A 131725-nucleotide genomic window follows, 5' to 3' on the forward strand; every position below is an offset into this window, starting at 1 on the left:
TGTCCTGGTGGGTTTGGCAATTGTCTCATAATCATTTGGTGCTACAGCCTACACTGTTGATGTTTGAACTACTTCATTTAAAGTTAAATCACACCTGGGAAATAATAACCAAAATTATCTCTGACTTGCATGAGATCTCACCCATGAGATCCTAATATCAGTTCCTTCTGTTCTTCAGTGTACCTCTTTATTTTCTTTAAATACTAAACAGTCTAATGTTCACCTCTTTGTATTCACCAGGTCTTTTTGCATTCACCCCCAGTTTCTGGAAGACTTTCTTACTCATGATTGATGTTTGAAACTTGAAACTTGACTTTCTTACTCATGATTGATGTTTGACCTTGCCGTGCAGGGAGTGTTGAATAAAGTAATATATGAATTTCTGGTGCAAATTTTCCTCAAAACTTTGTTCTAATTGTTTGAGCCTAATTGTTATATTAGACATAATTTCCAAGGGTGATGGCTAAAGAGCTACAAACATTTTTTGTTTCTTCTATTAAGACACAGCCACTATCCTTTCTTTTTAAAGAAACATTTGGTTGATTTAAAAGTATTAAATCAATTAATGTGAGAACAAAAAATGGAAGATGTTCTTGTGTACTGGGTACATTTGTGTTAGCTGTGCCTAAGTGATTGTGGAAATGATTATTGTAATGCCAAGGCAATTGTTTTGTATTATCGCAATAATAGCTTGCACTTCACTAAGATGATATCTACGGATTGTTTTCTTTGTAATGACATAGTTCAGTTACATGGTCTGTGGATAACAGAAAAGGGAGTGACAATCACTGCAGAGTCCCTGTTTTTAGTGCTCCCCAGGGGCCATTGGAGCTCCTCACAGCCTCTATCAGGACCTGACAGTCAGTGCTCATTGCACTGCCCCAGCCACAGACATTGGGCATCTCTGTTTGGCCAATATCCTGCCTAAACTATTTAACTCATAGGTTGAAGCATATTACCTGTTTCTAAAAGCTGCAGCTCAGATATTGTACCTCAGTCAAGTTTTCTGGGTTTGGGTTATCTGCAGTTGCAGATAACAGTTACCAGGTACTACTCTGGTCCTTCAGCAGTCATGTGTCCAGGTGTTCTGGCCAGCCTTTCCAAGGCACAAAGCTAAACACAGCAATGATATTAGAAACTATCCATCATTATTGGAACAAAGATATTGAAAAATCTGTGATGTTTAGGAAAGAATGATAAAATGCAGGATGACATTTGACAACCATCTGTTTTGATATGGAATTTAAAATTACAGGAGATACTATGGATTAAAAAAAACCTAAGTGCCAAAAGCACTTATTTAAAGAAATTAAAAGAATTTTCTTTTGGAATAGCTCCAGGAATCTGCTATATGTTATTGGGGTAAGGTTTTATTATGGACAGCAACCTTTATAATATTACAAAGGAAAATAAATGCTCTCAGCAATATTTTTATGTGACATTTCCAGTTCCAGAGAGACACTGTAGAATAAATGTTGATAATAATGGTAAGGCAAATTTCTGTATGATGAAAAATTGATCTAGGCACCAACAGTCAATAGCTTGAGGCTTTTGGAAAAATTTCTATCTGTATCAAGGAGACAGTGGTCTTTGGTTCTTCAGATGTGAGGCCAGACACTAAAGCTGTTGTAGGCTGCACCCAGACCCTTCTGTTAAAAGGTTGACTCCTTGTTAAATATATGATCTGAGTGATGCAGAGAATCAACAGAAACCTTTTATATATTAATATCTTCTTATGGGTGAAGGCAGGGAACACAGATCTCCCTTCCCTTCAGTGGCTTGTGAAGATGGCTAGTTGGAGTATAATGGACAACAGCACATATTCCTGAAGTGATCTTTTTTCTTGATAAAAATCAATTCAGAAAACTGGACCCAAGCTTGAAAGCAAACTCCAGAAGACAACACACATGCTCAAAGCCTCTGTTCTCCAAAAATTGTTTTTCTAGATTTATTTAAGATTATACTCAAATGAAAGAGATGGACCGAGATGCTGTGGAATTTGACTTATGCCCCCAGCTACAGGATGCTGTAGCTCTCAAATGTTCAGTGGACAGTCTGGAAAGCTTTTTGTTCTGTCATGTCAGGTTCTAAATTAATATTCTAGCTTTCCCATTCAGAAAAACAAACTGGTCTCCAGCACTATGTAGTTCTAATTAGGAGAAGACAGAACTAATATTCCCTAAGGGTGTCTCTCCCAAGCCCAATGTAACTAAATACATGTGGATACAGAATGCTGCAGGGATTCTGAGGCTTGTCCAGCTCCAAGTGATTTAAAATATGTACTTTGGTATTCAAATAGGAGTTCAGTGATTTGAAATTAGCTGTGGATATTATGTGGATATCTAATAAAGCTAGATCTGAAATTGTGTAAATTTAAGGGGCAAAATATTTTGCTGTTACACTTTGTATCTCCCATTCTATTTACAGAATGAACAGAGGCAGCACAGATATTGAAAACTGTATTGAACTTCATGGTGCCATTATGCCTTACAAAAACACTGAAAATGTTGTTCAGATTTTTATCCCCCACGTGTGAGCTATAGAGATTGTCTTGCAAGTAAAGCAGAGAAATGTGATGTTTAATTGTTTTAATTTCTCTACATCTTCCTGTCTTCTTAAAAAGCAATTTGCCTGTCATTAAGACTTTTATGATGTCAGTGCAAATGACCCATGGCGAAGAAGTGGATCAGGAGTTTGTAATGCAATCCAGGAGTGAGTCCACTGAGACTCCATCTACTATAACTAAAAATATACATTATAGCCCAGAACCTATAGAACAGTGGCACTGCATTCAGGGGGAAGAAAATCTTGTATTAAGGTGCCTGTTTTTCATTCTGCCTGTTCCAGATTTGGTCAGTTTCCTGATAGAAACAATACAGTTTCTATGACTGCACAACTTTTTGCTGGCCATAGTTTCTGTCCTCATGAGCAAAACCAAAAGTCCAAACGTGTGGTGCACCTGAGCAGCTCCTGGTGTGGGAGGTGAGGAGGCTTCTGAACTTACTACATGGTGGAGCACCAGGGAGGAGGCAGTGGCTCCCCAGGGAGCAAGTAGCTAGTGGGGACAATGAAGGGATTTAATGTAGAATCAAGGTGGTGAGGTGAAGATGTTGATGAACTATTGTAGAGAAAAGCCTGGGATCCTCTAGCCTTATCCAGACCTTTTTCTGGTGGTTACACCCATAAAGGGGAAAGTGCTAGCAGAGCAGGAGAATCTGGAAAGTTCTTGGTTGTGTTGCATGTCAAGTGTGAAAAGAAGCTATAGCAGAACAGAGAGGGTTAATATTTCTGTCGATGCAAATTAACAAAATAAAATGCACTAATCGCTTTTATTGAAAGCTAAATTTACAGTGCAGAGGTAAATTGTATTTACAATGAGATCACACTGCATTCCACCTGTTAGATCTCAGATGAGATCTAGATTACAACAGAGCTTTTTCTGATGTAATATTCAGCCACACTGATTACTCATTTTTATGCCAGAATGCTGGGACCAAAATGAAAGAAGACAAGCCCATTTAATTATTCCTAGAGGTAATACTGTTTAATTTAGAAACAAAAAGTTGGATTTTAGAGCTGCATTGTTTATATCTACTTAAATGCCTCATGAGGTCATGTTCTTAATTTAGCATTTTATCTTAAAGAAGATAAAAAAGTAACTGTTTCAACAGAACAAAGAAAATACATTTCTGTTGAAATGTAACTCATATGGCTTTAGAGAGCCTTGATAGATTGTCTGTCATTAAGCTGAAATATTTATATTACATGTGCTGTGGCTTGGCATTAAAAAAAAGAACCAATAAAATGTTCAAATTCTTGTACCATAGCAAAGGTCAACATAGGGATTGGTCTTTCCTAGTTTCTGGTTCATGACGCAATTTTTTTTTCTCTCTTCCTAAATCTGATTTAACTAGGGGAAAAAAATCCTAGAAATAATTTTTAATTGGAATGCTGATTTTATGCATATTTTAGTGAGGATATTTTAAAGGGAGAACTCCGTATCTCCTTTAGTTTGAGGCTGCCGTCATCATGTCTTTGCACAGAGATAGTACAGGGTATCGGTATCTGTCTCTGTCTCTCTCCCTCTTCCATGCTATATTTATAGCATCCCCCTGGCCATAAAAGGTCTGGACTGGGGCTCTGACATTCCACTGACTGCAGGCATTATTTTTGTTCTGGACCTTGAAGTCCAGTCCTTACCCCTCGTCCTAACTACCTCTTTCTTTGCTGGCTTCATTGTTGCTGTATTTTTGTGCTGTTCATCCACTTGGGAGCTCTTCCATTTGCTGCCATTCATTTGGATCCTGGTAAGTGGTTTTTTTTATGCCGGAAGGTTTTATGTGTTCAATTATTTTTAATCTGAATCTGTAATGCCAAGCCGATTGTAGCTCCCTTTATTCTTCATAGCTCAGCAGTTGAGGGATTTGTGGATGTGAATTGGAGACATCTGAACGTTCAGCTGTGAAACAAAAGAAAGTAGTGCAGGGGCTCTTTTATTTTCACTCAGCTATCTTTGCATATTGTCACAGTACTCTCAAATGAAGCCTGGGTTACTGAGATATAGGAGGAGTTTGTCTTGTACTCTCCTGTGGGCTTAGAGAATGTTTAAATAACATAAATATTTTCTTGTTGCATAGGATGTTATCTTTTCTCTGCTTACAACAGTTTCTTTTTTAAAATCTATTTCACTATTTTCATTGATTGATGGAGCAATCTTTAAAGAACTACACAGACTGATATACAGCACAAGAGGTAATGGCAGCAGAATCATCTCCTTTAATGTGTAGCTGTGAGCTATGGACAAGTACAGAACTGTCTGTCTGCTCAGTAGTAATTTTAAATACTCAGTTCAACAGCTGCTAAAATATAGCTCCAAAAACTGTGAATTCATCTAATTATGGCCACTATTATTTTTAGGCAAAGCTCTGAAGTGCTACACTGATCTTGAGAGGGAGTGTTGCCCTCACACTGAAGGGGGCTGGTTGGTGCACACAGACCAAGTGGGTGCAGGTAGCATAGCTTAAGAGATGGGAGTCAGTCTGATAATCAGGCAGTGCTCCAGATAGGAGCAAAGTCCTTGGAGGTTTCTGAGTTACTTGTCATCTCCCATAGCATTGCCCTACTGTATCTGATCAGACTAATGTAACCAGCTTATCTTGGCCTGGTACAGGATAATCCATGATGTTTCAGGGAAATATAAAACATAACTCATGGTGTGATAAAATACCTGTATAATAATACCTAAAATGGAGTTTCCCTTTACATGATGTGAGTCAGTGCTGGTCTTTGATTTGAACCAGGAGAGCTGACTTAGTGCTCAGCGCCTGCCTTGCTATCACAGTCCTTATTCCTATCACAGACTTTTACTCCTGAGGACAGCAAGATCCAGACCTTTCATATTTGGAAGAAAAATGTTTCCTTTGTACATTTTAATTTTTTCTTCTGGTTTGATAAAATGTAAATGAAATGCCTTGTTTAACTTCTTAATGGGCAACACATGCAGTGCTTCATACTTGTGGATCACCTTCCATACTTTGAAGCCTGGAAGGCTGTGGGAATGCCTGAGCTGAATGCCTGCTAGCATTGTGGCCGTTGTATGAATGGTGAAGCCAGCCAACATTTCAAATAAAGCTGGTGAAGACAAACCATAGTGCTCTGCAGAAGGAAAACAGGATGTTCTCATGTTCCTTCCCTTTCAGTGTGCAAGACAATATTCTTCTGTATGCTTTAACCTTCCTAGGCAGTGATCACAATGACTTACAAGTCCAAACCCAGCTCTGCAGAGGTAGAAGAGGGAGGCAATGAATAAAAATGAAGAAAAAAGTCTTCTGAAACCAGGCAAATACAGAGGAACTACATACTACTGGTGGCTAACAAAATTAAATAAGTAACAACACAAAATACTGACAGGTATTAGAAAAAAGAATGCTAGACATTCTTTTTTCTAATAATTGCATTATTTTAGACTGACATGAAAAAATAGCCAGCATTAGGAATAAGAGAGTTAAAAAGGAGCATAAAATTTTTCATAGAGAACAATGGGCTAACACTCTTTCCCATTTCTCCTTTTTCCTCAGACAAAAATAAAGTAAATGTATAATCTGGTCTTCTTGAAGTCACAGTTTTGCTGTGGTCAGGATATCAGCAACTTCTTTTACATAAAAAGTTTCTGAATAAATTTCTTCCTTGTTGACTTCCTGCAACTAAATAATCAATTAAGTTATGCTCCTACAAGAAGCATTTCCCTTGTGAGATCCCTGAAATAGAAGAAAATTTTCCTCTTTGTTTCCGGTTTTTGTTGGGTTTGGGTTTGGTTTCTGGTTGTTTCTGGGTTTCTTTTTCATAATTTGCCTTGGTTAGGGCAAAGACCTCTGCAGTAGTCAAAGAGAATAGTTTGAAATTTGTTGACTTGCTATCAGAAATAAATACTAAAGAAAAAGCCAAGGACTGAAGTCTAGGAGGCATAAAGACCAGGGGGAAAAAATCACAAAATCACAGAATATTCTGAGTTGGAAGGGACCCACAAGGATCATCAAAGACAAACTCCTGACCCTGCGCAAGACAACCCAAATTGGATATCTAGACTTTCATGAAGTCATGCTTGTCTTCTAGCTCTGTAAATGTATTTTAAGTCCAAACATTAAATAGTTTTTCATGAATATGAAGAAATCATAAAGCAGAACAATTTTCCTACTCTTGTGATCAATACTAAAAAAAAAACCCTTGAAACAATAACAAACACCTCTCACTCTTGTTTTTGGATCTTCTTTAAATCCTTGTTAACATTTCCTTATTGCAGCTTATTTCTATGAGCTACAAAAGGTCACCTTACTAATCAGGGACCTTTGCAGAGACAATTCTAGTAGCCATGTGAGCCTAAAAGAAAGAGAAAGAAAGGTTATCATATGGATTATTTGAGGCAAGCTTGAATGTCAAAGTAGAAAAAGTCAGTTCTAACAACAGCAAAATTAAAAAGCAAAATAATGACGGAGCTGCTGGTTTTAAAACAAACAAACAGACAAGGGAAATGCTTTCTACACTTAACTTTCATCCCATTTTGAGAGGGGAACTACCTGTCACCTGATCAAAATTTAGACTACAAGTGACTACAAGACAATCAACTGATGACATGCAAACTAAAATTAAATGGACCTATTATCTGGAGGAAGGGTCTTGGCAATCTTGAACATGATATTTTAGGTTAAAAGAAAAGGATTTGCATTGCAGAGCATGATATTATTTTACCCATTGCATAAAGACTGAATCCCTGATTCAACTGTAAAAGTGTAATTCACAAGAAGTCCTTTTAAATTGAACCCTGGTATCACGTACAAAACAATCGCTGTAATGCACATTTAGAGAAAAAATGACTTCCTTCTCAATCTTAGTGTTTTTATTCACTGTTGTAATAATAAATGGAAGATTAAATTCAATCTGAAAATTGGATTACAAAAATAAATGAAATGTTCATATATTTTTGTTACAGCTTTTATAGCTTTGTTGGATTTGCTCATGCCTTTAAAAGTAATTTATTACTTTATTATCACTATTGTAATTGAACAAAATTATTTATACTGTCTCTGAAGAAGCCAGGCTCACAGAGTTTCATTAGTTTGCAGTAATAAGTGAGCACATAAAACTTGAGTAGTTTGCAGTAGCAGGGAACCAACTACAAATGAACAGACGCAAGAGTGCAAAGGTTTCTGGTCATGATGGGTGACATGTGAGCATCTTGAAACCTGAATATGAAGCTGTCTGAAAGTCTAAATCACATCATAAAAATATAACTCTAAAATCATTGCAGTTGATTTTTCAAGTTCAGTGTTAGTTTGTGTGAAGTTGGGTATTATTTGTATGCTAACTCAGGAGTTTCCTTGACGTTAGTCCTTGTGTTTGACCTGTTCTTTTTCAGACATTATCCTGTTTATTTACACTCAGAAAAGTGCAGTGGAACCCAGAATTCGAAGGCACCCATGATGTCTTTACCATTCTACCAAAGACACCACGAGCACTATGACCGTGCGTACCGCCACAAAGCGCTGTCTTCCACTGTGAGCCAGTACCAAAAGGAGACAAAGAGCAAATCTGCCGTGTATGCTCAAGGATCCGCAGCTTACGCCAGGGGCTCCGCAGCCTATCGCCACTCGTCTGCGGCTGGCTTCAGCCTTGACTCCTCAGCAGCATACAGCCATGGCTCTTCAGCCTACGACCTCGAGTCGGCAGCCTACAGCCACGGGTCCGCAGCCTACGACAGCTCTGCCATGCAAAGCAAGCGGTCTGCTGCCTACAGCCTTGACTCAGAGTCCCTCAGCACCAGCTCAGCTGCCTACAGCCATGCATCTGAGTCCATCAACAAGCTGGCTGCAGCCTACAGGCTGGGATCTGAAGCCTACAGCTTTGGGTAAGATAATCCGTCTTTGAAAAAGCATTCTGGTAGAAAAATGTCCAACCACTTCCCATTGAAAACAATGGCAAAACTCTCCTCCTCCTCCACATAAAGTTTCTCTACAACTTGGCATTAGTGTATTTTCCTGGTCCAGTGTTTCCCTTTGGCTTTGGCAATGGGAAGGACCGTGGTCAGCTTAGTTTGTTGAACTAATCTATGTGTGATGCTTGGACTGTCATAAGAATAGCACTGGCAGTGCTGATGTGGCTGAGTGCTGACTCCAAACTGCTTAGGCATGAGCTACTTCTCCTTCCAAGTTGTTTAGCCACATTAACACAGCTGAACTTAATGTGAAGAGTTGCGATAGCTTTGGATTGAGGCTGTCTCTTATCTGGCTGGAGGTTGGAGTAGTACAAGAACTCAAAGCTCTTCATGCATGTTTGAGTTGATGTGACCATATATGATTAATTCTTCTTTGGCCTAATAGTTTCCCTTTTGTGCTGAGTGACTCAAGAAACTGTAATTTTCACACAGTATATTGGTTGAGGCATACTTTTTCCAAACCTGAAGTGTCCCATCTTACAAGAGAAGAGTAGTTATGCTCAGCTTGTATAGCTTTTTTTAAAATTTAAGGTAATAAATATTGCTCAAGCAATTACATGAGCATAATATTTTTGCTATAATAGCCTCATATTATTTGTATGCATATATCTCAGAGATTTACAGAAATTAGAGAAGTACTAAAGTAAGATTAGAGCAGCTGTTAGCAATAGAGGAAACAATCAACAAATTATAGCTCAAAATATCTGCTTGCTGTTATATTAATGTAAAATTAAGAATATCATTAGCAGAGCTGATCAAAACCTGTCCAGCAGAAAATTTAAATTTTGAAAACTCAATATGCTCCCAGGATTGTGGATAATGGTGAAATCTTGGCCAAAACCAATGGAAGAAGGACTACATGTACCACAGTAAACAACACCTTGTGATTTCAGCCTTCACTGAAATCTTGGCTTTCAGGAAACTCAGGGTCCGGTCTCCATTTGCCAGAGTTTGTTCAGGAATTTGATCCTCAGGCTGTTACAGTCAAGGTGAATGACTGAACTTAACTCCTTACTGCAAGAAAGACATTGAGTTGCTGGAACATGTCCAAAGAGGGGCAACAAAGCTGATGAAGGTTCTGGAGCATAAGTCTTATGAGGAGCAGCTGAGGGAAATACAGTTATTTAGCTGGGAGAAAGGGACACTCAGGGGGGGCCTTATCACTCCCTACACCTGTCTGAGAAGGTAACCACGCAGGGCTTGGTCTCATCTCCCAGGTAACAAGACAGGATGAGAGGAAATGGCCTCAAGTTGCACTAGAGGAGGTTTAGATTGGATATTAGGAAATATTTCTTCACTGAAAGGGTAGTCAGGTATTGGAATAGGCTGACCAGGGAAATGGTGGAATCATCATTCTTGGAAGTGTTCAAAAGGTGTGTGGACACACACACTTAAGGACATGGTTTAAGGGTGGGCTTGGCCATGCTGGGTTACTGGTTGGACCTGATGATCTTAGAGGCTGTAATGATTTTATGATTCTGTAGCTGATTGTCTTAGAGTGGGTCATATCCAGGCTTGCTGTTGAAACACTTTTACTTGTTCAGATGATTTACCACTGAGAAAGCAGTGAGACTCTCGCTTATAGTCTGCTGGTGAAGGGAAGAAAACTGGAGGTGCTGGGACTGAGGGTTGTGCTTCCACAGGGTGCTGGGTAAGGGAAGATGTCCCAAATTTCTGCAGCAATGCATCTGTGCCTGCACTCTGTTGCTGACGCTAACCCAAACCTTCCTTCTTCTTGAAGAAAAGGTTCCCATAAAAAAAGAACTTCAAGTTATAAAAAATGATTGTTAAAAAAACCTGTTTCTGAGTCCTGCTTGCAAACACTTCAGCTGTCACACAAGTTTCTTCTGAAACCTCTCATTAAGAATAACTCTAATGTCAACAATATAGTATTGAAGGAAATTAAATTGCTTAGTTGAGAGAGAATTTAAAACATTTACTGAGGTTTTGCTTGAGATAAAAGTTTATTGTTTAAAGTAGCATATTTGCCTATATAATACTCTGTATTATGAGACTTGCCAATAGATAGTTCACAGATAAGAATGTCTCAGCTGCAACTTCTTTATTTCTGTGATCCTGTTATTGTATTGGAGAAAATTCATTGCTGCTGCCTAAGACAAGGACTCTGGAGATTAGATACATGGGATTCCAAGCTCTCTTACACAAAACTTAATTAACACAGGAGACAATATTTCTGAATGAAAATCTCAGTATTTAACTTGGGTTTATGGTTAATATAGCCTCTATGTTCGTATTTCTTTTTTGCAGCCCCTATTTCTGCAATTTGCAAGAGGCAAAATGGAAAAAATAATGCAATTCTACAGTTAAATGTAGTTCAAATTTGAAGAAATTCTTGCCAAATTGGTACTGTCTTTCCCAATAAGCCAAAATACTTCAAGGGGTAATGTGGAGACAACAAGTGTTAAATAAATTAGGAAAATCAAAGACTTTTTGTTTTCATCCATATGAAAAGAATGGTGTAGGGGAAAAAAAAAAAAAGAGACTTCAAATTCTTTCAATTTTCTAGAAGTAGAAAACATTGAATTGAAATGCTGTATCTAAATGACCTGAATAGTAGAGTGTTTGCTTGAAACCAGAATGGGCACACAAATCCAAATGCAGACAAAATTTTTCAGCCAAGAATTGTTGATTGCATATCAGTGAATGTTAGCATCAAATATAGATTTATGCATAATGGATATATTTTTGCAGATAAACACCATTAATCCCAACAGGAAAATTCAAATATTAAGTTTTTATTGAGGTTACTTCTTTTTTTTATCTGAAGTAGCTTCTGGTAAACTTATAGTTATTGCAAAATTTAGGTCTCATCCTTTTTTGTAGTCATGGTACAGGAAAGATTTCATGAAGCATTGGTGTTGACATGCAGTTAGTGCTATGTGAGGAATTTATCATGGGGAAAGCAATGGAGAAGGACTAAGAACTAGGTAACCTGCAAGACCTTGACCTGGACCCAGTTCTGTGACATTGAAGCCTCACTTGAGTGGAAAACATTCCTAGGGGGTGAACACAGGCAGTTTGAAGGAGCCACAGCTTGATTTTTCAGGATGATGAAAAATTTTCCCTGTGCAAGTGGCCTGTCCCCCACGTTTCAAGTCTTCTTCACACCACAACAGCTTGAGGGTGTATAGGGAGCAAAATGAAAACTGGCAAAATCAAGAGCAAGTGTGAAACCTTGCAGCTCTGCTGGTTGCAGTTGGCCAAAGGAGCAAACCTCTGGGCTCCCAGAAGAAAGGGCATCTCACCATGGAGAGCTTGCCTCTTCACACCCAGCCCTCCCCACCAGCTCGTGGGGCTGTCTCTAGCCAAGCACTTCAGCAGAGGCAGGAAAAGTGACAGTCCTGCTTCCCTTGAGGCTCTGTTCAGGTGAGGGGTGTATGTCTCCCACAAGCCGACGTTGTGGCCATGCATCCTCTTCCCCATCCAGCCCTTGGGGGCTGCCAGCATGGGCAGGTTGGCTCCTGTGGGAAGCCTGGCTCCTTCTTCCACAGCAGTGCTCCATCCTCTGTGTGCTTCTGAGAAGATTTGAGGCAGATCTGCCAAAGCTGCTTATAGAACTACAGGGCTGTCAAACAGGGCTGCTGGATTAAACTCGTTTAACTCTTTTTTGTGGAAGCTCAGTGATTTGCCTTTGCTCAAACTTTCCCTACTTTTCCATGTGTCTGGCATTATTGTCTCCTGTGTAGCAGCATCAATAATCCTGTTGTGTCACAGACAGATTATCTGCCACCAGAAGGGCCAGACACCTGCTTAGAGGGAAAACACAAGTCACTGGTGTGGCTCAGGTATTTGCATGTATTTTGCAGGTCAGGCAAAACAGCAAGGAGGACATGGTGTAATTCAGGTGTACCAAGCAAAGAGAGGAAAAATGCCTTTCCAACTTGCCTTTAATTGGGCTGCCAGTGCGAGCTAATGCTCTCCTGAACAACACTGTAACCAGGATCTGGACAGTCTGAGTAAATAGTACACTTCCAGAAACATTAGAAGACCATGATCCTGGCACTGCTCATCCTTTGGTTTATTATAGGTGAGGGTTAAGAAGCTGGATTCCAGATGTCATACTCAAGCATGGAAATTGTTTTAATGAGACCTGCTATGTGGAAACAATTCCCCTTCAAATGAAATTGTTGTGGAAGCTGTGTCAGGGAATATTGCCAGCAATATTGCCTGGGCTTGTGACAAACCTGTCAGCAACTTAAAAGTCACCAGAGAGCATTTCTCATTTTTAGAGGCTGAATTTAAAGAGTTCTTTGCTGAAAATAATTTCTTTTTCCTTTCCTATAACTGGGTTTGCCAGTCCTCTATCTCCTATTTACAGTAAATGAAAATACTGCATATTAGAAAAAAAAAAAAAAACAGCTGCTAAAAAGAGAGACTGGACAAGGCTTTGTAGCTAATGGAGCTTTTCCAGCAGGTGCAGCTGGTGCAACCATTGTGTATATCACTCTCTGCTTAGGACAAGATACATGGTTTTTTAGAGGTGTAAAAGAGCTTATATGTGCCTTTTCATGCGGGAGTGACATGACTAAAGAATAGGGTGTTGTGGTCTGTGTCCAGAATGCATTTCTACATCCACTGGGTGCAGACTCTCTTTGGGCAGTGTGGGAAACCTGTCCCTTCAGGCACAGAAACAAGGGTAGTGCCAACATAGTCTCTGTGTGAGAATAAGGCATCAAGACAGAACAAAGAATCTGTTTGGGAGTCGCAGATGCCCTGCACAGTGTTTTCTTTAGCTCCTCTTTAGGCTAGAGGGAAAAGTTAATAGCATCTGTTTCTTACATCTCTACAGAACAATGCCTGTGCCTTTTACAACTCTAATGAAAAACCAGGAAAATTATTGACATTTTAACATGCTGGAATCCACCCTGAAGTAAGGACAGTAGGCTTATGTCCCCAACCTTGATAAACCTGTACAGATAGTATCTGACCTGGGAAAAAAATATACATATGCTAGCTGGGCATATCAGATGAGGCTGAAAGATGTTAAAAGGTCATGGTACTGTTCCTCCCTATGAAACTAGAGAGCACTGATACCCTGCTCTTGCTCCTCTCGGGAGATTCTGTTCCACATATCAGGTAAAAGGTTGGAACATTTTAAAATAAAGGGCAAGATTTTAGAATCTAGTTCAAGAAACAGAGTCCTCCTTTGGGCCACCTAAATAATGGTTTTAGGCAGGATTTTGGTTTTGCGTTACACAGGAAGAAATACTAAGAACACAGGAAAACAGGGAAATAAGCCTCATAACAGAATAGTTCTCTCAAGCAAAGAGCTCCATTTGAATGTGTTTCTCCTAGCCTCCATCTAGCTCTGCCAGAATTTAGAAAGGAGAAACATTTTCTGCTGCTTCAAATTTATTCTTCTAATCTCTTGGTTTATGCAGTGTAATTCTAAAGAACATTTTGGAGTGACTCTAGGTATCCCTCTGAAAACATCAGCTGGGTGCTCTGGTTTGGTCATGAAAGTGAGATATTCTACTTCAAACACTTGGAGGATTTGAGTGAAAAATAGCCTCCAAATAAACAGAACCTGTAGCAATTCATTCTTGCCTTTTCAAATAGTTTTAGAGATATATAAATGAAAGATAGGAAACCCCCACTGCTATGCAGGAAAGATATCAACAAAATGCCTAGCAGGGAGTGATGGGAACTGCTATATATGCTTCCCATTAATTCCCTGAATGAATGTGTAATCTGGACCTTGAATGAAAACTAAACTTAGAGCAAGGTCAAACTCTCCTTTAGGAATAATGTGTTTGTCTGGATTTAACAGTGCTGTAAATGCCTGAGCTGAAATTTTCACCACATTTCAACTACATTTATGAAAATAAAAATTTTCAGACCTTTTAACTGAAGTTCAGTTGGTACTGTGATCCTTTTTGATCTAGAAACAACATGGAATTAAGTGGCCTCTTAACAGCTTCAGCCTAAAGCTCTGAGGAAATCTAATGGCTGTCAGAGTCAAAATCCCAGGTTTGACCCATTTTTAAATAGGACAGGAATAAAAGTCACCTGCTAAGTAAAGATCTGCAGTTCCTTACAGACTCTAGTTCAATTAAGAAAAGTAATGAAAATAATTTGCCTTTGGTGTTTCTTATCCCTTATTTGATGAATTCTCCCAGTGCATTTGTGGTTTGCTGTAGTGATTGCACCACATCATTGTCCAGCCCAGCAGTAAGGCTGTTGCACACCCCATTTCAATGTGTCTCTCTCTTCGTTTTTTATTTTACTCTGCCTGGATTGTTCCCAAGTGTTTTCTGCTTGGATTTCTGTCCCTAAAGCCGGATCTGCCTCTCTTGTACTCTGTCCCTGGCTATCCTGGGCAGTGCATCTCTCTCCTGTAGATGTGGTCTGTGCCTGAGCTGAGCCAGTGGTGCCTGACATGGAAAACCCTTGGCCCCAGTCCTGCAGTGTGTGCCACAATCCCTCACAGGCTGTGCCTCCTTTCGTGTGGAAAGCAGGTTACAGGGAGAGGAGGAAGGAAGGAGAAGTGCATGGTTGCTTCTACCCTCTGTACTGAGCATCTCTTGGCAGAAGTGCTGCAGGCTTGGTGATGGTGGCACCTGGGGAGCACAGAGGAATTAACATTAAGACAGAGAGCAAGAGAATGGGAGACTGATTTGACAGGAGCTGGGTAGGGAGAGAACTCAGTCTGGGCAAAGGGATGGACACAAAGAAATGAAGGAAGGAAAGATGGGAGAATGAAAGTGATCCTTGTCATCTCACACACAGTCTCAGTGGATAGATTACTAGCACGTATTTTGGAAACTAAGCACTCTTCTTGTGTTGGTGGTGGTACTTTTGCAGGGATACAGCCTAAGGAAAACATTAGCCCAAGGATATAATATCATATTACATTATGCATGTGAAACATTCCCAGGGGCCCAGTGTTAGCATGGGTTTTGATATATGTGTCCAGCATGCTGTGTGGAGACACCAGTGTAAGGTATCCAGGGTGTGGGAAGCAGGTTATCCCTGACAGAGGCACAAGGCAGGGCTAACGAGCCTTGCTGAGAAACCATCATTCTGCTCCTGTATCTGCACATGTAAGCAGGGAGCTTGGACTGTGTAGACAAATCCTCAGACCAGAAGCAGACCCACATGTGATTTTCTGTGGTGATTTTGCAAGACAGGTGAATAGACACTTTGGGGATTTATTAAAGGCTGGCAAATAATTAGTATATTTAATAGTTATGGCAGTTAGATATGTGGTGCTTTGGCAAAGGAGGACCAGGTGTTTCAAACTTTGTTTACACAATTTGTAACTATGTTCAAAATTAACCCAAAGTGATTGCCTCAAATATGCTTCATGCTTTTCAGAATCCCTCCCAGGCTGGTGAGGATGGGGCAGGGGGGGAAGCTCTTCCTCCTTTTCAGTCATCCTCCATTTATCTGTGCTATGTTAAATGGTGCTACTTCTCTCCACTCTTCTCTTCCCATTGGAGTGGTATGGGAGAGCAGTGGGAATGGCAACACTGCTTTCTGAGCAGTGCAGTGCCCTACAATTTCTGTAGAGAGACTTAAACATTCTTCCCAAGTCCCAACCCTAAAGCTATTAAAAGTACATTGCTACCAGGTGTATTGCTTACTCTGTCTATTCAGATTTAATACCAAGGGGCATAAGTGGTGTGTTTGTAATGATGGGGTTGTCAAAAGTACACTTAGTTATGTGTTTAATAACTCTGAAATGATGGCTACTAAAAATTATAAATTCTTGATTACAAAACAAGACAGCAAGAAATTGTAGTGCTTTAACTGTATTTTTGAGTGCTTCTTAGCAGCTCTTTTCCTGATTTTAACAATATAATTTTTATTTCAGACTGAAAAATTCCAACTTAATGATAGAAGATCAATCCTATAAGATGAGTCCCAAAGCAAAGAGGGCAAAACAGAGTTTGATATCAGAGGACAAAGAGAACGAAGCCTTAGACTACTCAGTGCCCATATTCACAGGAAGGTATGTTCATTTTCATTTTGTTTGGTATCCTATTTCTGATGGTATATTGACAAATTATAAAATAACAAATCCATTAATCTGTCTTTACACTCATGTATCTTCTGGTGATAGTTTGCACTTCATATGAGTGATAAAAGGAAAAAGAGAAATCAACTGACTGGCAGAAAATTGGACATTGTTCATCCAGAGCTGGGACAGATAAACCTACATGTCTGGACTTTGTTTTGGACACATTGTCAGGAACACTTTCTATGAAATGAAAATATAATTAGAACTCTGCCTATTGGGAACCTGGCAAGCATGTTGTCCCCATTATTTAGCTTATTTTTTTGGTTTGAAGATTTGTTCTGTAATTAAATCTCTCTTACCAAGCATTAAACATAGAAACTATGAAACAATGTGCTAATATCTTGTCCTGGCACAGGGAAAACCTGGAATAAAACCAAATGCTTTCTCAAATCCATTGTAATGATTCATCCTGATCTCACGTGTTGGTGGTATTTATTGCATGGCTACTACTGATGTAATACATCTTACTGCAGCAGTGTTCTCAGTAAAGCTGAATGTGAACTTTATGTGGAAGCCAGAACCAACAGCAGCAAAGAGGCTCCCCTGCCCTTTTTGGGGTATGGCATAATGATTTTAGTAGGAGTCTCCAGCAGTTCCAGCATAGTCACTTGTTCAGATTAATACATATTGGGGTGTAGTGTGGAGAATTTTTCCTGGTTAGAGGCCAGGAAAAAATTTTCTTGCCCACCTGCAGTTGAAGAGAAACCTCCCTTCAACCTGTTTTTCCTCTGCAGCACGGCATTTTTCAGGGGACACATCCAGGTTGTTTCTGGGAGCCAGTGCTTCTCTGTGTACTGCTTCACCACCACCCAAAGGCAGCTCTGCTTTATATCCAAACTTGTGGTTTCACGTGAACTGAGTTCCAGCTTGTCCGTGGAGGATGTTATTGCTCTGGCCTTTTGAGCATTTGTGATGCCTTTGTGATGACAACAGTAGCTTTGTTTTTTATTAACTCCCTCCCACTGTCTCAGAGTAATATTTTCTCACCCTTTGTACATTCCTGTGTTGGTTTCACTGCTCTTTGATCCAGCCAACATTAAAAAACACACTGCTGCCTTTTTAAAAAATTGCTTTGGAGTTTTATCTGTATCTTCTGTGATAGAAACATATAAAAATGTGACAGTCTCACGCAAAACCTGAGATAACATATTCTCAAGGCTTCTCACTACTTTTGCCTCTCAGCCAGTGTTTATACTTATGTAGCAGATTTGCAGATCACCATCATCTGTCTCCCATGCCCTCAAGCACAAATATCCTTCCTTTTTATTGTACGTTGAGTCTACACAAGTAAAATTTATAGTATTGGGCAATAGTCGAAAAACACAACTCTTGATTAGTACTTAGTTTTTTTACAGGCCGCTGTGATCTTAGCACAATGTTAACATCTCAACAAATATTAAGAAATAATTTCATTTATTTTATTTTTTTTAATGCATACAGTAATATCTAACTCAATGTGACAGTATGTAGCTTCATTTATTTGTGTCTGTAAAATATTTTGGGGTCCTGTTTGGGCTCCTTCATTAAAAGGTACTGTCAAATTCTTACATAATTTTTTTTCCTTGATGTCAATCTTACTTTTTGCTTATGGCAATTCAGAAAGCTGTGTGTGCTTTTCTGCCACTGAAATGACCCAAAAATTTTAAATTTTGTTTTGGGATTTTTGAAAAAAAATTTTTAAAAATTAGTTAAAAAGAGCATACGATGACTGTTGAATGCTCAACTCAACATAACATGAAATGGTATCTGGTTTAGGCTTTTCACTGTTGGCATCATGCTCATGACCACATGCCAAGGCTGTGGAAGTTGCATGCCACATTCCTCTCAGATATTTATTTTTGTTTGAAAGATAACAGCTGAAGCCCATTGAAGCATGTGCATGCTATATGTCATTCCCAAATTCCCCAGTGAAATTGATGTGTTGTTTCCCATGGGCAGAGAGCTGTTAAAAGGAATAGTTCTTTATAAAGGTCATCTCTGGGGTTTGTTGGAGCTGGGGTGACCTTCAGTGATGTGTCACCATTTCCATTATTTGGTTCTACTTCAGAACCCTCAGGTTCTGCTGTAGAAAAAAATAGTTTGCTCAGATTATTCACTTAGCAACTGATCCTTTTAAACACCTTTTAAATACCTGGGCTTGCAAGAGAAAATTGTGGACAGGCAGACAGTATTTTAGACAGTAAAACACCCAGAGCTTGATGTAATGCCAGAAGTGCTGAAGTTGCTGAATGTGGCTCATGAACTATTTGCAATCACTTATAAGCCTATGCCAAAGGAATGTAGATGGCAGATACCCTTAAAATTACATTTTGCCTGTGCCATTTGGGGTTGGATCTGGTTGGATCTGTTTGAAAATTATTTTCTACTGAAACCCTTGAGACTTGAGCGTAAAATCTGCTCTTAAATGGTACAGTTTTCTGGTTTAGTGCATTTGTCATTTAAGGGAACATGTTTCTCTTTGATCTGGGAAGATTATAACATGGAGAAATTATTAGAAAAGCTAAATATTTAATACTGTTGATCAAAAGCATCTGGGGATTACAACTGCAGATGACTAGGATGAGTTCTATTTTAGTCAGAGGATATTCATCAGCTCCCAAAAGATGCTTAATGTCTTGAGGAACCAGTCCACACTGTGAAGTTGCTGAGATCTTAACTAATGTAATTAAGGAGGGAATAGTATCAGTTTGCCTTTGAAGAAAAGTGCCATGTATTCATTTAAAATGAATGTAGAAAGCTATATTCATATTCATTATACTGATTTTTTCAAAATTGTTTCAAAAAATCTCTTCCATATATCTGCAGCTTCAGGTCATATTTGTGGGGACAGCTGATGACCTAAGTGGAGGGCATCTATCATTCCACTGATTTCTTATGGATCGCCCTCTTAAAGTAACTAAAACACAGCAAGCTGAGTTTGAGGGTGGTCAAAGCTCTATGCTGTTAAGTAAGATTTTTCATCCTTTCAGCAGTTGTTTAATGTAATTAACAGCATTCCACTGCTTGACTATCTTGCATCTCATGCAATTGACTTCATATGTAAGGGGCTGGACACTTAATTCTGAGCTTAAATTCATTTTTTTTTTTAGTATTGAGATGTGCCATCAGATGCATAATATTGGCTATCTTAAAAAAAAACAAAAAAAAAAAAACAAAAAAAAAACCAGAAAAAAATTTCCTCTTTCTATTTTTTGCTTTATAGTAGTGTTTCATGATAAAAGAGAGACTATGCTTGAGTGCACTCTAGAAACAGAGGTGATGTTTCTATAGTGCTTGCAAGATGGCACTTAGTGAGGACTTAAACAGAGTTTGTTTTCAGTGTGCTATCTAATGTTCCCTTAAAGTAACTAAATTTGGCAGGAGGATATTGATGCTTCTTCTTAAGTCAAGGAACTCTCATCGTGCATGCACCACTACAGCAGCTGTAATGTCCTGGCAGTGCCAAACCAATATGGTTTCAAAAGTACATCCACATGTGAGTGTGGAAACAGGATTGCACCCACTGGGAGCTCTTTGTGTCTCACCTCTGTACAGAGCCTGAAGAAGAGGCTGCAAGAAAATCCATGGTTATATTCCTGAAAGATAATATAGAATGGAATTTAGACAGCCTATATAAATTATACAGCATATATAGCAATATAGGATGGAATTTTCTGTGAACAAAGAGAACTTTTTTGTTCACAGTTATATAGGGTGGGATGTGGGGTTTTTAGTAATTCATGAATGAGGATATTGATTCTTTTACAGCTACAATTATCTCTTGCCCCTTAGGCAGTGCTGTTACAAACACTGCACCTGTAAGTTAATACCTTGAATATCTGTGGTTATGCCTTACACTCATCTTTATAGTGATGGAGATAAAAAGCCACAGCAGGATAATGTTTAAACTGAAAATGTGTATGGCATATTTAGAGGGAGAGGCCCTGAACATGGCCATGACTTTGGACAGTAAAATACTCAGTCTATCTGCAGAATCCCTTCCATGTTTCTGCTTTGAATACATATGAGAGTGTTGTACCAGAAGGGTGTTGTCCACTGTAGTGGCTGATTTGGTAGCAAGTAGAAATGGAACATGGTCTCAGCATTTTCCAATGGGATTCTGCTTTCTAAAAATTCTTTCAGACAAGTGAATATCAGTGGTATCACAGACACTGAAGAAGAGAGAATTAAAGAAAGTGCTGCATATGTTGCCAAGAGGAACCTTTTTGCCACAGGGGAAGGAGTTAGTGTCAGCAAGGTGGCCAAGACAACTTCTGAAGAGGAACATCACGAAAAAAAGTCAAGGAAAGTGGCGATCCGGGAGTCTGCTGAACGTGTGGCCATGAAGAAAACGGTAAAAGATTAGAAATTAATACCTAAGCTGGAAAAGAAAATTAGTCCTTTTTTTGTTTGTAAAGTGCCTAGCACACCAGTGCCCTGATTTAATCCATGGGCAATCACAATAATGGTAGTAGTTAACCCAAGTATTTTCAGTGGAAATCTCTTGAACCTGTCCAGTACTGAGAAACCATTGCTAGGAAAACTGGTATTGCCCTGTTTATAAAAGTCCTCTTTTAATAATTTGAATACATGGACCTGGAATTCTCCATATATTTGAAAGTTAAGGCAGAAAAGAAATAATTATTTTTGCAGAAAGCAAGATTTATACCATATTCAGAGTTTTTTCCAACTCTGTGGATAATCAAATGGTTGAACCAACTACCTTGTGAGGATGAAAGATCCTGTCAGGAGGAAAGGTTTGAAAGTAGTTCTGTCAGAGATGATCTAGGCATAGAGAGCTGAGATCTTTACATCTAGAGCCTGGAGCCTAGGGTCCTTGATCTAGCCTTTAGAGCCTAGACCTTGTGCATTACAGCACAAGTACAGAAGACATCGGAGTTTCAGGCCTATTTAACCTTCCACTCTGTATTTAGAATAATAAGTAATTAAATGTGGAATATTATTTTAGTTAGAATAGTTTTGAGAAGAAAAGCCCTTTAAAATCAAATCTAGTTATTTTGGAAGGAGAACTTATGGAAAATGAAAATGTTATTCTGCGTCCAGGTGAGATAAACACATTAAGTGTGTCTGAATGTTTAAATAAAAATTGCAGGGGGTTTTGCCTTTTTCTTTCTTTCTTTTTTTTTTTTTTTTTTTTTTTTTGGTTTTTTGGGTTTTTTTGTGGTTTGGTATTAATAATTTGCACTTCTAACTGCTGCTATAATCAAGTGTATAATAAAATGTTTCTTTTCCAGCTAGAAGAGACTCAGGCATTCCATAGAAAGTTGAATCAAGATAAACTCTTACATGCTCCTGAGTTTATAATTGAGCCTCGTTCCCACACTATCTGGGAAAAGGAAAATGTCAGATTTAATTGTTCTGTGGCTGGCTGGCCAGAGCCCCGTGTTACATGGTAAGTTTGTATCCCTGGCACTGAAAGTCACCACTTAACCAGAATCTGAAGTTATCTCAGTCAATGTTATCTCAGAAAAATGTAGTCATTTTTCTGAAAAGATATAAGTTAAATAAAAAAAAATAAATCAGGTACTGATGGCAGGCCTGTCAAACACCTTTCATGTCACATTGTACAGAAAAAGAGCAAAATATTAAAATGAAGTAATAATAATAACAACACAAATAATTACATAAATATTATAGTAAACTAACAAATAGGATAATATTTAAAATATTTGTGTAACAGCACTAGGAATAAATAGACTTTTTTTTTATTTGGTAAAGACATCAAATATATTCCTTCTGTCAATGATTAGGGAAAAATAGCAGTTTAGTTTATCATAATATCTTTGATAATGTTTTCCAAATACTTGAGTTTAGTTCTACAAATGACACTCACATCCCTGAAGCATTAAAGCAGGCTTTGGTGAAAGGCAAACTTTTTGGCAGCTGAGCAGTTACAGTGCTGAATCTCCATGAAATAGAAATCCCCTGATGATGCTGTGAAATCTCAGTAATGATGATGTGTTCATAGCAGACACATTGTCCCTGTTTGGAGTTAGTGATTTCAGGTAGATCTGGAACCATCCAAATAAGATGAAAACTTTGGAAGTGTTGGAAGATTGTACAGAATCACAGAATATGCTGAGTTGGAAGGGAAACATCTACTATATAATAATGTTATGTAATAATCATATATTGCAACTTGCTACTTGAATAGTGTAAGGGACTCTACATTTATTTAGGTCTTAAAAACCTTATACTCAGGGCTTGTCAAAAATTGCTATTAAGAGGTATATTAATAGGCCAGAGCTGAGTCCACAAAGTCACTGATCTCTCTCCTGGGACTCTGACAGCCAGGCTCTGCATGGGCACACTTTTCCCATCCTGTGAGGGTTACAAGTGCCCTGTGTTCACATTCCACCTGGAGAGGATTCCAGACAAACCCTTCAGCTCTGGTCTCAGCTGGATAAGCAATGGTCAGCTATGCTCATGGTTGTAACCCAGCTCTGTAACCTGAATCCTACCCAAGAATTCAAGACCTGGGTCATTTTCACTCTGGTTGAGATTCACCTTATCCCCAAAACCTGACATGGTTAAACTGAGCCTTCAGCTGTCTGTCTTTGCTCTCGCTGTGAACCAGCCTTTCATCTAAGTGCTAAATGTGGATGGTGGAAATTGATACATCATTTTACTGTACATCTGAATTCCAAAGGGATTTTATTTTGCCACAGGCTACTAATGGAAAATAAAAAAAAAGAAAAAGAGATCACATCCTTTTCAGCAGGTGTCTTTGCTCTAAGATATAGAACAGTGCTGACCTGGATCTGTCAGCTTTCATTCAGCCTTTCTAACAAAATGTCAGTAGAATATTGCAAACAGTCATTTTTTCTATAAGCAATGAAGACCTTTTCATGCTGTGCCTGGAAAACTTTAAAGCTTTATGGACTTACTCTAAAGAAAACCTGCCTGATGCAGCTGTTCTGACTCCCCTGGAAAAAAAGCATATGGAAAACCCAGGACATTTGAAACCAGTAGCAGAAAGCATAAATTATCAGTGCCTAATGACAGTGAGAGGTTGCAGTCCCACATTAGCTAATGACTTGGCTGCTCTGGAATTTGCATTTCCAGAAATAACAAGTGGTCCTTCTAACATGAGTCTTATTCTTTCTGTAGATGAATATAAATAAACAAAAATTGAATCAATTAATTTTTACTAACCTGATAATGAAGACAAAAGAAGTGAAAGTCTTCTTGGCATGACCCAGTTAAAGGTTGTTTCTGCACAGCACCCCATGCTACCAAACAACTTTGCTGCCATAGGATCCAAAAGTTGCCCAGCCCTTTGGTGAAAATATAAAGATACTGTGGAACTAAGTCCTCTTTACACAATTTCATATGCCATGGAAAATATTAAGAACAGATGGCATTATTCTATTTTCTAAAATATTTTACACACTAGAAGTAATATAAAGATGTCCTGATGTTCCCAGGCAGTTCAGTCTGGGGGGCACCAGCTCACAGATGAGGTGAGGTGTGGTGGGGAATGTATTACTCTTGCTGGGTTCATGTATTATTCATTGTCTAAGCCAGGATAATAGAGTAATGAGGTCAGACATCTCTGCAAATGATTGATGTGCAGAATAGAGAGTACTGCCCTGCACTGTGTCCCTTTCCATAGACATTTTGTTGAGAGGAAGATGAGGATAAAAAGCATTAGAGTTTATGGTCCTTACTCACTTAAGCACTTGAAAAACTCTCAGTGAATTACTATGCCCAAATATTTGTAGTCAGGGAAATATTCTTTATTGTACAACACTGACGGTGCTGAAAGAGAGTTTTCAGATTTATTGTGGATATAGCTTCATCTTGAGACATATTCAACTGATAATATCCTTGGTGAAAATAAAATCATTAATTACTGATTTGTTTGGTGAAGTGGAGCAAGCCACTGACACCAGACCAGTTCCCTTTCCTGAAAATCATGAAAGGAATCATGACTGAAAATCATGAAAGGTTTAAAATATAAAATCTGAAATGAAGAAGCAAACTTCTTTGTCTGGTTATCTGTTGTGAGAATAAAGATTTATTTAAGCTACATCAGAGTAAAAGATGCTTTTATCTATCTTCCTTTATAATTTCATTTTGTTTATATAATACACCTTATGAAGAAGAGAGAAAGCTATGTAAAGTATGACACTCTCTTGGGAAGCATTTTTTCTTTATGGACCTCAGATCAGTGCCAAATGTACTGAATACAATTTGGAGTGCAATTTATTTATTAGACTTCTATTGCCAGTTGTTTCCATATTTCCAGTGCCTGCTTAAGAGAGGATTCAGACAAGCATTTACTTGGTTACACTGTGTATTATCCAGAATGAGTGACATTTTATGCAGCAAAAGAGGAAGAATTTATCATGCACCACTCTTCTTCCACTATGAGTCTCAAGGTGTTTGTATAAATTCTGAAATTAGCAGTACCAGCTCAGCAATGATCAGCACTGGTTCATTCATTCCTTCAAACTGGGAATTTTGAACAGTAAACCTTTCCTACCTGAAGCTACACCTGTGCCAGAAAACACTCATAGTGTATTCCAGTCTAACCCTGTTGAGTTGGAAGTAAACAAAAAAGTTAACTTTCTACCTGACATTTTTTGTGTATATAGAGGTTTTAAAAGTAGGTCAAACATGCAAACCAAACAAAATATTTATGATAGCTAGTAAGTAAGCAGGCTACAAAATTTTTATTTGCCATTTACAAAACTGTGAGATGTTGCTTATGTGACTCTTCCTTTGTTTTACAAGTGGCAACATGAAGTTCATGGTAATATGAGCTGATTTTCATCCCACTCAAGACTATTTTCTTCTTTTAACTTGAGAATAAAATCTACCTTGGGCAGGTCAAAGAAGTAGAGAGAAAGGTTACACTTCCAAAGATATGTCATGTCTTCCCAGGGAGTTAGACTACAGTTTATCAAGGAGAAATGATGATGCTCTACTGATGTTCTACTTTAAATATCAAGCAGTTGACCTTTTAAAGTATAAAATGACTTGTCTCTGTGACATACTACTTCTTTGCTTTTCCATAGGTACAAGAATAATGTGCCCATTGATGTACAGGCTCACCCTGGCAAGTATATCATTCAAAGTCGGTATGGGCTGCACTCCCTGGAGATTACAGAGTAAGGAAATATTAAATAATTTAACAAACAACTTTACCTGAAATGTTGCTATAGAATGAAAGCTGCAAAATGTGAATATACCTCTTGGGGATGTAAGAGATATCAAGTCAGGTAATATCAGAGATATCAACTGTGGTGAATGCTGTCTTCTAAATGTTGAAGCAGTTCTGGTTTACCTCAGTAGAGGACATGCAATTTACCTGAGTTATTTATCTGGATCATTTATCTGGATATTCTATTTATGGCAGACTCAGAAAAGTGGCACATCTATGATTACTTTTACCATCTGCTTGCTAGATAACTACAATTAAATGTGTAAAAATATGTGAATTAACTGTTTTTCAAGTATAGCAAATTCACAATTCTCACTGAAATGAGGAACAGAACTGAGATGTCCTCACTTTTATACTTTTATACAAGAAAGATCTTAAACAGTACTCATCTTCCAAGTGGGAAATTTTTGCACTCACTTTGCATTAAAAATATTGAAAACATAAGTCCTAATCAACAACAACCTGGATTTGATGATTTTTTTTAATGGAAGGTGCCTTTTGAAAATATTTTATGAAAGCTACAATTCCTACAAGTTCCATATTAGGCATGTCTTCATAGAAGACAGTAAATTAGCAATGAATATTATCAGGTAATTTTTCCTACATATGCTGTATTCTCAATTTCAAATCTGTAAGTGATATTTGGAAAGAGACATTTATTTCAAACACTGGGGTTTAACACTGAGAAAAACCTAATGGCTTCCATCAGTCCAGTGTCCAGTGTGCCTGTCTCCCAAGCTTTTACTTCATAGATTTTACCCAGATTTCTGAGGGTTTTCTTAATCTAAAACACTAGAGAGGCTATGCCAAGGAGCGATTGGGTGCTCTGCCTAATCATTTTTATCATTTCAGATGTGAATTTGACGACACTGCGCAGTATCATGCCTCTGCTATGAATGTTAAAGGAGAAGTTTCAGTTTATGCTTCCCTCGTGGTAAAGAGTAGGTTGCAAAATATTTCCTTCAAGGTTTTTTTTTATTAAGATGCACATTTCCAGTTTTGGTTTTGTGGCTCACAGAGCCTTTGCCTCTTGGTGGTAGTGACCATTTTGTCTTTTTCTGTGTAGGGTACAAAGGAGAAATTGATGCAAGTCTTTTGCATGGTAGAAATCTTTCCCTCTCTCCATGTAAGTCACAATATGTTTCTTTGACACTTCCATTTATAGTTGTGACATCATGACTAAGCAGAATACTTAGTAATGTTATTTTAAAAAGAAGCAGGTCTGATTTACAAGAAGCTCTACAATTTGGGATGGTGTTAGCCTCATTAGTAGGGGGAAATGGCATTGCCTTCTAGGTCTGTTGGATTATATAAGAAATATCCTGTTAATATTGCACTTCACTATGAAATAGAATCTGTCAAAGAGAGAACCACTTCCTCTTTTGCAATATGTAAAACATGGCATGAGGAAGCATGTGCCTACACAGAGTAGGTAGGCTTAATTGTTATCTGCTGCTTATGTGGTTTCATAAGCTATGAAAATTAACAGAAAATGCATAGAAAAGATTAAATATCCAGAACCCAATTAGACTATTTTGGCATGTATCATGGTAAAAACTGCAGTTTGTTTTACCTGAGAACCTCACATTTTAACAATATGGCATCCATGATTCCACGATCATAAGACAATCCACCCACATATGCCATGTGGGTGAAGGTGCCCTAGGAACCCCATGAAATGTTTGACAGATGAGACTTCCATATATTTCCAATAAAATTTGGGATCTCTCACTTCTTTATGGGAAAGAAAGATCACAATTTGCATATATTCAGTGATCACAGAAAGAGGGAAAGTTATCAGTGTAGGCTAGTTGAGTAAAAGTAAAGTGTGACCTTATTTTTTATCAGCTGAGCTGTTTTCAAAACAAACATGGAAGCACCTCTGTCGTGTACGTACAGTACAAGTGAAAGGCACTTCCGATGTTCTGTCTGAAAAACTGCGCCACTTGGGACACACAGCATCTGAAAAGATAAATTCAGGAACAAGAATAGAAACAAGAAAGAAGGGCTGCCCTTTTATGTTTGCAGTAGCCCCCCCACAAGCTTATTAGCTTACAAAAACAAAGGCTGAGTGAACGCGTGAATGCAAGGAGTTAAAATGGGGAAAGAGAAGAACCATAAAGCTAAAGATCAATTTGACCTGAACAAATAATTGATCACAAATAGAAATATTTTTAAGTTATAAAACAAACCTTATGATAAAACACTGGATTAGAAATTTTGAAAATTCTGAAATTAAATTCTGCAGAAACCTCTCCCTGCTAAAATGAAGTAGCTGTGTGAACTAGAGCTGTACAAATGAAGAAATAATCAATTCTCTGCAATAGAAAGGACTTGGATTATCCAATGCTGCAATTGCCTCTGAAGATGATGACTTAATATGCATATTGTTCCTATTTATACCTTGAACTTTACCTGTGACTGTATTCATAATCACTGAGTAATTTTTCTTCCTACTCTTGTCACAGAAGGAAAGAAAACCAGATTTTTTTTTTCTCTTGTACAGTTGCCGTTACCCCTCATGGCTATGCTTCCAGGTTTGAAATCAGCTTTGTCGACAAGTTTGACGTAGCCTTTGGGAGAGAAGGTGAAACAATGAGTCTGGGCTGCACAGTTGTCATCAATCCTGATATCAAGCGCTTCAAACCAGACATTGAGTGGTACAGAAATGGTGAGAATGTTTGACAAGAAGAAATAGAAACTTCTTTCATGTAAATCTTTACTTATTTCAGCTTGTGTCAACGTTATGATTTGGTCATCACTTTCTCAGGTTTTCCAATGATCATATTTTCTCTTTTTCAACTAGAATTGTTTCATAATTTAGCGTTTTGATGTGAAACCACAGAAAACTAACAAATCACAGTGAAAATGTCTTCTAGGGACTTTTTATTTCTTAAAAAATCTAAATTGGAAGCATTTTTATCAGAGCCAACATCTATGTGGCCCATTTTTAGAGCTCATAGAGCTTTTACTATCTATTTGTTTATAAGCCAAGATATTTTTTAAGAAGCTGCACAGTGTTCTGTAACAGCAGATAAAATATAAAACCTATTGCTTCCTGAAGTAATGCTTTGAAATCAAAGTTATCATTAGGGTAGAATTAGATGTTATTTATGACTGTTTTCAAGGACAGAATGTTGTGTAATAAGAGTGGTCTCCTTTGTATTTCCAATCTATCCCAATATGTTCTCTGTATTCAGAATCTGTTCCTCAGTATATCCTGCTGGTGCTCATCATGAAGTTCTCTGATTCCTAGGTGTTCTTATTACACCATCCAAATGGGTCCAGATGCAGTGGAGTGGGGAGCGAGCTTCTCTGACACTGACTCATGCAAACAAGGAAGATGAGGGCCTGTACACGCTCCGAGTGGCGATGGGAGAGTACTATGAAGAGTACAGTGGTTATGTCTTTGTTCGAGGTAGGACACTCTCTTGTGCACAAAACTCACTACAGAGCTGAGGAAAACATCTTGACAAAATCACATATTTGAGATGCTTTCCCCTCTGCCCCTTCTCACCCCTCATCACAATAGAATAATTATTTCCTATTGATAGATTCTAGCAATGTACATTCCAGTCGTTATCTCTGGAAAAAAATCCATGCATGTGTCAGGCTTTGGTGTCATCTGCCTGAAGACTTCTAAACTCCATTGACATTCTGAGGAGGAAATTTAGGGTGCTATGTTCAGAGTGCTGAACATCAGTCATAAGGAGGAAAAATGCACATAATAATTTACAAATGATTTTTTGTAACCATCCCACTGCCAGCTAAACTGCACTATTTTTATCAAGATTTTCTGCTCAGTTGGAGGGGTTCTCTCTAATGCACACTGCAGGAAATAAAACAGTGGAATGGATATGCAAAGATCTGCAGCTGGAGGAGCACAATCTCATGCAGCAGAATAGGCTGGGGTCTGTCTGGAGAGGTGCTTTTCAGGAAGGATCCTGGTGGACCAAGGTGAACATGGGCCCTTGTCACAAAGACAGTGGCATCCTGGGCTGCATTAGGAAAAGCATTGCCAGCAGGCTGAGGAGGGGATCCTTGCCGTCTACTCAGCACTGGTGGGGCTCATCCAATGCTAGATCCAGTTCTGAGATCCCCCATACAAAAGAGACATGGGCTCCCTGAAGTGAGGCCACTGAAGGGATGTGAAGGTGATTTACGGCTTGGAACATCTTTCATGTGAGGAAAGGCTGAGAAAGCTGTGACTGTTCAGCCTGGAAAAGAGGGATCATGGGAGGAGTTTATCCATGTGTACCTGATGGAGGGGAGTAAAGAAGACACTGGAACATGTTACCCAGACAGGCTGTGCAGTCCTCATCCTTGAAGACACCCAAAACCTGATTTGACATGACCCTAGGGAACCAGCTGTGGCTGACTCTGCTTTGAGCCAGAGGCTCAACTAGACAGTACCTGGACCTGTGTGCCAATCTCAACCACTGTGTGATTCTCTGAAGTAATGCAGTGAAGAGCAGAATTAAAATGTAATTTTTGTGAATGTTGTTTGCTTGTACCAATCAAAAACTTCATTGAGTATCCATTGAGAATTATTTCCTTAAAAGGAGCCATGGCTATCATGTTGTGTGCTGATTCTATATCTGTCCCAGCTGCTAAAAGCAGCTGAAGTGTGTAATGCTAATTCAAAAGGCTCTGGAAATTTTTGGCTCTGAGACCATGCCCAAATGGCTCCTTGTTGCCAAGTCCAGCAGAACTGTGTGAGATGACAACCTGCATAGAAAATACAACTGAAGCAGACAATTTGATCACCTGAAGGAAGAGCCTATTGAAATGAGCTTCTGTGACAAGAAATAGGACTTGTCCTTCTTTATTTGTTTTACATTGTGCTGCCATATAAATAAATGATCACCCTCAATCCTATTATATCTTCTGGTAACACAGGTGTGACCTGACTGAACCACCACCCCTTTCAGCAGAGTATCTTCCTAGCCAATGGGTGTGTTTACCAAATTCTATCTACATTAATTATATTCTGCATTCCTGTTTAGATGGTCCCCACAATCTCGGTTGGGTACTGTATTCCTCATTGCCAACTTTTATTTAAATGGCAGCTGTGGTATTTAAGCTGGGCCAGTTGTCTTTTTGTGCCACACACAGAAATCAGCATATCAATGGAAGGGAGGCTCATAATGTTACACGGTTCAGATGGGCTTCCAGAGCATATGTGGCTCATCTGCCATGGCTACAGGTCATCATTTGTCAGCAAGCCATCAGGGATGAAATCCTAGCTTCCTAGAGGCTGATCAGCAGTGCTGGTTCTTCCAGCTCCTTCCCAGTCTGTCTTGGAAAGAAACTGTTGTCTCACATTCTGTCCAGCGGTAAATACAGGCAATTAAAACATGTCATAAAGAGGTCACTGAAGACATTTTGTTATTGCTATTAATGTTCTTAGTATTCTGTGATGTTAACTGGATGGTTTAGTCTGTATGTCACCATTTTAAAAAATGCATCAAGTTATCTGTAATTAGAACCTGGACACAGCAACTTTGGCACAGCTTCAAAAGCTCCAGGTGATTTTACTCTGCCTATAAGAGAAGACTTTGCAAAATGTTTCTGAGATTTTCTTTTTTTTAGGAAGACTGGTGTTTTACTTAATGAATCATATTAAATTCTCTAATAAGGCATTTTTTCATAAAAGTCAAAATCATAAAAAATCTGGATTACTGTATACTGTAAACCAAATACCTGTAATGCCTTGAAACATTAAACCTTTTTGAGAACTCAGATTTATATGGATTGTATGAATAGTATTTATTAGCAAAATTTTTTATTCAGGTATATAACTCTTAGGTCTTCTTTTGAAGTAGCTCTCAAATGTACAAATCAATATTATTCTGCAGAGAAACAACATCTCTTATTTGAAAGTCTTTCTCAGAATCTTGCAGCAAAGGTTATTTTTCTCTACATGAAGATTGCACCGTCTCACAAATCAGACTCTTTGTAAACAGTAAAAATTCCCCAGTGCCCAGCATTATGCTCTATTTTTCAAAGCTTCAGATAAGACATGTTCAGAAGCTGAGTCAAGGCCCTGTGACACCAGCAGTCCCAGATTTGCGGTAAACACTTGAAAGGAACAATACACTTATCCTTATGAAGATTCTATTCCACAGTGATAATGTATGTGCAATATAATTAAACTTCAAAAGGTTTTGGTACCTTTGCTCTTCACAGCCAACCAAAATCAAACAATGAATACTATTAGTGGAGATATTTAATTCAGTATTGTTATATCCAATGCATGAATAGTTTTAATTCAGCTATTACCTGGCTGCCAAGTTTTTAGTTCAGCAGTGTCTCTTGCAGCTCCCTAATCAGAATACATGGACTAATTTGATTTAAAATGTCTAGGTGAATTACATTAGTAGTATGCTGTAACATTTGTAAATGTTACAAAGGGAAGCCAAAACCTAGAAAAACACTTGCAATATAAAAGAAAATACTTTTTTAAAGTCATTTGGAACACAATTTAATCCTTAAAGATTAGTAATTGTGAAAGAACTGTGGTTCACATTTGCAAACATATTTCTCCATCATCATAGATGCTGATGCTGAAATCCCTGGAGCCCCTGGTGCACCACTAGATGTGCAGTGCTTAGATGCCAACAAAGATTATGTCATTGTCTCCTGGAAGCAACCTGCTGTCGATGGAGGAAACCCCATCCTTGGATATTTCATTGACAGGTCAGTGGCTGTGCTGGACTGGAGAATTCATATTGCTGCTCATTCCAACTCAAAAAACTAAATGCACATTGAAAAACATGAGTTAAAACAAGTAGTTTATTATTTTAATTCTTATTGCTGGCCAGAAAAAAACTGATTTTTTTTTTGTTTTCATTGGCTGGCCCTGATCTAACTTTCTTGGAAATAATCACATCTTGCTTCATTTAATTGCATAGAAAGGATTTTGCCAGATCTGCACAGCTCAGCCTTCACTTCTTCCTCTGAGGCATGAGAGGCTTCAGGATTTTGTAGTGTTGGGTAGTTCTTCTGCATCAGGCAGCTGTGCATCCTGCAGTACCAGGGCTCTCTTGCCTTCTTTCCTAATAGTTACTATGCACTAGAAAGCAAAATATTATCTCAAAGGGACTTGGATTTCTTTCCCAAATGCTGTTGTTATTCCAGCACTTAAATTCACAAGCTTCATGGAAATGATTTTTAAAAATATGAAACCCCCATGTGTTACACACGGAGGTGGCAGTATCCTAAGAAGCCTGTGATTTTAGAAATTAGGTCAGTATTTTGAGACTTGCAGTGATTTTCAATGCTGGTAATATTTGTTTGAATTTCAGTAACAAAGTCCCTCGTATGAGGTTCTTCTGGGCTTATTCAAATGCATGTAAAAAACACTCAAACATATATATATATATATATAGTATATCTCAGTAAAAAGAGGGAATTGCTCTGTGAAATACATTTAACATTCACATATAACTTTACTGTTTTGATAACTTTTGAGTGCCTGTCACTGCTGTAAAAATGTTGTGCTAGATCTAAGCTATGGCTCTTAAACATTCTTTGAAAAATCCTAAACAAAAGCCAGGACTAGATTCTGAACAATAATATCTCATTTTAAAACTAGGCTATTGAGGGATGTTAGCACTGAGAGTAAGTGCAAGAGAAAGGGCATTTTGCTTTTTCTGCTGTGCTCACCTTGTTTATTCCGCATTTGCTCCCAAATTCAAAGCTGTGTTACTGCTCTCCAGTGTCGGATCCCACTAAAGGTATTTAAGGACCCAAATATTCAGCCAGGGCAGCCCCTGACTGCCTTGTGGATGAGCCAGCAGGACTGGTCTGTAGGATGGTAGAAGCTAATGGTCTGCTAATGGTAGAAGCAAAGCTTGGGCATCCCTCACCCCAAGCAGACATAAGAACCACAAAACTACCCTGAGTGGGATGGTAACAATTCTCAGGAGAGATTCTTGTATGTACCAAGAAATCTGGGTAGGAGCTGTACCCTTCTCTTTGGCAGATCTCTTACCAGATAGTCTCTTCCAAGCTGAAAGGTCATGTTTCTGTTGACCATGTTGCTGGATACAGGGAAGCCATCACCACAGGCTTCTCCTGCCTCTCTCAGTGAAGTGGCTACTCTTTTATCTTCCTTCTGCCATAAACCATCTTCCTGATATGTGTGAGGCTTCACAGGTGTGGGACCAGCAGCACCACACTGGGTCCTGTCACTGTAGGGACTGCAGCCAGCACACTCCCTTGGCAGCCCCAGTGGTCTGGTCTCTGCAGCAGGGCCTGACTGAGTGCCCCACTTTAACCCCATTCACAGCTATCTCAGTGCTGGGCTGGTCCCAGAACTCACAGTGGGGGTCTCTGCACCCCATGAAGCCCAGCATCTTGTGGGATGTACAGTGCAGCATTGTGCAGGGAGGATGAAGCAGTGTCCTTCTGGCAGCTGCAAGGGATGCAATTTCCTGTCCCTGCAAGTGAGCCAAAGCTGACACTCCCTAAGCATACTTTGGAGGGTTTAAACAGAGAAGTGAGTCTGCTCTTATCCCTTTTTCAGTTCAGGAAAGAAGGGGTGCAGCTGTGAGGGATTTAGTGCATGCCCAGCTGGTGCTTCAGCCTGATGCCCTGGTGCAGCTGCTTTGATGTCACCAGTAAATAATTCTGCTGAGGAGCCAGTACGGACCAGGCAATGAGCACAAACAGATGGTGAAGCTGCAAAGGCGTGGAGAAGCCCTGAGTTCATGTCCTTCCCTTCCCAGCACTGCTCTTGTCTGTGTTTTTCAGGTGTGAGGTTGGCACCTCCCACTGGACCCAGTGCAATGAGAATCCCGTGAAGTTTGCTCGTTTTCCTGTCACTGGTCTGATCGAAGGCCGTTCCTATATTTTCCGAGTCCGAGCTGTGAACAAGGCTGGAGTCAGCCTGCCATCCCGGGTGTCAGAGCCTGTGGCTGCTCTGGATCCTGCTGACAGAGCCAGGCTTAGAAGTAAGATGTGCTTTTTACAGGTTGCATGAGAGGTTTAAGAAGTCTCAACTCATTAAAAAAAATAAAAATTAAGAGTATCAACTCATAAGCCTTCAAAGTCCCACCAGATGGAGCAATGCAAAGCCAAAATATCCTTTGGAGCCAGCTTTGCCAAGAAGAAATCATCTCAGTGCTTTTTGCACTAAGCGTTCTATCTGCTGAAATGACTTTGGCTGACAGCAGTACTATGCTCCAAACTTGCAGGAAGGGGGGGAAAATGCACAGGAGAGTTTAATTGCCTAGAGAGACTTGCTTTTGTTCAGCCAACAAAACAGATGAACAGATCCTGTGAATAGTCTCTCTCTGAGCCCCAGACAAGGGTGGCCAGTGCTGTTCTTGTGTGACAATCCAAGTCTTGCAATAACATCAGAATGGCACCAGGACAGCCCAACAGATCCTAGGCTCTCTGCTTGAAGGTTAGCATTTCCAAGTCAAGGATATTTCTCCTGTGGCCTCACAATGTCTCAGACATTTTCCTTCCAAACACAGCCCTCTATGCATAGGACACAATCATATGCCTAAAATAAATTTCTACTTCTATTCAAAATCTATTTCTACATGTTTCTGAAGTTTTACAATTTAAAATGGTCCAATGTGAAGGTAGCATTGTACACAAAGCTAGAGTGCTCCCATAGCTTGTATGAACTACTCTGTGTAGTGCTGCAGCCAGATGATCTAGGTTTCCATTCAAGATAAAACAAAAGGCCAGAGGAAAGAGACTTGGCACTGCCAGGAAACACTGCACTCAGGCAGACATGTGAAACCCTGCCTGGGGAGGGCAGAGGGCTCTGCTTCTCAATGGGCAGCATGGAAGCTGTCACAGCAGATGAAGTCTGGGTTTGGTGGCCTATTTCTTCTGTATCTCCTCCTCTCATCCCTCATAGTTTTCCTACCCACCTGCTTCTTCCCTTCTTTCATCTCCAAATCAGATCAGCCAATGTGAGGTGAACAATGTGGAGGCGGAGAACAGTGTTTGCAAAAATTATCTCTGAAAGTGCACTGACCTGGTTGAGAGCTGCATAACTGCCACAGTGTGATAACATATTGGCTGCTCAGAGAGACACCCAAATTTATCAAGTGGACATGCTGAGTCAGGCTGAGCTGTTACTGTTTGTGACTGTGACCCATGATTTACAAGCTGGTAATATGAGAGAAAGTGGTTAAAAAAGAGACAAGATGCAGCTTGCAGGAATTTGGCTGTTCCTTTAATAAGTGAACTGTTAAACCAAAGGAATAGAGGATAGAAAATAAAGCCGAAACTAATTCTCTGAAAATTATGAGCTGAGTGAACCAAATACCTCTGCTTGTCACCTAGGAGACTTCAGTGACATTTCAGGAAGGAATAGATGTTTCAGTGGATTTTCTAGCTATGCTAAATGCTGAGCTGCTCTCAATATTCAAGCCTACAGCTAGTTTGGGTAACTAGCTTGGTACATGAGCAACAGCCACATCATTAACCAAAAATGGAGCTCATGGGGATCTTGCAATTGTTAGTTCTGAACCAAGAAAGAGTCAGTTTTCTCATTGTTCTCATTGTGTTATCTCTGACATTTGTTTTAGGTCACCCTTCTGCTCCTTGGACGGGACAGATTATTGTGACTGAGGAAGAACCTGCAGGTAAACACAGCCCTTTTGCCTACAAATGTCTAATGTGAAGCTGGTTCAGTAATTAGGAAAGCTCTGAGTGAGTTCAGTGCACTTTGGCACACACCCAAAGTTTGTTGTTCTGAGAGTCACTTGACCTTGAATAACTCAACAGCTTTGTTTTTGAGGTGAAGCTTCATTCTTCAGGACCTAGCAAAATCATGCCTAGAATTAAAAGAAGGAAATTTAAACCAATTATTTAAAAGACTTTTAAAGACTTTAAATTTATTTAATATTTAAAAGATTTTTACATTAAAAAAAATATTAAGTGCTAAGGTATATTGATAGTCCAATTTTTAGTTATGATGCTAATTCTGAGACAAAACCAGAAGAACTAAATCCAAGCTCCCTTTCCTTTTCTTCCCTGTCCTTCAGAGGGTGTTGTTCCTGGTCCTCCCACAGACCTCCAAGTTATTGAGGCCACCAAGAACTATGTTGTGCTTAGCTGGAAACCTCCCGGACAGCGGGGCCATGAGGGTATCATGTACTTTGTGGAAAAGGTAAAATTGGGCAAAATAGGATCATGCTGTGATGATGTTTACATTTGTTTACAATAGTTTACATTTCTTTTGTCATCTCTTCTGGACCTTTGGTTAACTCTCATTTCAGAGATTTGCAAATTAGGGCAAGGATAAGAAGTTCATCAAGATAACTGTCAACTGTAGATTAAGATAGACTAGGAATAAAAGAAAGATGGGAAATAGGAAAGTAGATTAAGAATGTGTCACACACAGTAATATTCTTGAATTGTGTCATTGACCTACCTGGAGTAGAGAGAACAAAACTCCTTCTATAATGTGAAAACACAGAGCAAAATCACATGAATTTACATATATGTGTATATATATATATATATATATATATATATATGTATATAATGCATGTTTATGTATATGTATATCATAAATCTATATTATATACACATATGATAGTATATATATATATATATATATATATATATATATATAAATAAAATTTGTATAAATGAAGCTTGTCTGGCAGGACAGATTGTTAACATTTTGGATGGAAGCATTTTGCAAGAGTTTCTTGTCGTCAGCACTTTCTATTCCAGCTGCCTTTTCATGTTTATCTTCTCCATTAGGGTTACATTTGCTTCACCAACTCAGCAAAGATCACAAAATTTCTGTTCTGATCTACTTGACCAGAATCAGTTTTAATTTCAGTTTTAATTTTTAATTAATTTTTCAGAATCAGTTTTAATTTCACCTGCTTTCCTGAGGTGTTTTTGCATGGCTGCTAGCCTAGAAAATTCTTCACACCATCACCCTTCCTTCTAGCATCTCTTGGCTCATAAACTTTTTTATCAATGTTTTTTCCTATCAGTCTAGAGGTGTCATCAAGGGAGACATAAATATCTTCCCATTATGTGTTTTCCATCTCTCATACAAAATCTGGTCTAAATAAATGAGTTTCACTTAGCAACAGCCTTGGAGAGGGTGAATATATGAATTTTGTAAGAAAGATTTTTAATAATCAATTGCATGCTGAGTACTCAGCACTAAAGTCACATAGTCAGATGAGAATTTGAATCCCTCAGAAACCAGAACCATTTACTTGAAATTATACTTCATGTAAATCAAAGCAAAAAATTAATCACTAATATTAGTGGTATAAGTGGTCATGATCTAGCCATGGAAGTAAAAATAATTCACAAATTAATTGCAAATGTAATTTTTTTTTTCTGGAAAATGAGGGTCAAATCATTATTAATTCTGAAAGACACCCCAAAACCACCAAGAGTGCCACAAGAGCATCTAGAAGCAAAGAGGTAATGTTAGGGTTTTGCTCTTAGCATAATGCTGAATATCTGCAAAACTCATTTTGAAAGTGGTCCAGACTGGGTGCAGTTAATAGCATCACTTCCTTGCAGTGGAGAGGGTTTAGCTCTGGTATATTAAAACCAGTAAACTTTTATGTATGTTTTCTGGAGAAAGTGAACATCTGGCAGATTAATAAGCTTTGAAATATGCTCATTCTGTGGAAAGCCCCAAAGAAGGGATGTGTCTCCCTGTTCTCCACAGCAGACATGAATTTGGTGGTCCAGGGAAAAAGTCTTGTTGTGTGAGATGCTCAGCCTTCAGATGCTTCTGTTCTAAACGTGGTTTCTGGGTTTGACTGCAGTGTGTTGCTGGCACAGAGGACTGGCAGAGGGTGAACACTGAGATCCCTGTGAAGTCCCCTCGCTTTGCAGTTTTTGATTTGTCTGAAGGCAAATCCTACTGCTTCCGAGTTCGCTGCTGCAATTCAGCTGGGATTGGTGAACCCTCAGAAGCAACTGAAGCCACTGTAGTGGATGACAAACTTGGTAAGCTGTGGTTGAGTGTATTAAATTACCTCCATGATAACTTTCCAGTTTGTGATATAATTGTTTTGTCTGCAGGCAGGTAGCTGCCCAGAAAATAATTCAAGTGTATGAAAAGCAGTCAGTGATTTATTCCCTTTAGCTAAAATAATTTTTGTTTGGGTTGTTCAACCTTTAATGCGGTCAAATAACAGATGCAAGGCAAGGAAATTAAGCTGCAAATAATGATGCCAAGAACTGCAAAGACTGCAAATAGCAAAAGAAAATGAAAACTCAAGGAAGTACAAAAATGTTTTGTTTTACTTAGAGTCTTTTTTGAAAATAAGCCCAGACATCAGCAGAGTCTAACCTTCCTTGTTTGCCAAATTAAACAAAAGTGAAAAATGTAATACTTACATTGAAAGCAGAGACTATTTTCACTGGAAGAGAAGCCAAGATGTTCAATACAGAAAGTCATCAGTAGCTACACCTACTTCACCAATTTGTTTCCAAACAGCAATGCAGATTTCAATCCAATTCCTAAATGATCTCTATTCACTTCATATTGACTTCTCAGAGCATTTGGATGCCCTTGGAATAGATTTTTTAAGGAGAGCAAGACATCTCTTCTTAAAAAACACTATAGATACCCTTTGCTACTTAACAGGAGCCTTGGTTTCTGGCTTATCCCGTGGGCTGCACAAGATCTTCAATGTGCACCTAGCGCATTTTCTCTTTTAGAAAGCTCCAAATCACATCTCTGGTGCAGATATTCATTACAAGGGGATAAACTAAACATGATTTTAAGGAAATACACTGAATCCTAGGCAATACAGAAGTGAGGAACCCCACCACCAAAGACTTGAGCCTTCTGATCCTGTCTTGTCCTGTCCTGACAGATTACTGAATTTAAATCAGAGCAGTTTTTTTAAGATTAAATCTGTACTAGTCATGCTAGTATAATCAAGAATAGAATTTCATGCTTATTTTATTTATAAGTTTTAAGTGGCAGGCCACTAATTTATTTCTGCTTCTCTCCCACAGATATTCCCAAAGCTCCTGGCCGAATTATGCCAACTAGGAATACAGATACTTCAGTTGTTGTCACTTGGACAGAGCCTCCAGATGCCAAGGAGCTGGTTGGGTACTACATTGAGTCAAGTGTGGAAGGATCTGGTCGTTGGGAGCCATGTAACAACAATCCAGTGAAAGGCACAAGGTAATTTAACCTCAAACCATGGAATTTATGGCCACCAATGTCTGATTTACTGGGTATGTATGTGTGCTTTCCAGCCATTAGTAGTAGTAGAGCTAATCTCTCTGTGGTAGGCACCAGGCTGGAATCCCTCTTGCATGTGAAGATCCTAAGTTGTAAAAGTACAGTGAGTTTTTTCCAAAGAGAAATTATAATCAACCTTATATTAGAAACAATTAGTCAAGAGAGAAGAAATATGGACATTGCTAATGAAGGAAAGAGAAACAGCTTGCTACTTCTAGCTATTGTACAGCCTAGGAGCTTGATGAAAAGCAGGACATTGAGGAATGACTGAAGTTACAAATGTGGAGAACTAAGCTGCATAATGTTTGGAAGCAAAGTGGTTTATTTTGGAAGACTGCTCTAAACATTTCTGGGCTGTGTATCTGGACTGTCAGGAGGACATGTGGACTAAACATCCCACTAAAAATATTACATTCTGACTGCTGTTTTACTTGTAATCATCAAGAAATTAATTAACACTCTTAAATATTGGGTACAAACCCACATTTCTTACCAATATGAAGCTTGATCTCCAGTAAAAAAAAAATAAATCAGGACTTAAAACTTCCTGAGTTGAGTTAGTTCCTGAGATAAATCAGGTTTGGTTTTGTTTGAATAAGTATGTAATCTTCAGAGTCTGAAACAGTAAGTGCAGAACTTTTTCCTCAAGGGGATTGATGCCAATACAGAAGTAATTCCTGCTTGTTGTGACTGATTTTGCTTATTTGTACTTGCTATCCATGACAACCCTTATTACAGTAAGTCAAACTCAGCTAAATACTCCTGGACCATCTTTGCTGTTTAGAAGGGCATTGTAAATGCTTAGTATATCAGAAGTACCTAAAACCTCACTTGGCTGAACACAGACACAACAATGACCTTTATATTCTTGAGTGCATTTATATTGTATTTATATTTATGTGTGCCATTATTACATCCTTTCATATATATTTCTATGAGTTATATCACAGTTATATTGAAAGTGGGTGTAGTTTCATGCTCTCTGCTTGTTTTAAAATATATGTGACCTTTCACCACTGTAGAAATAAATATATTGTTCTGAGTTACTATGTATTGTGATACAAGTACACTGCATAGGTTTCTATCACTGTATTTTTAATCAGTGTGATATAATATATGATGCAGTCAGGCACAGGCTGTCTGTTAACTCTTGGTTTTTCTGGTTAGGTCAATCTTAAAGCATTCTCTGTAGTTCATAGCCTTCCTTATGCAGTGTATTTTGATCTTTTGAAATTCTGCACACATCCTGGTGAAAGCAAATGATTTGGAAAAGTCTGATAGAATGGGTAGGGAAAATTCCACTTTGAAAATTTTGATTCAGGTTTTTTTTCCTTACTCCAAAGTAAAACTTTGATTTTGTTTTCCACATTGTAGTTGCTTCATATGCCATTTCATGAGATCAGCATTGGTAGTGCAATTATTACTACATTATAAAGCAGAACAAAATCAAAGTAACATGGAATAAAATACACTTAAAATACCTTTGAAAAATAAATGGGGTTTAAAAAACAAAAAAAAAATAATTTCCATACCACAATCTATTCCTAAATAAATTATTCCTGTCCTCAGAAATTTTGTGGTTTCAGAGTGGATGCCAGAGAAAATTTATGAGTGTTTTGTTTTGTGAGAGTTAGATGATCAAGTAAATGTCTTCAAATAAAATAATTTCTCTGACTTGGATTATTGTGATGTATTGAAGCAAGAAAGTGAAGAACAAAAATAATTTATCTCCTATACAATGCCCTGTAATTTTTTTGAACTCTGCAATTTTTCATTTATGATTCAAGGGATTTATGGCAACCTGTGCTACATGTGTCTTTTACTTGTGTCATGAAAATATTCCACAAGAAGCAAATATAGACCTTACCTGTGCAGCTTTTGACATTTTTTCTACTAGGAAGTATAGATTTAATACACAGGTAGAAGTAAGATAGACCCTGTGGTAACACAGAAACTTGTGTAGTCTCAAAGAAGGAAAGAGTGTTGAAATAGCGTATCCTAAAAGAGATGAGTTTAGACTTTGTTTTGTGAATGAGGTGCTCAGATTCTGCATTCTCTGACCTTCATATTAGTGACTGAGGCCATGGTTTGTCCTTGGTTTTAGAAACCAGAATAAATACCATGGAAGAAATGTTTTATTTTCCCCCTTAAAACTTTTCTTTTCTCTATAATACTTCTTAAATATTCCTTGACTGATTTGTTTCAGATTCGTTTGCCACGGGCTCAGCACTGGTGAGAAGTACATTTTCAGAGTCAGAGCTGTTAATGCAGCAGGACTCAGTGAATTTTCACAGGAATCAGAGCCTATAGAAGTGAAAGCAGCCATTGGTAAGCTATTTTCCATTGCCCCTTTCAATGGTAATTAATTAAGTAAATATGTTTTTAGCAATTATTAGTGAATAATTAATTGCTTTGTTTCACAAGGTTGTCCACAAATAATAATTTACTCATAGATCCTATAGTCTCACAGACATGGTTTCACACTCACTGCCCTGTTGTAGACTGTTCACCTTCACCATCCAGTTTTCTTCAGGTGTTTCTTTTGAACCACTGTATGAGAGCACTGCCAAGTTCACTTAATAGGTATCCTGGAAAATGGAATGTCATTCTGATTCTGTAATGTGGTATATCACCTCTAATCCACACCATCCTATATAGAGTCAGTTCCTAAGAAATTTGTTTCCATGACTAAACCTAATAGTGCAATGTGTTGTCTGTAAACCTTCTACAACCCTGTGTGTTCTCCCTTTGCTGATGGATTGTTTCTGTTTGCCACTGCCTGAACTAATCCATAAAGATTAATGAGATCACTGGACTAGAATGAATTGTATGTCTGCAGCACCCTCACTCTCATTTGTATTGAAGCTGCATACCTCTCAACCTTAGAGCAGAGACATGTGGCCTAGGGCAATTTTGTGAGATCATCCTCATAGGAACAGAAACGTGACCTGGAAGACCTAAGACTAAAATAACTGAAGCAAAGTAATACTATTAACTTCACTTTTTTTTTCTGCTCTGAATACTAGACATTATTTAAAAATGCATTATTTGTGAACAGGCTGAGAGGTATTCTATGCATTTCAAATTTTCTCGAATTCAAGCTTAACATTTTGTGCATAAACACAATGACTTGTCATACTTCAGCTGTATTGCTCATTGCATGCATTTCTTAACTCTGTTGCCTAAATGAAGAAAAAAGAATGTGTTCTAAATCCAAATGTCTTTGCTGTTTTCTGGCAATTATAGGGGGACGATTGCTTCATGGTGTGTGTCCTGAACTGAGTGGTAAAGCTGCTGGACTAACAGACCGCACTACCAGCTGGGAAGGCATGCATGAGGCCTCCCAGCCTATCTTTGACACAGATGCTTTGCTAAAATGCAATGCTAAATTTAATAGAGAGACACTGCCCAGTAGCTGTGGCAAACTGGGGAGTACAGGAGACAGTAACACGAGAGGAGTGGTTAAGGACGCTGTCACATCGGCACCACAAAAGGTTGCTGCTAAGCAGGCAAGTAAGTCTCGACCCGGGGATCTTTTGACAGTGGAAAAAGTTACAAAGAAGAAAGATACAGGTGAGAATTAATGAAATAAATAGATTTTGCTGCTTTGGTTGGTCCACTTCAGACTGATGTAACTTCTGTTCAACTGTGCCACAAGTGGACGTGCTCTACAGTGATGCATCTTCTATCAGACCTATTAATTATGTCCTCAACTCTCCATCAAGATCATTATGCATGTAATAGTTTTGGAGATCACTTTGCAAACTCAGTGGTTAATGAAAGTGAAACAAATCAATATGGTTAGTAATTTAATGGCTTGTTTGACTGCATATTAATGTATCCAAGGTGATATATTATTTGTTAATCATTTCAGTAATTTGTTAGGAATCTGGTTACCTGGTTCTCTGGGTTATGTATGTAGGAAGGAAACAAAATCTGTTTATGATGGTAAGCATGAAAATCTGTGTTCTGTTAGGAAATATGAAGATTCTTTGTGGATTTTAGCCTAAGCTACATCTTACCTGCTGACACACTGTGCTAATGAATGTTGTGTTCTATCTCTGACTAATAGTGATACATAAGGAGGAATGTATAGACATGTGCACAAAATCATGTTTTAAATTTCAGTGCCTAAACACCCATTTTGCCCAAGATATGTGAGGCTTAAATATCGTTTGACTCCTGATACCTGGCTAGGGAACAAAACTCCTCCCTAGGCCTCTGAAGTGAGACACCTGGGCCTAGCTGACACCAATGCAAAGCATTACACACAAAAGGAAACATATATGATGTGGGTATTCCATCCAAAGTATGACTTCAGGGGCATAAGTAAGGCTTTTCACTGATATGCTACATAATGGATGTGGGCAAGCATTTTCCTTCTAGATACAGGAGAAATATAAGAAAGTGGTTTGGAACGAAGTGAATTATTTCTGTACTGTTTAAGAAAAATCTAAGAAGAAGGACTATGCCACATATTTTTTAATGTAAGTTCCAGTAACAGACCTGTTCCTTTTCTGGTCATACTGCAGTGCCTATGATCACTCTGCCTTCCATTAAGGTAAGACCACATGATGGGTGCAATGATAAAATTTGCACAGTATATAAATTTAAAAGAAAAAAAGAAACACATAAAGGCAATTCTTGAGAGGAAAGAATGTGAGACTATTTTTTTTAAAGGAAACTACAATGAATATTGTGTTGTGAAAAGGGATTTGCTTTCTGCAAAACAAAACAAATCATTGCATCTCCAATTTTTTTTGCTTTTCCTGCAATGCTAGTTTTAGTTCCTCATTTTTCATAGAGTAAAGTGAGTCCTGATCACTTGCATCAGAGCTGCAATTGCAACACATTCTTTTGCTATGTATGAGCCTGCTTTTCAAAAACAGGGGATCCTGGAGACTAATTCCTATGCAGTTTGGACTTTGCATTTGGTTTGTGGAAGCTTTCATCCTGCATTTCTTATTCCAGCTCCAGAAAGTTCCCTTGAGCACATAAATATTGTCCCAATTAGGAAACGCAGGGTAGGAGCCGCCTGAACACGGTAAGTGAAAGCAAGCCTGAGATTCTGCCTCCTACTCACGTGTTATTGGCACCACAACAGCTGCTCCATCCCCTCCCTACGACATCGTGGTGCTCGAGAGCGTCCGTGACTCGATGGTGCTGGGATGGAAACAACCCGAAGCCATTGGTGGAACTGAAATCACCGGCTACTACGTGAACTATAGGGAAGTGGTGGATGGAGTTCCTGGGAAATGGAAGGAGGCCAACATTAAGGCTGTTGCTGACAGGGCATACAGGGTAAGAGGCTAACTCCAGTTGTTGCTGGGGGAGCAGGCAGTGCTTTCAAATCAAATGTCAAAGATGGGTTGGGATGAACTATGATTCAGTGGACAGATAACTGTTCAGAGGGTTTGAATTCCAGGATGGTACATTTATTTAGTCTTATTAAACTTCTCTACAAAATTGTTTGTACACTTATTTGTTAGTCTGGAACCATTTGTCATCTGTAAATTCACTGACATAGTCTGATATTTTGTAAGTAGGCCCTCACAATAAATGGAATTCCTGCTGTTTTGGTGGACATATTCCAGTGTTTGCTAGTGCTAAAGCCAGCTCTGTGCCAGCTGGTTTTTGTGATCAGTTCTTGACCCAATTTAGAGACAACCTCGTTGAGCTGCTTTAGAAATGAAAAGCAATGCCAGGACTGAGTTTCACCCCACTGTGAGGACAACTCTTGCCTTAAGTGAACTTGCTCCATACCACGAGACAGACTAAGATGATTGTTGAACAATGCCTTGTTTCCTCCCTGCCTACCAAAGTATCTATCAATAGGAAAAGGGGGTTGCAATTTGAGTATGCTAGGATCACTCATGTGTGCTCCATCACTGATGAGAGGAAAAGCCAAGATAATTATCATGTTAAGATGTCAATAATGCTTCCATCTTCAGGCACGCTTCAAAGCATGCTCATGTTTTCAACAATTATTATTGTGACTTTCTCTTGAAGTCCTAATCCAAAGTTAATAAGTACCATCTCATTGATCCTGCAGATAGAAAACCTGAAGGAAAACATGGTGTACCAGTTCCAGGTGGCTGCTGCTAACCTGGCGGGGGTTGGGGCACCCTCCAAACCAAGCAAGTCCTTCAAGTGTGAAGAGTGGACCATTGCTGTGCCTGGTAGGATCCCGAGTGGGACACAGCCCAGGGTGCTCTGGGACTGATTATCCAATGCAGGCATTTTGCAGGGGAGTCTGTGGGACACTGAAGTTCATGGCCAGGCTTGAATTGCCAGCAGTTTGATTTCGTACCATTACAGTGATAATCCCTATTTAATTAGTAGCATTTTACAAGCAGCTTCTTTAGTTTTCTTTATCTTTCCTTCTTTGTTCCTCTACTGTGTCTGGCACTTTGCTTTCTAGTTTAAGTACTAGACATAAATACCTGTCTAAGGTACAAGGCAAAGAAGAATGGGACCTTGTAACCCTTGTCTAAATGTAAATCACTACAAGGCCAGATCCCTGACCTTTTAGCATTCATTGAAATTAATGAAAACAACCTCCGCTGACTTCAGTGGACTTTAGACCAGTCCTTGAAGCAGCACATTAGCTTAATCATTAACTTATTTCCCAGAGTTTGGGGATTATTTGTCCATTTTGTAAGCTCATGAATATTTGATCAAGATACCAATCTCAACCAATTAGATTGTGTTTTGGGTTAGTCTTTTTAATTGGCATGGGCTGTATTTTGTACATTGAGTCTAGGTATGATACAGAGGAGCCAAATGTTATATAAGTTCTGTGTGCTGTTCTGGGTTCTGTCTGGTTTCGGTTCTAGAGTCTTATGCACTGGTCCCTTTGGGATTTATTTTGACACCACACCCCAACTTTTACATTTCAGGGCCACCCCATGATGTCAAATGCACAGAAGTTAGGAAAGACTCTCTGGTTTTACTGTGGAAGGAACCAGTTTATTCTGGTCGTACTCCCGTAGTTGGGTATTATGTTGATATGAAGGAAACTGAAGCAAAGGAGGAACGCTGGAGAAGTGTCAATGAGAAGCCCCTTCAAAAGAAATACTTGAAGGTAAATTGCTGAAGATTCAAATACTGGCATAGCAGCATAACCTTGGGGAAGTCAGTTTTGACTGCATCATCCTGCGCTGATCATGGCCCCACTTACTCAGTAGGACATATGATACATAATTTTGTGGAATGACTTTGAAATAAGTGATCAGCAGTCTCACAGTTCTAGAGATAAGCCTGAAGTAGGTTTGCTATTTTTATACTTTTCAGAATATTTGAAAGACAAGTAATTTTAAAGTGTGATCCTTTCATATATGTTTTATAAGAGTATCCCCAGGTGACATAATTTCGGTATAATTCCTCAAGTCACTGCAATTAACTCTGTACTATTAAATTCCTTCTTGTTTCTAAATAGGTGTGGCTGGCACTTATTACCCTGATAATTTCATTTTTCAAAGCCAGCATTTATGTGCAGTAAAAGACTATGATGTTTCAGAGGTCAAGGTACATGAGTTAAAAACATCCTGTTCCAAAACCAGTCCTCCTTTTGCTAAGAAATCAATGACAGCAATGACGCTGCCTGAACATTAACTATGCACACAAGGAAGGAGCAAGTCACACAGATTAGTCATGTCACTCTGGAGCTGAATATAAAAAAAAAAGAAAACTGGAAAAGAAACAAAACAAGAAAGGAAATAGAATTGTCAAATACCCAGACTGATCTTAATAAGTGTGAAATTAAAATCAGTGTTTTGCAACACACCGCTGTATGTATTTGGTTCCTCCAGATTGGTGGCCTGACACAAGGTGTGAGCTACGTGTTTCGCGTGCGGGCAGCAAACCAGGCTGGCGTTGGGAAGCCATCAGATGTCACAGATGCTGTCATAGCAGAAACACGACCAGGTTCGTTAGAAAGACTTCCTCTTTGTCATCATATTTACACAGGTTCCTGTTGTTGCAATGTGTTTACCTGCAGGCTACATGCCAAGAATCTGATCCTTCTCAGGTCAAGCTTTTTTATGAAGTAAGATATGAGTTGAGGGCCATATCTTGAGTTCATTGTCTGGTATGTTTTAAGGTCAGAACAGATTTTCTTATCGTAACTACAGGTTCAGGAATATAAAGATGCAGTAAAGTTGTAAGATTTGCATGTCTCTACAGGTAGGTGCATAAGTAGAGGACCAAATAAGATCAGCTCAACAAAACAATATTACAGATGTAAATTTTGCCTTTTCTGTATTAAATCAGTTTTTTATGCTTCATCAATCCCCTTTTCTTATGTAATGTGGAAAGGATAAAAGAAAACACATGTTTTCTCTTGGTCTTTAAAATAAAGGCTTGAAAAGCACAGTGAAGTAATTTTGAGGATCACTTTCAGTGGATCACTTTCAGTAGTGCAGTTCTTTGTTGGAGGCATCCTTGAAGGCAAGCTCCAGTGTGTCTGTAAGATCAGCAAGAAACACAGGAGCCAGTGCAAAGGCAGCATCTCTATACCTGGAACTTCAGGAAACCTTATTTAGCTGTACAAGTAACAGAGGTGACTGGTCAGAGACAACACTTTTTTTGTCACCAAGCCCCCAGCAGAAAATCCAAGCGTGGACTTGTGGCTTCCTCATCTACAGACTGTTGTAGAAGTGCAGGGTCCTACAAGGTGCAAAAATGAAATCTCAGACATTTTAAACAAATACCTTAAAAATCTCAGACGTTTTAAACAAAACCTTACTATAAGGTTAGTATGATGTAAGAAGATACAGGGGTACAACTCCACCTGGTTCCATCATACACCCTCTTCTCCTCTGACAATGGATCTTTTCCCAGCTTCTGACCCCTAGGTTAATTTTTACATCCTCTTGCTCAGCTCTCATATGTGCCCAATCCTTATGACCAGGGCAGCAAAAGTTCTAACAAGTATTGTGTTAGACCTCAGTGAGGCTGTAAGTCAAAAAAAGCCTGAAAAAGGAGGTCTGAAGCTGGGGGGGTAAAAGAACTGGAAAGCTCAGACTAGGGAGGCTGGGGTGACTGTGACTGCTATTGAGCTGGGATAGGGAAAAGAGACTGGAAGGAGCAGATGGTCAGGTGAAAGCATGTAAGATTGGGGTACAAGGACAAAAATAAGCTAAGTAATTGTATGAATAAGAAGGGTTTGAAACAGGATCTTTGAAAAATATAGGAAACATAATTTCAGATCTATAAGCTGCTGAAGCACCAGGGCTGTTTCTATCACCTGCAAGGGGAGTAAGGCAAACCTTAAAAATTTATCCCTGAAAACAGCTATATGCAGCAGCCACTTCTAATAAGAGAATTAAGCCACTATTAAGACTAAACTTTTGGCTTTACTAATCCATTTTCATTGAGGGTTAATATCTGTGCATCATACTTCTGATAAAACATTGTGGTGGTAACACTCTTCAAGTGTCCTAAATAAAGGATTGACCATGTTACTACAACTGAGAAAAAATACAAACAGACTCTTGTGAAGATGACCAAAAAGGCCAAAAAAATTGTATTGTTCACTCAAAAGATGTGAACTTGAGCAGAACATTTGGTTTGCAGATCTCACCATTAGAGAAGGAGAGTTCATAGGTATGATGTCTGAGGGATCACCAGAAAGTGAGGATTTAGCCCAGTGAACACTCAGGGAAACTGAAAATTACTTATGTGTACAAATCTACTTGACCCATATTTTGAGCTGAGATCTGCTGATACAGAATCCACCAAACTAAGCTTCTTAGAGGTATTAAGAAAAGACAAAAACTTATTTAAAACAATTATTTCATAAAACAGCCTCCTGAGCAGGCTTCCACCTTTTCTCACTCTAACCACAAAAATGTCGAGAAAAATCACACAATTTTTTTAAAATTACCACAAATATTTTGGTGCTGCACTATGAATCATGCCTCTATTACCATCTTGGATGGAGACATATAATATTGTCAGGTCTCTCTAGAAAGTTCCTGCTGGAATGCTACTTTTGGTGAATGTATAAAATTACAAGACAGCTGAGATTTCTAATCAAATAATGCAAGCAAATAATATCCTGAATGAAAATACCTGCTTTCATACAAAAGGTGCCAGCTGTCTTTATCCAAAGAAATGTGTAAATATAATTATTCAATACTTTGCATCCACTTTCTTTTCATTGAAAACCATGTTTAATTTGTACAGTTTCCATCTAAAATTAAATTAGGAATCCCAACCATGTAAACAAATACCAATCCAGACTACTTTTGATCTGTAATTTTGGCTTTTGACAAAAGCACTTCAGCATATGTGGATCTCACAGGAAACAAGGAAAATCTAAGAGCAGATTGCAACTCTTGTATTGCTGCCCTTAGTCCTTGTTTATCTTGATAAAAAGCAAAATTAGATTATGAGCTTGGATCGGCCACTTGAGAAGGGCCTGAACCTCAGAAAATGAGGAAACTGTCCCATTCAAGTTCTCTGACTGGCTGTATTCAAAAGGATGCCATTACCTCTCGTGTCTGGAAGATGTCGGCTTTATGTTCTGTTATTTCTTTCCTTTCAATGCAACAAAATGCTTAGATAAATGGAGATGTGATATGGCATGTAAGTATTTTATTTCTTACTGTGACTCTAAGAGAAGCTCTGGATGATATGTTGAAACCACCAAGCTCTCTAGAGGAGGGAAATCAGGACTGCTAGTACTATGGCTGCTTCTTTGGCTCCACTTTGCAGGATAGGTGGAGTGAGTTCTTCAAATATAGTCAGTAATTTAGACATGTTTATTTTTTTTTTTACCTAAAGAAATATTAGAGGTAAATTCCATCATCACTTCTGAAAATAAATGCTATACATTGTTACCACAATGAAAATGCTTTGAAACAAATGTGAAAGATTCTATTGTTCAAATTACCCTTATGGCTGTAATTCTTTCCATGTCACATAAAGTGCCATCAAAAGATTCATGGGCAAATGACCTAGAAGAAGCTAAACACTAATGAAATTTCAAGTGATGAATTTTGCATATAATAAATTAAATTGTAACAAAAAATTGCAAATATACTGTTGCCTAGTAAAATATTTGTAGGTCTCAGACTTCATTTATCACATATTGGTACTTAATGTACTTCACAGCTGCAAGGGCTGGTACATAACAGTACCAAAATGGGAATATTAATCTCATCTTTCATTAAATGCTTATGGCAAAGGGTGAAGACTAAGAAAGCTGTGAGTACACAGCTTTGATTGCCATGACAGGAGCTGCTTGCAGTGCTGGAAAAGACATGTATAGTTTTGGGATGATGAAACACAGAAATCTCCTACTATGCTTGAGGGTCACTAAGAATTATGCTGAAAATAAAGCATTCAATCTCAGTGTCAGGAATAAGGCTCTTGTCTTTGAAGTACAATACTTTGTGGAGAAAGTGTGTCATTAGTATTCTGGGCAGCCCAGAATTGTCTTAGCCCGAGTAACAGGACATGAGTGCCCTATTCAGATGCGAGATCCAGCTCAGAGCTATTCAGAAAAGAAGGCTGGATGTCCTCCAGCCCCTCTCAGTGCACATGCTCTCCCTGACATTCTCAGACAAGTTGTTGAAATGAACATTAATGCCACAGATGACAAGTTCACTGGGTTGCCCAAATCCCAGATGAAATTCCCTCAGCTCCCCTGGGGTGTGAGGGAGCAGAATTGAGATGCCTTCAGGTTGCTGACCCAGGATTCACCCCCAAGGCCTTTCAAAGTACAAACTGGGTCACCCTATCCAGCTCAATGACTGAAGGCTCTGGCAAGACTGGGTGGGTGACTTAAGCAGCTAATTGCAAATATTCACTCCCTTTGTGGGCCCAGGATTAATGGTGCAGACGGCAGCAGGGCTGGGTGCCAAGCACAGCAATTAAACCAACCTCCCTGAGCGAAGCCAGTGTCACCAAAAATGGGCCTCAGTCACAAATGTGTGCTGCTGGGACAACTTACCGCTTCCTCTTCTTCACCTCTTCAAATGCTCACATTTGCATGTTACTCCCTGTATAGCACTTACCCTATTAGAGAATAGGAAATCCATGCTGCATAATGAAAACTCTAATCACTGCTTACCATGGAAAACATTGCTATTTAATAGCTCAGATATTTAGTGGATTTAGAGTCTTGATTTCTTTACCCCTTTCAGGCTTTTTCATGGCAAATACTGCAACTCTTGTGTATGCTTAGATTCACACAAGTAAATCAGAGGATTTATGATGTGTTTTAACCTGTGGATTAGAAAAAGAGCTGTTCTTGTAAATCAAAGACCAGGGATATCAATGAGTGCAGCAATTTATGTTCCAGCTGAGAAAATGGCAAGGATCTGCTTAATTCATTCTCTGAATGATATCTACAGAAATTTGTTTGCTGAATTCTCTGAGAAACTGGAATTGCCTTGTTCTGCTCTTTAAGGAACCAAGGAAGTGGTGGTGGATGTAGATGACAATGGAGTGATTTCCTTGAACTTTGAATGTGATCAGATGTCTCCAGACTCTAAGTTCATTTGGTCCAAGAATTATGAACCAATTGAGGATGATTCTCGACTGAACATCGATACCAAAGGCGGAAAGTAAGACCCTCCGGGGTAGCAATAGTCTTGTATTTGAGAGATCTAGAGGGTCACAGAAATCCATCCTTTTAATGTATGACCTCAGGAAGAGTTAGAACTGCCTCTGTTACTTGATGGTTACTTCCTGAGAATGCTGTTCTCCAGGAAATCCATACCCAGACCATTTGGAAACTGTAGCTTGCATTGAATGAGTCAGACCTACTCTGTAGGCACTTTGGTGATGTTTAGGCACAGGGAAATAAAATCTGAACCCTGTCACCTTATAACCTGTCAGTCAAGGCAGATATTATTATTATTATTATTATTATTATTATTATTATTATTATTATTATTATTATTATTATTATTATTATTATTATTATTATTATTATTATTATTATTATTACTATTTCTACTACTATTGCTATTCCTATTATTTAAAATCCCCAAATAATAAAATTATCTGGCTTCTTAAAAATGCTTTTGCCCTGTAACGCAGCTGCAATCTTTGGAACTGCTGCAGTAAGCAAGGCTTTCTTATGTCAGCATCACCATGGCCTGATTTGGTAACTTATATATAACAAGGAGGATGCACAAGTTCAGCCCACAAAGGGCCTGTGTGCTCTCCTAGAGGCCATTTTGAAAGAAACAGTGGCCCACCACAGTCATGGTGCTGCCATATGGAATCTGAGTCAACCTGTATCTACAGTATCCTTCCAGGGTCATAAAAGCCTTGTCAACATGCCTTTTTTCTTTTGGTGCCATCACTATTTGTACCACACATGGTAGGGCTTACTCTGATTTATAGCTGACAGAGCCAAAGATTTGTCTGTTCAGTCAGAGCAAAAGCTAACACAAGGCTATTCATATCTGGTAATATAGACAGAAAGGACGACTTTGGTTCAAATGGATTTCACCTTTTCATCATAATGGGGTTTTTTTTCCCTTATAGGTCAAAACTTTCCTTTAAGAATCTTGGAGAAGATGATTTGGGAATTTACTCTTGCATTGTCACAGACACTGATGGAGTTTCATCAAGCTACACAATTGATGAGGAAGGTAGAAACAATGCCTACTAAACATGCCTAGTTTGCTTTCACATCTGTTATTCCCTGCTGCTGTGTCTCTCAGATCCAAAAGGCATGCACACACCTCATATTACTCCTTTTTTATGTCTTTTGCAGAAATGAAACGCCTGCTTGCTCTGAGCCATGAACGGCAGTTCCCAAGTAAGTGAATCAGTCATGTCTGTAGGGGAGAGCTTTACATGCAGTGGGGTATCACAAGCCTGATCTAGTTCAGGATGTCCCTGCTCATAGCAGGGGGCTTGGACAAGCTGACCTTTGGAGGTCCCTTCCAACCCAAACCATTCTGTGAGTCTATGGTTACAAACCTCCTGCCACCATCAGGTAAGGAGGCCACTATAGTAATTTCAAGTGAAAGTGGATTTGGATTGAAAAATTTAAGATTCTTTTTTTTCTCTCCCTCTTTCAGTACATTTGTATATTATTGATGTTCTTCCCAAACTATTGCAGGCTATTGGTCTATAAAATAAGTCTGTATAACAGCTGGAAAATAACTCTCATACTGGCTTTGCTTCTTCTGCAGAACAGGCTTTAGTACTTATTCAGCATGCTTGACCTGATTTGAAAACCAGAATTTGAAAGATTCTCTAATTTTACTCCAACCGAAGTTAACATAAGTTAAATTTAAGGTTAACAAATTTGGCAAGTGTAGTAAATTCAGCTGTAACGATCTATATATACAGAATTTTCCTGCTGAAATTCATTCTCTCCCTCTTTCCTGGAACATTTGACAAAATTTGAACATGCTTTCTACACTTGGGATGATATTTTTGTCATTTCCACAGACATTTATGATACCCTGGTAATAGCACAATTTGGTTATTTATATTGGAATATTACTTGAATAAAGGGGAGAGAAATAATACTGGATTACATAATGAATCTTAAAGCACACAACAAGATGAGACCTAAACCTGGTCTCATCTTCCACTATATTCTCTTCTTATTCATTCCAGGCACTAAAACTCTTGCCTGCATTTTAAAATCTTCAGCTTAGTGCATGCACTGCTGGCACTTCCTCCAACTCAGCCCACATTGCACCTCTCAGCCCAGCCAATCCTTGGCTACAGAAATGGCCTTTTTGCCTACATCATCTCTCTCATTTCCTTCTTCATCTTTTTCTCATTGGCTCTACTCTTCTCAACATACTGTATCACCTTTTGATAGCTTAATGACAGCCCAACCAAACCCTTGTTTACTCCTGCTCCTCCCAATTATCTTCTCCTAATTATATTTTCACACTAAAAGTCGGTCATCACAAAACCTTGCTGCTGTCTCATGACCTTAATTGCCCTGACCCTTCCCTTCTTGAGGACACTTCCATGCGTTGTGTTCACTGCCAGTGTCACAAAATATTGCCTCAGGACACAGATCAGATCATGTTTTTTGCACTGTGTCAGGTAACAGCACAGATATATCTGTGCATGAGCTCCCAGAAGGCACGGGCAGAAAAGGGAGATCACTGCAGAAAGTATCCTTAAGGAGGAAACTTGTCTCATATGCTTTGGCCACTCTGGGCCCTTGTGCACACTTTAAGGAAAATATATATTACAACCAGGGTTTGAGATTCAGCTGCTTGTGTTCTGAGCAGCAATTAATGGAACTTCTGCTTAGATACACATGCAGCCAGTAACTCCATGGGAAAATGGATTGCTTGAATAAGAGCCTTACTGAGCACAGCCACGTATGGGTACGACAGTGTGTTGGTACAAGGCAAAAAGAAACTCTTCCAACTCCTCCATTTAGCAATTGCCCAAGGGCTGCCTGTCAAGTGCTGCCAGTAATTTGTAATGCTATACAAATAGGATGTAAAACCACTGGAAAATGCCTAAAATAGCCATCAGTGCTTATGGAAATATTTTAAATAAGACTTCTGCTCATGGCAGACTTTAAGGCAAATTTGTCCAGTTCCATTAGGCTGAGAAGTGATCAGACTTTTCTCCAAAAAAGAATCCTTTTGCATCCTTTCTGCCATTTATTTAACAGCTGCCGAGATACTTTTCTCTCTTCCATGTTAGACTAAGATATTCTTAGTTAATAACAGGCAAGCCAAGTGGGGGTTTAAAATTTCTGTAGAGCTGACAGTGATACAAAAGCAGTGCAGCCTGAAGTCTATTCACACTCCCACTTGCTTCCTTCAGCATTTCAGTTGCTTTGTTTTAAGAAATTATGCAAGCCCTCAGATTCCTTCTGTTTCTTACACACACAGTGATGTGCTGGGTGAGGAAGGCTCACATGGACCGTTTGCAGAGCAGGGACACACTTCCATGCTGTTGTCTTTGCCCCACTCCCTCATGGCAATGCTGCCCTTCCAGACCGTTCCCTCTCTGGTTAAGCATGTGCCTTTTCCATAATTCTCTGTTGGCTGGGGATTGTTGCCTCACCTCCCAGGAGCTTTGTTTTTATCAGAGGCAGACCCTGTGCCACTCAGGCACTGAGAGCACACACGTGGGTGTGGGTGTAGGAGGGAGAAGGAGTGAGTGTGACAAAGGAAGAGCTGAGGGGTCCTCACCCCCCAAGTCTGTTTGGCAGTGGGGTGGGGCGGCAGCTGTGCTCCAGAAGGCACCCCAGTCATTTAGAACGGAGCAAATAGCAGGATGAGAGAAACCAGGCTTGCTTTGGTCCCAGTCCTGTCCTGCTGCAGCTGAGCCTCTGCATACACTGAGCCAGAAACCAGCCTGCCCTGGGAGGAGTGCCTTCACACACATGATGACTGTATCATCATGTGTTCTGCAACGTGTTTGTGCACTGTCCTCAGCTGCTACACCCTAGCAACACAGACTTTACACTACTGAGAAAGTGGAGCCTGGGGGAGAGTTCACACGCAGCAGCACACATAATGCTGAGAGTGCGATTTCTACTGAGAATCTGCACATCCACCAAGACAGATAACATGACAGAAGTCAGTGAGATGAGCAAAATGCTCCAATGTCAGAGTCTAACTCCTCATGCTTAATGTTGCTGATTATGGTGTCTTAAAGAACAGTTAAAGTGAAAGCAAGCTGAGGACTGTTACTAACAGGAACTAACTAACTAAAAGAGAGTTACCTATGGTATAGTACATGATTTTTACATTTTTTTCCCTGTTGACACACTTCGTTTATATGTGGGGGCTTCAGTTACTCATAAAAAACCAAAATGTACTGGGGAGACTGAGGATGTGTTGGGATATTTGGTGAATTCTGGAGATGGAGGTTCCACTCAGGAAAGGATCAGAGTGTTTTCAAAAATCTCCCAACCTACAGCTCAGCAGCTGACTTTCTGATCTGGCTTTGTGCTTGGAGATTTGTTTGTGTTTTGTTTTGTTTTTTTCCCCTCTGAGTCAGTTCACTGTCTTACAGTAATATTATTAGACAACTCATTAAATATGGCTCTGCAGCATACAGACTCACATAATGCTGCACAGATACTTGCAGCTTGCATTTGAAATAGCCTTGTTTTAGAATGGAACATAAATCAAATCTTGAACACTTTTTGTTTGGTCAGACCTTGTGATTGAAGGATCAAAAGCCTAAATCTCATCTGTCATTCTAGGTACATGTGGGTGGAGAGGCATTCTGTCTATGTGAAGAGCTGTTATGAGCTAGTTACCTTGCATACAGTATTTGAGCATGGGAGGACTAAGTGGCTTTCTGGTTGTTGCAGACAATAGTTGTTGGGGCACAGGCAAAATAGGCATCATTCCTTTCTTTCTTCTTTGTAGCTGTCCCACTTATCTCTGAGTTGGCAGTGGAAATCTTGGAAAAAGGAGAAGTGAGATTCTGGCTGCAAGCTGAAAAACTGTCTGGCAATGCAAAGGCCAATTTTGTGTTTAATGATAAGGAGATTTTCAATGGAGAGGTAAGGCTTTTCACTGCTTACATGTGTTTGCATTTTCATGAGTATCAATGAGGATTAGTGTCTCTAGTATACTTCCAACTAGTGTTCCACTCTGATGAATTTTCATGAGAAATAGCATATGTCATGGAAAGCATGATTAGAAAGATTTTATCCATAGTTCTGAGGTCCAGATGAATTCTACTGGATGCATTTTGTAAAGGGAAGTTATATGCCTTCCTGCCACTTTTGTGAATACCACTTGTTCTATTAACTGTGATTTCAAGGAATCACTGCAATTGCACAGACTCCTCCTTCATCTATAGCCCTAGAATGCTCTTATTCTCACCTGTCTTTGTGGTTTGAAGGAATTTATTACATCACAGAAAAATTCCCAAGTGTTTGTTTCCAGCTGCAGAACTTGTTACACCCAAAGATGGGACGTGGCATGATTTTGTTGCAACACTGATATCAGATAGAGGCAGAGATGGAGCATTCCAGACACAACCTTGTACAATCACCCTCAAAGAAAGCATTATTCTGAAGAGATGCAAATCTAAACCTTTCTAATGAAAAAGATTATAGTACTCACTGTGCAACAGGCATGACACGTGCTTGTACAGCATCAGTAAATAAACAGATTTATTTATTTGGTTGTACATTTGGAGCTGGAGCTAGAGACAGTGAGTCTAGAATAGGATGGTGATCTGTACAAATGGGAACCTGAAGAAGTGGGAATCCAAATAAAGAAAACAAAGTTTCTCCTAAAGAGACCATTATAACACTTCACAAATATTTTCTGTCTCTGACATGTATTAATTGTTGCTTTACTTTCCACTCCTGCAGAAATACAAAATGAAGGTGGACAAGAATACTGGCCTTGTTGAAATGATTATGGACAAGCTTGAGGAGAAGGATGAAGGCACTTACACGTTCCAGCTGCAGGATGGAAAAGCAACCAATCAATCTAGTCTGGTCCTCATTGGTGATGGTAGGCTGATCTGTATTATGCAGCGAGCTGGCTTTTCACTGTTTTCAACACCAACAGATCTTTCAGTTTTTTATGTCACAATTTTGCCTGCCTCCTACAGGACAGAGCATGTGTGTGACCTGAAATTTTTAAAGTGATGGGAGAAACAGGAATTGTTACAGAAATGTAAAATACTGCAGTATGTTGTGGTTTGCTTTCCTATGGGTGGAATGAACATTTCCCATATAAAAAGCCCATTCAGCTGGGAACAAGCAGCTGCACCTGTTAGAGCTCAAGCAGCTGCTGACTCTGCTGCCTCTCATTTGCCTTCCTCCCAGCAGCTGTATGATTGGGGATTGCACATCATCAGGCAGGACACATAAAACTCCTGATGACTGCAAGCAGCTGGGGAAGTTGAGTTAGCCATAATCAGCTTCTGACACTCTGGAATGTCCAGTGAAAACCTTATCCTATGGCCAGCTTCTCACTGACATCCAAGGGAGAGGGTTAGACTGAACTGTTACAGTGACATTCAGCATTGTACAAATGGCACATGAAGTTTAACCTTGTATTTCTTACTGGTTTTAATTCCTAGTATTCAAGAAGCTACAGGATGAAGCAGATTTCCAGAGGAAAGAGTGGCACAGGAAACAAGGTGATAATACAAATACTTATAAGTATCACATATGTGTTAGCCTGTTGAGAGTTTGTTTATGGTTATATATGTTCATTTGAAATACATGGGTTTTGTTGTGCTACGTGGGTACTTCTGAAGCAGAAATAGGAAAAATAAAACCACATTAAAATATAACGGAATTCTTGTCAAGTAAATCACATCTGTCTTTCATTTTGCATTATGAATACCATTGATGAGACCTTTAAAAACATTCCTGTAATTTCAAACAGGTCCTCATTTCGTGGATAAACTGGGATGGGAAGTTACTGATGAGTGTAATGTGATGTTGAAATGTAAGGTAAGGGGAAAGGAAAACCCTGAGTACAATATTCAGAGTACACCACACTGGCCTACCACTACCTAGATGTTGGGAAGGGACTACAGAGATGCCCTTTGCTTTTGTACTCCCAGCTGCATGTTGGACAGTGACAGAGCCTCTGAAGGTTAATCCTGCTCATTGCATGTAACAAAATATGTTGGAAAATAGATTGAATTTCTTTCTTCAGGTCCATCAGCCACTCACTCAAAGAAAGGCAGCTGAAAAGGAATGACGAGTCTTTGTAAATCCAGGGACTAATTCATTTTTGGCCTGTTTATGCACGTTGAAATTCCCTGGGCAGGATCAACTCATTCCCTGGTCTCCTTTTCTCTCTGTTTGCATCCCTGTTGTTTTCTCTCTTGCCTCCTACATTTTGAAATGGAGGCCTGCAGTAACTCACTGCTATCAGGTTGTAAATCTTGCTGTTCTTCTGTGAGAGACCTGAACACACTAACCCATGGAACAAGCTAACGCAAATTACAACACTGAGCTCCCCTGCTCAGGTGAAGTGAATAATTGCAGTGTGGTTTTCATCCATTTTAGGTGGCTAATATTAAGAAGGAAACACACATTGTGTGGTACAAAGATGACAGGGAGATAATGGTAGATGAAGAACATGACTTCAAGGATGGGGTGTGTACTCTGCTGATATCAGAGGTGAGTGACTGTCTTCACTAGCCTTCAGTTGAGTTCACATGAGTTATATGATCTAATCTGGTACTCCAGCAGAACAATTGAAAAAGGAAGTGGGTTTTAAAAATGGAAAAGCTCACAAGGCGTCTGTGTTTTCACTAAAGCAAATGTCTGTCTGTAACTGCTTGTTCAGATTTTCAGGAAATGATGACAGAAGAGATAATAAGCTTGTCACTTCCTTTGCATGTCAATTTAGCAACAGATTGAGACCACATTTCCATTCTGAATAGCATTTGGAAAGTGCTTGTCACTCAGGCTTTCAGAGTCACCAGAGGGGTCTGGTTCATACCCAGCCTTGCAGCAGATCTGGGGCAGGACAAGGTCCTGCACACCAGGACCTCCTGCCAAAGCCCATCCCAGCACCCCAGGCAGGAGGAGGGCAGCTGGAGGGCATGGGGACAGCCTCAGGCACCGGGTACCTGCTGGGGACAGGGACAGGATATCAGCTGGGTTCACAAGTAAAATCTATATTTTTCTACAGTACCTGTTCTGAAAACGGGTTTTATCATTACAATATTGCAGTTTTCTAAGAAAGATGCTGGCACATATGAAGTCATTCTGAAGGACGACAGAGGAAAGGACTCCAGTGAGCTGAAGCTCAAGGACACAGGTCAGAGTCTGGCTGTGCTCAGCCACACCAGCAGATACCAGGGCTGAAGTGGGTTCAGGGTAATACAGGCATCTGCACATGTTGCCTTCCTGTGGCTTTGTTCCTCATGCATACAAAATCATCTGATTAGAAAAACTGAGATTTTTCAGTTCAAATAACATTTGAATACAGCTTATTGCATCTGGATTCTGTATAATTTTGGGAGCATACAGTGATTACCACTAAGCAAAATTACAACAGATTTCCTCAGGGGGCTATCAATAAACCTACAAGTATGGAAAAAGTTACATAACTAGATAATTTAAAAATATTTTTATTATATTTTGTCAATTGCATACATGCAAAAAGGCCTTTCCACTTACTGTGATTACTATGTTCTTAACATTCCACTCCTATCCATTAGAATGTATATAAATGGGTTAGCATTCCAGCTGAACAGCATCATTTACAAAAAAAAACCATAAAACATCGTCTTGTTCAGCTGCAGCAGTATTCATCAAGACTGCACTTAAATAAAGCCTGGAAACTGTAAAATAACAGGCTACATTTCTGCATTACTCAGATTTCTAATGTGCTTGAAAAGGTAGCTTTTTGAAAGACTGGTTTTTCAAACCTTCTGGGAGAATATTTCAGAGCCAGTACTTGTCCTTACTGTTGACTGTGCTTGAACTGCAGACACAGAGTCTTAGTCTCTGGATTTTATTTCCACAGCTTTTGCAGATCTGATGAATGAAGTATGCAGAAGGATTGGTAAGCACTTAATTCTTTTTTCAAATGAATGACTCATTGTGGCACTCAATGAATGGCTGTATGGCTGCATAAAACCATGTGCTCTTCTTTCAGCTTTATCTGCAACAGACCTGAAAATCCAGAGCACAGCTGAGGGTATCAGACTGTACTCCTATGTTACTTATTGTGTAGAAGATTTGAGAGTAGGCTGGGTGCACAAGTAAGTACACAAGGGCTTTGCAAAACCCGGTGCAATTTTGGTTTCATAGATCCAGAAAGAACCTGGATTTGCAAGAGAGATGAGGCCCAGGTTTCCCCTTCTCTCTCATGAGTCCTTATTTCATATGAGTTTGTTTCAGTCAATTACATTCACAGGAATATGAATGTATTCATATTCCTGTGGATGTAATCAGTATGAGAGTCAGGTGTGGTGGTTCCAGACCCTCCTGTTGTTTCTCTCATGAAAGACAGTCCCATGCCACGGGATGCCAGCAGGATGGTGCTGCTTCAGAGCACTTCCCACCTCCCCAGTGGGAGCTGCATCCTTCCCTGACTCAGTTTTATGGAGTGGTGCAAATATAGCCCAAGAGACCATCAGGCTTCAAAAGAGGCCAGCACGGGTTCAGAGATACCTGCCCTGGAGGTCTGCTTGTCTAGAAGCCACAATTCAGTGGAACTGGGACAAGCAGGCATATCCTCTTAATGCATGGCTTCATTTTTAGGAGGCAAAGCAAATTCCAGCATGTGCCTGGGGCAGTAAAATCCAGACAGCCCCTCCTGCAGGCACTACAAATGTAACCAAGACAGACAGAAGAACTGAGATTTCAAAAAAGAATTTGAATGCCCAGCTTCTCATAAAATTAATGGGCGTTGCACATCCAAATCTATGAGACAGCTTTGAGTTCTCAGCCAGCACAAACAGCTTGCACTGGAAAACCCAGAGGAGTAAATAAGAGAAGTAAACAATTAGATCACTTCAAATCTATTATTACTATTCTTGCTGTTTCACTTCCTGTGGACATGGTAGTTGTTAGTCTGTATGATGGAATCTGAATTACTGATCTCTCAATAAAACTCATGTAAATGAGGCACAGAACACCCAGGATGTGCTGTACCAGGCTTGCTGTAATTATTGACACTGATGTTAACCAGCACCCTGTCAGAGAAATGAAAGTCATTGGAGGCCTTCTTGTTTCTTGGCACTCATTCTGACCTTGTATCATCCAAAGTCCCAAGTATTTCAAATAAGTGCAAGAGAATATGAAGTATTGTGGGGGCTTTTCCCCCCTCTCTCTTTCTCTCTTTTCTCCATTTCATTTTTAGAAACTTGTTTCATCTTGAAGCATGTCAAATTAATCTAGAAAATTTTTTTTCCCTCCAGTGCATTCAAAGTTATCAGTTTAAAGATAACAAGGAAATGAGTAGCTTATTTGGCAAATATCTTTTGACTCATCCAGGGAAATTAACTGCTTAGCTAGAAAGCTAAGAAATTGATTTTGGGGGGTGAGGGAGGGGGGTGTTGGGTTTGTTTTTTCTTTTGTTTTCTGTTCTTTTAATGGAAGAAGATATGCTTATGTCAAAATGTGTTTAAATTCCAAACATAGTAGAGCATCAGAAATCATTCCAGCTGGACAAACACCATTTCTGACAAAAGTGGGTTGGTTTTTTATTTTTTGTAGATACAGCCCTATATACTTTTGTTTTGCCCAAGCAGAAATAAATGCTAATAAGAGAACAGCAACATTTCTGGATGCCTGGGCTACCCTTCAGAGATCTGGTTTTTAGACTTGTACAGCTTTTCTATGGCTCAGGTTGCAGACTGAGATGCATAATTCTTCTGCAAGCTCTGAGGACAGCTGGACCTTGAACAGGGAAAGGCTGTCACACCGATTCTAGCTCACAACTGTAGCAAGGGTTTGACTTCAAGGTTGCAGAATAAGGTGGCATACCATAGCGTCTTGGAAATCATTTAGTAACTCCAGGTGTGCTCAGTGGCTCAACACGAGCAAACCCTTTTTATCCTGCAGTAAAACCAAAAGGTAACATTGTTTTGTGCTTTCAGTGATACCCAGATTAAGTTCACGGACCGGATGAGGACTGGTGTCACCGGGGAGCAGATCTGGTTGCAGATCAATGAGCCGACTCCCCAGGACAAAGGCAGATACATAATGGAACTCTTTGATGGCAGCACAACGCACACAAAGACAGTGGATCTTTCTGGCCAAGGTAGGCCATCCCCTCTGCTAACATCATCCCCGTGTGGGCAGTGTGCTGAGGCAGTGTGGCAGCATCTACAGCAGCATCTTGCCACAGACCTGTCACCCTTTGGGGTCTGTGTGTGCACCCACCAGTCTGGCATTTTTTGTAGGGACTGTGTCAACAAGCCTGACAGAGTTAAGAAGCATTTTTGGACAATACTCTCAGGCACACAATGTAGCTCTAGGGGATGGTGCTGTGTGGGACTGGGAGTTGGACTTGATGATCCTTGTGGGTTCCTTCCAACTCGGCTTACTCAGTGATTATGCGATTTGTTCTCCCCAGACCACACCATTTGTTTTCCCCAACCTGTGCTCTCAAGTAATAAAATAAAAACCGCTTTTTCCTAATCCAAATACCCACTTACAGTCTGCCTACTGAGATGCCAGCCCAGTTTCAGAGCTATTTTACAAAATCCCTTGTGTTGCTGGCATTGATTGGCAGTTTTAAATATGAATTGTAGCACTGAATGCCTTCTGTGTGTCTCTCTTCCAAGGAATATTTCCAGGAGGAAGTGAGGGACGAGTTTGTTCTGATACTTTCCTACCCTATTTCTTTGATGGGTGTAATAAAACTCCTCATTCTTCAGAGATGCCAAGACCTCTCATCAGCATGAGGAAGGACTGTTAGGGGAAAAATTTGGATTGACTGTTGGAAGCTTTTACTCTGAGAGACCTCTCAGATCCTAGAGAACAGATTAACTCCTTCCAAACTGCTCTTTCCATTCCCAGCTGTTCCCATCCCTAAAGCTTCACTTTTTGTTTGCAAGCTCTGTGTAATGGTGATAACGTTTTAATCATCTCCATGCTGCTCCTTCTGTACTCTACTCCACTTTCTAGGAAAAGACATTTCTTCTTCCCTGTCAAAGCAGGAGAGGTTGGCCTCCCCCATGATGGCAGCTTAGCCTGAATTTTCAAGGGAGACAACAATTTGTTGTTCTCTTTGCTCATAGCCATCAGTGTGATGCTTCAAGCAGATGTGAAAAATCCTTGGAAAATCATCTCTCTTGTATTCCATAACCCAGTGGTCTCTGAAGTGTGTGTGCAAGATGACCCAGTGTACTTCACTTGTATACATCTACATAATCTATAAATAAATTTATATATAGGGAGTGCATGCTCAAAATAATTTTATATAGGGATGTACAATATAAAAAGTTTGGAGGGTCACTGCCATAATCCCTCATTTAGGTGATGCATTGTGCATTTCTTTCTCTCTTCTGAGAAATTACTTCAGCTACTACTTTCTTGCTCTCTGTCCTAAAGCTTGACTTCCAGAAGAAAAAAGTGTGTTTATGCATTCATATGTACATATAATAGCTGCCATATACCAGATGGCCTTTATCGGTCAATCCATTCAGCATTTTAGTGTTTGTACAGTACACATGCATGCATTTTAAATTTTACATTTTAAATTTATTACATCTACATTTTAAATTTCTTTATTAATTTTAAGTTTCAACCTGTGAGATTATTTCTCTCTAAATGTACTTTTTTCCTCTTTACAAAGCCTTCGATGAAGCCTTTGCTGAGTTCCAGAGATTAAAGTAAGTATTATGCCATCTAAATGCAGTAATGGCAGCCATAAAATAATAACAGTATTTGTTTGTTTTGTGCTGGAGATAACTTTATCTTATGAAACAAGTCCTAGTCATACAGAAGCCCGTAGGGGTTTGGCATGTGACTTCTTTGGTGCAACTCTTATATAACAGTCAGGTAGCAAAGAAAAAGCTCTATTGCCAAGCTATGAGAGAGATTTTCCTTAATGGATTAAAAGCAGTTAAAAAGATAATCTATTTTTCTATCATTCTAAGTAAACCTTAACTGAAATTGGACTTTCCCTTTGTTTCTTTCAACTCCAGGCAAGCTGCGATTGCAGAGAAAAGTAAGTCGGCCTTCTTTGACAATGATTGCAAGAAACTGTTTATGAAGCTTGTCGTCCTCTCTGGGAAGGTTGTGTGTTGGGAAAGAGAGGGCATGTAGGCATGTTTATAAGCATGTGCTCATCCTAAAACGAGTTTGTCCTTACACCAAGGAGAAGTAAGTGACCCTCTGTGGATTTAACATTGGTGCACTTTGCAGCTAATCATATCATTCTTATGGCTTAGGTTGATTTTTCTCATCCAAGCTCCTGTTCTCAGTATCAGTTAGCCTTCTCTAAAAATAAACTTTATTGCTAGGATCTCTCATGCATATTCTCTGCACAAAAGTCTCTTTGTTTTCAAAGATTGAGGAAATAATTTGGCTAGTTTTGAATGCTCTAAAATGTCAAATGGCTCTGCATTACATACAGAAATGGGTAAGAAAGCAACAGTAGCTTTTGAATTGCTTAGAATCTCCTCACACTTTTGCCTGTGTGTCAATTCTAACAGAGCAACTAAAACAGAAGTATGTATTAACTACTTAGGGAGTAAGTTATTAGCCTTCAACTTGAATTATTAAACTCATTATCCTCCCTACTTACGGAAGAAGCCATGGAAAAGTGAACTGTTCAAATTAATTTCAAATTACTTTCAGACCTGCATAAAAATGAGGGCAGAACTGGCATTTGAAAAGTTATTTGAGAAAAATGCATAGAGAGATAGAGCAGGGCTTGGATAGGAACAGTGACCCCCCCCAAAGGGGTCAGAGATTGCCCTGCCCTTTCATTCCTGCCCCTGGGCTGCCCACAAGGCACTGTTGACTGTCGCAGCACAGTGCCTTTCCTGCTCCCCTAAGGCTGTTATCTCTGGGCTCCAGAGCACATCTTTTACAGAGCACATCAGAGGAGAACATTCTGTACAGTCATTTCCTTCCTCCGCCAGGCTCCACCCAGACACATAACGAACAAAATCCGTATTCCAGGAGAAGTGCACTGAAGCCTGCATGTGATTGGCTTATTTGTATTTGTCTAACACTGCTGTGGGACTCTTGAGTTTAAAGCTAGTTCAGTCAGGTACCAGTCTCATTTACACACAGCTACACACAAGTGGTGGAACTTCATTTTTGACACTGAGACTGAAATCTGTCATTGTATCTAGATTAAAAGCCAATCTCCAGCATTTTACCAGGTGTCATTAATTTCCCTTTGGATACCCAACGTTTTTAGTTTACTGCAGTAAATATTTTGAGCACCAGATCTCAAGAGTGTAAATCATTTTTGTGCACTCAGAATTAAAACTCAATTGATATCAAAGTCTGCAGGACACTGCACGTGTACTTTAATTTGTCTGTGTAAGTGATTGACACCAACTATTAACACATCTTTTGCTGTGAATTCAACATATTTTAAAGTCCAAATGGTGTGCTAAAAATGCTGGATAGTTCTCTGCTAGCACAGATATCAGAGACAAGTTGTACATAAATAAGACAAAAGGAAAGAATGAGAAGAGAAACAGGATTCGGCACACAGTTGATTTGGAGACACTAAAGAAAATTAATCTTCTTTATTTCCAGATCGTGCACGGGTACTTGGAGGTTTGCCCGATGTTGTCACCATCCAGGAGGGCAAGGTACAGTAAATTAACTGAAGCTTTACACAACATCCCAACAGCTTGAATGCCTTTCAATGATGGCAATACATTCACCTTTTCTTTTTGAGATGCCATCTTTAAAATCTGCTACATTATTTATTCATCCCCTGCCTTCTGTACATAATTCAATGGACTTGCACAGATGGGTTTATGTATTCAGGGCAGTGTCTTTTCTTAAGAAATAGATAAAAGTGAGATGACAATGTGAGTTGGGACTAAAACTCCTTATATAACCAGCTCTTTAAAAATTCACGCACAGGTTTCACAGTTAGATTTTTTTTTTCCCTGTATCAGGAAAGTTTAACTCTTTTTTTCACATGGAAGCCAGTCATTCTATGCCTTCTACAGTTAAGTTCTTTGCAATGTGGCCAGTAGAGGCTGGCCACCTGTAGAGGCTGGGTTTTAAATGGTGTAAAAGTAGTAAACCAAAATAACTCAATTCTCATCTAGCCAATAGGAGAAAAAATTCTCTGTTTCCTCAGGGTAAAAGAGAGGGAAGTCAAAATAAGTCACTGGTGTTATACTGGATTATATTAGGAGAGTTCAGCTGAAAGATTATGGTAAGGCACTCCCAGAGGAACATTGATGCTCGAGCACAGAACAGATGACCCAGAAACTGAGTTCTCAGTCTCACAACTTTTTCCCAGCACACTGCTTCTACAGCTTGCTGTTTAATAGTCCTGAGACCAAGAAGTGCCTGCTCTTCACTTCCTGCTGCTCTGCCACCAGCCAGTTCCTCTTCACAGTGTGTTCAAACAGTGAAAGCGGGCATGTGAATGTCACTGAAAACCTGTAATGTGACAATGACAGTAAGGCAGCTCTCTGGTATTTCTGGCTTTATCTGTCAGTAGGTCAACTGGGTTAAAAGAATTTGATTACAAGCTCAGCAGAAGTGTTAAGAATCTAAAATCTTATTCTGAACCGCTTAACAACATGAGATATAGCCAACAAGATAGTACACTGCAGCAGTTCTGGGAAAATCAAATATGTTGACATTACAAAATAAAATTCTTTAACAGATATAGCAGTTTGAGAAATGCTGTAAAGTGAAAAGCACTCCTGTGAACATTGTAACTGTAGATAGAAGACACAAAGGAACAGAATGAATTAGCAGATTCTCAGCTAATCAGTGCTTGGAGGCGAGATTCTCATGATGCTTTGGCAGGGTGTAAACTTGGGTGTAAACCTTTACCAGTTTTAACCTTTCAGACAAAAGAGTGTTGATATGAAATTGTGTATGAGTTCACTGACACAAAATGTGCAGTGTTTATAAAAGGAGTTTGTAAAAATGAGTTGCAAAATCTTACCCAGACACATGTTGTCCTTGACAGCAAGGACATTTGTAACGTTTGAATACATGGCTGAAATACTCCCAGAACTCGAGACAAATATCCTTGACCTTACGTTTCTTGATTCAGCAGAGGATCGTTTTGAGAAGGACAGAGAGTGATCGGGAAAACAGAGCTGGTTTGGGTGGTATTGGCTCATCTAGCTGTTGTTTGCATATATGCTGGAGAGAGAAGAATGCAATTCTCTGTTGTGTAACTCATGCAAATTGCACAATCATTGAGGATTTTGTAAAACAGCCAGTGAGGTAGCAGAGGTCTGGCAAGCTTTGATTGTGAAGTCTAGTGCCACCACAACCACAGACTTATATGAACAGATTAGTATCATGAGACTGAACTTCCAAGCACATGCATATCTCAAATTTAAACTTAACATTGTGACTGTGATGCCATTTATTAGCTTTTTACATGTGAGCTGAAGGGTATGGGTGAGAGGGAATGAACCAGTGTTTACCAAGTGTTAATCAAATAGCATTCCAGATGGCCTAAGAGGCTTCCACTGATAGACATAAATGCTCCTCAGCAGTGTGGTATAATTGGAAAAGGCTAAGTGTCAGCTCACATTAGGGAGGAATCTGACCTGACAGAGAATGCTAGCCTAAGTTTTGTGTCCAGCCAGGCAACTTAACCTAAGTGGCTGTTTTAATGAAGGCCTGCAAATGAGTGAAGAGGCTTAGGATTCTGAGAGGCACTTTCAGACATACAAGCAACATGTAACATCCTTCTTCCCACCAACTCACTCTTCTTTCTACCCTTCTGCCAGGGGTGTAGATCCTCACAGATAGGCTGGAGGTAGGGAGCAGATTTCCTTAACTGAGCTGCTTCAATCCACTCCCCAAACCATCCACAACTGTGACGCTGTGCTAATGTGAAAGAAGATTCAATTACAAAGAAACACACATACACTTCTCTCTGCCACCTCTACTACCCCACTCATGATAACCTGCAGTAAAAGGCAGAAGAGTTAGTGAGGGGCACAAAGGCTCTGGACTTGCAGCTGCTGGTTTCTTCAAGTGGACATGCCTCAGTGCCCTGGGCCCAGGAGTATGAGAGACACTTTTTAAAACAAAATTATATCAGGTTGAACACAGTATTAAAATCAAGGGGTTCAGTGAGTAATAAATATCTACATGAGCAAAGACAATCTCTTGCCCAAAGAGCAGAAATCTGAAACAGATAGGTGCAGTCACAGTGAGCAATTGTTTCTCCTTGGGTATAGAATTACCTTCCAGAAAACCAAGATCTCACCATCTATATATAGTGAATTATAAGACACATCTCTGCACATTAGTAGCTGGAAAATAAACAGAAGGAGCTGGGAACATTAAGAGAATCACTCATATCAAACAGGAGCTAGTGATGTGAGGTTAAGGAAAATGCAGCTATTTTAAGGAATGATTTAGAAGAAGAAAAGAATCATCACTGCTGCTTGAATCTCTTTGAATTGTGGAGTATGACAGCACTTCAAACACCCCAGCTTTGAATGATGCCACTAATGGAGCTGTGTGGACATGGACATCAGCTCACTAGCACTGTGGTGGAGTGGCAGCTGGAGCCACTCGGTGCTCAGCTCTTGCTTGCCTGAGAATCAGAAGACAATAATGAAATATTGAGCACCTGAAGGGGTCCATATGCATTGCCAGGCTGAGGGCATGTTTGTAACAGAGTGATAAGGAAAAGGGGGAAACATAAAACCTCATTTCCCACTTGTTTTTTAAAAAGATGGACCGATATGGCAACCAAAACCACATTCACACCAGTGGGCTACAAGAGAAGGGAGTCAACAGCCCCACGTGGTCATCAGCTGTAGGTGCTGCAGGAAATCAGATAGAGGCCATTTCCACCTTGCCATAACCACCTCTCACTTGGAACCTGCCCTCCTTCAGTACCAAGAATTACATGTTGCTGATAGAAGAAAGACTTTCCCTTCCATTTTGCTCTCATTTTGGTTCTCATGGTTCTCAGGTTGGGCACATAGGGATTTTTTTGTTGTTGATTTTTTTTGTTTTGTTTTGTTTGGTTTGGTTTTTTTTTTTTTTGTTCTCAGAAGTATCAATACCTCTCACTTTCATAGAGGTGTCAATTTTTCCATTCATTTCAACAGCCTTCTAGGCATTTCTCTTCTGTCCCATCTTCCACTATCACACTACTGGATAAGAAGCAATGAATTGGAGGGAAGGTTGGAAGAGATACTTGATTCCAGTCAAGTGAAATCTTGTCTACTCCTTAATTATCACTTGGTCCATTCCTAATGAAGCACTGAAGACTTTTCTTTGCAGTAAAAGTTCTTCAATTTCCAGTCCAGTTACATTCCCTTTTAAATGGCATATATAAAAATAAATTCCTTCCTAAAAAAAGCTCCAGAGAAAGGCCTATTACCACTGAATTGTCACGTGAACTTTTTTCACATTTGAGTCTCTACATTATACTCACTTTTGCAAATATTTTTGAGAAGACTGCCATAGCACTGTGACTGGAGAAGGAGATCCTTTACATGTATCAATATCTCCCAAAAATGAATTAGCTGACAAGAAAAAAGGGAGGCCTGTACAGAGTGTGCCCAAGAGACTCAGCAGCCTGCTGAAGGTACAAGAAGCTGCCAGTGACCTCCTCAACAAGATGATTCTCCAACAGTGAAGATACTTCCTACAGGCTGATGGGACTGAATTCAGTCCTTAGGAACAGTAATAACATCCAAGGGAAATACTTACATGAACACTAAAGAATGAGTAAAGCCTGACTTGATTTCAGTTAAAAATAGTTTTACAGAAGTGCATAAAACACTTCAAGTCTGTTAGAAGAGCTGTCAGGGCACAGTTTAAAAGGATCCCAAATTAAACAAAATATTTCAGAGCCACTTTGTTCTTAGTTATCTATAAAGGCAGCCACACTTTCTTTACTTATGGGAGATATATATATATATATATATATATATGTGGTGAGTTTAATGTGAACAAAATCATCTGACAGTTCATTAAAATCTCATTTCATGTCTAACACAAAAATGCAGATAATATCCAATTTTATATTAAAAAATATGCATGGAGAAACCCCTACTAATGATTATGAGAGTCGAGAAGAAGGTCCATAAAATATTGAAAGGTTTTAATGGCATTCTTGAATTAACTGAGTTCCTTCTTTATGATAGAGAAGAGTGACATAAATTATTGATTACTGATGATAGTGTGAATCCCTTTACTAAAAGCAGGATGCTAAATAGGAAGCTGGAATATTTGGAGAGTCAGGCATCAAAAAACACAGCAAATATTTACTGATTCATAATTCCTTTGTACTTTTTCTGTAGGCACTCAATCTTTCTTGCACCGTCTGGGGAGATCCCACCCCAGAGGTCTCATGGCTGAAGAATGAAAAGTCATTTGTATCAGATGCCAATTGCATCCTGAGGTTTGAATCTGGAAAAAATGTCAGCTTTTCCATTTCTACTGTGTCCACACAAGACTCTGGGAAGTACAGCATTGTGGTGAAGAACAAGTACGGCACAGAGACCAGCGACGTCACTGTAAGTGTGTACATCCCTGAGGAGGAGAGAGAGTCTGAGCAAGAGAAAAAGCAGTAGGACAAAATGAAAGCGTGAATTTAAGTCTAGAAGAGAGAAGTACAGAGGAGATTCTGGATGTTAGGTTGATATAATCCATGTGTGTAAATGGCTTTCTGCTTTAGCAGGCAGCCTTGGATTTTTCCATTCACTTCACATTTGCTTCTAATACACTTACTTATGCCAGGGAAAACAGGGCCTTTCCTGAATGTTTTCTTAATGCTAACTTCACAGAAACTAATTGCAGCATTTTAAGCAAGGCCAAGTGCATGCTGTCTGTAAACACACGCTCACCATTTCATCCTCTTCCTGGAGCATCTGGAAGGAAAGGGTCAAGAATTGTTTCAGTGGAAGCAACTAATGAGGTAGATGGAAAGATCAAAAAGATCGGGGTGAACTTGAGCAGAGTTAGGATTTGTTCCAGCTTTGGTAAAGCAGCATAAATGGAACGTGTTAGATCACAGAGAAATGAGTGCTGGCTTTTGTCTGTGTTAAGGCCCCTTTGTATTGCTGTGTTAATTTAGTGAGGCCTTAATATGAGTGTCATTTACAGCCCTAAATATTGTTTAATCTGCCCAAACAGGGTAACAGTACTGTAACATAAATGAAAATAAGGCTTAGGAGGCCAGGATAATAATACTGTGTGTGTGTGTGTGTCTGTAAAAGTGTATGAACTCTGCTCTATGTTCACAAATAAACTGATTTCACTTCTTTCCTTCAATCACAAGCTTGTTTCACTGTGTCTTGTTTTATTAGTCACAGTTCATGTAGTTGTGCACAGTATGTTAGTGTCTTAATGCTTTCACCACTGTAATTACCTCCAGCTTCCCTTTAGATCCCTGTTAATCTTCACTCTGCTGTTTGCAACAAAACCACCATGGCATCTCTTCACACCTCTCTGTCCAGACCTTCACTGCTTCACACCTTAAGTCAACAAGGTATTTTTGCAAATCCTGTCACAGGAGTAGTCCTGTGCTTTTCAATGCACCTGGGCATGAATTGTGATTTAAGGGTGATATGTAAGTATTTTGTTAGATAGAAAAATCAATATCTGTTACCAAAAAAAGTTCAGATTATCTAGTCACAGCAGCTGAGTAAAGCAGCAAAACAGTAACAAGGATTAATTTTTAAATTTCCAGATATAATCATGATAAGATCTATAATTTGAGATAGAGCAGCTTCCTGAGTTTGAAGGACTAATGCAAAATTACGTTACAATTTTGCTTAGTAGGACATGAAGCCAATTCAAGGATGATATGCAGGTCACTCCATCTTTGTCCCACGACATACAACACACAAACAACAGTCACAGTGCTTCCATCCTCCAGAGTGCAAACAAGAATATGACCTACTCTTTGCAATAACTGATTACTCAGTTATTATTTTTTTGTTACTCAGAATTATTTTTAATAACGATTGCATTTTGACAAGAGTTTATTTCTACTACTTTACTTTTAAAAATCTGTTCTCCTGCCCCCCCTCTTTTGTCAGAACAGCCAGGGAATACAAACGAGTCAGGTAATAGGCTGGATTCTACTTTACTTTGCTTTGGCAGATGTATGTGTCCCTGAAAGTTAGAGTAATAAGTTGCTTCAAAAGGGATCAGTTCCAGGGATTCAGTTATGGGGATTTCAGGCTGAATCTGTGATGCATCCATGTCTCGCTTGTGCACGTTTTGTTCTTGCTTTGCTTCAGGTGATTGTGATGCCTGTGTCAGGACAGACTGACACAGCCCAAGGACACAATCAAAATAATAAAACTGTATCTAAAAAGAAAAAAGCAATGTCAGCAAGCAAACAGAAGGAAGGGGGAAAGAAAGGTAAGAGTGCCTTCACTGTTGGAGTCTTCTGTTCTAATGAAAAAATTGTTAAATTGTTACGGAGTTAATTGTCTGTGCCAATCAATATTTCATAGGTCACAATCAATCAAGTTTACAGTACAGATGCTCTTAATCAACAACAGATGCAAAGTATGAATTACCAGGTTAGGCCTAAGTGAAAGAGATTTAAATCAATATTTTCAAACCACCTTTTCTACTTCCACTGCAAGTTGTCACCTTGACTAACCTGGCTGATGGAAGATTTAAAAGTCATAATAAATACTTCTAAATTTCTGGATGCAAAGGAAAGACTTTGTAAGCATGTATACATACACAGATGGTGTTATTTTCCAAAGTGAGACTCAATTCAGCAGCTAGATGTTTGATATTTCACCAAAAATAAGGCCTTGCTGATTCAGGGATCCTAAATGCCTAAGTCTTTTAGAAAACCCTGAGTGTTTAGCCACTACTTGGGATTAATCAATTATTCTCTCCCCATTTTTTGTCCATATTGAATGGTAAAGTTGGAGTTATAAGTGACCATTTTTTGTCTCATTTATTGGAAGGGTAGAAAATTAAAAACTCTCTGGTGATTCAGCATTCTCATGTATTATTTGTATATTATTTTACTGTTCTTTTAGAATCTACCTGTAGAATTGCTATTTGGACAGGGATTTATTCTTCACAATTGCATCTCTCCTGTATACAGCATTTTAGCTCCAAATCAGTCTTCAGTTCTGACAATATCAGAACATTTGTTTTACATATTTTTTGCCTAAGTATTTTTTCTTTATATACAGGATGTATACATGTTATATAATTTCTGACAGAACATTTTTATACTTTTATTTCCCCCACTTATTTGCTCCCAAGGCAAGAACAAATATTTTACAGCATTTCCTTCCTCTCTTGCCTTACTGGTATGGTAGACTTTTCTGAGCAGTCCTGTAAATTAGGTGATTTAAGCAGGAAACAATTATTTCTGTACCTGGAAATGTTTGCCAGTATCTACCTCTAAATAGTTTTAATTAGAGACATAAAGACTTGGGCTTGGTTTTGGTTCCATAGTACGTAGTAATATTGTGTGTGATACTGAACCTCTTTATGTGGGTAGGGAAAGAGGAAAAGAACATGATAAGGTCATCACCAATGTGAAGGAAATGTTGCTGAGCACAGTAAATATTGTTACTTAGGATCACTCAGAAATTTTATTACTTCTCCTAAATCAGATTTTATTAAGCCACACACAGAAGAAATTACTGCTACAGAAGAGACACCTGATCCAAATGAAGTACCCCCTGTGGAAACAGGAAAGGATACAAAAAGCAACCAGCAAGCAGCGAAGAAGACTGCTGGAAAGGCAGGAGTAGCAGAAAAGGTTCCTCAACCCACAGAAAGTTTGGATAGGCAGGGAAAAAAAACACCAGAAAAAGCACCAGAAAAAGCAGCCTTGCCTAAACCCCACTGAACTTCATCGAAGAATCTCATCCTATCACCAACAGGATAAGTTCAACTTGAGATTTCATGAGTGGTATCTTAACCATAATATTTAACCACAGAAGTTTGTTAATAGGTTTTTTTGTGTAACATTTGTAATATTTCCTAACTCTAAATTTAAATGCATAGTAGATGGGCACTTATGTTTCAGTACCACATAACTGCACTGCACTGCAGGAATTTCTAAGTATGTGAATAATGATACATGTACTGTCAATGTGAATTTAATTACTAAAAAGTGTCCATTATAAGCAGAGTTCATTACAGCAAATCCTGTCTAGAACTGACACATTTACTGCAGTGTAAAGGAATATTGGTATCAGTTACACAGATGTGTTAATCAATATTTATAGGCCATCACAGCTTGAGGCAGATGCTGCTTACTTTTTCAAGAAAATAATATATACAGTCCTCTTCATGCCATGTGGGCTCCGCTGTTCCCCATGACCAGTCTGGACACAGTGGAAGAACTCCAGAAACAGAACCATCTCCTATGGATGCAGGGGGGGCATAAGGAATTTTCTTTTGATCCAAGTTTCTTTCCTGCAAATCTTTTTCATCAGGTGGACCAGGACAACATCTGGCCATTTCTTATCACCAAGACTCACATGATTGCTGTCCAGTCCTCTCCATTAATACCTTCATGAGTTACTGTGGATAAATCATTAACCCATGAAGTATCAGCTGCCCCTCAAATGCTAATTTTCCTCCACAATTTTTGCCACAGCACTCAGATTTCTGATAAACCCACTGCTCTTCTTCCTCAGTGGCTCAGCCCAAGACTATCCCTTCATCCACTCCCTATCATCAAATCCACTGGTTTCTTATAAGAGAATGTAGCTTCGTGGTCATGTAAGCGAGGAATAAATGCAAGGCAAGAATCTCTGCATTAAATCATTGCAGTGCTCATCCACCTTCATTACTGTGTTCATTCACATGTTTATGTACTGAGGATATAGGAAAATATGACTCATTTGCAAATGCTTAGATACCATGAAAGAAGCAGAGTTCAAGCTGAAAAACAAACCAATAAAAATAAAGGTCAGAATTTATTTTGTTGCTATGCAAGCTAAGTTCAACTTTAAAGTGACCAGAAGTTATAAAACCTAAGAAATTAAAATGAAATATTTTAATTACTAGGAAGATATTCATAATGCTTTCAACTTTAAGAAGACTCAATCACATTGTATTGTCTTTTTCCAGAGGGATTATTGATGAAAGGTCACTGAATTCCACTGGTATTTCTAGGTGCTGGATCTATTACTAATGTAGAAATACTGAAAACACAAAAAATACCAGTTTCTAATCCATCCTCACAGCACTGTTAGCATAAGAAAGCAAAGAGTCTCAATAGCATGTAAATGCACAGAAGTCAGGATACTGATATCCCACATGAGAAGAAATTAATTTCCTTCTAGTAGAATTCCAATAGGATTCTATTCAACTCTTTTTAAAACCAACAGAAATTTTCTGTCTGAATGAAATACTGGATAGAACACTTATACGTAGGCAAGTAGAGAAATAATGTTCCTGTAAATAATGCAAAGGGTTTAAATAACTTGGATGGTCCATAGTGAGTGACAGAAGGATGTAGGATGCAACAGAGAAAAAATTATAGAAATCAAATTGATGACATCTACACAAAATGGTGTTGGGAGAAACTTAAAAGCAGACTGAACTACAACTAAAATCATCCAACTACACTTAATTAGTGTTTGACATTGAGCTTGACTCAATTCTCCATCACATCTTTTTCTAAATCTATGTATTTTAGCCCTGCAGTGAAGGACATAGGTCCTTCAGAGAAATGCAGTAAGGAGCATCTCCATGGCAGGACACCCCAATGCATGTGACTTCTCATGTAATTATTACAGAAAATGATAAATATCTAGAGATGTGCAATTCTAGCACTCTGTCAGAGCTACAGAGTGGCCCTTCAAAAGCAGCACAAAGCTGCAGGTTGTTTCACACAATTCCACACACGCATTTTGCACTGGCAATTATTTCAAGCTGCCTTCCCTCTGCAAAGATCCATCAGCTCTCCCAGCTCCTTGGTGTGGGGAGCCTGTCTGCCACGAACACCAGCGGCAGTGAGCAAGTTATAAATAGAACAGACTGTACCACTGAGAGCCTGATCCAATTCCTGCAGAATGCCGCAGGGGTCTCTGCATTAGCTTTAATAGAAATCTAGCTAGATCTCAGAAGAATGTTCTAAAAATGTCCCAAATCTCAGATTACAAAGCCCATTTTTCTCACCATGAAGCCAATAGCAGATTTCTCTTCTGTGTCATTGTTGCAGAACTGGGTCTTAGCTTTTTGCTGCAAGAAAAATCACTGTTTTCCTGATATTTCAATTAAAACCTACTGGAAATAGCTTTAAAATTTTAAACTAAAATGCAATAGAGTTAGGGGATTTTTTGTTAAGTTTGGATGGCTCCTCATAGAGCTGGAAATGGAGTCACATCAGTATTATTCTACAGGAATATATTTGCTATCCAGAAGAATAATGTAGTTATGCACAGTAATGAGATAAACATACATAAGATTACTCTCCCTTTTTTATTTTGATTATTTAAGCTGTAGTGGTTCACAAATATATAACAAATATTCAAAATTAATGTTAACAAAATTGTTGAGTATGCTAAAGCTTATTATGTTACTGTGGTTGAATAATTTCTTTCTTGCATTTTAAATGTATTATTTATATTCTGTTCTCCATTATAACTATGAAAAATTGTTTCAGTCTCTGTGCACTACATAACGATAGAATGCAAATTATTTCTGTAGCAACAGGATCTCCTATCAAACACACACAATCATTTGACTACATTTAAACTCAGGCACTGGATGCCATGTTTATCTGAAGTGCACTTCTCTTTATTTTCTTATTTCTCACGTACATGTTCCCTTTCAGCACACATTACTCTTTATATTCAAATTTATAACTCTTCTAGAAATTTATATTCTTGTGTAATAATAACTGTAGTTAACAACAAGGGAAAGTGTTGCAATAAGCTGTATCATCCAGTCACCTTCTAAAACCACAAAGGATGATTTTTGAAGATGAAAAAGGATGAGAAAAATAGGCTTTGACTTCCACTGCAGTAAAGGCACTGTGATTCCAGCTGTCCTTGAATTCTTCTGGATTTGTTTAGCCAATTATTGAGGAAGATCTGTCTGTGCTCTGAGATGGACAGACATAATTTGGTAATACATTAAGCCATAATCTTTGGAGCAGCTGGATGAAAACTGAGATCATCCTTAAACTAGCATAGACTGCACTTCTGCTCTTTGCCCTTGAACAACTACTATAAGGTAAATACATAAGATATCCCATTTAATCTGCACTTAGAGGGGACAGACACCTGCAACAAGTCTTTCCCCACATTTTTTGTTTGTTTGTGTGTTTTGGTCTTGCTAAAGGGACATTAAGTTTTAAGAATTGAAGCAAAATTTTGTCCAGGGAAAAGAGCCACAAAAGCTGTAAAGAGAAAAACGTTCGAAAAAAAAACTCAGTTTCACAAGGGCTTCTAAAGATAAAGCCTTATTTTGAGAGAGAAGAAGGAAGGCCCCAGATTTGAGTGCAATCTTCTGCTGACTTTTGCCCCTGTCTCACTTCCCATTTCATTATGGGAGAGCTCTTTCCTGCAATCTCCTTCTGCAAGTTTTCAAATGAAACACCTTTCCTTCCTTCTTTATCAATCTTGCATCTTCTACCGTCCAATTTTACACAGCTATGAATCTTCTACCACCCAATTTTACACAGCTATTTCCATTTACCATTTCATCACTTATCCTAACAGGACCAGAATAAAACCTCCTGCTTCATTAGGCTGTGATTTTGGCAAGGATAAGGAACTTCTTAACAGAAGGCCTGAAATCCTATCATTATCTATTATCAGAAAATGGTTTGTAAAACACTTGCTAATGGTTGACAAAGAATGGAGAAATATTGCTTATATGAGATTTGATTTGAGTGTGCCAGCTTAATTGGTTAATATGTTAATGTTTACCAATTAATATGTTAACTCTACACACAAGTCTGTCAACTTTTGGGACTATTGTTGTGCTTGAAAATTTTGGTGCATCAGGATACAGTTCCTTACAGCCCTGAATCCTTGCTATTAACTTACCCCCTTGTTGTGTTTAATTGGGTTTTTTGGGTGTTTTGGGTTTTTTGTTTTTTTGTTTTTTTGTTTTTTTTTTTTTTTTTTGGGGGGGGGGGTTTGGGTGGTTTTTTGTTTTTTTTTTTTTTTTTGGTGTTTTTTTTTTGTCTCTTAAATGGAAATAAAAAATAAAACTAAACTTAACTAAATCATAACATCCTGTCATAATGTCATTCTGATCTGAGAGATGTTATGGAAAATGCTTCTGAGGGACATGTATTGGTTGTGACTAAGAGGCAGAGATAAGGATTCTCATAGGTTTACAGGGTAAGATATCCTGTCTGCTGTAGTATGAGCAGGGCTGATGGTGGGTATGGAATAAATGACTGCTCCAGAGAGTGGTTTCTTTCTGAGTGTTGTATGCATACAAACAGGCAAAATGACAAAACTATAACTCATCACTAATTCCAGCTCTTTTTCTGCCTTATGTGCAGGCTACCCCTCTCACACACTGCTGCTGCCAGACAGGATGCTCAGCTGAGGAGCCAGAGAGCCACTGATTTACATATGGCACTGGGTAACACACTTCCAAATTGCTTCCCCTTCACCAAAATAACCACACCAGTAAGCAGCTGCTCTCATCATGCCCTCTCCTCTCCCTGATGGGGGAAACAATAGTGACATTTGTGGTGAAAGGGCAAAATGAACACAAATGAGGTAGCAGGTTACCTGAGCCCTGGAGGCCCTGGATTAACCAGCAGTGAGATGTGGTTAACAAGGACCACAAATGGTGCCTCGATGTAGAGAGCTCCTGGCTACAGCACTCCACACACTCACAACAGAAACCAATCCCACTTATAGATAGATACAGCTGTGGAAAATGAAAGCCATTCCATGCTTGATTACAATCTTCTATGTGCAAGTGCAAAAGAGCAAAGAATACAAAAGGAGAATACTGAGGGATGCCTGCTTCAGTAGTCCTGATTGTGCAGAGGTGATCATTTTGGAATGGTAAATGTTTCCTAAAGGGAAGAAAGACACTGTGTTTTCAAATAAATGCTCTTTACTCAGAAGAACTTATTCCAGGTTTGAAACAGAAAAGTGTGATCTACTCGTTTGTTACCCCTTTTCAAGTAAAGATTTTTATGGCTTATTTTCATAATAGGATTTAGCCTAATGTCGATATTTGAGGACATATGAGAGATTTAGCCCCTACCTCTTATCTCCCTGAGAATAGGGCTGCCTGGTGTTGAAAAGGAGAATCCCATCCACTAAAAAAATAACTTCTTGTTATGACTAGCAAAGATAAGATCACAGAAACACAAATGTAAATACTCTGTTAGAGCAATTGCTGAAGAGGTTACCCTCCCAAACTGTGAGACTAAGATGCCAAATAAGGAACTCAGCAAAGCAGGGAAATGATCTGCAGACTGTGTGCTTGTGACAGATGTTATGCTAATGTGGCTAGGTAATTATTATTGCAATGTTATACTCAGACAGGAGGCCTCTCAGAAAACTGCTGCAGCTGAAAAATGGTAGCGCTGAAGGGTGGCAAATTGCTCCATTACTCTTTGTTGCTTCCATGTATCCTGAGTCCTGAAAGTGTTCCAAGATTGACTCAGAATTCCTGACATGACAATAACATCATCAAAATGGGCAGGTGTGAAATCTGACCTCCCTTTTTACATATCCATAATACAGTCACCCTATCCATGTAATTCTGTGTTTGTGCCTTCTTCCATGAACCAGTTTCCTTGAAAACCCAGCCTGCACGTTATGCAAGGATAGATTTGTATTAGTTCCATGCTCAAATGGATTTAAATATATTATCTACAAATAAGCAAACTCACTGGCTATAATCTTTTAGGCAGCTTGTCCCAGGAGGCACAGATGAATAAACAGATCTTATATCTTGGTAGCACTGGTAAAAAAAGATTGTCAGGCATCTTTTAAGAGATATGTGGACCATCAAAATAAATTTTGTCTATCACTTTGCATGCTAGCAGGCCTTTTTGTGACTTGGCCTGAATGCTCTGCCAACCAGCCTGATTTCTCATTATGTAACAACTACATGAAACCTATGTGAAAACCTAAAATGGCTCTAACACCAAGTGGGGCAAAACCACACTTTTAACAAAATTTTTGTCAGCAGACTGGTGGATGAAGTAGTAGTTGGTAGACAAATGGAAGTACAATAAAATAAAGATGGAACATGGATAGTGATAAAACACTTAATTCACATTTGTGAAACCAAAATTGTATTTCCTATTATGCTGCTTCTCCTTTTCTTAACACTTTTTTATGGTGCAAGTTGTTTGAAGTGAGAATTTTACCAGAGTTTAGTACATATTATGTCACAGCATCATCTGGGGCCTCTGGGCAATAGCGTGACTCAGGTAAATAACACAGCACCAAACCAACTTCAGCAAGCAGTGGTGTGAATCATAAAGCAATGGGCAAATGAAGCTGCTGTCCTGAAATGCATACACAGCCTGCTGGACATGTTCTGATTCTGCAATTCTACACTTTCATTACGATATGTATATATATATATAGATAGATAGACAGATAGATAGATAGATAGATATAGATATATAAAACAGAATCACTGAATTAATTATGTCAGAAAAGACCTCCAAGATCGACTACAACCTACTAAACATCATTGTGCCAACGAAACCATGGATGGCACTGAGTGCCACCGTCCAGTCTTTCCTTAAACACCCCCAGGGTTGGTGACTCTACCACCTCCCTGGGTTAGACATTCCAATGTCTAACCACTCTTCCTGTGAAAAAATCCCTCTAATGTCCATCTGGAACCTCCTTGGGCACAGCTTGAGACGATGAGATATAGACAGATAATACAGATATAAATATACAGATATAGAGACATAGATAGATATAGGTATAGATATAGATAGATATAGATATAAACATAGAGTTATACTACGGCAGAATGCATATATGACTTGTATATGTCTGTATGTATAAGGATATGTATATGTACACGAAAAAAAAATTTTCCCTCCTCCTGTGGGTGGGCCGGTAACTTTCAGAAGGAGGATGCAGTGAGGGACGAATGAAGCGGTTAACACCGTGAGGGCAGCGCGCCTTTTCCGCCGCGCAGTCACGGGGTGCTAATCCTGATCGCCGGCTCCGACCACGGCTATAAGCAGCTGCTCCCGAGCGGGCTCGGCCGCTGATCCCCGCTCCCGAGGGCGCGGGCGGGATCCCGCCCGGCGGCTCCGGGACGCGCTACGTGCTGCCGGGGCCGCGCCTGCCGGGGCCGCGCGCACGCGCGCCTCCTTCCCCCTCCTACCCGGCGCCGCTCCAAGGTCACGTGGCGCCCCGGGCCAGGCGCGTCCCCGCCGCCGCCAGCGGGAGCGCGCGCGGGCGTGCACGCGCTGCAGCAACGGCCGCCGCTTGGCGCAGTTCGCACCCGCCCGGGCGCGGCTCCCCCGGCTGCCCGCTGCCGTCCGTCCCTCCCCCGCTCCATCCCTCCATCCAGCCACCGTCCGTCCCTCCTCGGCCGGCGCCGGCTCCCGCCGGGCCTCGCTCGAGGTAAGCGGGAAGGGGCCGCTGTCGCTGTCGGCGGCTCGGCTCGGCTCGGCTGGGCGCGAGGTGTCCCTGCCGGCGTGCGGGGCGAGCCCGGGCGGCCACCGGGCAGGGAGGGGAGGAGGGGAGGGCGGCGCAGGCCGTGCCCCGGCTGCCGGCCGGGCTCGCTCCCCGCAGCGGACCACGAGAGCCTCCCCGGAACCGTCGCTGCGGAGCGGTGCCGCCCGCCCGGCGCTGCCAGCGCTCTGCAGTTCCCCGCAGCCCAGGCCGGCGGGACGAAGGGGAATCAGCCCCGCCGTGCCCCGGCTGCCCGTGTGCGGCTGGGGCAGAGCGGGGCTGGGCTGGCGGCCGGCGCTGCCCCAGCGCAGCCCGGGGGTGGCGGGATTGCCGGTGTTCCCGGCGCTCGGCGGTGCCGCTCTGGCACACCGGGATACGTGCCGTGCCTCGGCTGGCCTGGCTGCCCAGCGCCCTCCCCTCAAACCCGGCACTGAACTCTCGCTCCGGCCGGGCGCTCCGCCGCTGCCTCCCGTGTCTGTCCCTCTGGTGTGCGGAGCCTGAAGTGGAGCCACGCTGCCCGCAGTTTTTTGTGTGCTTCGCTTTGGGGTCTTGCTGAGTGTGCGTCTGGTTTAATTGGTGTGAGCCGCGTTTTTCTTCTCTTGGAGTGGTTACTGAGTACATGTAGCAGGCATCAATGATTTTTGATAGAGCAGGGCAGAATGCTGTGTAAACCTGTGCATTTCCATCCAGAAAAATGATGTCATAACTATACCTGTGTTGTGGCTGCACTTTGTACACGCCCGTCATCTGGTTAGCTTTTTTTCCCCACCCCAAACAAAATTCCACTGTTGTTACAAGAAAGTATTTGTTAGCCGTATTGATATGTGGAATTATGCAGGCTACTGTCAGAGAAGACCTTATGAAATTTAGTCCTTAGAGTTATAGAATATCCCAGGTTGTAAGGAGCACACAAGCATCACTGAAGGACAACTCCTTGGGGTCTATTCTGGTTTTCTTTGATTGGTTGGGGTTTTTTATACTTCACAAGCATTTTCGGGACAATCTTGCATACTAAGCATTTAATGTTTGCAAATTAGAAAAAAAAATTGTAGTGTTACATGCTTTTTAAGAATGTACAGGTATTCATTAGTTGTAAGTCACGAAATCCCTTCTTTTTTTTCTTTCTTTCTTTTTTTTTTTTTAAAGTGTGGCAATGTCTACCACTTTGTGGATACATTAGCAACATTTTTTGTATACGTACTAGGCAGCTAGCTCCAGCCAGGGCCCAAAGTTGTTCCTTCTCTCCTGGTCCCTGCTAGAGTTCTTTTGAATTCCTGAACATACAGGAATGTAAAGAGTTTTGCCATCCCTTAAAAAAAATCAAGGAAGACCTCTACTTGAATGGTGTAAAGTGAGGTGCTCTGTAAAAGTATATGACTCTTATAAAATACACTGTTAAACAGATATGCTGAAGTTCAAATGTTTCTGAATAATCTCAGGATGCCAGGAACTTTGACTGAAATGCTGTATTATCTGGTATTATTCTTAGTTGCAGTAGGAATAACTAGGATAGTGCTGAATGGCTCTCATCAGCAATTACAGTATTAATTTTTAAGCTTGTATCATAACTTTTCAGTTAAGCATATCAGAAAGTTTGAGTTTTTTAGTGGCCTGTAACAGAGATGGTGTTTGAATTTGTTCTTGGTACTTAATACTTCATCTTTTTCTTGGTTCTTAATATTTTGGGTTGTTGCAAAAGTAAGTGTAGTTCTTTGTTATTGTTTACTTGGAAGACCTCCATGTAAAATATTTCAGGTTTGTAGTGCAGTGAATTTTATGTCCTTTCTCTCTGCCTCTAGCGTTTCCTTCCAGTGGTGTCAAGCCTTGATCAGTTAAAGGGAAACCCAAACTGCACGCAGGGCACTTGACACCTCCGTATGTACCTTGAGGCCCCGAGCAGCCCTGCAGCCCTGCTTTGCATTGCATGCTCTGTGCCTTGGTCTCTGCCTCAGAGAATTTGCAACCTAGATCAGATAGAGGGGGAAGGATTTTGTTTAAAGCCACTTTGGGAACCTTTGTCGAAGCCAGAGGTTAATTTAGTTGCAGTTGTTGCTTCTCTTCCTGGAGGATGGCTGCATGGTTAATAGTCTAGATCACAATTTTGCTCTTGATCACAATGTTTTGTTTTTCAGTCTTGCATCTTTTAAGTATGAGATCGCAGCATAAAGGAAAACATTTTCTCAAGGTCTCTGTGTGAACACAGGATCGGTGCTTAAGTTAGAATTTCTAACAAATTGGATATTTTTTAATAGCTTTGGATTATATATGAAATAACTTTTAATCATGGGTTATATCATGATTTAGCAATACGTTCTTATGTAACCGTCTGAAAAGGGGTGAAGGGACCATTTCTGCTCTGAGATTCAGTGCTGTATGTTACAGATACCCACAGTGAAGAAGCTTTCAGGCATATACACAACAGTGTGTGGTATGTTTCTGATCAAGTACAAGTCTGAAGTGTATAGATTAGATGTCTTCATCCCATACTGGGCACATTCTGAGAACATAGCACAGCAGCAAACTGTATCCCAGCGACTTTTGTATCTGGAGACCATTCTTCATGATATTGTTGAAGTTACAGTTTAAGGTTCATCAGTAATACAAAGATGTCATCTCTGGACATATCTCACTGTCACATAGGTAAGCAGAGGAGTTTTTTACCAAAGTTGTAGAATAGAATTATCCACTTTAAGCATAGTAAAAAATGTTGCTGCTTTTGCAAAGAATGTGGCACTTAAAAATGCATTTAATCTGCCTAGCTGCTCTCTCATCTTGGTTTTTACATTAATGCTTGCATTTCAGTTTGGGCAGGCAGACTGATTTAATATGAAACTGTCATGCTCGGTCAAGTCAGATTGTCTTTCTGCTTGAGGACAAAGCTTAAGGACAATTTTAGAGATTTTTTTCCTTGTATTTCTATTTCAAGGGAATTATCAAAGAAAGGATGCTAGTTTCCCCTTCCTAACTAAATATTTTAATCAATTTCTTTCACCTTTGCACTAATGTAATTTGACATTAGTTGTCAGAAGTTGTCCTGAGTCACTTATTTTCTCAGGACCAAGGGATACTTCCTCATTGCTTCTGTATGCACTGAGTGAGCAGATGAGATTTTTAGCTGATGAATCGGCCCATTTCTTTATCCGGAGTGCTGAAGTTCAATACCACAAGTGTAAATATGCAAAGTAATAATAGAAAAGTCTGCAGTGTACTAGGTGACATAGTTCTGTTGGTGCATGTGGCTGAAGCCAGCTAAGCTGGTCTTAGGCTGTGGCTCTAGGTTTACCTGTCTTTTTTTAGACTGCATGGCTGTCTCCTCAGGAAATACACTTCTTCTGAATTGATGGTTATGAAAAGCCTTTTAAAGGAAACGTGTAAAGGATTCTTTTCAAAATTCTTTGAAATAAGTGCTTTGGATAATGAGTTGGAGCTGTGATTCCATTAGAAATGGAAGTAATTGACTCCTCCAGCTAACTAGAATTTAGTTTGGGATGTGAACTGAAATAGAGTGATTTAAAGAAGAAAAGTACTTAGTGGTGACTTAAAGCCATTCGTTCCCTGAAGGAAAAAGTATGCCTGTTAACACAAACAAGAAATCTGTGAGGCCCCTACACAGGTGTGTTGTGTCCTACACAGACAATGCAGACTCTGCTGTGTGCTAGGGGCGAGCAGATCCCTCAGCCAGATGTGACCTCTGTGTCATTACAGCTCAATAATGCACTGGATTGGCTTTGCTGAAAGAGCCTATGCCACTTTGCTCAGCTGTATCTAATTTTCCTCTTCCCAACATCTCATGTAAATTCCCACATCTGTGTGGGAATTCTGTAAGACTAGCATTCTTACCCAACTTGTTAGTGATATAGCCAAGTCTTATGCAAATTAAATTTAGGGATATTGCTTTATTTTGGTATATCTTCATGAGTTCAGCAATATGGAGAATCTTATCAAGTGTCTTATCAAGTGGGGGAAAAAGGTATCTTGTTTATAGATGCAATATTTAGGGCTCTTTAAGTATTCCATATATGTATTTCTTAGAATAAGTATTATTTCTGTTCTTGTCAGCATGAAGGTTTGTACTAGCCTTTGTGTATCCATTCTAAATGTAACCAAATTATTTACCATGAATAGATAGATTAGATATAGTTAGAGTTCATGTGTGCACACATGACTGCGTTTTTTTGCTTTGACTTCTAAACCCTGGGAGGCTGCAAGAAAATTTAAATGCACCTGGGGCAGATAAGCACCTGGAAAGAATGTTGTTAAAAAGAGGAAACAAAGATAAGGGATTGCTGGATTGCTTATTAAGGAAATGCTTAGTCCTTTGTAGAAATATCCAGGAAAAGCTTCATCTGCTTTCTCTCATCTCATCCAAAAATGAGATTGATAGAGTTTCTGTTCAGAAGCATTGGTTTCTGTGTTACATGTCTGGAAATAAGTTCAGCCAAGGATGATGTGGCCTCACAAGTGTCTGTGTTGCTGGAAGTATGTCGAGTGTGGCAGGGGGTGGTGTGGGATCTGCCCGTGCAGATTGCAAAGGGCTGCACTCTTGGATTAGCCAGTTACTTTTTCCAGTGCCTTGAAAGAAGTTGAGGTCTCCGTGTGCATAAGAACACTTTGTGTATGTGTAACCTATGTTTTTATTGAACTGATCATTTTGCCAGTAAAATTTAATTTATGAACTCTTATTTTTTGTCCTCACTGATGTTCCTCTGTAAACAGAAAAAAGGATAACTTTTTTTAAAACAGAAAGTGCTGAAATTAATGCAAGGACAGATACTGTAACTCTGAAATCAGATGATTCATTGCAGATTGTACAGATAAAACTGTTGACACAATTACAAAAGCACTAGCTCCAAATAAACTGTGGATTTCCTTTCTTGCTATTTTTTCCCCAGTGATGAAAAGTAGTTAAATTGCACTGCAAAATGTTTTGATTTAAATGGCTCTTGATTCCACCTGACAGGAGATCTTGAAGGCATTGAATTTACCATATTGCATCATAGGTGCAAAACTAATTTGATTTTATTTTTTAACCACCACTTTAGTGAACAGTATATTATTTTGTATCAATAGTGTTTCTCTAACATCTATTAACTGCTTGAATTCTCATATCTGCTGTTGTTACTTGTGATAGTAAGTTTGTTTGTTTGCTTGTTTGTTTGTTTTTATTTTTGGAGAGCTGGGAATTGCAGGTAAAAGCAGGTAGTACTGCCTAGTAGTATTTTTCAACATTGTTGAACAGAATTTCTTTTTTAGTTTCATGTAATTTGCTAAAAATAAATATGTAATTCCATGTTATATTTTAAGTACCTTTAGCTTTTGTATAGAAAATCTTAGCAAGTGTATTATTTTTTTAATAAGAAGTGACACTTGATATTATTTTTCCACTCTGCTATAGGAAAAACTCTAGCTGCTTTCTTTTAGAAACATTCATGTGTCCCTTTAGGAGGCATCTCAAGCAGATAATCTTCATTTGGTATGTTTTCTGTTAGTCATGTCAAAGTTTATTTTATTTTAGCAAAGTTAATAACCTTTGAATTAGGTTCATATGGAGAATGGATAGACTTTTGCATCTGAAAGTGTCAGAGATGTGCTGAATGTGTTTCAGCACAATGTGGGATGAGCAGATCTTTATTTCCAGCCTCAGTAAGCAGATGCTTCAGACCGGGGCTGGCACCAAGACCTTGGGCACAGAAAGGTGTTTTCAGCCCCAGTCTGATTTTTGTAATCTGTGTAGGAGAAATGGCAACTCCTCCACTGTTTTTTTGCGCCTAATAAGCAAAGTGTAAAAGTGTGTGAAAATAGACAAGTGTTGGAATTCTGGAACTGGAGTCAAGCCTTGTGGAGAAAGAACCTTTTCCAGTGTCAGGATGGGGTGCGAGACTAAAAATTGTCACACCCCATCCTTACTTTGAGAACTGTGGTGTTTTGCTCTTGGTTGATAGCAGGTAAAATTATGTGTGACAAGGTGGGGTGAAGGAGACCATTGAAACATGAACAAAGGTCCCATACTTGCTGTATCTATTAGGGTATGTTAATTAGTGAAGGATTTGCCCCATTCATTTGCCTTGGCATACTTATTCTGATCTCTGAGTGAATTGGGATAGAGTGCTGATACCGGCTGTGTCTGTAGGATTTGTGCTTCCTTCCATCCAGAACTCAGAATGGTATGCACTGCTGAGAGTTGGGGGAATGTCCTGTAGCTGTTTTCTGGTGGTGTTTGTTTTACAGTTCCTATACAGTACAGGCCAATAATCGCTTAAATGTCATTTTCACAGGCAGTCAGACTTTACATATCCCAGATGGTCATTAAAAAGAAATCTGATTTGCAACTGCAAACATAGCTTACTGAGGCAATGTGCAAAGAGGTAAAATAAAGAGGGAAAATCTGAAAAATCAAGTTCTAAATGTGCTAAACTCCTCTGCATGTTTAATTCCTAATTGGTACTGAATTTTTCATTGCATAGGTGAAAAAAATACTGCATCTCTGAGATGCTATAAGACTACATGAAATGGAATTGAATATGTTATGACAATTGCTGCAGAAAACTATGTTTTAAAAATAGACTCATATTTCCCATCAGGGATTTTGCCTAATGAGCAGCAAGATAAAATGTGTAGACTCACAAAGAGCAGGTTAAAGACAGAATATAGGATGGTGAATGATCTTGGTCAGCATTATTGACTTGTGTGAATCGAGTGAGAAAACTTTCTGAGACTACCCCACAGGAAAACCTACCTACACCAGGGAGCTTCATTAAGGCTGCATGGAAAACATTGCTTCTAACACTTCCAAATTTGAGGTATTTGCTTTTCAAAATAAAAGCTAATTTTCCTGTTCTGTTTGTAAGTACATAAACTAGTGCTGAAACTTACTCAGCAGGAATTATGTTTTACATACCTTACTAATATTGAGAAATAAAAGACAAGAGGGCTAACAAAATGTGCAAAGCTTATTATCTACTTAAATCTTACCTTACTGCAGTGACACAATTTTATCTGTATTCCAGAAAAGCTCTTGTCTAAAACACTCTTATAAATTTTGAAGAAAATAATGTCCATCTGAAATACTGAACAATATTGAAATAGTAGAGATATCACAGAAAAAAATCCCAATATGAGGTCAGTAGTGTTGGAAAAGAAGCACTGGCTTATGAATTTTGCTTCCATTTTGCTCATAACTGTATGTTTTAGTCTATATTTTAATGGAACCTGCAGGATAAAGGAATGATGAAAAGGAAAGAGAAATTGAGTGTGTCTAGTAATTCTCAATATTCTAAGAAAATACTTGTCATGTTTGCTAAAAGACCCATTAGTTTTTCCTGTAAGAGCCAGATGAAATATGAACTTATTCAATGTATAGAAAAGGGCTCAGAGATGGTAGCAGTTTATTACAACCCTACTGCAGACATACGAATCCCAACACTCAATTTAGGAATTTGTTGTTGACACTGATGCAGTTTTGGACTTGAGTGTAGTTCATTAATCATTTTGGAAACCTACAAGCTATTTGGCTGCATCCTATAATGTGGTTCACTCTCCTTGCATCAAAGTCTTTTACACGAATTTACAAAACTGAGAGGAGGAATAGTAGTAGGATAAATATCAGGAATAGTAGTCCTGGATAATTTTTTTTAAGCTTGTAATTCAGCAAGCAATCCTCCAGAGTCTTCTGAGCAGACACACACAGTAACGCAGTGAGGGTGGGAAGGAGGTGCATGGGTTTAGGGTGGTGAGAACTTGTTGAAGGAATATTGATGGTCCTCAGAGAATGTCTCTCACGTTCTGGGACAGAATTAGTTCTTTACTACTTCTCTTCCTCAAGTTATTTCACCTATCCATTATTTTATTTAGATAAATTTCAGAATTCCTCAGATGAAAGATCAATTCTTGTTCTGAGTCATGGAGCTAGTTATTTAAAAAGCTTGTATGTTTTGTCCACACACTCACATTGTGCTACTTTACAATTCTATTTGAAGAAAGCAGGAAAATTTCCACAGGAAAACAAATGCTCATGTTGGTGTGCATTGGTTTTATATGGTTTATTATAATCTTGACACCACGTCAGTTGTCTCTTTGCTATTATTATGTAATCTCAATTTCAAGAAGGGGGGAGAAAAGTTCGTGAATAGCAGACCCTGAATGTTGTGAAATTGGCTGTACCAAACGTGCCTGTCTGCCCCGGTGACGCCATGGGCAGAGGGAGCAGCACATGGAGTGTCAGCAGGCAGTCTCGACTTGGGCTGAACCGGGGCTTGGAGTGCTGCTGCCAGCGCTGGAGTTGCAACAGTGGGTGAAAAGTCTCCTGGTGACTTTGCTAATGTAGACTTTGCTTAAGAATCATTAACCAAATCCCTGTTTTCATGGGAGCTTCAGCTGTAGTCATGTGACGTGATGCAAACCAAGATCATCACCTATCAGTGCAAACATATGGCAAAGTCAGCCCGTGTTGTCACTTATCTCGGAGGGTGCAAGGGGGCTGGGACATTTCAAGCAAAGCCTATTGGTGAGGGAGTTTCTGTGTGAGCTTTCTTAAAGAAGCACTTCCTTTTTACTCGTAATTCTGCGTGGGAATGTATACCAAGCAGTTTCCTCTAAGAGACCAGAAGGTTTACATAGTTCTTCTGCTTCTATGAGAAGAGAAGAAATGCTGCTACAACATTTTCTTATGGATGTAATTTTTTCATTTACCTGTATTGTGGAAAGTTAGTGTTCTGTTTTCTGAGATGCATAACTCAGAAAAGAATGTTCTTGAAGATGACTCAAATAGAAGTGATGTTGCTGCCCATGAAAAGGTTCCTTCTGGAATCTTGGTGAGTTTGACAGATTTATTGCTAAATATGGGTATATAATTTCCTATAACACGGTTAAAATATATAAAAATTGACTGCCTATATTTAATAGTATGTGGAAGACTTTAATTAGGCATTCAACAGACTTGCTTTGTTTCCTGATTTTGTTCCATAACTGCTCTGTGCAGTACTAGGAGCAATCCTAAACCCCCAATTAAAATCTTTACTTGGGAACAAAGATGTTTTTGTTGAGTAGAGCTGATGCTACAGTGGTCCTGTTTGACAGGGTCATTTCCCCCCCAGTTTTTTCAGAGTACAAAATAGAAACTAGTAAAACACTTGCTGAAGATTTTCTTGCTTAAGGAAAGCTTCTGCCTCATAAATTTATATGTATGCAAATATAGGCAAAGTGAGATAAATTGAGGTAAACCACTGCTCTACATGTTTTTATTTTATTCTGCCTAATCTCTTGAAAGAAATACAACTTATTTGCTGTTTAAATCACGTGGCAATAGACATATTTGAATCCTCTAAATGTATCTCAAAGTAAATGGAGTGTATGAATATCTATGCTACTGGAAGCTAAGAGCTGCTTCTAAGTAACTTTTTTTTTGAGTGATAGTTAAAATTCATGCCCTTTAAAGTTGTAGCTCTCTAGAGCAGTCTGAAACTTTGCCTTTGAGTAACTTGCACTCTTTTTTTCTCCTGTTGAGCTAGGCACTTGTAGTAGGCACATTCATATGGGTGCACTTAAAGCCATCACTTAAAGGTGATGGCTTTAAGAACTCAAAACATGCAGTTTACCATTAGTAAAATGGTTCTCCATATGCATAGAAAACACCTATTGTGCACAGACTTTTGATTATATCTTACACCTCTATATGGATATTACTGAATAACACAAAAGAAAAGTTAAACATGTTGGTCTAGTGGCAGCTAAAATAACATCTTTGTTAATGGTACAGAGATATAATTCCTGTCCACAAAACCTCCTGCTCAGGTTATGCTAAAGTAAGCATTTCGTGGCAATGAGTTTTGAAACTTTGTCTTGTTTGTCATGTAAAGCATATCAGATACTCTGAGGTGGAGTACTGTTTAATTATTATTTTTGAGAGCCACTGCTATAACATGAGGAAGTCAAACAGCATATTCAGTGTTAATTTTAGTTGCACTGATTCGAGTATTTTATAAGTGGAGGCATTTTAGTTATTGAACTGCTGAAGTAGATATTTTTATTTGTATTTACTTTTATGCTCTCTCAGCAAAAGAAAGTTAAAAAACCAAAGCAGTTTCAGTTTCTGCTTTTGCCAGTGCAATGGCTTATTGCCAGAAAAAAATTTATTTTCATGATATGGCATAGAGATTCTTTCCCCCATTCCAATTACAGTTGCACTTACCTTAGTGGTATTAATATATTCAGCTGTAAGAATTTTTGTAAACTAGGTAGCATTGCATAAATATTCAAAAATCAGTCTCTCTCAAGCCTCAAAAGTCACAAAGAATGTTTCTACTTTGATATACCTCAGGTATTCATAGCCTTTTAATTTGCTGTCTGAGAAGAGTAAGTAGTAGTGAGCTGCATTAACCTCAGTTTTTATGCAGAGTTCTGGAATTTCACTGCATCAGGCAATGTATAGATTCTGGATATCGAAAGAAATAAAAATTGCAAACCAAACAGCATTGTGAAGTATTACTGCCTTGCCTTTCTTAGTTTGTCTTTTCCATCAGGCTTTTGTCCTGAATTTCTGAACTAGCAATCAGCATGCTTTTTAAGTTTTTATAGGAGGTTAGGAAGGCATACTGCTCTCTGCCTTCAAGGCAGTGATATTTAAGAAATGGTTACTAAACATGAAACCAAGAGTATTATCGAGGAAATATTTTGTCTGACTGGTTATGCTGTGATCAGGATATTTCTATTGCATTTGCAAAAACTAGCACAATAACATTTTACACCATTCCTTTCTTTCTGTAGTCTGATTCTGTACTTGTTCAGCACAAGTTTTCCAGCAATATACAATAACATTTAAGGAAAACAAACAAACTCAAGCAAAGCTAAAACCCATTCCTAGCCCCGCAAATGTTAAAATCTCCCAGCTGGGCTTCTATTGACATTTAAGATAAAATGGTTTGTTTCTCAGATATGTAGTGACACTTCATTTCTATTTGATCATTTTCTTGCTACAGTTTGAACCTTCTTATATAACAGGTTTATCTTGCAAAGTGAATCATTATGTTAAAAGCTGAATTGCAGCCTGGTAAGCAATAGTGTGCATTAGTTTATTACCTTTATCTTCTTCGATTTACTTGCAACATACAAAACAACATTTACATTGAGACTTGGATCATAAAAAGCTACTTTCCTTATAAGCAATGTTTTTAATACTTACTAGGTACAGAAGTTCATGACTTTTCCAGATGTAAGAGTGAACTGGTTATGAACTTTCAAATGTACGAGGTTATTCAGTGTATGTATGTTCATAAAAGTGGCTGTGCTATGAGCAACAGAAATGAAACCGATACCTGTAGAAGAGAGAACATTGCTACAGGATACTTTTGCTACAGAAAGGCAAGAATATGTGTAAAATGGGTGAATGCTTTGGGCTTGTGTGGGCTGTGTGGTGAATTTCTATGGTCAAGTTAGCATGTATGTGAGAAAAACTAGGTCATTTATCATCTGAACTCAGTTCCTAGCAGAAGGTGTGAAATTTTGATCTTGTAAGAAGTCACTGCTTAAGTCTTAGAGAATATCTTGCTAATGCCCACTTCTCAAGTCCTGTTCGCTGAAATGAAATACACAGAATGGGGTCCTGTTGAAGAGTTTTATTCCTGATTGTGTCAAATATTTATTTTTACAAATGCAGTCTCCTTGGTGACACAAAATTTCTAAGCTGATACTGTAGACAGCTTTTGGAAGTGGCTAAGTTAGGGCCATGAATGATAATGATTATGCATTAAAGATTTTCTTTTTTCATGAGATTAAGTTCAAACATGGCTGTCGTATTAGGTGAAGACTAATTGCTTCTACAGGAAAGCAGAGATACTGTAACATCTCTGTGTTGAATTACAGTTCCATGAGAGCAGCAAGTATCTCACTTATCAAAAAGATGTTCAGTTCCCTGCCTCTTTTTTCCCCCCCCCCTTAAGCTCTCTGGTGCTGCTCAGGGCCTCATGACTCAGGTGTTTGTCATGTTCTGCTTAATGAGCCGACCTAACTTACTAACAACCTGCTGAAACAAACAACAAAAATGGTAGACTTTTCCCAGCTGTGTCAGGGAGCTAAAATCAGCTCATTAAGAGGGTCAGATGAGGAAAGGTTGAAGTGAGATCTCCCTTCTTTAGCAGGAGTGAGCTATTACTTCACTATCAAGCAATCAGTTTTATAGTTGTACCTGAAGCTACTTGCAGAGGAAACTGAATTAATGACTAATGTTGATAGAGAGTCCATCCTCCTAATCTCATTACTCACTCAATGACAGTCTGTTCTTTTTGTCTTCATCAGCAGGCTGCAGGGAAAAAGTTCTCTAGCACGTAGCCTAGCATAGTAATTCTATTATAATTTCAAGACACTGTTAAATCTGTATTGAAAACCCTCCACCTTCCTTTGTAAGTCTTGTGAAGAGGAAGGAATTATTTTTAAAAAACATTAGTATGATTCAGTAATGTATGAGAAGCCTGAGATGGAGAAAAATGTTTCCATAGCTGCTGTGTGAAAGTAGTTTTAGATTTCTTGCCTGTTTAAATTCTATCAGTATAGAGATGCCACAAAAATGGTCACTTTTGGGTGAATGTAAGATACCCTGTGTTACTGTAAGGAAGACTTTGGAGGCTCAAAAAAGAATAACTGATTATATAGACAATTAAGCAGTATCAGTAGGAAGAACTGTTGTAATGCAGTATGGTTTTGTTTAGAGGTATTAAGAAGAATCCCAAACCTTGTTCAATGACTAATAAAAATAGAAATGCAAACAAGAAAAAAATAATTGTAGATTTTTTCTAGAAATAATATCCCAAAATAGTTTTTTTAAAAAATATATATAGTTTAGGCTCTTTTATGTGTTCAGTGTTATGTGTTTTGCTTGTTGACAGCGGTTCTTTGTTCTTCTAAATATCTTCAGAGGCTGCAGTTGCTTGGATGTTTTTTAAATGAGCTTGTAGCAGACTTTTGGGTGGGAGGCAGAAGATGGTAGGTAGAATGAGGAAGAGTTGCACTTAGGTTTCTATCAGAACATTTTCACAGTTTTTCCTCCTCTTCCTGTTCAAGCTCAGATGTTCTGAGAAATCTTTGGACTTTCATTTCTTATTAGTTCAAATTGTGTTCTTAGTCTGAAAGAGTCTGAAAGACTTGCAGTCATTCAGAATTCATTCATTTACTTAAGTATTTTTAATGGATTAGACAGAATTTTCAGTAAGTGATTCTGTGCTCTTTATCCTGTTTACAGTAGCACAATCTTATTGATGTATGTATCTCTTTTCTCCCATTACATACTTTGATAATTTCTCTAAGATGACTCAGCTGTTTCTGAAATACAGAGCTGTAAAGGAAGAGTTACATGCAGTATGTTCTACATACCTTTTCCTGACTTGTAAAGATTTTTTCTTTTTGAAACCTTATGTACAATTATCTTCATTTTCCATATAGGATTGGTTGTATTAAACAGGCAGTCCTCTGGAGAATGAAATTTTCTTTTTAGCTTATCTGAGTTATTAAGCATCACTTAAATCTAGGCTTTGAGATCTAAAAATGACGTCCTTCAGAATTTTATTTGAAGTACTTAATTAGTGATAGATTCAAGTTGATAAAGCATTAGGAGTAAGTTTTATAACTCTGGATACTTTTAGTAATATGAAGATTGCCTCAAAGTTCTGTTGATTCTTGAAAGCATTTGTATAAAGCTTGTTACAGTAGAGTAATTGATAAATGACATATATATAAATTGATAAATTGCTCATCTATAAAAATGTTTTTTTAAAACTTAAAATACCTACTGTGCTTTAAATTTACTTTTTTTTTGTCTTTCTCTCCCTTAGTCTCAGACTATGAACTACGTGGGGCAGCTTGCAGGACAAGTCCTGGTTACTGTGAAGGAGCTGTACAAAGGCATTAATCAGGCAACCCTGTCGGGCTGCATCGATGTCATCGTGGTCCGGCAGCAGGATGGGACATTCCAGTGTTCCCCTTTCCACGTCCGCTTTGGGAAGCTTGGTGTACTGCGCTCTAAAGAGAAAGTGGTGAGTTCAGGAAGTGGGCCAAAACAAAGTTCTGAGGACCAGTTCATTCCTTTTTTTACCCCTCTTCCTTCCTTCCCCAGCTCCCCACATTCCCAGTTAGCAGGCCAGTTTAGTCTAGAACAGTTGCTCATAAATGCTGTACAGGGTGGTGGTTTTAGAATTCAAAACAGAACTTCTTGTGGTTATCTAAGGACTCTGCAAAAATGCTGTGAAAGAAAAACTGTGACAGCTCTGGACCTATGCAAAAAGACAAATACCAATATATAGACTTCACAGTTTTAAAATGTTTACATGGGGCTATTTGTTTACTTATCCGAGTATGCTTATTTAAGTGATCCCTGATGTAAGCAACTCTTTTTGGAATGTCTGAAGAACTAATAGAGCAGATGTTAAAATATTGCTTGTTATAAATATTGCTTGTAGCTGTGCTCTAGGCTGATTTGCAATAAAAAATGCAGTTATTAAAATCCACAGGCAAGTGAAAACTGAGACTGAAGCTTTGTTCCTGTGTAGGCATGTTTGAAAGAGAACCTGGTACAATTTCCCATCCAGCCATTCTGAGATGGTGCTACCCAAGCAGGTTGTCCTTCCATCCCCTTCCCATAGGCTTTGTTAATCATGCCAAGAGAGTGAGTTGGGTTGGGTTGGCTGGAAAATGGAGCTGTTTTAGGGGGACTTTACTGTCAGTAAGGAGTACTGTGTATGGCATGTGGGTTTGCTACCAAAAGATGAGCTGATTTAAATAGGACATAAACCCTCACGATTATATTCTGCTTTTTTAAGGAGTAAATGGTTATTGCAGGAAGCTACCCCTATCTTTATATTTTGGTTGTAAAAAGTGAATAAAATGAAACTGAATGAGCAATTAGGTCAGGACATTTTTTTGTTAAAGGTCAATAGTTAGAGTTACGTACATTAAAGTTGTATGTTTATCATAGTAACACAGGTGAGTAGCAGGCTTTGTGTTTATTTCCTGTGTGATTTCCCACTTGTTAGTGTTTATTTTAATGAGCTTGCTGATGACAAAGAATTTATTTACCTCAACATTTTGTAACAGATTACATTACAGTTTTCAATGGGGTACAAAAGAGGTGGTATAGCTGTACTTTTTCTGACATCTAGGCAAGGGAGATATGCTTACAACAAGAGTGTCTGAAATTAGAGGTTGTTAAATGTCTTTACACACTTCTGAGTAGCTGAACCAAATTTGAGAGGTTTTTAGCTTATGGATACCTCTAAAAAGCTGTTGAATAGTAGAAACATCTACTTTTGGTCCCTGTTGTACTAGACTGCCAGTGTAATTCTCAGCTTTTGCTTGTGTAGATGACGGCTGCTCCTTGCTTCCTCCATCCTGGGAGTTACTGTTCACACAGTTCTCTCAATAGTCAACTGTGTTTGTTACTGCGTTATGGATGCATTTTTCTCTGGCATGTTATGAGGCCAAGCTCAGTTTGTAGTCCCAAGATGTGTGGGAACACAAAGCATGTGTATCCATGCTTCAATTTCAGGTAAATACGGAGGTCTCCAGAAACCAGTGTGAGGTATAGGTACTAAACTGAGACATGTTTGTATGTCTAAACCAGTATAAAGCAAAGGTGAGGTTTTTTAAACTCATGTTGCTGAATTGGAAATACAAGAAAATATTTAAAAAATAAACAGTAGCGAAATACATATGATTTTCACATCAAAATCAGTCATATATTGTGGAAAAGAAGAAAAGTTATTATCTTAACAATTTGGATATAGTTTGCATGTTTGGTTATTTACCAATACTGGCTTTTCTTGGCGAAAAAGTACCTTTAAGTACAATAAAAACATTATTCTCTGATGAAAACACTATGGTTGCAGAAGGGTTGTGGCCCTATGTCATACCCCCATAAACTCATGAGCAGGAAAATCTGAAACACTAACTTGGTTGCAGAAATAATTGGCAAGTCTCTTATCACTTTCAGACAAAGCCTGCCTCCAGGAGGCCTCCAGGTGGAACTTCTGGTGCTCAGGATTCAGATTCATACCAGGCCCCAATTCAGATTGGGATTTAAACATCTGAACAGTCTCAGTCATTTTTCCATCAAATAAAGAATATATCAATAATTGTATTAACAAGATTCAGTCTTGATATCAAGTTTAATTTTTTTTTATTTTTCTTGTGGTTGTTAGGCTCTCTGCCAGGAGCATCATGTATTTTGCAGGTGAACGAATTAAAGAACATTATGACAGACTTGTGTCAGAAAGAGGAGGAAGGGACCCCCTTATATAGTGAAATAAAGTTTACTCTCAGAGCTAAGCAGACCATGAGGTCAGCACTTTCCCCATGATGAATTACTTACAATAAATTCTCTTTCCACAGATTGATATAGAAATTAATGGCGATGCTGTTGATCTGCATATGAAATTGGGTGACAATGGAGAAGCTTTCTTTGTGCAAGAAACCGAGGAGGAAAATGTAAGGACTTTGTGCTTCTGGATGGCTACAATGTAGTAATAACACAGTAATGGGTTAAAAGTGCTTCATACAGTGTTGTCAATATCCTCACTTCTGTGAAAGCTAGATTTTCTGTAACTGAATCTTAACATCTTTTTCATATGCTGCCAAGATGTTGATGCTTTTTACAATTCTGCTGCCAGTAAGAATAAAGTAACTAATTATTTTCATTAATTAGAGCATTATTTGGAAGATGTGCTGAAGATTTCTTTTTCTTTGTTTTAGATAATTCATTCTTGTTGACTGCAGTTACGCTGATTGCTGTGTCTTACAATAATTTTTGCTTTGAGTTATTACAGCTTGTGCTTCTACTAATGAAGGTAGTCTGGTTTTGGGCATATTTTTAATTTGTCTTACAAATTTTAGCCTAGTTTTTCACAATTTTATTTATGAAAATTTCACCAGGTAACAGTAACTTCTTTGACTTAAGAATTTATTTTGCAAGAATCTTTTGCCAACTGGAAGCTAATGAGCCTCTGAAAAACAGGAATAATGGTTCATTTTTTACTCTGATTTCCTAAGGATATGGGAAATATGTAATCACAGTATTGGTCAGTCCTGAGCATTGCTTTTGATTGCTTTTGAGTCTCGGCATCTTTCAGCAAGCCTGAAGGAAAGTAGTTCTAAATACAAGGTTCCAAAAGGTTTAATGAAAAATAGTCAGAAGAGAGAGGAAAAAAGATTGTCACAGAGAAGTAAAAGATAAAGCGTTAATTTCCTGTTTATTAGGAATCAGTGTTTCAAGGAAATGAGATTGATCCAGTTTTTAGTTGAGGGTGCTACTTGTTTACTTTGGGGGATCAGAGGAAGCTCTCATATTGAAAGCAATTAAATACAATTTGAAGTGGAAGGAAAAAGTAGGCATTAATACCCCAAATGAGCTTGGGGTAGGGTTTTGTAACACATACACAAGGAAGGTTGGGTTCTGTGTCAGTGTACACTATGATTAAAATAAAAACTGAAAGCAGTTTTTTACAGGTCTGGGTGGTGTCAGACATTGATGGGAACTGATCAGTCTCATGACTTTCAGAGAGGAAGGGTGGTAACTACTGCCTTTGTCCCCAGTAAAGTGTTTTAAAGGGGCTATTGCACTTGCATAGTACATTTTTATTTATAACATGAGTGCCTTAACTGTGTATAATGTGTTCTTGAAAGCTGGTAACTCATGCTGATAATATAGATTAAATTTGCTACAAAGCAAAACTGAGTTGTTTTTACTGCTTTTAGGCATTTTCCCCGTGAAACTGATCAACATCTTTGTTTGCCTCTTGAAGCCGTGCTTAAGGGATAAATCACAAACCTTTCATTGATTTCTTTTTTTTTTTTGCCCCTTTGAGGGCATTCAGAAAGCTCCTTTAAAGGATCAGTCTTTGCATTTTTCACATCTTGACAATCAGAAGTAATACCACTCACCACATAAATACCACTGTCCATGTAAATCAGGACAATTTTCCAGCCAGTTTAACTTTTTCTGAGTGTGTTTTTTTTAATGTATTTTGTTATTCTTGGTTACTTATCACTAATTGTGCAGAATATTACCTTCAGTTTAGATGCTGGCATTTTGATTTCAAGGTTTTTCTTAATGCAAAATCTGTGTGTCATCAATGTTGCATAAGGCTGTATTTTGTTCTCCTTTCTCTACTTCACTCTACTTTACAACCAGTGGAACGAAGTTTGTTCTGTAACTCTTCATTCAATGAAAATTTGAATTTGGTTTTAAATAGCAGATAAGACTTAGAGCACATCAAAAGTAATATCAATGCTCTGACTGTGTCTCATCAGTGTTCCTGACTAACCTTCTACACAAGAGTCCAGTAAAATAACAGACATCTTGTAATTACTTCTATTCTCTACCATGAAATTGAGTTCCATAACTTTTTCTCTTCACTATGCAAATTCCATTCTCTTCTGCCTTTGTTCCATCTTGTCTTTGTCCCTACACGGTGTGTTTCTTTCAGACTAGGTGTCAGTGTCTTTTCAGTGTCTTGTTACAATGTAAATAAACCTCAGGCAGGCCATAGCTGAAGCTTTTCCTTCAAAGGGCAGTGTGTTGTAATTAGTTGAGGGCTGGTTGTTTGTATGTTGGTTTTAAGGTGAGTAAATTATAGTTGACTTTTTCTTTTTGAAAGATACTTTGCATAAATAATGTCTGACATGTATGACATGACTGAAGGCACCTTTATAATTTTGTGGGTAACACTAACTGAGAGGAGAGGTAGACAGGTCAGAAAAAGCCACCACAGAGAGCCAGCTTGGCAGGCTGGGAGACTGGACCAACAAGATTCACACCAAGCTTTAACCAAGATGCACATGCAGTCTCATGTAAGGCTTGGGAGTGTGAGCTGGCACACACAGCAGTGCAGGCTGGATCTGACTGGATGAAATGCAGCTCTGCATCACCTGGCCAGCAGCGTGCCCAGGCTGCAGTCAGGGCAGATGCATCCCAAGTAGCATCAGCAATAGCACAGCCAGCAGGTGAAGGCATGTGGGGCTGTCCTGCTCATCCTGGTGTGTGTTAGATCAAATCTGAACACAGTTCTGGCCTTGCCAGTTCAAGAGAGACATGGAAAGTTGGAAAGAGCCCAGTGGGGGGCTGGAGAAATTGAAATAGCAAAAAAACTTGCTGGACCTTATTCTGTTGAGCCTAGAGAGGATTCAGGGAAATCTAACCACAGTCTTGCAGTGCCTACAAGGTAGTTACAGAACAGAGACACTCTCTTCACAAAGCTGTCTAGCCATAAGATAGGGCAGAGGTCATGGGGAAAATATCAGCTAGATATAAGGAAAATCCTTCTGTACAAAAGCAGGAATAGGTTGCCTAGAGAAGTGATAGACGCCCTTACCAGAAATACTCAACCTTTGGCTTGACAAGGTCCTGGATAACCTAACCTGAGGCCCTGCTTTTGGCAGAAGATTGGACCAGATGGTGTCCAGATGTCCCTTTCAACCTGTACCTTCCCATGAATCTGTTTCAAAATAAACAGCAGTGGATTTAATTAGCCCTTTTTTTTATTAGCCCATTTAATGAGCCTGCAACTGGCATGCTCAGGGCAGATAACTTCAAAAATGTTCCACTGACTGGTTGTTTGCTTTGCTGGCAAAATCAATTGTTTGTGCCTGAAACTGTAAGAATAGTAGCGTGCATTTTTCTGAACTTTTTGTAATCATTCTTGTGATGAACTTGGTTCCTTTCTAGATATCATCTTCATCTTTGTGTCTATATATAGGTACAAGGATTAATCTGTAGCTGACAACTACCCTGTGTGCACAAAACAAAGCAGAAAAAGTAGCCTTTTTTTCTTTTTTTCTTCCCTAGGAAAAAGTTCCCGCTTATTTGGCAACATCTCCAATACCCACTGAAGATCAGTTTTTTAAAGATACTGACAGTCATTTGAAATCAGGAGAAAATGAGAGGACGTGTGCAAACTCAGAAATTCCACATTCTGGAGAAACAGAGACTGTATTCACCCCAGGTTCTGTGAAAAAGAAAAAAAGAAGAAGAAAGAAATACAAACAAGATAGCAGGAAAGAAGACCAGATCTCTTCTGCTGGGACTGAAGACATTTTTGAAATGGAAATAAGCTCAGATGATGAGAAAAGTGTACAGCCCCTAAGGTAAGCTCTTAGATAGTTGCTGTTTTCACTGTTACCACTGGACATTTAAAAGGTGGCTTGTTCATTTCCTCCATGCAAGTATTGCACAAATTTTGATAGGCTCTGCCTACCAAACAACAAACAAACTAAACTCCAAACAGGTATCTTCCAAATCTTCACAGATTCCCCTTAAAATTGGGCCATTTTTTAATGAGCATTTCATTAACTGCATTTAATTAAATGCAGTTAAGCCTACTATGGTGAAGAAGTGTTGCAGTGATCTGTTGTGAGTGAGAAAGTTTCAGTGCAGTTTCTCTGATGAGGCAGTGATTTTCTGGTGTCTGGTAGCCTCTAGATAGACTGCAGTGTGGAATGCCTGTAGCACACCACATCTGAATTTGGCTTCTCATTAACCTGAAGTTTACCATGGCAGCTGAAAATTATTTAAATTAGTGTCCCTTCATGTTAGTAAGAGAATTCTTTATACATGAGTGAAGAAGGTGGAGAGAGGGAAAGAGGAAAAAATATCAATCCTGTATTTTGGGGTGGATAAATTCTTAGTAAAGGGCAGCTTGTGCTAAAGTGGTAGCACATACTAATAAGCTGAAGAATTCTGTAGGGTAAGATAGAGAAGGAAAGATTATAAATGAAAGGAAGGAAGGTTATAAATGAAAGCTCCCAAGCATATAAATGCTTCAAATCCAGGAAAAGCCTATTCTTCAGGACTTGGTTTTCAAGAAAGTTAGGTGTTTCACTGGATGGCATTGTTGTTAAATGTATTACTGGCTGAATAAACTCAAGGTCAGGTCTGGGAATTGAATGAATGTTTTGGTGTAAGAGACTAAAAAGCAACTGAAAAAAGTCCTTCAGTATGGATCTTCAAAGGAGATTTGTAAGTTACTCAAATTTAGTAAGTACCAGACAAAAAGGTTAGTGCAACAGGAAAACATGAATCTGTTATCATGCCTATGACCAGTCATACAAAACAAACAAAATCTGGATTTTAAAGTGTTTTTTAGTGTGTCTGTGGCTTTCTTAGTTAATTTGCCTTATTTTATTAGTGTCATATTTATGTCACAGAATTGTCATTTAGATATTCACTGTTCTGTTTAAGTCTTGGCATTTGTTTGGTTTGATTTTTTTTCCAGTTTAAGTAAAGGAAGACCTTTTGCTTAGTCTTTAGCATGCAGTTATTAAGACAACAAAAATTAACTTGTCATAGTAAAAACCATCAAAAATAAAAATAACTGTCAAGTACAGGAAGAGAGAAAATATAACCCAATAATTGTTTATTCTTTATTTAACATGTCATTACAAATGTATGAAGTATTTAGGAATGACATGTAATGGCTGTAATAATGGCTGCTTTCATCCAGTGTTTAGGTTTCAGATTGCTATTCTAGCAATTATCTTACTTTGTCTAGACGTGAATAAAAATTATGTGTTTGATCAGAATGTTGAATGTTTAGCCATAGCTGAACAGACCATGGTGTTTTCATCAAGTTTATTCTGGTTTTATTATTTCTATTCTTTATAATGAAAGTTTGGCAAGGCTTTTTATTTCTAAACTTTTTTTTAATGTGTATAAGCAGAAACAGCAGTAGAAGTACATTATCAGACAGCGTGTTATAAAGCAAAAAGAAGATGATTTTGTAAAAGTACATTATCAGACAGCGTGTTATAAAGCAAAAAGAAGATGATTTTGTAAAAGATGGGTGTTTTCTTGTGAGCAGCAAGTAAATGCAGAACTGAAACAAAAGAAGTCTTTGTAATGGTGAAGGCCCAAATACATTAGGTTTGTGGCTGTCTGTCAGTTAGTCAAGTTTCTATAAACTCATTTCAGTGAGCTACCAGGGCAGGAAATAAAATGCCTTGCACGGGCATGCATTTGTTTGCTTCCCAACTAAAGTCACAGTTGTGAAAAAGTGTTTGTAAGTTTTGTCTTCAAACCCTGTGGGGGTGTAAGGTGGTATCAGTAGTTTTGTTTGAGGTTATGTTGTTTTGGTTGGTTGTTTCTTGGGTGGTTTTTTTTTTAGTTATAAATGTGTGGCTCTGAAAAGGAAGACAAAAGATAAGAAATTAGAAACTTAACTGTTCTTAGGCATGGCTTCAGGTTTCAAAGTGAAACTAGGAAAGGAAAAGGGAGGCTGATGTTTTAACAGGAAGGTCAAAAATTCAGTCACAGGTGCCAGTGATAATGTCTTATCTCTCTGGTTTTTTATAAAGCAGAAAGCAAGCTCTTTCCTGTTTCTTGGGAAAATTTATTACCAAGTGTTTATCAGCTTTTTTCAAAGTATGTTCTTTGTCTTTTCCAGCTATGATTTAGATATGTTAGTAATGCTGGACTTACATAAAATAATATTATGACAACTGAGATTACAGTGTGTACAACTCAGAAATAGAGGACATTATTTCTCCAGTGCTAAGGGTGATAAAGGGTTAAGGTGGTTATCTGTCTCTGAAATTGTATACATGTATTTAGACTAAATGTAAAGTGGACAACAAGGAGATGATGTGGTAGTGGTATTTATAAATGTTGTAAAATAAATAGCTTAGAGTTGATGGTGCAGCTTGAAGTTACAAGTTGATGCATACTGATTTTTCCCCTTATATTTTCAATAATCTTTGACTACATTTATATATTTAACTTTTGTGTTTATCCACTTACCAGTTAAATTTGATTTTTTGCATCCTCTGTATGAACCCTTCTTGTTGCTGATTTCCAGTGAATAAAATTTGTTCAGTACCACCCATGTGTCATCCTGCCTCCCTCCCCTCTGAAGTAAAGATACTGAGGACCTCTTGGATTTTTTTTTTTAGTGTTTACTTAGTTGTTCAATCATACATTTTCCCTCCTTTGGAGATTCTTAGTACTGCCAATAAAGATAGCATGAAACACATTTCTTTCACACTTAGCTTAGTTTATGAATACAAAGGAAGTACAGTCTCTCATTTTAAGTTCTCATCTTAAGTCAGGCAGCATCATCAGGTTTCATAAGAATACTACTGCAGAATAAGAAGTGGAGCTAAAAAACATATTTGGACTTCAGCATTTACCATAACCTAGACTGTCTTCCAAATGAAAGACTTGTGCAAATGAGGTAGATCACTGTAACTACTTAGTGTCTAATTGAGTAGGCATGCAAATTCTAAATATTTACACATTTGATAATAGCAGAATGTTTTATTTCCTCCATCCATAAGAGAAATAAGCATTAGCATTCTAAAACAAATCCAGTGCAGCTGTGCACTGGAATAAAAGTAGTTTTTTCTTTCATAATAATGGCTTAAAATAATTTCTGTTGCATTTTGCACTTAAATTCCAGTCATGTCTTCTTTGTATTCTTATCTACTGTATAGCCATGATGACCTTGATGTAACCTCAGACATGTTAGTTGTACCCTGAGAATAAGTATTTATTCAGTTAAACTTAGAAAGCTGCAAAAAGATCTGAAATATTTTTTGATGGTAATATTTCAAGGGGACTTCTGTGTAAAATAGGTGTATGCCTGTTCAGTGGGCCTCACTGTTGGTTGGGTGTGGGTCTTTGATGTAGATACTGAGTAGACTTCCCAGTGCAAAACAAACCTCACTGTTCAGAAAAGTGCATTATTTTATCTCCTTGTTGTAGTTGATGCTAATCTGTAAGCTATTGGGTAAGTTGTGATGCTAGTACCTACCCCTGGTTTCTTACTGTTTTTAATTTGTCAAATGTACATTGTCAAAACTAACCTTTCTAGTTCTACTTTTCCAGTGATTGTAAAATTCACACAGTAAAGTTCACTGTGTAAAAGTTTATGTTCATCTTTGTATTTTGTTATTGTTATCTGCCTGTGTAGAGTAAAATCATTATTCATGTAGAGTAGTATCATTTATGCCATTGTGATTTCTTCAGGATTAACTTCCAGGAGTAGTAGTTTTTAAAATTTGCAATATTTTCAAGTATTAATAATAGTTTTTAAATACTTTTAAAGTTACATAAAGTGTCTTGCAAACAACAAATCCTTTAAGCTATACACTCCTTACTTTTGCTCTTAGATTTTTTTAAAATAACATCTATGTAGTTTCTTTCACTGAATTAATAACACAGATTTCTTATAGCTGACTTAATGTCTTATGTGTCTCCACAGAGGATCCTCAAATTCATCACCAAAGGGTGAAGAACAAAAAGAATCTTTGATTTATCATTCAAAAGACCATTACCCATTATCTGATGGAGACTGGTCCCCTCTGGAGAAGTAAGTCACTTTGTAGTGTCATCATTTGTGTAATAATGAGTAATTATAAAAAAAAAATTACTTTGCCTTTTTACTAATTTTCCCCCTCATCTGTAAAACTATCGAACTTGCCCAGCTTCTGTGAGGTCAAATGCAACACTTGATACTAATTTGAAACTTTGGGAAATTTACAAAATGTATTATTTCACTGTTAAAGAGAGAAAATACAGTTAACAAGTTTCCTTCAAGCTGAGAAGGGTCTGGAAAGTTGGTATGTTCCCAATGATTCACCTTAGCATAGGCAATACTTGATCTGCCAGAACACAAAAGTGATGGGTATGTTAAGGTACATTTTGCTGTGTGAAGTAATCCTAATTGCTCAAGGTAAAGCCAGATCCTGAAGCTGAATCATATTCCACTTCAGAACAGGGGATTTGCTGCAGTTCTGGTATCTTTCTTTGTCCAGAGATAGTGAAATCATCATCAGTTCACTGTGGATTCTTAAAAATGGCATAATACAGCTTCCCAGTTATTTTTCAGTGACCTTCTGTATGTACATTCTTCAGTACATTCTGATGTTCATGCTATTCCTCTTGCATTCAGTTTGTAATTTTTCAAGGCTCACACTTTGGATTTTACCACTTTAACCTCAATTTCCAGATTCATAAGAAAGCATTTTGTACATATGTGGTAGTACTTTAGGTAAATTTTGTACTTTTCCTGAACCTTGGACATACAGGAGAGGGCATATATGTCTCACAGAGCATGCTAAGTAGTGTCTTGATTTTTCCGCTCTCTTTGGCAAGTGTCTGGTTGTACTGCTTTTCAGTTTGATGGAGGAATTTGCCTCATAGCAGGTACATTCACAATGTCAGTGAGGATTACAGCCTTCCATGATGGCTTTTGTTGCTTGTTACCTGCTCAGTGCACAGGTACATGTCCTTCTGCATCAATAGGTGGTGCAGAATGGAAAAGTTCAACCTTCAGCAAATATTTTTTGAAGTGTGTATGATCTCTCTGCTCCAGGTGTTAGCAGGCCTTTGGCCTCAGTGGAGTCAGATTGTACTACACCATGCTTGGTGCCTGCTAATTCCCCCAGTGCATAGCTTGTTAATGAACAGAAGCAGTTGGACAGGAAATGCCATTATCATTCCTTTTTATGTTTTGGACTGACAACCACATCCTCAATTACACTTAATGAGATGCAGTCCTGAAATGTTCCCCAAAGGTTTGTGGTTTGTGACTGAAAAGCAGTCACAGTGTTTGACCCTTAGTTGCTGTATGGATTATATCACCTAGATGACTGTAGCATGGAGGCTGATACTTGTTTTCAGTTTATAAAACTCTGAGCTAACACAGACTAGTAGGTTATATCTAGGAGAGATAATTCATGCATCTCTTCTCATTTAGGTGTTATGGGGCCAGTCTCTAATAACTTGTTTGTGCCTCATGTGAGGTATCTGGGCTTTTCACAGTTCTGGGGTTGTTTTTAACAAAAAGCTACCCAGTCCAGATTGCAATTCAATAGAGAAATTGGTAATTTTCCTTTTTGTCTTTGGGGAGGATGTTGGGTCAGGGATTCTCTGACACAAGCCATCTAGGAGAAGAGAAATTTTGCTTTAAATTACTTCTCCTAAGCCACCAAAGAAAGATTTTATCATGTAGCTATCATACAGAGGAAGAGAAATGGGAAGTTTTAATAACCTCCTTTTTGGAGATCTGAAAAAGCTAACTAACTTGTAGTTCAATTGGTTGTCTTGCTCTTCAGAACCCTTGCAGGGAGCTCAAGGAAGAAAATAACGCAAGTCCTTTCCATGGGGACAATTCTGTTTGTCCTACTCAGTGTAATAAGATGGAAAGCACCACTATTAACTATTTGATACCTGATGCCATCAGTATTCACTATTACAGGCATAGGCCTTTTGGTTAAACACTTCTGCCTGAGAGTGACAGTGAAAATCATACCTGAGGGGAAATAGAATAGACTTAGGGTCCCAAAGCCCTGAAATAGTCAATCTTTAGCAGGAGCTGCTGAATATTAAGAATTAGACTTAAAAACAGGTTAATATTGTGCATAGCTGCTAGGTGACTTGTGTAGGTGGAATAAATTATTTGACATATAGGGAGAGTTAGTTCATGTTCTTCCTGAAAACAAAGGTGTACATGTATTTTCATCAGTGTGTCACTTTAAATAAGCCCTTCTAACAGAGTACAGAAAGTGTCATTCCTGTATGACATTGTTAACTGAGAACTGAGGGGGGAAAATACCAGTTTTCTTTTTGTGTCCATGGGTGATTAAGACTGGAAGTCAACTGAGATGACAACTCACCATTGTAGAGATGTTTAAATGTCCTGATATCTTGGATTTTTAGGGTGCCCTGTCAGAGCAATATGAGGGATTCTTACTGTCTGGATTGTGATCTGTGTAATGTCTATTTTTGCAGTCTGAATTGTGATCACAGCTTAGTCCTGTATGATACTACAAAACCTGAGTTCCTCAAACCTTCAAAAGTTGATATGTGGTGCTGAATTAGGTAACTAATCCTTGTAGAAATTTTGTATGGAAAAAATTTCCATAAATTAAATACCTGTAGGGAGTTACTTTAAAATTTTCAGTGTTAAATCATTGAGCAACCCAAATTGGAAGTGACCTCAAAAGTTCATCTGACCCAAGTTTTCATGGAAGAAGGAGCCTCAAAGAGATTGTGTAGCGCCCAGATCAGTCACAAATTACAAGTGCAGCAACTGCAAAGACAAGTGTGCAGTCGTGTGCTGGGATGCCACCACCAAAAAGCCGAACACAGGCTGGGATCTGTGTGGTTGGGAGCAGCCTTGCTGACCTGGGGGCAGCCAGCTGAGCCTGAGGCAGCAGAGCATGGCTGAAGCAGCAAAGGCAAACTGGATCCTGGGCTGCATCCACAGGGCATTAGTGGCAGAGACAGAGATGTGATTATCCCTCTCCTCTTAGTGCTGGTCAGGCCACACATGCAGGGCTGTGTCCAGTTCTGGTCCCTACAGTTTAAATTCAAATACTGAGGTTTGTTTATATAAACCCAAACCATTATATGTTATGAATGTCAAAGTGAAAAAGAGCAGCATTTCTATAATATGGAATATAATTGCCCTATTCAAGGAAGGGTAGACAAAACCTTGAGTTTCCTTTAATCTCTAACTTCCTAAGTGCTAAATTATTTTGAAATCGCTCCTTTCTAGCATTTTGTAGGGTGTTCTTCTGGCTAAAAAGTAATCTTGACTGAGGTAAATTTTAGATGTCTGTTTCTGATTTATGGATAATAACCACTGTAGAAAAAATAAGATGAATTTTAAAGGTCATATAGTCCAAACACATCTGACGTAAGTTTCCAAGTAATTTCCTTTTCCTTTCCAAAGTTATCTTCTGAATGTTTTTTTTCCCTGCACTGGGAATTGATGTTGTGCACTTGTGAGTTATGTTTGCAAGAATTTTATTATTCAAGTCTCAGCATAGTAAGCTGAAATGCTATCTTTTTACAGAGCTAAGGAATTTAAAACTATTTTCTGTCTTACTTTTCGATGAACTTTTTAGTTTTGTTCTTCTTTTGTTTGAAAAATGGAACATGGACTGAAGGGAGAGCTATTCCTGCACTGCAGATGCAGTGCAGGAATCTGTTTTGTGTGATCACTATGTAAGTCCTTTAATGTCTTTAATGTGATTTTGGTTTTAACCTAATTTCTCACCGTTTGAAAACCCTGCTGGGCTTCTTGCCATGTTGCCAAATAATTGAAGCTCTGTTAAGCTGTTGAAAACTCTACCAACAGTAGCTGGACAACAAATGCATTAATGCATTTTAAACACTGGCTTTCTTTTTTCTTTTTTTTTTTTTTTTCACTCTTATTGATTTGGTAGCCCTTTCTCTGAGCAAGTCTGCCCTAAAAGTGATTCAGAACTAGAAGTTAAGCCTGCTGAGAGCTTGCTCAGATCTGAATCTCACATGGAATGGACATGGGGAGGATTTCCAGAGTCAACCAAGGTAAATGTCTTTATTGTCTCTAATTTTGTAACTGACTTTGGGCATATTTAAGACTTACCTAGGAGAGGATTGGAAATCTGCTGTTGTACAGCTGAAATGGGGAAGTAGCAGCCCCTTGTGGCAGGCAGAGAGTTAGCTTTGTTGAATTCAAAAGTTGCTCAACAAAGTAATCCCAGAAAACCTAGCAGTGAAATTCTTAGTCAGAACCTGAAGGAATTTTTAGTCAGAACCTGAAGGAAACAATTTAAGAAGTTAATTTTCTTTATTGTAGAGTAAGTTCTGTTTCATTCTGGAGGAACTGTAGCCTTGACAAGAATAAATTTGGTATCTAAAAAGGCCCTGGTAAATCCACACTTAAACTTTCTCCTTGCTGTGGTTTGATCAAGTCAGTGCTTCCTCTATGCCAGTTTCTTTACTGAACTTGTAAATAAACTCCTATGAAAATTCTTTTGCAGGGAAATTTGCTAATATGGTGAAACATGTTTTATGTTGCTACAATACTTGTTTAAGTTATTTTCTGGTGTCCCTGTGTGACGAGAACTTGTACCATGAGTACAAATTTAATGTTTAGAATGGAATAACGCAAACAGGTGGAGTGAAAGGATTGACTAGACTTTTGTTTTTCAGATAAGCAAGAAGGAAAAACTGGAACATTGCAGAACAGCTACCATTACTCCATCAGAGAAGACTCATTTTAGGGTTATCCTCAGCTCTGATGAAGTTGAAGATGACGATGATGTGAAAGATGCTGTCTGTACAGTACTGAAACCTGAGCCAAGAACTCATCCGCTCCTAAAGCAGATGGATGTTAAAGACTCTCTTGCTTCTGCAATCATAGAACCTCAGCTTCCATTGCCAATGGATGGTGATCATCAGTCCAGAATATTGATGGATCCTTTACCAGAAACAAAACCAACAGCAAAAACTGACTCTCCTTCAAAAAAGAAAGGTATGGAATAAAGCTCTTGATTCTTACCCTCAGTGTGATCTACCAAACTTGAGGTTATAGTGAAAAAAGTATAAATGTCCCTCTTTAGTTTTTCCTATTTAAAATTTTATGTGATTAAAATTATAATGAAACTGTGGAACTTAAAAATCATACAAATAAGTGTGAACCTTCCATGATTATATTTGTATTTAACATGTCTGGGTAACTTCATCTTAGTAATCTTAATTGTTAAAATTAACAGGAGTGCACAAGCGAAGTCATCACCAAGGCCCTGATGATATTTACTTGGATGACCTAAAGGCTTTGGAACCTGAAGTTGCAGCACTCTACTTTCCTAAAAGGTACTCTTGAAGTAAAATGCTGCAAATCTGGGTAATTCTGTAGTTGCACGACTCACATATTACATATATTATTTATGTGCCAGTTCTGATAAAAAGAATTGGCCTTCAGGTTTTTAGGCTTTTGTGAAGTACTGAGTACTTACCTCATTGTGAAAATTCTAATTTGGCAAGAAACACATTGAAAGATCACATGGGAGGTGACTACTTTGTGTTTTCCTCTTTGTGTAACCAGTTTGCTCTGCAGACATAAGTACATTTAAACTGCTTTTGTACCAGTGCTCTTGTTCAGCCATATTGTAAACTTTTCAGTGGATCAAACTAGTGACTCCAGCCTTAAATGACAATGTGATTTTATTTTTTTAAGGTAATTTTTCTTATCTATTGTACATTCTGCAACAGACAGCATTCTAAAAACACTAAAAGCAGTGCTCTTTTTTCCTTTTTCTTACTTTACAACTTTGTGGTAAAGATTGAGGAGCACAGTATTATTCTACAGAAGTAGAATACAGAGAATGTTTTTCTCATTTAGATCCAGTTTAGGCAAGAAATGCAATTATTGCCAGATTGAGGGTGGATGTTAGGAGAACTGGAAACAGTCTGCCAATAGTTATGAAGGATTGGTGTGGGTGTGTGTTTCTGGGTTTCTTCTTAGGTTTTTTTTAAAATTTATATTGTGAAATGATGTAAAAAATTCAAAGGCAAGATTTTTTGGGGGGAGTAATCATATAGTGTGTTCTGTAACCTAAGATCTACATTTTTTTGTAAGTAAAATACTTCTGACTTTCCTTTAGTGATTCTGATCCTGGCTTCAGGCAGTGGACAGAGTCAGATACCCTTTCTGGTTCCCAGTCACCACAGTCAGTGGGAAGTGCTGCTGCTGATAGTGGTACAGAGTGCATGTCTGATTCTGCTATGGACTTGCCTGATGTTACACTTTCACTTTGTGGAGGTCTCAATGAAAATGGAGAGATTTCTAAAGGTATGTGAAAGACTAAAGCATAAAGAGGAATAGAGATCAGGCAGCTAAACAAATGAGGTGGCTTGAATGATCAGATTTCCTCCTTACAAAACTTTGGCTTATTAACTATGCTCATGTTGAAAAAGGGGATAGAAAGTCTTTAATTTTTCTAAAATTCTCAAGCATTTGCCAAGCAGATATAGCAGAATTGAACCTCATATTAATAAAGGCCACTCGATATCTTGAGAAGCTTTCTGTCTCCTTTTTTGTACTATATATTATTTATCTGACCAACTACACTGGTTTCTGGTTGACAGTCCTTGCTTAGTCCTATGTAAATCTTAACAATTCATCTTCTTTCCAATTGCCTGACAATTTTTCTTATTTTTCATTTTTTTTTTCAAAACCCCTTTGTGTTGGACTATGTTTTCTGATCTACTTCTATGCTAAATGATTGTTAACCTCTAGTTTTTTCTTAGCTGATTTTTTTCTCTTAATACTTTGGTCTATTTACTGTTGAAGTTTATGTATTTTTGAAGGAGCTTTTAGGAGCATGAAATCTTTATGGACATATACTGCAATGTTTTAACATTACTTTTTTAAATGGTCATCCAGTCTCTAATACTTTAAGTGACATTTAGGTGCTTATTAATAAAGACTCAGGACTGTTCTTGTGGTAACATGGTAGCAATACTGGATTTGATTGGAAAGAAGGATGTCTTGGTTGCAGGGATCTTATGGTGAATCATGGATTTCTGCAAACACATATAGAAACTAGTTGTGAAAAGGCTTCTTAGTGATAGTAGTAGTTTTCCAAACCTGAAAAGCTGGCATCACCCTTCCCCCTTTCATCTAGCGTAGTATGTAAACCCCTTACCTGCAGTCATAATTTTGGAAGAAAATTTGCCTGGACAAGCATGGCTTTCTTTCTCCTTTGAACTGAATTAGTTCCTCCTCATCCTTCCTCTTCTTATTTCTTAATGCTCTTTACTGTGACTGTTGAAGTGATTCAAGACTTCTTCTGTAGGGAGGAGGCAGTCACAGGTAGGCCTTGACAAGTAGGCCTCAATTAGCACATCTTTAGTGATGCTGCAGGATCAGCACTCTGAAATGACAGAAAGGGTTTTCCTAGATGTAAACTAATCAGACGTCTTGGGATTTTATGTTATTGCTTTCTAATTAAAATCTCTTTCTATTGCAGAAAAATTCATGGAACATATTATTACTTATCATGAATTTGCTGAAAATCCTGGACTCATAGACAATCCTAATTTGGTAATACGGATTTATAACAGGTAAATTCTTAGTGTCTTGTAATGAGGTCATAGCAAATCCCATTTCAGATCTGGTCTCTGAAGTGAGCATGTTTCTCAGCTTCCATTGCAGTTTGTGTGTGAATCTGTTTGAACCAAAGATTTGCATTAAATTTAGCTTTAGCTTAAGTGAGATTTTTTTCTGTAGTTGCCACTAATATTGAATTGTATAATAAAATTACTCTGCTTGCAGAAAATGTTATTGTTAGTGGTTGGCAGCAAATACATGTTTTTTTGAACACAAGGGCAAACTTTTCATGCTGATATTTATTGATCTGTAGATTTTGTAATATCTTACCAATGACGTGTTTTAAAACAGGTATTATAACTGGGCATTGGCTGCTCCAATGATTCTGAGTTTGCAGGTGTTTCAGAAGAGTTTACCTAAGGTAAATAGATAAATGCATACTTTCTTTGAAAATTTTGTATGTAGTAACACTTGATTATCTCTTTTTTCTATACTTATTAAAAACATGTCTAATTTTTCAGGCTACTGTTGAGTCTTGGGTCAAAGAAAAGATGCCAAAGAAGTCTGGAAGGTGGTGGTTCTGGCGCAAGAAAGAAAGCATGACTAAGCAGGTGGCTGAGACCTGTTGGGATTTTTTTTTCTGTTAGATGTTGAAAGATAAAAAAATAGTTATTTGTCAGAAGTACCTCAAAACATTGCTCATATAGCTCAGTGCCACTGATAGCCAGCTCATCCAGCAGCAGCTGTAGCTGCATCTGTTTATTTAGCCTCAAATACTGCTTCATTGCTTGGTGCTTTAGTTGCATCAACAAAATTTATTGTATCTGCCTGTTGTGCATTATTCTTAAAATTCTTTCTTCTAAGCCATAAGCAGTTATCAGAGCTACTCTTCAGTCACTGCAGTATGTTTTAGGAATGTACACACAAATAAGTAAGTAGGTGCTGCACTGCGTAATACTTAAGCTGAGACGCCCCATTTTAGACTAAATTAAGCTTTCTTAACCTTGAGTATGGGCCCTCAACTTACTTCCCCACAAAAAAAAGCGATTTATAAGCTCAAAGGTTGACAGCTCCTTTTAATGCTAAATTCATCATGTTAAACTAGCAGTTCCCGATTTCTGGCACAGAGTTTTGTTTCCTGAAATAAGAAAAAGCTTTAATAGAGGATTTCTTCATAAGCATCCTTTTTTAAAATAACTTTTAGAAATTATTATGTAGAATGGTAATTCTGAGACTTAATATAGTTTATGTACTAATTTGGTAGCTGTTTTTAACTTGGATTTGTTTAAAATGCCTAAAATGTCAATATATTCTTTATTATCATGTTGTTTCAGATACCAGAAGCAAAAGAGGGGAAAACCGAGACGCAAAGAGCAAATGAACTGCCAGCAACTATAAAAGAGCAAGTTAATAGTAGGTGTGTTCCTGTCTGAAGACTTATCTGTGGACTGAATAGTGCCTTTTTCCTTTTTTTCTTTTTTCTTTTTTTGAATGAAGAAATCAGTAGTAATGTACTGTGGGAAAAAACATGTAAGCTACTGAAGAGGAACCAGATGTGTATAGCAAACAACTCAGCAAAATAATGTGACAGCAAACATTGTAGGAACTACAAACACACTACAATTAATTCCTAAATGCTGTTGTGTTTATTTCTTAAATCATAACAGAAGTGACAGAAAAATACATACATGGTATCTTTATCAATAGGCCACCGCTCTGTAAATACAGTGATACTGTTTCTGATACACTTTGTAATACTTTTTTTTCTTTTGTGAAGGCCTAATATTGTATTAATAATTTGAACCATGTGGAATTTTTTGTAACATTAAATAATTGAAACAATAAAATAGTATTCATTACAGTTCACATGTTGCCCAAGTTGTGGTAGACAGCTATGATTGCTTAAAAGCACAACTCTCCCATTCTAGGGTATTTATTATGCATGTGTATATACCTGCATGATTTTGCAAAGGTACTTGTAAATGTTGGTTTCTTAAAAGTTTAAAGAACTAAATATATTGTGATTTAATACTTCAGAGAAACTAAATGCTGCTTTTAATCCTGAAATCTCTAATGAGCAGGAAAATAAGTCTGTGAATAACCTTAAAGGTGAGCTACTCCACTAACACCCACAGTTTAAATGCCATAGTAACTGAGGCAGCTTTTTTTAAAAATGAAGCCCTGCTACCCATTCAGTGTCCCTTTTCATCTGCAGTTTCCCTAATTCATCAGCACAGTATTAGTGACCACCTGACACTGTCTCTCTACTAAACCCATTGTGTGTGGAGCCAGCTGGAATACTCATGTTTAGAGCTCCACCAGTACTGGCATTCCAAGTTTTACTTGCTTACTGGCATGTACTGGCTTTATCTGGGCATTCATTAGACCTTAGACTTCCTTAGTTTGTGCAGCAAATCCTCAGCAGAAATTACTCTGGCAAAAGCATCTTACTCTGTTAAAGAAGGATTTCATGTAGCTTACATTTATTCTGGTTGATGTCACGTTAGGCCTCCAGAGGATGATTCTTCTAGTGATGAAGCATCCCAGGAGTTGAAGGAATCCCTGAAAATGGATTCTGCTCCAGCAGAGCATCCACCCCATGGGAACGTTCCATCTTATAAGAAGTCACTTAGACTGTCTTCAGACCAGATAGTAAGTGGCATGCCTGTCTTGTGCATAGGATGATTCAAAATCCTTAAAAAAATTTCTTTAAAAAGAAATTTAACATGTATTCCTGTGCAAGGGTAGGCAGCTGCAGGGAATTTCTGATTTTTTTTTCTGTTGTTTTTTTTTCTTTAAGAATCTGTTTGGATTAAGAAATAGTAATTTCTTATTAAGTTCTATAATCAAACTTCTATGTTAAGATGTTGCCAGAAAAGTGGCATTGTTTGCTTCTGCAGTTTGGATATCCTGGGATCTGCACATCTGTGTAATAGCATACATTTAAATTGGTGTGCAGTTTATTCACTGTGGTCTAACTTAACTTAAAAGTTAGTTCTGCTGCTGTCTAAATGTATGATTTTCATCAGAGAAGAATTTTGAGGAAAGCATCCACTAAGTAAAAAATACTGTTGTCTCCCATGGCAAACTGGGAGTTCAGTTTGACAGTGCTGCAAGTCTGCTGTAGTGCAGGAATTAAAGTGGCAGAGGGTGAAATACTGTGAAATACTGAATTCCTGCTGCTGTAAGGAGTACAAGAACTGTGGACATACACATGTAACCAGGCTGCAACAGCCTTGGAACAGACAGCAGAACTGTGCCTGTGTTAAACCATGGTTCACTTTCTGATGAGTTAATCAAGATAGACAAGGAAGACTATATGAGCCATTTTGTGCAGCTCATTTATGATTCCAAAATCATAAAAATTCTAAAGGTTGGGCAACTTACATTTTCATTTTCTTTTGTTCTACAGGCAAAGTTGAAGCTCAGAGATGGCCCTAATGATGTTGTATTTAGTATTACAACCCAGTACCAAGGGACTTGCCGTTGTGCAGGAACAATATACCTCTGGAACTGGAATGATAAAATCATCATATCAGACATTGATGGAACAATCACCAAGTAAGTATCTTAGGGGATTTTCTTTGTGGTTTTTTTTTTTCATTTTTAATCTTGCTTTATTGATCCTATCCTGCTTTTCAAAACAACACAAAGAAGCTTTATTTAAGACAGCTATTAAAGGATGTTTGTTAATAACATTGCTTTTTATTTTAATTTGTACTTGCCTTTGAAGTAGACCAGAAAGTATATTTTAAAAGAATAATGCCAAGATGATAACATCTACCGTGTGATTGTTCCCTCTATTCGACTTCTTCTTCAGCCACGGGTTAACTTGGAAACTGACTTGTATGACCCCACTAATTGCTCAGTCTGGACTGTTTATTAATTCTCTTTTTAAATAGTTAGGACCTTCAGAAATATTTCTGTAAATATTCTTTCTAAATTGTATGTTCATTAGTGGTTGTCCTTAACAAAACTCATATACCACGTGTCATGTGCCTTTGATTCTCCTTTTAGGTCTGATGCTTTGGGGCATATCCTCCCTCAGTTTGGCAAGGACTGGACTCATCAGGGCATTGCAAAACTCTATCATTCCATAAACGAGTGAGTATGCAATCTATGAAACAAGTAGGATTTTCTGGAATATGGGAATTAATGTATAAGTAATTGGATAGTTGTTAAAAATTACTCAGTTTATTAAAATTAACTGGTTGAAATGCTGGAGTGAACAACTTGTGTCATACACAAATGAAACTAAGCTCTTTCCACAGATCTATACTTTTACAGGAATTCAAGCCACCACTTTTACTAGCTCCCTTCTCAGACAAATAGTGTCCTTCCAATGCATTAGTGTTTTCTGGTTTAATGAGTTTGCTTCCAAAGTCAGGTGAATGCTCCTTAGGTTAGATTTTATGTTGTGGAACAACTTATTTCAAATACCAGAAATAAAACTTGCTAACTGAGGTTGACCAACTGTTAGAAATTTCAGAATTAAATTAAAATAATCAACTTTTTGTCTTTGTTTTTTAGTAGTCTTTTTTTTCCGCAAAAATATTTGGGGTCTTAGGATGTATTGTTGGCCTTCATGTGGCCCCTTGTGCTTCATGGGAGGTAACATGAATGTTACTGTTTTGTTGGGTTTTGTTTGGGTGGCTTTGGTGGGTGTTTTTGTTTATTCAGTGCATAACAGAAGAGCAGTTCTGGAATTATTTGCCAAATTGAATCAAGTCTTTGAAAATGCACATAAACACTCAAGCCTTTTGTGCATGCAGTAACTGTATACAAATCTGTGTAACAGATGAACATACAAAGTCTGCAGGAAGAATTTAGGGGCTTAATGAATGCTTGTTGTTATCCATCGTTCACTCTGCACTGCAAATTCTGCCAACAACGTGAAAAAGACAGGAGATCTGGCACCCATTATTTTGTGATGCAGATAATTTAAATAATTGCTGTCATCCTACAGCTGGGCTGAAAGAAGCTGAATAAAACCAGTGTGGCACTTATTTAAATACTGTCTAGTCTACCTAATTGTGTCCTCTGACTTTTACCATCCCTATTATGTTTGCACTTCCTGTTTCTCAGTTTTGATTAAGTTGTGTATTTAAACTACTACATGCCTTGCAGATTCTTTTAACAATAGAAAAGTCTTTTCCTTGTGTGTGTGCAGAGCTCTGCAGCAATTCAGTACCTAAACTGGTGCCTCTGGACATTGCTATAATTGTATACTTCCCTTTGCAAAGAAACTCCAGCAGGAATATGAACTAAGCTGGTAATTTATTTTCTAGAAATGGCTACAAGTTCCTGTACTGTTCTGCCCGTGCCATTGGGATGGCAGATATCACCAGAGGATACCTGCACTGGGTGAATGACAAAGGAACAATTCTCCCCAGGGGCCCTCTCATGCTGTCCCCCAGCAGTTTGTTTTCTGCCTTTCATAGGTAAGCCTGTGGAAGTTCCTGTGTCAGTTCCCTCCCCATTTCTGAGAAAGAGAAGTTTAAAAGTATTTGGCATTACAACTGTAACAAAACATTCCACTCTGGACTACATTTGCTACTGAGACTTGATGTCCCTCTAGTGATCATTTTAAAACTCTGTTTTGTCCGAATTTCACATGTATACTTCTGTTCCTGTGGGCATTTTAGAAATGGCTACAAAACACAACATACCAGTCCAAGAAGAACTCATTTTCCCTTCTCTTTATTCATCTAGTCCATGACTGATGACTCTTAGGTTCTGTTTATATCAGTACATTTTTGTCTTTTTCAAGTATATCTTCAAGGTTTGCAGTGCATTGTCACCACACAAGATAGAAAGAAAAGAAAAAAAAATCTGGGGAATATAGGCTGTAATGTGAAAGGATCTTGTGGTGTTGGGATTGCTCCATATACAGCTGCTTAAAAAAAGTGTGGAGTTTAGGTATGGTTCAACCAAGTTGATCTTTTGGACCAGCCATAATCTGCTTAATCTTGGTGGGAGGAGCTAGTAATGGACAGGTGTTTGGGGTTGGTTGTTTGTGGAGGGGATTTTGTCTGTTTAAGTTTTGTTGGGCTTTTTTGTTTATTTTTTTTTATTTTGTCACGAGTAGCAATGACAGCAACTTCCATTAATGTAATGGGCTTTACGCACTTCTGTCAGAGATAGGAGTTGTAACAAGCACTCTTATGTGTAGTTGATTAGATCTTCTGATTCAGATAGTCAGCTACAGAAAAGCAGTTCACAGCTGCATTCACAGCTGGGAATTCCATTTCCATTCATACTTAGCCTATGCACAGTATTCATCTGGTTTTTTTACTGTAGGTGTTGGAAAAGAGGGAATGTGTGATTGTTTCTTGTATTGTTCTTGGAGAGCTACTTAGCACTGTCTCTATAACTACCAGTGCTAGCAACAGGAAGCAATGAGAATATAAATACCAGATAAATGGGGAAAGGAGGATACCTTTTATCAAATCATGATTTAGAGTTTGACTGTTGAAATTTTATTTTAGGGAAGTCATAGAAAAGAAGCCTGAGAAGTTCAAAATCGAATGTTTGAATGATATCAAGAATTTGTTTGCTCCCAGCAAACAGCCTTTTTATGCTGCTTTTGGAAACAGGCCCAATGTAAGTGCCCCTTTCTAACTGAATGGTTAAAATGCATGTACTTGAGAAGCAAAATAAACAGGCTTTTCTTTTTGTGTTTATGAAAATTTGAATATGGAAATGGGACACTGCTGCTTTTATGGGTTTGGTAGGGAAAAGCCACATGCAGATACTTACTTAAGTTGCTACAACTGCTTATATGAGAAAGGTTACAAAGATGCCTTAGAATTCTCACTTTAATAAATATGTGCCACCTTTCTGAATTCTTTTAAAGTATTTTTGACTGCTTTGTGACCTAAGGGCATTAATTCAGTGCTTTACAGTCTTGAATCCCTTTTCTGGTTGTATGGTTCCTCTATTTTCTCTGCAGTTCAGTGCTTCTGTAATTAAGTGAGAGAGGGGTATTGTAAGAAGAATATTGTCACAGGGAGTGGTGTGGTGTAGACTTTGTGCATGTTTGTGGTCCTAGGCTTGGGCACAAGAATTAAGTGTTTGGGGGCAGGGGAAATACTTTTTTATAGTGTGTGTATATTTTGGGGGTTGGGTTTTTTTACTGTTGTTTGAGGGCTTTTTTTTAAGGGGCAGTTTTACCTGTAGCCTTTTTGGATCAGCTTTTCTCTCTCCATTGATAAATTGCTTGTTACCACATTCAATAAGAAAATGTTGAAGCATGTACTTGTATTGGTGCTTTTGCAGGATGTATATGCCTACATGCAAGTGGGAGTTCCTGACTGCAGAATATTTACTGTGAATCCAAAGGGTGAACTGATCCAAGAACAGACTAAGGGAAACAAGTCTTCGTAAGACCATTTTTGTTATTTCAGCTAAACAAAGTGTTTAGAAATGGGATTATTAAATAATTGCATTTATGACTGTGATCTCCTTTTACATGTGAAATGTGAAAAACCTTTGCTGGGAACTTAGAGCTTTTGATACTTGAATGAAACTTTTCAAAATGACAATTGGAAAAACAGAGTTGAAAATCACTTTTGTGGTAGTGGGGCCTTATTTGACTGGAACTTTCTGGTCTGGACTTCTAAAGCTGCTTTTGACTACAGCTGAACAGTAACTAGACTGTTAAATAATGGTCTTTCTTCTCCTTTAATACAGGTATTACAGACTAAGCGAGCTTGTGGAATATGTGTTCCCATTGATTAATAAAGAACAGAATTCTGCATTTCCGTGCCCAGAATTTAGCTCTTTTTGCTACTGGAGGGAGCCTCTTCCTGACCTTAACATGGATGACCTGGCCTGAAAAGTACTTCTCACCAGGAGATGGAATTTCATATTGAGCTACTCAACTTCAGTTTAATGTGAAGAACTTTCTTAATGAGGATGCTAATTTATATATTGGTACCGTAAGTCTTACTAAAGAAATCACTTTAATTTCATTGGTTTAAAACAAAGAAAATGCAAAGCTACTGTCTTTTTTTTTTTGTGGGAGGGTTTGTTGGTTTTTGTGTTTGTTTGTTTATTGTTTGTTAATGTATACCTGTTCTATGGCACTTGAGATTGGCCTGTCATTGATGGTCATGGTACCCAAGTGCTTCAGGGCAACTAAATACTGAGGTAAAATATGACTTTGCATTTTCATTAATACAGACCTTATTGTAAACACAGATTATTCTTTTTATGTTGTCTTAAGTATATTTTCTAAAATGAAGCCAAAAAGTGTATGGAAACTGCCAAATAGAATGTCAGACCTATTTATGAAAAATGTGGTTTAATGTTCAGATGGGCATGTAGGCCATTTTTGAAAGGAGCCAGAGCCTAAGACCACTGTGCTCTTTCTCAGCTAGAATACAGAAAATGTACAGACCTTGCTAGCCTGGCAGATTCTGAAGACATAAAATTCCTCTTTAAATGTAAATATGCCTTTTGTTACATGTACAAGACTGGGCTTATACAAACGACACTCGAACTAACTCTGCTTATTACTTTTTTTTTTACACACAATGTTAAAACTACTTCATGAGCTTGTTAAAATGAAAGTTGTCTTCAGACACTTGTATGGCTTTTGTTATTTTCAGGCTGTGCTGTGTCATGTTAAATTTTCATCAAGAAAAATCTTGGAACATTTCTGTAAGAGTTGGGGAACTGGCATTTTTATTTCCTTTTTCAGCACAGATATAATGTGTATGTGTGTGTATGCTGTGTAGGCCAGTAAAATGTGTATGTATAGGTTATATTCAGGGAATTGCAATACTAAAAAATAATTATGTATTTAATTTTTTAATTGCCTACTGCAGGTCTTTCCAGACTTCTGTATTGCAGGTTTTCAGTAGCTGGAAGAAAATGCAACTCAGTAGTGAGGTTCCAGCTGTGAGAATGGTTAAATGCTGCAGAGCAGAATAAAACTTTTTTTTTCCTTTTTTTTTTTTTTCCTTTTTTTTTTTTCTTTTTAAGAAGTTTTGGGTTATTTGCAAACATCATGCTGGTCATTCCTCAGGTTCCAGTCAGACCCTGTGAACAAATTACATTCCAGTTCTGGTGTTTATCAGCTATAAAAGCAGCTAATTGACTTTCTCCAAAAGTACTTGAAGGCAAAGGTGGCTGCTTTTTAAGCTGAATTAGTGCATTTAACTTCTTTTGGACAAAACTATGTGAGAATATATCATTCCACCAGCCCAAAGGGCTTAAGGACTACAGTCATTTAAACACCAGATCACTCGGTTTTGCTACCTGCAAAAGCAGACATTTAGAGGATTTTACACCCCTCCAGGAGTATTTTTTCCTCCATTGTCAGGCTGTCCTAACCCTCAGTTCTGATGTAACATCAGCTAACTCTGGACAATTGGTGAACTGCTCGGGGGGGGGCATTTATAAATCACTGTATAAATGAAATTACTTCCCCCCCCACAATGATAAAATTCTTGTGTATTTCTGCATTTATAAAACACTGGATAATGAGTGGAGGCAAGCAAAATCAACCTGGAATCTCTTTCAAGCAGGAGAAGGAGAGTGGTATAAAAAAAACTTACCTGTCACGGTGTGTCATGCATGTCAGTGAATTGAAAGGCATCCTCATTTTTGTACTGTGAGAACAACAACTTCTGTGGTTCTTGGTCACCAGTCTACTCAGTCTTTAAGTAGAGAGTTGAATCCTGTGGATTCAACTCAAAGGATATTTTACTACTTTTTTCTTGTATTTTTTTTTCAATGTCAGAAGCTTGCAAACATCATTCCATGTATTTTTTCCCCTTTTCTTACGTTTTATCCCATAGATTTCATTAGAAACTAAAATTTTCATGATCACCAAGTGCTTTGAATATCAATGGGATTTGAGCTTTTAAGTCACTTAAATACTTTAAAATTAATAAATAAGAATCCAACATAATAAAGTATTTTAATTACAAGATTAAATATTATATCTAAAGATTCTATTTTGCATAAAGGAAGTGAAGCAGCCTTTCCTCAAACAGTCTTTTTGTGGCTGTCAAAATTTGCTTTACCATGCTTAAGTCTACTCTTGGTAGCCCTGGTATTACACAGCTTTTCTAAAAATTAAAGCACTTCACGAAACCATGATGAGTTCCCAAATGGGACAGATTGTTACCATGGTTTGGCTGTGTCGTTTTGGATTGATATTCTTTTTTCACTTTTTTTCCCCCCTTCAATTCCCTTCAACTTTTCAGACTGTTGTAAAGATAAGCTGTGGATTTCAAGGTGGGGTCTTGAGTAAATGAGAAGTGTGGAAAAAAATAGTATCAGGTATATTTCCAAATACATGTACTTTCAGCTGGTATGAACATGGGGGTTGTGTGAGTTTTGTTGAGAGCTCCTCATTCTGCTAGCATGTCACTTTGCATTGTAGGAGTGTCCAAAAGGTTGCTTAATTAAAAAAACAGATTGGTTTTTCTCTGTAACAGCTACAGTTTAATATTTGTTTTTTGATAAAATGTAAATGTTGCCGAGTCTTTCTGATACGAGTAGGGCAGGGGGTTTGGTTTTTCTAACTCTGGCTTGTATTTGAAGCTTTTCAGATTGTTTGTTAACCCCATTTAGGGACAGAATATGGGGCCTGTTGTTGTGTACCTGTGTTCTCGGGGCTGCTGGGCACTTTACTGACTCTAGAGCAGACATCTTGTTGCGATCAAGCTGTGGGCTTGTGCCACAACATGAACGTGGAGGGGGTAAATAAGAATTATGTGTTAGCTTGACCTTTGTTACCTTAGTGGAGAGAAGTGGCCTGAAACGAATGTTTGAGAACAAGTTGTGCTATGCTGGTGTAAAATTAGCGCAAGCTACATCATTCTTTCTGTGAAAGAGGAACTTCTAAGTGTGCCTGGCTGTGGGCACACACACACCCCTGTTGTTAAGACTGTGTTGTTGAAGATGCAGATCCTCTTAGCGTTGGAAGCCCTCAAAGGCTGAGCCAATGACACCTGTCTGGGAGTAAATAAGGAACATTGCAATTCAAAACTTGTTAGTGACTTGGACATTACCCGTTTGTATAATGATTTAAAGATCAGCAGTTTAAAGGGTATGCATTTCTGGATTTAATTTTTTAAATTTCTTTACTGTACCAAGCATGTTTGTATTTCAGAAGATTGGGCTTTCATTCCCAACAGTGTACAAGTGCATGTGCAATCCTGGCTCATGTCTTCTTAACTTTCTGTCATCGGTATATGCCTTCCAAAACCCCTTTTTTTTTCTTTTCAACTGGAAAAGTTTTAACACTTGTGTCAACTCCATTATGGGACTTCTGAAGCAAACTCTGAATCCATTTATGGTAAACGTGAAAGAGATGAGATTTCATATTAATATTTCATGCAAGTCTTCTAGAAAATGCTGTCATATGGATGAGTTGTTTAAATGACTGTAATGCAAATTCCTTGTGAAACATCACAGATAGAGAATTTGAGATGCCTTTAAAGTGTCACTTTTGTCTGAAGAAATTTTAAGTTCCAGAGTTAAAATTTGCTAAATAGAAAGGAATTGTTTGGACTTTTTTACAGTGTTAATTACTTCCAGATGAAAGTTAAAATGTTGGTTTATTTTGAGGGTGGGAAAACTCTCTTCAGTCATTTGTTTCATTTTTATCTTGAAGATGTGGAATACTTGATTATTAAGCAACCCAATCACTAATAAGGTAGTGTGTTTAAAATGTCAAATCTGTGATCATACCAATACAGTGGTTTTTGTTAAGACTGGACTGTCTTGGGTACAGCAACCCACACTTCAGTGCAATGTTTATTGATGTTCGGAACAATGTTATCACAATAAAAACAGACTTTAAGTGAAATTCCTCTTTACTTTGTATTTGGTAATTCCTTTATTGTACTGCTGAATGACTAAACATGGGACTGTTAAAATTGTGTTTATGTTCAGCATAGAATTCAAGTTGGTCTTCTCAGGATACAGTATATTTGCTTTCTTTCAGACTCGATTTACTTTTTTTCAGAGTATTTATACAGCTGATAAAAAAATGGCTGTCATCAAGCTTAACTTCTGTGCCAGTACCAATACTGGGTTACAACTATAATAAAGAGCAAACATGCACTTGGTAATATAAAATATCAGGTATCAGAGGCATGACTTGGGAATCTACAAGCTGCTTTGAATAAAAAGTTGTAAGTGCTGTTTGAGCTCTTGTAAATCTGCCCTAATTTGGAGTTTTATCCTATTTCAATCAAAGTTAACTTTTCCCTTTCAAGGCAAAGAGTATTGTCTTCCATAGCAGTTGTTAAATCACTTGAAGCAAATATTGTGAGGCAGTCTTGGAAAAGGGGCCTCAAGCTTTCATTAGAAATTAATTTTCCTGGTCTCTTGCTGCACCTGATAAATGCAACCACCTAGCAGCCTACATAGAAAACCTGACTGTTCAGTCAATTATGATGGATCTGCATGAAAAGGTCGGTGATGCTGTGCCTCTTGGACCTTCTGTGGCATCATTGGTGTTACTGCTGGTGTTCTATCACCTCCTGTGCTCCTGCCAGGTTTCCCCATGACTCTGCTGACACGCTGCACTCGTTCCTCCCACCAGTCTGCTCACTGCCCATCCTTCACACCTGGGTCCCACTGCATCCTTGGTGCTGCAGTGAGTGACTCTGCCACTGCAAGCAGCACAAGGGTGGTGTGTCCTATGTATGCTAAATGTTTGGATCTGTTGCAAAAACTTTTCTGAGCTGGCATTGTTTCTCCTGTATCCATCTTACTGTAGTGCACTCCTACTAGGGTGGTCTTGTTCTTGTGGATGGATTTTTCTGTCTTGGAGCAGCTGGTTTCAATGTGTAAAGAACAGAATCACTGTTTCCAGGAGCAGAACGCTGGGCCTGGAGTTGTGTCATGCAGTTGTGCACTGAGGACCTGCAGCCCTGCACTGTTTTGGTGGGAAGTGTGTGCATGCTCCCCCTTGCTGCCAGCTGAGTGAGCTGAGCACGGAGCCAGCTCAGCAGGGTTTTCTGGGCACATGTCCCCTGTGCTGTGTGCTCAGAGCTTTCACTGTTGGGCACAGCAAGGGTTTGCCAGGGTCTTCTGCCTGGCAGGGATGGCCACTCCTGTGCAATGTGTTTCCTAAGCAGTCCCCTGCTGCTTTTGCTCCTTTCCCTTGCCTTAAATTAATCAAACCCCCACTAGTGTTTCTGTCACACTTGAGCACTGGTACACTTCCTGTTCTTTCTGGTCATATCTTTTAGCCAACCTTTCCCTGCCCTCTCTTTTTAATTCACCTTCCTACCCTGCTGGCCTCTAATCTTACATTTCCCACTTCTGATGATAGTTCCTGTGTACCTGCTCTGGTGATCACAAGCAACAGCATGAGCTGCTCAGTCTAGAACTGGCTGAAGGGCAGGGCTCAAAGGGTTGTGGTGAAAGGGAAAGGGACTGCTGCTGCCTGGTGATGGGTGGACCAGTGGTGCTCCTCAAGGCTCAATTCCAGGGCCAGTTCTGTTCAATATATTTATCAGTGGGCTGGATGCAGGAGCTGAATGCACCATTTGCAAGTTTGCTGACAATGCCAAACTGGGAGAAGCTGTTCACTCATGAGGGACAAGGCCTTGCAGAGAGCTGGATCCTATCCATCCTGTCCTAGATGGATATGAGTGCTCTGCAGTGCTGTCATGGTTTAGGAGTGGTATTCCCCAATTTTGTATTCCCACTGAAATACCCAGACCACTGAGCTTTCTCACCCCTCCTCCAGCTCCCTCTCTTCCCCTGGGGAGGGCTGGAAATGACAGCTGGAGGCACACAGAGCTAAAGATCACAGGTTGCGATAAGAACAATTTACTAGAAACAGCAGTGGAATAAGGAACAGTAACAACAGTGATAGGAACAGAGCATACAATTCATATCCAGTTGCTCACCCCTGCTGCAAAACTTAACCCTGTCCAAGCCAGAACCAGGACAAATGCAAAGATCAGTGATTGGTAAAAATGAACAAAGTCCAAACAACTAACAACCCCCAGAGATCCCCAAACTACAGCATTTATGGAAGCTTTTGTGTGTAAGGCAGCCAGGTGCACTCCCCACATGGCATTGGACGCTTCCTTTTCCCTGGAAGCCACCCTGGATTCCCCATGCTCTTGAACTTGAAGCTGCTTTGATGCACCACAAAGAGGGGGATCCTGCCAGGGCCATGGGAAGGGCTGGCTGCCCACACTCTCAGTCACTGGGGAACACCCCATGCCAGCAGGATGGATGGAGGGGAGTGCAGCCCAGGAGGGGTCTGACAGTGTTTAAGAGGCATTAAAGGCAAAGAGCAATGCCTTTAACCAACATGCTTTAGCTTTTGTCCAGCACTGAATCGGTCAGGCACTTGGAATAGGTGATGGTTGTAGGTCCCTTGCAACTGAAATTCCATCTTTGCCAGGAATCAGGGCAGTGACTGAGCAACTGAGATGGACAAGAGCTGTGTTGGCAGAACTTCTATGTACTACAGAGTGTATGTAACACAGTGCTTGATACTGAAAACTCATTTTAAATCTACGTGCAAGCTTGACTGAGAAGGCAGAAACTGCAGTTCTAAAGGTGGTGGAGAAGAGAACAAAATTTTTGGCTTACAGTGCTGCTGTATTCCCTGGAAAGCAAAAGAGTATGAAGGCATTACACAAGAGGTAGGCTTTATTTGGACATATCTGCAGTTGTTTTCTGTCACACACTTTCTTCGTGTTCCTGGATATTTCTCACCCCCTTTGAGACTATTTTTATTTATGCATTAATATATGTGTAGACACGCATACCTAAATCATACTTTGAAACGCACTGTTCTTTTTGCTGAAAAATGTTAGTAATGTTCCTTTTTTCACAATCAAGACAGTGAAATAAATGCCAAAACCTGGTTATGCAGTAACATGTTACAAGGTGTTGTTTGAAATCTCCCATATACAAAAAATTGGCAGGGCTGCTGTTCTGCATCCCAGGTCTGCAGGGCACATTGCAAAAAGGTTATGTTGGCTGCAGCACAAGTCTGTCTTGTGATGACAGGAGACTGCCCCCAGGTATTCCTGGTAGCTGGATGATTTGAACTCTGTGCCATTATGCAGGAGCAACCAGCAGCCGACCTGTACCTGCTGAGAAGGTCTCAGTGGAGAGCAGATTCCTCCCATCTCCAAGCTGAGACCGTAAATACATTTCTAGTTTTAGTGAAAGAGACCCATGGCCACTACTGGGCTGTAATACAAGGACTTAGCCAATCAGCAAACAATCACTTCCAAATGCCTGCTGTATTCTCAGGAAAGAGTTCAATCCAGATTTGAATCTCCTGATTGTAGTTGGGGAACTCTTTACCTTGCATTCCTAGCACATTTTAAAGTTGCATGGGGTGGTGATGGGTGTTGTTTCATATGCTTTCCACCTACAGCTTGCTTGACTATTTTTAATTTTTCTTGTTGGGCCAGCTTGTTTCATCAAACCAACTGGAGGCTCAGTGACACTGCACAAAGTTGGTGCAACTAGCCTGGTGTACACTGAAAGGAAATGTGATAGAGTACCACAGAAAGTCCTCATAGCTTTAAGTGTTCTCAAAGTGGGCAGTAGAAAAATGTCTTTGCTGTCTCCAGAGGTCTTAATAGCAAATTAAAATAATGAGGTGGGATTTTTTTACACTTTTTGCAGTGAAAAATGGTATTCCTGCTTTGCTGCAGTCTTTCCTGGGGATATGACTGATTTATATGTCACATTGGGGTTTTAGGACACGCTTGCCACGTTTGGCCAGAGGCAAGTGTCTCTGCCTGTCAGCATGCTGGCTTGGCTTCAGATGTTCTGGCTGCTAAAGCCCTGCCTCTGGGAACTCACCTGTCTCACAAGTGATGCTGCCCTGGAGACTGATCTGGTTTGGATTTTTGCAGTCCCTAGGAACCACAGGGCCTTGTGACTGGCTGAGGGACTGTCAGACACACATCTGCCTGCAGAGCTTTGCCTGGTAGAAGATGAGTTTCTTCTTTCTGAGTTTCTTCCTCTTTTGATGTCAAATTAGAGCACTGGGCCTAACAGATACTGTGTTGTCTAAGAGTCTTGCAATTCTCATGTACTGCATTACTGAACTACCTACAAAGCAGCTCTAAAAGGTAGCACTGTCATCTGTGAGACAGGCACCAGTCCTATATCTTAGAGCTCCCACCTACTGGAATTTTTTTTAAGGCTTTCTCAGTTCACAGATGCTTCCTATTTGAGCCTTGTGGATTCTCCTGGATGTGGCAGTCAAACCATAAACCCACAGTGAGAAATGCTCCTTTCAGTGCAGGCCTTTCCTTGTGCTGCTGCTGATTCTCACCAGATGTAAATGCTCTGTAAAAGCTCAGGTATTCTGGAGCAGAGCTCTTGCTCCTTCCCTTGAAGCTGGGCTGCTCTGGGTGGAGCCAACCCTTGTCAGGCCTATGAATGCATTTTTGCCCAAATCTCTTCCAGCTCTTGCATTATTAATATTTAATCCAAGCACTGACTGGAGCAGATACAAACTCAGGTTCCATTCTCCCTTTGCCTGTTGATAGGCTACATCCCTGTGGTCTTCCCAGCTGGCAGAATATTCCACCTTGTAAGCTCCAGGAAAATAACCTAATTAGGAGGAACCAAACCACCTACCCTGATTACAGCAATTACCAAGGAAGTGCAAATTAAGGAAAACTCCCTCTCAACGAAGGTGGGAATCTTAGATAGAGGTTCCTTGTAAAAGGACATAGCTTTACCCATCCACACAGCTCAAGATGAATGGGAAGCTTTCCTCCAAAAGTGTCCTCAAAATAAGGTGCTGGGGTTGTGCCCTGCGGTGACACAG

General features: G+C 38.8%; 2 protein-coding genes across 3 annotated transcripts; both read left to right on the forward strand.

Moving 5' to 3' along the window:
- Nucleotides 1-4172: 4172 nt before the first annotated feature.
- MYOM1 (myomesin 1) lies at nucleotides 4173-72767 on the forward strand. Its single transcript, XM_058024656.1, has 38 exons — nucleotides 4173-4307; nucleotides 7913-8258; nucleotides 15401-15405; nucleotides 16326-16463; nucleotides 20655-20865; nucleotides 21767-21924; nucleotides 25556-25648; nucleotides 26554-26642; nucleotides 26768-26827; nucleotides 28208-28372; nucleotides 28958-29119; nucleotides 32259-32400; nucleotides 34459-34658; nucleotides 36258-36314; nucleotides 36717-36841; nucleotides 38484-38667; nucleotides 39688-39862; nucleotides 42129-42250; nucleotides 45027-45223; nucleotides 45975-46101; nucleotides 46822-47006; nucleotides 47734-47848; nucleotides 52341-52497; nucleotides 53429-53535; nucleotides 53661-53705; nucleotides 57265-57401; nucleotides 58224-58368; nucleotides 58943-59002; nucleotides 59254-59321; nucleotides 59886-59999; nucleotides 60558-60645; nucleotides 61357-61395; nucleotides 61489-61594; nucleotides 63437-63600; nucleotides 65140-65176; nucleotides 65492-65514; nucleotides 67065-67120; nucleotides 71792-72767. Exons 2-38 carry the CDS (start codon nucleotides 7974-7976, stop codon nucleotides 72062-72064), a joined length of 4614 nt encoding a protein of 1537 aa, XP_057880639.1. The 5' UTR covers nucleotides 4173-4307; nucleotides 7913-7973; the 3' UTR covers nucleotides 72065-72767.
- Nucleotides 72768-82867: 10100 nt separating this feature from the next.
- LPIN2 (lipin 2) lies at nucleotides 82868-126757 on the forward strand. 2 transcript variants are annotated; one of them, XM_058020141.1, is made up of 20 exons: nucleotides 82868-83026; nucleotides 96895-97095; nucleotides 99446-99541; nucleotides 102897-103195; nucleotides 107305-107412; nucleotides 111278-111401; nucleotides 112029-112350; nucleotides 112592-112691; nucleotides 113483-113670; nucleotides 114851-114944; nucleotides 115282-115351; nucleotides 115452-115541; nucleotides 116265-116347; nucleotides 117438-117582; nucleotides 118343-118491; nucleotides 118948-119034; nucleotides 120219-120371; nucleotides 121419-121533; nucleotides 122209-122312; nucleotides 122623-126757. In XM_058020141.1, exons 2-20 carry the CDS (start codon nucleotides 96904-96906, stop codon nucleotides 122765-122767), a joined length of 2664 nt encoding a protein of 887 aa, XP_057876124.1. In that variant the 5' UTR covers nucleotides 82868-83026; nucleotides 96895-96903; the 3' UTR covers nucleotides 122768-126757. The 2 variants fall into 2 exon arrangements, with proteins under 2 accessions (XP_057876124.1, XP_057876115.1); XM_058020132.1 differs by lacking the exon at nucleotides 82868-83026 and adding an exon at nucleotides 91634-91887.
- The last annotated feature ends 4968 nt before the right edge of the window (nucleotides 126758-131725 follow it).

Source organism: Melospiza georgiana, chromosome 1, assembly GCF_028018845.1.
Source record: "Melospiza georgiana isolate bMelGeo1 chromosome 1, bMelGeo1.pri, whole genome shotgun sequence".
Taxonomy (NCBI): Eukaryota; Metazoa; Chordata; class Aves; order Passeriformes; family Passerellidae; genus Melospiza; species Melospiza georgiana.

Coding starts and splice junctions, on each gene's coding strand:
- MYOM1 (XM_058024656.1), top strand. CDS start 7,974: ATGATGTCTTTACCATTCTACCAAAGACACCACGAGCACTATGACCGT. Junction 32,401..34,458: donor CTTGGATATTTCATTGACAG/GTCAGTGGCTGT, acceptor TGTGTTTTTCAG/GTGTGAGGTTGGCACCTCCC. Junction 53,536..53,660: donor CTACACAATTGATGAGGAAG/GTAGAAACAATG, acceptor TGTCTTTTGCAG/AAATGAAACGCCTGCTTGCT.
- LPIN2 (XM_058020132.1), top strand. CDS start 91,801: ATGCATAACTCAGAAAAGAATGTTCTTGAAGATGACTCAAATAGAAGT. Junction 103,196..107,304: donor AAAAGTGTACAGCCCCTAAG/GTAAGCTCTTAG, acceptor GTGTCTCCACAG/AGGATCCTCAAATTCATCAC. Junction 120,372..121,418: donor TTGTTTTCTGCCTTTCATAG/GTAAGCCTGTGG, acceptor ATTTTATTTTAG/GGAAGTCATAGAAAAGAAGC.